The sequence below is a fragment of the Cyphomyrmex costatus genome, unplaced genomic scaffold (genome assembly GCF_001594065.2).
Source record: "Cyphomyrmex costatus isolate MS0001 unplaced genomic scaffold, Ccosl1.0 scaffold35, whole genome shotgun sequence".
Lineage (NCBI taxonomy): Eukaryota > Metazoa > Arthropoda > Insecta > Hymenoptera > Formicidae > Cyphomyrmex > Cyphomyrmex costatus.
The window spans coordinates 167,262-311,440 of NW_017277664.1; the positions used below are offsets into that span (position 1 = coordinate 167,262).

The 144,179-nt window shown below is 36.3% G+C and overlaps 5 protein-coding genes across 7 annotated transcripts in view; 2 read left to right on the plus strand and 3 right to left on the minus strand.

Annotated features, from left to right (window-relative positions):
* Positions 1–10,573, plus strand: part of Moe (moesin) — a 47,377-nt gene extending 36,804 nt beyond the window's left edge. For 2 of the 3 annotated variants that reach the window (XM_018542927.1, XM_018542926.1), the window contains 7 exons: positions 5,464–5,586; positions 6,213–6,485; positions 6,975–7,304; positions 7,622–7,864; positions 8,597–8,772; positions 8,861–9,077; positions 9,238–9,402. In XM_018542927.1, the coding sequence (XP_018398429.1) occupies positions 5,464–5,586; positions 6,213–6,485; positions 6,975–7,304; positions 7,622–7,864; positions 8,597–8,772; positions 8,861–9,077; positions 9,238–9,402 (1,527 nt within the window). Of the gene's footprint in view, positions 1–2,888; positions 2,917–5,463; positions 5,587–6,212; positions 6,486–6,974; positions 7,305–7,621; positions 7,865–8,596; positions 8,773–8,860; positions 9,078–9,237 lie in introns of those variants that run through there. The other variant, XM_018542928.1, reaches the window with a different exon arrangement.
* A 3,877-nt stretch (positions 10,574–14,450) lies between these two features.
* Positions 14,451–24,394, plus strand: Mekk1 (mitogen-activated protein kinase kinase kinase 4). Its single transcript, XM_018542819.1, has 19 exons — positions 14,451–14,561; positions 16,433–16,570; positions 17,002–17,278; positions 17,481–17,672; positions 17,792–17,982; positions 18,467–18,892; positions 19,070–19,315; positions 19,550–19,771; positions 20,156–20,572; positions 20,768–20,878; positions 20,958–21,117; positions 21,184–21,640; positions 21,866–22,231; positions 22,340–22,527; positions 22,606–22,774; positions 22,858–22,980; positions 23,212–23,363; positions 23,921–24,123; positions 24,354–24,394. The coding sequence occupies exons 1-18, from the start codon at positions 14,479–14,481 to the stop codon at positions 24,107–24,109; spliced, it is 4,107 nt and encodes a 1,368-aa protein (XP_018398321.1). The 5' UTR covers positions 14,451–14,478; the 3' UTR covers positions 24,110–24,123; positions 24,354–24,394.
* Positions 24,395–32,644: 8,250 nt separating this feature from the next.
* Positions 32,645–72,630, minus strand: ChAT (Choline acetyltransferase). Its single transcript, XM_018542935.1, has 10 exons — positions 72,444–72,630; positions 44,584–44,756; positions 42,960–43,140; positions 41,912–42,086; positions 39,650–39,879; positions 37,975–38,186; positions 37,692–37,814; positions 36,974–37,157; positions 34,731–34,931; positions 32,645–33,021 (listed from the first exon to the last, which is right to left on the minus strand). Exons 2-10 carry the CDS (start codon positions 44,730–44,732, stop codon positions 32,815–32,817), a joined length of 1,662 nt encoding a protein of 553 aa, XP_018398437.1. The 5' UTR covers positions 44,733–44,756; positions 72,444–72,630; the 3' UTR covers positions 32,645–32,814.
* Positions 72,631–89,122: 16,492 nt separating this feature from the next.
* Positions 89,123–117,424, minus strand: LOC108776250 (uncharacterized). The gene is made up of 4 exons (XM_018542805.1): positions 117,163–117,424; positions 114,960–115,154; positions 89,706–89,797; positions 89,123–89,158 (listed from the first exon to the last, which is right to left on the minus strand). Exons 1-4 carry the CDS (start codon positions 117,422–117,424, stop codon positions 89,123–89,125), a joined length of 585 nt encoding a protein of 194 aa, XP_018398307.1.
* Positions 111,367–113,220, minus strand: VAChT (Vesicular acetylcholine transporter). The gene has a single exon (XM_018542934.1). The coding sequence runs from the start codon at positions 113,218–113,220 to the stop codon at positions 111,472–111,474; it is 1,749 nt and encodes a 582-aa protein (XP_018398436.1). The 3' UTR covers positions 111,367–111,471.
* Positions 117,425–144,179: the final 26,755 nt, after the last annotated feature.

Sequence of the window (144,179 nt, forward strand, 5' to 3'; positions counted from 1 at the left end):
ATTCTCGTTTCCCTCGTGTCATTCCGACCTGTTCGCCACCGCGTCTCTCTCTCTCTCTCTCTCTCTCTCTCTTCCTCTTTCGTTCTCGCTTTTTCTCTCACTCACTCACTCATGCTATATTTCCGTTATCGCACGAATGCTGTAAAAGGCCACGTTAGGCCACGCATGCAAACCTGGATTGCATCGAATGAGAAGAATAGGCAAAGAACAAGACTCTAGGAAGTCAAAACTGATGATCAGTCCGTTATTTCAAATTCAAATTGCGCTGCTATTTCAATCGCAATCTTTAGAAAGTTAATATTTATGATATTAACATCTCATGAAAAATATTACGTTGGAGGGAAAGCTGTGCGATTTTTGTTGTTAGCTCAAAACTATATGTATATTTTTATCAAAAATGAACAAAATTTAATTAAAGAAAAAAAGATTTCAAAACTTAAATCTCTATTTTTAAAAGGTTTTTATAATTTTTTAGTTCGTCTAAATTTGCAAATTTTTATATATATATCGTAAACTATATATACAAACTGAAAAAGGAAAATTTTTCTTCTTACTTTAGAAGTCTGTCATTTATCAAAAAAAAATTTGCAAAAATTTTGAACTAACATAAAAACTTAGTTTTTTCTAAAAATCTGCTTTTAACAAATATTCCTACGATTTTTTATTCCTGAGTTATTCGCGAATTAAGTAAAGGAACATTTTTATTTTAATAACTCATAACTTATATATATATATATAAATTAAAAATTATCGTACCGCAATTAAAAAATCAGATTCTTAAAGTTGAAATTTTGCTCTATCGAATGGTATAAATCGCTAATTTTTTTTATTTAACGATGGACTTCTTCAATATTTAACACATAATATCTCCTTTAATCAAATTTTAAGAACATGAATGTAAGTAAAAATAACTTCTTTTTAGTTTTAATTGAACTTACCTCAACAGAGAAATACGATTGGAATTTTAGATAAAAGCGAATAATTTAATTTCAAAATTAAAACTTTATAATATTGATAATTAGTTAAGCAAACAAATGATATTATGATGCAAAAAAGTTGATGGGACATTATCATCGAATAATCGTTCGATATCATGAACTATCGATGATCACATGAGATTTAACTGGCAGCTCAGTTATTTTTGACTTGGTTATTCACCAGAAACAATTGTTATTTTCAAGACTGATGACCATAATAACTATCAATTTGCCCGAATATGCGATGATTTATATTTATTTTTATAGATATGTTCGCGGATAAAACAATTTTAACAGCAAATTTAAACGAAGAAATTGAATTATGATTTAGTTACAATGACATGACTAATAATCGAGCGTTACAAATTTCATTACTACAAAATTGACCAAAATTATTTTTTAGACTGTAAGTGGAACTTTTTCTCCAATTTGTTAGTTTTTTGTATTTTTACGTATAAAGAATAATAATAATATGAATTATTGTTTATGTCGTTATATTATATATAGAATTAGTACTTAGATATAAGGCGACACTTTCTTCGTCTGCCTCAAGTTAAATTCTTTCTCGTGTCCACGACAGTCCTTAAAATTAGTGTTATTATAAGATACGGCACAGATGGCATCTGGTTTACCATAATCTAACATACCTCGAATGCTGACACGATAATTTCAAGGATGTGCTCGTGGCCGAGATACGCAGAATGGTTTTTAATACCGCAATACTTTAACATCACCATATTTTTATTCTTTAAACGCATGCCAACCGCAATACTAACAACTGGAAGCGTGGACTTTCATTCTTGTCTAGGGTAAGTTGCAAACAATTTGATTAGCGTGTGCCCAAGTTATGCTGCATGCCCAGAAGTGATGTGCGTTTGACGACACAAGATGTCTTTCCTGAAATATTTAATATTGAGTTTGAGAATTGAGAGTTCATAATCTGTTCTTATTTCAAGATCATCTTAAGTTCAGTTATGTATTGAGATGTCACGAGCCAACCAGAGGGCTGTATTATAGCGTCTTAAGGTATTACTTAATATGGTCTTGAAATAAGACTATAAACACTGCATGGCTAAGACGCTAATACGGCCTTTCGATTGGTGATGAAGTCGTGTAAGAGAATAAGAATTTTTTACACGACTGTATATAATATAAATAAAGAAATGTTTACATTAAGAGCAACGGTTATGAAGAACGACAATGAATATTGTCCCGTGACTGTACAACTCTTTTACAAATTGTGTAGCCTTGTTACGCGATCGGCAGACGCATTGTACTTGTGATGTCGTCAAACGAGACGTCGCTTCAACTAGTTGTCGTACCTTTTGACTGAAAAAATAGCGATAACAAATCATATGTTATTTGATAAATAAGAAGGCGATCCATGTTGTTACATCATGATTATGATCGTGACTGGTGGGTTTTTTAAATGCCGTCCTTGAAACGTATCTAATGCACGGATGCAACTCGACGATCCGTTCGTTCGCGAAAAACTGTACCTTCCACTTCCGTGAAAAGTATATACCGAGTTTTCTATAAATCTAATTCTTCGTTATTTTTATTTGATGGATATGTTAGTAACGTTTTTTTTTTATTCTATGATAAGTCGCGCTTGTTACGTGTGTCAAAACCATTTATTTGTTATGACTTTCGGGTTACACTTACTGATAAAGAAAGTCATTTAAAATTTCAGTTTGTTATATTACGTTGAGTTAAATGATTGTTGCAATACAGTTTTATGATATTTCAGCTATTATATCAGGTTATCAGTATTATTATAATCTCATTTTATTTATTTGTGACATTAAACATAAAAACCGATATTTTTGATCGAATATATGTATTGCATTAATAATATACCGCAGCTATAATACGGGCTATATGTAATAATAGTAAATAATTGCAGGTGGTTCCATGTGGTCTTCAAAAAATCTGCAATGTAAGAGCACAAAGAATTTTCTGATCTTTATATATTATTTCAATGTGTTCTTAGCATCCGATTTAAATTTCCGAATTGACTAGAAATAACACATAATCTTTTACTTTCGTGCTGTATGTTTGATAGTCGAATTAATCACTGAGAAAAATGTCTGGTTGAAAATGGATGAATATAAATTTTCTGGTTAAATCTACTAAATTTTAGTTGAGGTATCTGGAATTCTGATTGATAATCAGTCTTTTTCTTCCATTTTAAATCAGCCATTTTTTTTTCAATGCATTAGACGATAAATTCCTAGTTCTCTTTAATATTCACTCTAAAAAGAGAGGACATATTTTATTTTATTCACATATCTACATTATTCAAAGAGATAAGTCTCATTTTGCTTTCATTATTCTCACGAAATAAGATGATATATCTAAGCCTTTTTTAGTTTTTTATTCATTTGCAATATGTTATATGACACGAGATATACGGCAGAAATTACTACGAATTGACGAAATTTATTTTAAAATTTAAGTGAATAGAAGAACTTTTTTCACTTGTGTGACATATAAGGTCAAATTTGACAAGATATCGCTTAATTTTGATCGAAAATTTTTATAATTATTCTGTAGGAAAATTTGCTTTCTCTTTTACCAAGTTTTACATTACAAGTAGAGAAATAGGTATTTTTATATTTTTCTCTCTTAGCTCACATCGTAGGATGACATGATTGACACGATTAAATTGTGTGAATTATTTTATAATATTATCTTTATTATGTATCTATTACACTTTTTTTATTCCTTATTATCTTATGTCGTGTAAATCCTGACACAAGATAATATAATAATCTCAACATGTGTTTTTTGAAGCAATATTACTAGTCGTAATATACTCGCGAGTTATGTTTTTGCTTCTCATGTTTTATGAAATGTGAATTATAACCGTTTATCATATGTTTGGCAGTTGCTATAAAAAAAAGGAAAGATGACAAAGTAAAATCAAAAGAATCTCGCGGCACTGAAGCCTTTCTGTTTAATTTGATTTTTAAAGTAGTACAGACCGCGTACGTTACATAATTCTGCATCGTAAATGCTGTTCGCGAATGTCAGAGATATCACGGAAAAACGCGTTAATTGTCGTCACGATAGCTGCTAGAAACGCTGTGGGTTTCTTATTTGCTGCTTCGCGCTATATTTTTTTTATTCCTCGTTAATAACATAGATAACTACTAGGTAAAATGTGACAGTAGAAACACACACTCCAAGAGTCGATTGTTGTGACGTAAGTCCTTTCGGCGATTTGGATAAGATTTCGCCGGAATGGATAATGTATGACTAAGTAAGGTTTATGCATTCCTTTCAGACAAAGTCAATCTGTTAGAAAATATACTTTCGCACTTAGCAATTCAATAACTTTCGCGATACTTATATCATTTCGAGAGAGCACATTTATAAAACGTAATAAAATGTAACTCTTTTTTAATGTAGTAAATTACAACTCTTTCTTTATTCCTTCGATTGTGTTTCGTGATAAATCTACGAAAACGTCATCTATTCTGAGAAAAAAAAATATATATAATAAAATTGTGTCAACTTTATAAAGGAAATTTCGTTGATAAAGTTTTATAATATATGGTATATAAATGGGAATTATTACTTCGTTTCTAATATAATAGAATATATTTTACTTTATCTTATCTTTTCTATTTTTATAATATGACTATATTATATTGTAGTATTATATTGATTTATTAAATTGATGTAAAAATTGTATGAAAATTGAGAGAAATCATTTTTTTACTTTTTTTGTGCACACAACTGCCAAACATATGTTAACATTCATCAAGGTAAATTCCACCATAATTACACATTTTTCATGAATGATGACGATGATTTTTAAATTGTCTGTACTTAAGAGATGCGGCGGCAGATATTCAACTTTGATCGTATCTACAACACTGATATCGCAAGCATTACGTAATTATGATAAACTCTTTGATAACAACGTTGACAATATAGTGCGAATATATCTGACGCTACAAGGTATCGTAATAAGGAAAAGAATTAATTAGTATGAAGAACGACATCTTTTTACGAAGAAAAAGAGACAAAACTTTTATAGAATTTGCTAGTAGATTTCCTGCTGTATTTATTTTTATCGTGATATAAAATGTATTAAATTACATTAGAATTTATTGAAGTAATGGACGTAATGTGTATGAAATAATTAAATTATATTTCTATTTTTATTAATTTTTTAAAATATATTGTAATATATTAAGTAATAATATTCTAAGATTTGTGTATAATTAACGGATTAATTTCCTTAATGCGAAACCATATCTCTTTTAGTGAAAAATATTTTTCCACTATTTCGTGGAACTCACGATCTCACATTCACCCATAATTCTCTTGATGTCACAAGAACTATTTGTTCACATGTTCAACTATTATCGTAAACGCGATTCACAAACACTTTGCACGCTTTTTATCTTTGAGCGTCAAGTGTGAGAAGCAAGACAATTTTGGCCGCATCATTAATTTTTTTCAACGTTTGCAGGTGATGAACCAAGAAGTCAAGAAAGAGACTCCACTGCAGTTCAAATTCCGTGCAAAATTCTATCCTGAAGACGTCGCCGAGGAATTGATACAAGATATTACGCTGCGACTTTTTTACCTTCAGGTAAAAAATTATTCACGCAGTCCTTTCGTCTCTCTCCCCTCCCCTCCCCTCCTCTGCCTCTCTCTCTCTCTCTCTCTCTCTCTCTCTCTCTCTCTCTCTCTCTCCTCTTACGATGTTACGATCAGTAACAATTTTTAATTGGTTACTTCCACTCTAAAAATAATTTCACGATTGATGTCCAGAACAAATGGATCTAACAAAAATGCATATCTCATTTATTTGTTGATTGAATTAAGTCATGCATCGAACTGTCGTTTGTTTATCTGATTCGCTTCTTCCCTTCGTCTACTATCTCATCCTCCGTGATGGGTACGCGAACACAAGGAATGCGTTTAATTTTTTGCTCAGTTGAACCAGACAAATGCATTAGTGTTTAAAAATAACAATAATTTGTGAAATTAGTGAAATTTTATAATTCTCGAATAAGTATAAAATAAAATCTATATTTTTTTATATTAGCTTATCAATATTTTATTAATTACTTATATTTATATAATAGATTACGATTTTTATTGAATTATTATTGTGTTTTGTTACAGTGTTAATTAATATTGCTTCACCACAAATGTTAAATTACGATTAATTAAAACATTTTAAGTAATGCTTAATGTTTGAATTGATTGCAGGTGAAAAACGCTATTCTTACGGATGAAATATATTGTCCACCAGAAACTTCCGTTCTGTTGGCTTCGTATGCCGTTCAAGCGAGACATGGAGATTATCAGAAGGGAAATCACCCTACTGGCTTTCTGGCAAATGATCGGCTGTTACCACAGCGTGTTGTGGATCAACATAAAATGAGTAAGGAGGAATGGGATAACTCTATTACAAACTGGTGGCAGGAACACCGTGGTATGTTGCGAGAGGACGCCATGATGGAGTATCTAAAAATTGCTCAGGTATCTGTTAAATAATATGAACAGGATGTAAAAATGTAAAATATATTATTATATAATATATATAGCGAAGATTTCAGAAGGGATTGGATATTCTGATATATATCATCGATATTTATACGGATTACAAAATTATTTTTTCTCATTATTTACATTCTACATTAGAAATTCCTATTTGTCTTTAAGAAATGTTATTCAAGTAAAGTATTCAACTTGTGCTACAATCCGTTTCTGAAGGCTTGCGCATTTGCGAAACAACGAGGTTTGATTATACTTTTTAATTATTCGCATAATATTTGTATTTTTAACTCGATGTTTATTTATGACATGGTATTTTTTAACCAGTCGTACGAAGAATATTATGCGAATTTCATTGCTGCATTCGGAAACATTTTACCATATGAAAAATTGTACACTATTCTTGGACTATATATTCATATATAATATCATTGGTATTGTTTTAGTATTTTCTTTCATTTTTGCGTTCCATAGGACTTAGAGATGTATGGTGTGAATTACTTTGAAATTCGCAACAAGAAAGGCACAGATCTTTGGTTGGGTGTGGATGCTTTAGGTTTGAACATCTACGAGAAGGACGATAAGCTCACGCCGAAAATCGGCTTCCCCTGGTCCGAGATACGGAATATCTCGTTCAACGATAAGAAATTCATAATCAAGCCAATCGACAAGAAGGCACCGGACTTTGTATTTTTCGCCAACAGAGTCAAGATTAACAAGAGAATTCTTGCGTTATGCATGGGTAATCACGAGCTTTACATGCGCAGACGTAAGCCAGACACGATCGATGTGCAACAGATGAAGGTAGGAACATTACATTGTATCACATTGAAGATTATATCACGTGAAATTAATAAAACAATTGTTAATGCATTTACTTATCTAAAGTCGATTATATAACGCTATTAGCAATACATATTTGATATCACCTTACGTAACCATTATAGCAAATTGAAAATTTATTCAGGAATTAAAATAACATAATTTAACAACTAAAGCAAAAACTATTACAATCGTAAAATTGTTAGGATCCACTTTGTTTAATTGTATAATATAAATAACCATATAAAATATATTTTACTTTTAAAATCGTTGACGAGATTGCAATAAAATTTTTTCAGGCTCAAGCAAGAGACGAAAAGATGGCGAAACAACAACAGAGAGAGAAATTGCAATTGGAGATAGCTGCTCGAGAGCGTGCGGAGAAGAAACAGCAGGAATACGAAGAGAGGCTAAGAAATATGGCAGAAGAAATGGATAGGCGGAATGCTGAGTTGAATGAAGCTCAGGAAATGATTCGGCGCTTGGAGGAGCAGCTGAAGCAATTGCAGGCTGCTAAGGAAGAACTAGAGAATCGTCAGAAGGTGAGTGAGTCTATTTAATTATGAGTTAAAAAAGCTACCGCTATATTATCAATGAACGGTTAAGTTTCTGTTTTTATTCTTTCTATCTTTCATTTTTCTTGTTTGACGCTTGAGCGAATAATAAATATCATGTTCAAACTTGATGTTTGCTGTAAGATGTGTAAGTTTATCAGAAATATTGATTTGATCCTTCTATCATAATATAATTATTCTGCGCTGTGGATTTGTAAGCATATAATAGTTGTGATGATTGTACAGAATTTGTGACTCTCCTATATATTAAGACAATTGCGGCTGCCTGTGTGATCAAATTGAAAATAAAAAATGACACTAAGTTAATTCGATGTTTTCTACGATTCTATAAATGAAAAATTTGAGGACTATTGAGGGATTTTATAATGTATTACAAATTTAACTTCAGATTTATCGGTAGCACACAAAAATTGTGACCGTTATAATATTAGTATTATAGAAAATTATTATGTAAATTTTTAATTTAAGCAGTACACGTACTGATGATGACCTAATATAAGGTCGAAACATTCATGTTAAATTTATTATGTTTATCATATTTTAAATTTATAATATTAAGCGACAATTTTTTATATAAAAATCGTCGCATTAAGAACCAATGTAGGTTTTAATACTACTTTCTTTAATTATTTTTATAAATATTTTATTTTATAAACCGTTATTTTAACTTTTTTTTGTAACTTGTATTGTGTAATATAGGAATTGACAGCGATGATGGAGAAGTTGGAACTCTCGCACGAAATGGAGGCTGCAGAACGCGCTAAACTCGAACAGGAAATAAGAGCCAAGCAAGAGGAAGTGCAACGCATACAATCTGAGGTGGAAGCTAAAGACGCAGAAGCTAGGAGATTACAGGCTGAGTTTGAAGCTGCCAAGTACGAGCAGTTTTCTTCTTTTTCTCATCCTTTGTTTCTTATTTAACCTAATTGGAGATAATTGCATATTTATCATTTATTGTGCAAGATTGAGACAAGAAGAAGCTGACCGACAATATCAGGCCAATCAGACTCCGCATCATCATCACGTCGAGGAGAACGAAGAGGGCGAAGAGGAGGGTGAGGACGAAGTTCCTCAAGGAGACGTTACTAAGGATCTTGCGACTGACGAGTCAATAATCGATCCTGTTGGAGAGCGACGTACTTTAGCAGAGAGAAGCGAACGTCTTTATGATCAGTTGAAGGTACGTTGATATTCAACGTTAACATATTTTATTTAGATTTTATTTGTTATTTTAAATGATTTCATTCTTTATGTGGAAATCGTTCTTGATGCAAATTTTGTAAAAAACAAAAATCTATTGTATATAATTCACTACTACAATAAATGCTTTTCATTGACAGGCATTAAAGAAAGATCTCGCTCAGTCGCGCGACGAGTCCAAGGAGACGGTGATGGACAAGATTCACAGGGAAAACGTGCGTCAGGGCCGCGACAAATATAAGACGCTTCGCGAAATCCGCAAAGGCAACACCAAACGCCGCGTTGATCAATTCGAGAACATGTAAATTAATGTGCGTGCATCTAATCACTTACTTTATACATGTCCTTTTCTACCTTCAATTTCTCACCTGACTTTGCGAAAGCGAGGAATGCAGTAAAACGATAATGAGGAAAGAAAAAAGAAAGTAATTAATAAGGTAGGGAGAGAAATAGAGAGAGGTATAGATTCTACAATAAATGTATAAATAGAATAATTTGAACAATAGCAGATACACATTTTCAATCAATTACACTTCAACTTTTCTCAAAATTGCGCGAATGACTGACAACCGTGACTATCGTATATCGAGAATTATAACCAATATTTACACCTTACGTTAGCTTGATGACAATTATTATATTATATACCCTCACGTAAAGTGATAATCAAAGATGTTACATTTTTGGTAAGGAACGCGACGACAGTGAGCGATTCGCGCGCCGTCTTCCATATATACTTCCACGTTAATTAACACTGCATGATTGGCTCTACCGCGGAATCGTCACAGAAGCGCGAGTAAATGTTCTCGTTACTTCGCGTAAAAGTGCCTTGCTTGTAAAGCTAGTAATTCTTGTAACTACCTTAATAGCAAAAATGAATATTATTATTACTCTAATAATTTAGCGTGATATTCTTGGTTCGATAAAGGCACTTTGCGCCCAAGTGACAAGAAAATTTCCGGTAGTGAATTTCGTTACCGTTACTTAAACCTTTCTCGGCGCATTGATGGATCAACATCTCGACTATCAAAGTGCCAGTATCATCTCGCCTCACAATAAGTATTACTGCCGGTCATTTATACCGATACTTAACTGCTGGTTATCTACCGGTGTCCCGCCCGTCGCGGTTTTTATCGCGCCGTCGTGCGATATCATCCGTCCTCGATAATAAGGATTTATTTTCGAGAAGCCATCAACGTTTATCATCACTACTTGCATCTCGGTTCATGCATCGTGATGGTAATTACAATTGTTACTCGATTACGAACAGTTATCTTGTGCGCTTAGTTCGGGCCATATTTAGACAAAAGAATGTACATTACTTGAAGACATTTATTAGTTAACCAGCGATTTGTAACTGAATATCAAGGGATCGAGATAAGGCATATGGCGCTTATATTGTAGCAAGATAGTAGAAATTTAGACATCCACCTTAAAATTCGTATTGGGCAGCGACCGTTCCGAGCAAGGAGACATTTCATGACATTCAATTCTATTTTTTGCTTTTAAAAATTAATTTAGGATTTTCTCTTGAACAATATTATTTATCGAATAAGTAATTAATTTTATGTATATACGTACGTATATATATTGCATTTCTAAAATTTTAATATTTCCTCTTTTGAGATGAGTATCTTATTCATCGTGCTTTAAATCGCATGTCACGATTGTCCCCCTTTTGCCTTACACACAAATCACTATTACGGCGCAATCCGTCATTTCGGATTAATAAACGTAAGCGATTCAACGATGGCATGGCCTATTCACTATCGATAAAACCGTACCGAACTATTTTCGTACGAACGAATTTTGATAACACGTTAGCGATTTTATATTGAACACACTCGTGGCCTTTACTTGATATACATAAAAAAAAAATATATATATATATATATATCTCGAAGTACTATAGGTAGTACTAATAATAACGACTAGCCGAAAGAAAGAATTATATAAATATCGCGCCATAGAAAATTTGTTCCGCATACCTTCAATACAAGATCGAACCGCGCGGTATCCGCCGAATGGCTTTAGCTACCGAGATTTTCGAAAGAATCAGGGAACGAGTGTGAGAGAGGGAGAGAATGTGATAAGGAAGATAGTTAACCGTGTGTGTGCGAGCGAGAGAGAGAGAGAGAGAGAGAGAGATGCCGAATGATAGGAAAAACATATATATGGCAGTCATATGCCATTGTAATTTTTAAAAAATCTCACCCCTCTTAAAAGAATGTTTGGTGCGCAACAGGATTAATAAAACTAACGAAAACTCCAATCTCGAGACGCTGCCAATTTTTCACACGACGGAATGCAAAATGAACAGCGATAGCAAGTGTAATATTGACAAAACGTGTAAGTTTCACGTAGGAGGAAAAATCGCGAAGTGATGTAAACAATCGCACTATATCACGGAACAGTTTGTACTTTGCTACATAATTATCATCAGCCCGCGCGTTACAACAGTATGCGAAGCAGAAAGAAGAAAGAAGTACAGAAGTAATAACGCGATAGATATTTTTTGATTATATTTAATATTAAAAATTTATATACAAATTAGTAGCGTTATATTATTAATATTAATGTTTACAATCTAGTAGCGTTATTATTATTATTATTATTATTATTATTTTATTATTATGCAGATAATATTGAACGAGAACTAAAGGAAAGCATTTTATAGTCGTCAATTTATATTAAGATAATCTAGCACATTTTGGTCGTAATTTACGGTGGAAGGACATTTAAACATTTAATCTTTTTATTCAAATTATTTTTAATTATCTTCTAAATTCAACAAAATAAACAAATTTGTTTACAAGCGAATATAATTTAGGAAAAGTTCCAATTTTTTTAAGTTTTTCATTTTTGAGTGTAATAGACTTGCGACCAGATATGTGTAAACAAGATGAAAAAAAAACAAGATTATTAATTAAAGAAATCGTACGATACATTTCGATAATCGATGAAATAGGTGAGGACAAGCATGAAAGTTTGTCTCGATACTCTTTGGCGAAACCGATGAATTTTTATTGAAACATTCCAGAAGAATTCTCCGTAAAGTGCTCTTCCCGCCCTCGACTTTGTTTTGTCGATTAATAGCATTAGATTGATTTGGAGATGGCGCCTTGACCTTCTTCCTTCGTAAAATTTCGCGTTTTTATGTTTCCTGGAGCGTGCTTAACTCTAGGCTACTACTTAATTTCTACTACATTTGCAGAATATACAATGTAAATTCAAATATAAATGAAAAACGAAACTTTCCTTGTTTCGTGACATTTATTACTTCAACTATCTTAAATATAAATTAAATATATACTAAACTATGAGTTTGTCTAATTGGAGTGAAATGATATTTAGATCTTTTAGGTCCAGTTTTACAACTCATGGTTAACTCTTAACCGAGATTTAACTTATTCTTTATCAAAAGATTCTTAATACCTCAAACTTATTCTTTATCTCTCTAATTTCAAAATGGGAGATGAGGAACAAATTGAACTTCGGTTAAGAGTTAACCGTGTGTTGTGAATGAAACTGGGCCTTAGAATCGAAAGATCTAAGATCTCTTGGCAATCGGTTAAAGAAATTGCAACGAAAACATCGTATATTGCGTTTACTTTTCCTCAAAGTGCCTCCTAGAGTTAAGTAACGTTACTTCTTCAGCCGCAGACACGAAAGTAGGTGTTAAAGTAGCAAAACGTGTACCAGGCATCCCTCATGAAGGTATCACATGCACATACATACACATGGTGCTATAGCATTTTCTCCTTCCTGAAACATCGAAATGTATATATTTGGCGTTAGGCATGCGTTTCATTCCTTCTTTTGTCTTCCTCCTTTCCAAGCTGAGACGCAAAGCTCGGCAGCATTGTAATGATAGAATTCGAACGCGCGTCCTTTTTTCCGTTTTTGCAACCGTAAGAGGATCCTCGTAGCAATATTATCAAACTGAAGACACATACACATGATCCAGAGACGCATAGTCGACATTGTATTTTAATAAAAACAAATATTTGTTGGTGCGAGGATATAATGAAAACTACTTGTACTTTTCTGAGAAAGCTAGAGATTGTTTAAATAAAAAAAATTCATATAAAAAAGAGCTGCTGATCCTGCTAGCAGTTGAAATCGTTCATTGATTATTCCATATCCTACAAAAGAAATATTAAGTAATCTAGATTTCTAAACATTTTTTTAATTGGAGAACAAGATGGTGGAAAGATACCAAGAAATCTAGTCAATATCAAAATATTGTAAATTATTTTCGGCGTTTATATGGTAAATAGTACATACCATACCGAGTAAAAAAGCCTTATAGTGGACATAGCTCGAAAGTTTAACCGTTTTTGAGAATAAATATTATAATTGTGTGTATATTTATATATCCAGTTCTATCAATGATTGACTTTAACATCTCGATTTAATTTATTCTTTATCCTTTTCTAATTCTTACAACCAGAAAGGACCATCGCATATATTACATAAGCAAATTTTTTAATCTCCTTTCTACGTCTATTTTTACATATATACATAAGTTAAACAATAATAAGACTCAAATTTCAATCAATTCTATTATAAATGGTAATTTTTACGAAAATAAAATTCAAATGAATGGCGCGAATAGAAAAAAAATGTCAGACCAATCACAAACGAGGCTACAAGATGTTCAGATTAGAGGGTTTCTAGCTGTTTCTAGCCAGTATCCAGTATTCCAGTGTAGAGTTTCGAAGATGGATATTACGTCAGAAAGGATGAGAAGATTACGGAAAATTACCGCTATTTTACCGAGCCATTATTTTTTTCAAGATTTTATGAGAATTTATAATTTGTATGAAATATATAAAAATAATTTTACGTTTTCAAATTGTTTTAATGCATATATTACATATATGTTGAATGTTAGAATTAATAAACGTGAATTTGACGGTTATAGTAGTTGGTAATACTTGGTAGGAATGCAAACGTCGAACTGTGAGCAATATTAAAAAAAATATCTTTTTATCCTGCTCAGTGAAACACGCGCAGAAAGAAGGACATACACTAAGCAGGACAGAAATGTATAGAAATACATATTAGGAATAGGAATAAATATTCAGATTTCAACCTATTACAGGTACCAGTTACGCCGGTTTCTATATAATAAGTTAAAATCTTAATATTTGTTCTATTGTGCGCAGTTCTGAAGCCTATGAATTGTCTCTTCTACGTGTTTCGCCTTATTTGAAAATTGCCGCTTCTGTTATTATCGATATATCGACATATCGAGCGCCTGCGCTCTGTCACGGAACGAAAGGTGAACGACGATCAGCCGATCAGCGACGACGACGACGTCGTGTGTGTTTCTGTTAGTAGCGAAAATGATTAGTGACGAACAGGCGAATGACGAGATGCGTCGAGACGTTAGGTCATGTGGGGTCGCAAAAGTTGTTGGCAACGAGATCACCGACGACAAGGATGTCGATCACGCTAGGTGGGTCTCCGGCGATCGGTGTTCAATCAGTGACACGTGGCCTTATGCGACTCGCCATGGTGAAATGCGGAGGGCTCCGGATTGACGGAACGACCGGCAGATCCGTCGCTGCCGGTGGTGGGCCCTTTGTTTACATACCGCGCGACGGCTAGTCGCTGATTAGATTTCGGCTGCTTGGCCAATGCGCGTGACAGCAACTCGCGTTGCTGATAGCTCGCGTCGTCGTTGCCGGCCGCGCGCGAATCAGTTGCGACAAACTCTGCAATTCCGTCGTGTGATTATCGACGGCAAGGCATCGACGACAACAACGGAGATTCCTGATTATACGAATTCCTGGCGATTTATCGCGCGAGACACGTCGCTTGTCGCTTGCCTTTTGCTCGTCGGTTGTACAGAGATTCGCGATTTCTCATCGTCTCTTAATTTCTGTTGAAAGAATGTCGTTCAAGAGAAAAAGTTTTTGTATTCACGGTTGTTTTCGTGGTACGTAATAAACACTCGTATCGGGAGAGAAATATTAATTATGTTCACAGTAATTTGAACATTTAATTGTAATTTAAACAATTATTAATTAAATAGTAATTTAAACAATTGATTGTTCACAGTAATATTGTTTTTGCTGTTTTTTTTTTATGGTTTTTTATATAATAGGAAAATTCTGATTATTCTTTTAGATATTAAATGTTATAATAATTATTATTTTTGCATGTCGTCTGGTATTTTATACTTTTCAATTTTAATTTTTGTTAATATCAATTTATTATTATTTTCTGCAATACTCTCAGTCAAATTATGTTTTAGAATAGGTTTTGTAAAATTTTTGTTGATATCTACTAAGTCAGAAGAATGTTCCAATCTTTTTATCTTACTAGAATTTGCTTAATAAGATAGATGATTGCCTAAATAGATAACTCTGTCGAAAATAAGTTTTTCAACATAGCCTACAAATTTTATTAACAGAAAATCTACAAAAATATAGTAAAATTTGTTAACAGAACAGTGACGGCAGATTGATAATAAAAATCGAGCAGAAAATGATTGCTTTTTAGTAATCATTTTCACAATATATTTTGTTTGATTTAATAATTGGGAGATGAAAATCTAAATTCATCATTTTCTGATGCAGCAGATTTTAAACTACAACTAATTAAAAATGTCATTATAAAACATGATTCAAAGATTAAAACTGTAATTGATAGATTTCAATTATCTAATCCTTTATGTCTGTGTAACAGTTACATACTTTCCTTCTTATTGAAAAAGATGCAAATCATCCGACGGGACAAAGAAAAATGTATTGCTTGTACTACAGAAGTGAAGAAATTAGTGAACAAAATATCTGCATAGATTTAAATATAAAGAATATAACGTCTGTCTTTGTGTAAGTAATTGTTTGAGATTTATTACTCAAAAACAAACTTTGAGTATATTGTTATTTACTAAGATCATTTTAAATTAACCTTTTTTTTTTTAATATTGTTTTGAAAGGGGTTAATGCGAATCTGTCATAATATTCTACTAGATTTATTGGCAAATTACTAAGACTTGTTCAGATTTCCACCCGAGTGTCTTCCAGATATCATCTTTGTTATTCACCGAATATTAAACAAGGATAACAATGTCTAAGGAGCACTCGGGTGAAAATTTAACATACAGCTAACATTTCGTTTAATGAGTTACCATTTATAATTTTAATATTTTCTCCAAAAGAATTTTACGTAGATTTGAATGCGTGAGAGAATTTACAAATGCAGTTTTCACGATATGCTTTTATTTCTGAAACAACATCCCGTCTCTGTAAAATTCCCTGACGATAATCGGCGATAAACCTTCGGCGGAAATTTACATTTGATTAAATATCTTATTTACAGTAAGGATGATTCAATCAGTCCGCCAAATGAGTTTGAAGAGTCGCTGCACGCGATGTCGGATATTTACGGACAAACGCCACCCAGGACTCGAATCAGTCGTAAGAAAAGATACATGAAGCAGAAGCTCGCGTCAGGCAGGTACGTGCAACAAAGTTGCAAATTAAATCTGCGAATCACTAGGAGTTCATAATTATTACTAGATGCATTTTATTTTGCACGTTCGCAATATGTCATTTTGTGATTAAACACAAATGAATTTAACGAATAATTGTGTAACATAAAGCCCATTTCTTTTTACTTTATACATATTTCATAATTTTAAGATATAGATTTGTGTAGCACAGATCAAGAGATGTCTAGAAGACTTCCTAAAAATAAAGAATGTTATATGATGAACTATTTTGAAAAAAAAATTGAAAAGTACATAAGAAACATTTTCAACATACAGAGAAATTGTTGCTTTTACGCTTCGCAGAATTTTCAGATATAAATTAACTCAGTCGCTAATTTGATTGTCACTCGTGTGACTATAAAATATGCAAATTATCTTTAGTCTTTGTCATTTCCAGCGACCTTAAGTCAATAGAAAAAGAAGCTAAACCAAGGACAGGTATCCATAGACGCAACACTCTGGATACTATCATCTTTAGCAACATGTGTGATAAAGCTGACAAAGATTATGAGGATGAGACGAAAGAAGACGTGAAAGAGGGCAGACAAAGCAAGAAAAGTTTAAAACTATTGCGCGGCAACGAAAGGGACCTGAAGCTCGACGTGGAGGCTGCTCACAATTATGCAGAAAGATACAGCGGTGACATAGCGGTGTCGACACCAAATCAAATCAAGGTTCGAGAAAGTAAAGAAATGATTTTGAGTATTGGCCACGTTTGGAAAACGGAACAATTATGCCTATAATTATTTCTAATAAATCACATTCAACATTCCCCTTTTTCCGATCTATCAAATGTTATGCTTTCCAAACATAGTTGTTCTCACCTTTTTGTAGACATATTTGGCACATGGTCAATAAATATGCTCTTTCTCGCAGGTCGAAACCAGAAATAGATTCCGCTGTCTACGATCTAAACCCGTTGACGTAGAGGAAAAGAAGGTGGAGCGTGAAGACAGCGAGCAGAGTGTATTGATAAATGAAGAATGTTTACGCGCACAATCACCGAGAACGCAGAGTTTTGAGGAGAGACAAATCTTTCACAACACATTCTCTTTTTTAATTAGATTGGTAAATATTTGATTGCAAAATAAATTTGAGCTAAATCAAATGCAATTTATTATCAATACAGTTATATTTTTATTTTTTATTACTAACAAAATTATCTGTTTTTTTTTTTAATTGTGCAGGGAAGCACAGAACGGAATTGTCGACGTCAAATGAGTCACGAGGAGACTCGATGGCAGAACGAATTGAAGGACCTGATATGGCTAGAATTACAAGCGCATCACGCAGACCGTAGTCTGATAGCTCAAGATGAATATCTATGCCGTCAACGAGACGCGGTGGAGGGTTTACTTTCAGAAATAATGCAATATAGGTAAGCGGGAATGTACTTGAAGGAAACTCTCAAAGAAATTTGCAATACATAATAATTTTAAATATAAAATGAATTATGGCAGTTACATATCGATAGCACTAAGAGAACGCAATTATTGTATTATAGATATAATACATTTCAAATGTTTCATATTTTGTATTAAGTCTATTATAATTGTGAGAAATTATTCCATATACAACACAGTCTTAAAGGATATCCAAAGAATATCTACATCATAATAACGTCTTCAAAATGCCGCTCAGAAAACTGTGGGACTTTTCTAGTTCTATGGGACTTTTTAAATAAAGATGCCTGAAATGTTATTTTAATTTCACTTTTTTTTGTGGCATTATCTTTGGTCTTTTTTTTTTTTTTTGGAAAATATACTTGATGCCTTTTTTTTACATTAATTTTATATACAAAAAGGAGAATTACGACAGTTACATATTGATAACGCTAAAAAAACGCAATTATTGCATTATAGATATGATCCCATCGCAGGAAGAGAAGATGCGCAAGAGGGAAGCTCGAGTTGCGTCAGCCCCGGTGATATTGCGAGCGATCGATCCATGAATTCCGGTTCAAGTCCAAATATTGAGCTGGGCGTATGCCCAGGTTGTCTCTCCATGTACTGCCGTGCGTGCGCTCGTGCGCAGGGAGAAGCATTGCAGCAAGTGGAAGCTCTGCTGGCTCGCTTGGAACTCGCAGAAGCTCTGTATCCATCCTCTCATGCGTTCGCCATTAATTATCCGTTATACAAAAGCCCAGAGTTTACTGATAGGGTGAAAGCTATGTGTCTCTGGTACAACATGACGAAACATCATCGATTCAAATTACAGATACTTGGCAGATTACTCATGATGCTACACAGCAAAAAAAAACAAGACGACTTTAACGATTCCGGTATCAGGTACGTTGATTTAAATTGCGTTAGTCTGTAAATAGTACAATTTTAATACTTTGAAATTGTACTATTTAAAATATACTCAGTTTGTATTGTATTCGAAAAATAAGATATCTTGTAATTTTTTTTATGTATGCAATTTAAAATATAGGAACCTTGGTAATCGATTATTCTTATGTTCAGTTCGCGATCTTCAGATACTATTGATTCTGCGGAGCGACAATCCATGGTACGATTTGAATTGCCTCAACAGGATGAAACTTCCAGCCCCTCTGACAGTAATAACAGCAATAATTCTTCGATCGGAGGTCTGTCATTTATATCGCAATCACTGCCACCTACTCCGGAAACCTCTTTCTCGTACTATGAGGATGAAAGAGTCGATCGTCTTGATTTCTACTTGGTTGAATTTGATCGACACGCCTACAGGTATGTTTTAAAAAATGTATATTCAATATATCAATTTTTGCTTTTAATTAAAAATTATTATTAAATTTGTATGCGTGTTTATGTTTACATTATAAATTTACAATAAATAAATTCCTTTTATATTCTTATTTTAGTTTCAAAAGCAATTAAATAAAATTAAATTAACTTATTAACTACGAATGTAAGTATATGATTTATAAAAACTATGTAATGATCACAATTTTTTTTACTTAGAAAATACATTGAAGATGTACTTAAAACGAGAGGTCTCCGGAAAAGTTTGAATTTTTTGGATCGGCTACATACATCTATATTAAGAAAAGCAAGATTAACTTTGGAGAAAAATGATTGCGAGGAATGTGATAGTGCAAATGAAGAATACGAAGGTGACAAAGAATTACGACGGTATGGTATCTGGAGCTCTGAAGCAAAAGAATTGAATCTACCATCATACAGGTGCTTGAAATTTTTTAAAAAGATTTTCTGATTTTGAAATATTTTTAGCTTAGATATTGAGGAAAAATGCGTCTTTTGTCACAACATTCTTTAATTTAAGGATACAAATATTTTTATCAAATAAAATTTAATTTATTATATTAGGATTAAACAAAACGAAAATAAACGTTTATATTTTAACGATTCGTTTGAAGAAAGAAAAGTATAGAAAATTTCTGAATATGTTTTCTCTTGTTTTCAAAACATTTTTAATTATTAGTTAAAACAAAAGCTGTATAATTTCTTTTTTATTTGAAATCAAAGTAGTGTAGATAATGTTAAACTGCATGTTACGCTATTTATTAAAATAAACAATTTACATAATAGTAATATTTCTTTTCTTAGGGCAGCTTTCGTATTTCTTTCGCGTGTGCCTTTGGATGTCGTCCACGAATTTTTAAGAATGAGATTGGAGCAGAAGCCAGAGCAGCCAAGTCCATTGTCAGTCCGACAGCTCATGAGGGAGCTTCGTGAAGGTCTTAGGATTGCTTGCATCCATCGCGATCGGTTTGCCGCGCATTCTGATGCTGCTATCGCTAGTGACCAAACCGGCTGTGAGAGTTTATTTGAGGAGGACGTCAAGGACTTTGACGAGAGTTTGAGGGCTGTGTTCGAAGTGTACCTGGATTATCTTCAGCAGTGGGTAGATATGGTGCAACACGACAGCTTCCACAAAAATCTAATTATGGACGAGTGGTTATTTGTCAACTCCATCGCTGGAAATATAAGCGATGGATACAAAATTGCTGGTGTGAAATTTTAGTAAGTAAAATATAAAAAGTAATCAAATAACTAGATACTTTTTAAATAATTTGCGTTGAGAAAATGATGTTAATAGAATGAACTAAAAGAATTATTGTTATAATGTAAGAAAACCATAAATTAAATTATCATTAAATATTCTTAATTTTAATTTGCATTATTTTATATATTTGATATGGAAGATGTTTCTTATAGTAAGATTGCGCGTACGATGATCAAACAAGTAAATGAATTTTTCGTCGAACGGACTCGCGAGATACGGGAAAACGCAAATTTCGAAGAAGAAGATGACGAGTTGTCAAGCAAGTAAGAGAAAATTTTTATTTATTCATCTCAGTTTTGACACTTTTGTGAACTGTTTTTTCTATATCAAATCAATGCTTAGGTTGCACCAGATGAATGTGGGTCGCGAATGGCAAGGAATGTTCGTAGAGAGTCGGGAAAAGATTGTGAAGAGCATCAATCTCGCCAAATGTTTGAAACGCGACATCGAGGAATGGCCTGTCTGCGATCAAGAATTGGAGGAATCATTAAAACTGTTGAAGGTAAGATTATATGAATGATTATGATAACTACTAAAAAGCTAAATTTGCTTTTTTATACTTGTACAGGATATAATCCTAGATTTGAGACATCGTATAACGATGGTGATCGAGGACTTCCAAAACGAAGCCAACGAAGTGGAACAATTAAATACCGAAAATGATAAATTGCCCTTACGGTCGAGAATCCGTGAAATCCTTCATCAAGCTTACAAGATGGGCTTTGATTTTCACAAGGAAATGTACAAATTATTCTCGCTAGAAGAGAAAGCTATTCTGGCGCGGGGTTTAGTTTCATTTGCATTACTTTGGATGGAGTTTGTGAGAACAAGATGCGAGCGTGGCCGTGGTTTGAGGCCTAGATGGGCAAATCAAGGTCTGGAATTTTTAATAACAGTGTGCGAGCCGCATAACACGAAGCATCTTACCGATCAGGAGTTCGAGGAATTAAAGATGTGTATGGATCGCTGCATATCTCATGTCGTGGGAACCGTGTCAGTTACGGGATCGACGCCAGAGACAGAAAGTAATATACGATATAATTTTTAGTCATTAATTTTGATATGTGTTTTGATATGATTAGTTTCCATTTTTTATTTAAACTTTAAGTTTAGTAGAAATTATAAATATCAATTTTATTACTTTAAAAGTACGTTTAGCAAAATTTTTAAAACTTTCTAAATGAATAATTTGATCTTGAAAATGATTTAATAAATATATTTTACATATCGTTGATAACATTTATTTTCAGGCATAAGAAGACTATCGCGATCAAGAGCTTCATCACCTTGTCATGGTCGCAATAGAACCGCAAGCATCAGTATCTCGCAGAAGCCACGGGACGCTTTGAAGTCACCTGAGTTATCAGTCAATGTGAAGAAAAATAATTTGTCGAACGTAGTTGACGGAAACCTCGCAGTGATAATAAATATGCCCGAGCGAGGTACACAGAGGCACGAGGTGATCATACGTGCTATCAGGAAAGTCGAGGATGAACTTGATGAAAGATTACGAAGCCGGGAACTCATCGGACAAGTCGTCGATAGGAAAACAGTAGACAAAGTTCACATCAAGGCCAGACGAGTTACATTTACATGGCAGCGAGGTATTAAAATAGGTATGTTTTATGGTATCATCTAGGACATATGTAAAAGAATTGTTTCAATAGATAATTATAGTAATTATCATTTTTTTAGTGTTACTTTAATTAAATTTTATTATACAGGCCAGGGGAGGTTTGGCAAAGTGTATACCGTGGTGAACAATCAAACTGGTGAATTGTTGGCCATGAAAGAGGTACAACTGCAACCTGATGATCACAGAGCGATCAGGCGTGTCGCTGAGGAATTACAGATATTCGAAGGAATTCAGCATCAGCATTTAGTGCGATATTATGGGCTAGAAATTCATCGTGTACGATAAACAATATAATCATCGTTATACCATATTAACTCATAATTATCGTATTATTTTGATAAATTTTGCTTTCAGGAAGAGATGTTGATATTCATGGAATTTTGTGCAGAGGGAACTCTCGAGAGCTTGGTGGCGGGTAGCGGTAATGGACTGCCAGAATCTTTGGTCAGAAAGTACACTCATCAGCTTCTTTCAGCTGTGACAGCGCTGCACTCTCACGGAATAGTTCATCGAGATATTAAAAGTAATTATATTTGAATAAAATAAGCTATTCTAAAATCCGTGTTATTTTTGTATTGATTTTGTAACATTTTTTTCTTTCCGCAGCTGCAAATATTTTTCTAACAGACGAAGGCAATAGTTTGAAACTCGGAGACTTCGGTAGTGCGGTGCAAATTAAAGCACATACAACTATGCCTGGTGAACTTCAAGGCTTTGTCGGTACTCAAGGTTAGTATCATTTTAATTAACAAACAATAACAATAACCGCTTGTTTTTGCATTAGCGAAGAGCAAAGGGGGAGGGGGAAGGGGGGGAGAGAGAGAGAGAGAGAGAGAGAGAGAGAGGAAGGGAACACACAAGTTGTGGTTAAAAATTTAATAAAGTCAAACATTTCAATTATTTTTATATATTTTTAATTATTTTTTTAATTTTTTAATTATCTTTTTAATTTTTTAAAAGCTTATATGGCACCAGAAGTATTCATGAAGTCTGAAAGTAGTGGACACGGTAGAGCTGTTGATATCTGGTCAGTGGGTTGCTGTATCATCGAAATGGCGAGTGGACGGCGGCCTTGGTCGGATTACGATTCAAATTATCAAATTATGTTTAAGGTAATTTCAATTAAATACATTACTACGGAAATGGAGAGTATTTTAGTAATTATTTTGATAATTTGAGAAAGCAAAATGAAGAGAGAGAGAAAGAGAGAGAGAAAATTGTATATTTAGTAGCGTTTTCTCTTGGTTGCACTATCGCCCACCAATGCAACACTCGGACAATGCAGCGTGTTTTCCCGTGGCTATAGTGTAGTGTAAATTTTATGCACGAAGTGGGATTTTGCTACACGATCTCAAAAGGACGGTGTAGAGCCACTACTTACATTTAAAATTTGAAAATGGAAATTAACTGCAGGATTAAACATGATAGCAAGAAGTAGTTTATACCATTGTGTATGTATACTAGTGTAGTACAGCACTGGTGCAGCACCTATATGCAATTGGTGTAGTGTAAGGTTATACTTAGTGTATCTCAAGAGAAAATGCTATAGAATTAGGAATTTTTAATTAAAAATCTTTTGTCTCATTTTATTCTTTAAATTAAATTTTAACTAATTCTTAAAATCTATATTGATCATTTAACTTAAACTTTTGTTTTTTTTTTGTTCAAGGTTGGAATGGGAGAAACACCAGCACTTCCAAAAAATCTTTCCGCAGAAGGCATAGACCTCGTTAAGAAATGTCTTCAACATGATCCCAAAAAAAGGTCAACAGCAAGTAATCTTCTTGCGCATCCTTTTGCGCACGGAGAATATGAAGATGTTAACGATGCTGACTTAACGATGTCTGTACGGTACTAAGAGCTCGGAAAGATGTAAGTATCATCCGTGAATTATAAGCCTTTAATTTTTTTCATACATTATAATCTTTTTCTCAATCTTGAAGCAAGATATTATAAGAAAAATTAGAATTAGACAAATTCAATCTTTTTTTTTTTGTAATCTGTGCAAAAATATGTATATTTTGAATTAAGAATTTTAAATGAACAATTATAAAGTTATGTTTAATTTTTAGAAATAATATTTGTATCTATTTTTCTTCCAGTGCACGATCTCTGTTAGGCAAAGCTGATATTTGTGTTCACACTTAATCGATAGAACTGTTCCACTCATTTGCTGTATCATATTATTTGAACATGTTCTCGTTCTTCTGAACAATTCAGTGTGTTTTATTCAGCTTTAACGACACTTTTTAAACATAATATTCTATAATATTATGTTAAATATGATAGTCTATGTTTGTAGTAAGCTATACAAAGAAACAAGGCAGTCTGAAAATGTTTTATTCGTTGACAAAACCAATATATTGTGATCATGTTATACTTAAACATAATTATGCGTTTTAAAGTACACTTTCTTTCTATTGTAACTATTATAATAAATAATGAGACTTACTACTTTAAGATTACTACTAGCAAAGCTTTTAACGTTTAAAGTTGTAAGTTAGATCTTGACATGTATAGAGTATATCAAATAAGTACACTATAAAGTACAAAAAAATTTAGTTTTTCAATTAATTTGAAACAATTATTATAAAACCGCCTTAATAGAATGTTCGGCTTTAATAGAATCTTCTAGCTTCAGTGATAAAAATATTTAATGTTAAAGATTAAAAATGACATTAATAATAGCGATGATTTAATCATTTCGTAAAGAAATGTCTCCAATATGATTTAAGAAAAGATTAGCAACGAATAATTTCCTTACGCATTCTTTTGTGCATGGGAAATATGAATAATGCTTGTTTATGAATAACCAATTCAACTGTAGTTTTATATTAGATCTATATAGAAAGAAAGTGCAACTTTGAAATTTTCTTTATATGTTTGTTATATGTGATTTATAAGATAGCTATACTAGAATAAGTTTGATAATTTAAGCTGAAAGGGTTAAGAAACACCTTCAGTTGTTTTAATGAAATGTAGTTGATTGTTATGATTCGATGATCGCGTGTATAATTTTTCACTCAGTCGAGTGATATTATATATTTATAAGGAATACATAGTTTTTAAATATACAAGAATAAGAAATATATATATATATATACACAGGGATGGAAAGTAACTCGTTATTTGTAACGAAATTACAGTTAGAGTTACTTTTTTTCAGTAACTGTAATTGTAACGAATTACTTTTTAGAGTCAATAACTTGTAATTAATTACAAACTTCCATTCCTGTATATACACATATCTTTTTATTTTTGTCAAAATATATATAAATATACTTTTATAATATATGCATTTATCGTTTTATATAAGCTTTAACATAGTATGTGATGTATATTCCTTATAAATATATGACTGATACAAATGATAAGAGGCAAGACATTCCAAGGATTATATTCACACCTCACCTCAATTAGTATTAAATGCGGCTGTCAGAAACTCGTGTTATGTCAAAATTCCATTTTTATTTTAGATGTTCAGGCTCTCGTATTTAGTGCTAGTTGCAACCTAAAGTGATCTAAAGAGAGGTGTAATTATAAGTGTTGCGCTAAGTCACCTTTGAAGATATATGGCAGCTTTAAGCATGCGTGTATGTTATGCCTATATTATATAATAATTTTGTAGGTAAAATGACTTGTTATTATTATAGAATGCATATTCTATTTTAAATAAAATGATAAAGAGAATAAAGAAGAACAACGAACAACCTGGTATTCCGATGTAATTTATTTCTGTATGAGGAAACGTACACATGTGATACAACATACTTTGACATAGGTCAATTACTTAGCAGAGGTATGCTGTGTATGCTTTCCGCGCGAACGGTAAGCCGAGTGTATTTATTCGTTTATCTATCGAACGCATTAAGGTATATATTTATGCCATGATTTTTAATTCTTATATCCGAACATTCTCTTTATCTCTTTAAAAATATCAATTTTGATCGAGCATTTATTTAACAAAAATATTTTTAAATTAAATATTTAAATTTTTGAAATATTAATATGTGTTAAGAATTAAAAAACAGATAACAAATAAACACAAATAAAAGAAAATCGAATAATTTTTTACTTACAGAAATGAAGATCCTTGCGTGGAGATGTTCGTACAAGAATTAAAACAAGTCATACATTACTCAAGAGTAAAAAAAAAACTCTGTGCAAACTCTGTAAAAAAAAAAAATTTGCTAAAAAATTGGGTTTAAAACTATAGGTATTATATATTAAGTTTTGAATATATATTTGCATTAGAGTCTTTTTTTATGTGAGCTTGGATTATGTATGAATTATTTTATGGCATTAAAAATATAATTAGAAATTATAGTTTATCTTAACTTTCCAGTTTATGGTCTATCGGACCTCGTTTTTTTAATTATATATATATATATTTCATTATTATTATTATTATTACCTATGTTCAGTTTACGAAAAAAATTTATTTTTTTCTCTATATTTATTATTAGAGAGAGGGATTAAAAACAAACAAATATAAATTATACATATTATATGTATATATGGAATTGTACAATAGAGTTAACAATATTCGTACAATATTGTGCAAAGAATTAAAAGTAAGGAGGACTGCGAATTTATTAAGTGAAAATAACCAGAATAAAAAGATATAGTTTATATTACATGGGGAACTGAAGTTAAAGATAAAGTCAAGTAGTCTCCACAAAACTGTTTCCAGGCAATCATTCGACTAGTCAGACACTAAAGTATAACATTATTAATCGTATGTGTGCCCTGATAATTTTTGTTTCACGTAACATCTATACTTCACGTAACATCTCTACTAGGCTTGTAACATTCAAGTACTGATCAAAAAACTGAAAGCTTAATAATATACAATAAATATATATCCACGAAGTCTTCAATAAACATTTTAACAACGATGAAAGCTATCTTCGCCTGTAATGATTACGAATCGTATGCGTGAATCGCGACTTTTTAAAATAGAAGAAAAAATTGTTTCACTCGATAAAAACACAATTTATTATGAATTTATTTTATTAAATTATTATAGTCGTCACGAGATGAATCCTATATCTATTATATTACTATACGACTATTTTTACACGAATATATACTACATTTTATAATCATACTTTCATATCTGTTATACTTGTTATCACTTTGTGACGCTAGCATTAAATCTTAACGCATAGTTTAAAATATGTATTCTAATAACCAACATGTTTGTGAAATGATAATTTGCAAACTAGACACCGATTGCTCATACGATTGATAGTTCCTTGAGGAGGTATGAGAAAATTAATCCTTAAATACTAATTCAAATATCGCCCATCTAAATATATGATTTCGAACGCCTACTTTTTTCTGTTCTTTTTGTATATTTTTATTGCTTTGGTCATCTGCTTACTCTAGAAATATATCCTTTATACTTGCGTCACTTGCATATATTCAGCATTAAATGCATATAATTTAATACATATGTATGGTATAATACATATTTAAATCAATGAATTCGTGACGAACCGATATTTAATATCGCTTTTGTGTTTTCTCAAGAAAATCAATGATTATAAATTTATATTTGGAATTTATCAAATAATTTAATATTTCAATTAATATTTATATCAAACAAATGAAAAGGCATTACTGTTTAAAAGGAATAGAACAAAAAATTGTTCTCTCGCAATTCACGCAATACGAAACACCCCGGAAACAACGAATAGTTCAACGCGCTGTTATATTTCTATCTGCTACTTAGAACTCTCGAATTACATTATAATTACATTCGTAAATGCTCCTAACGATTTATCAGGATATATGCTATCCTGGAATTAGATCGTCGCTACGTTGGCTTTCGCCTGATATGCGTATTCTTGGCCGCAAAAGTGCGATCACAATTGGCTTCGCGATATGTATAAGTATCTCTAGTCGTACTTCCTGGCTTTAATCTATGCAGTAATAGTAGCGATATTTGTGTGCTTCTTAGAATCTAATATAGATTGGAACCTAGCACGCGTATATATCGGACGTATACAGGGTGCAATTGAAATGGACGCGAGCGATTCGTCGGCCGTCGAAAATGTACAATATAAATTCTGCAATTATATGTAAATCCATTTATATATAAATTCTTTACTTTCCAACAATTAATATATAAATTCTTTCCTTTCGTGCAACTCGACGGTTCCGAAAAAACGCTTTTCAACGGCTACATTTCGACTGTACCCTGCATAGGCGAGAACACGTATATATCTTTACTTTCGACAGCGGAGGACCGAAGCTTCTCTTCGACGCCTCTCGAGCAATTCTGTAAAAATACGCTTATGAGTGACGCGTCATATTTTTACAATATGAAAATTTGTCAGAGAAGGAAGTGCCTCGATATTTTCCGCCATCGATTTTTCGCATTCTCGAATGCACGCGTTGTTATATAATGTACATGTATCTTCTTTTCCATTTCTTTCTCAACAATATAACGAGGAGGCATCGTGCTCTCTCGTACTTTTCGCTCTAAATTAACTTCCCTGATTAACTTTCGTAAAATTCGAACGCGTAACTCGTGGCTACGTACGACAACAACGAAACAATTTAATAATAAATAACGCAGATACAGTCTAGAGAAGAGAACGAGCTTTAACAACAAGGAAGAACGCGGAATTTCTTTAAGGTTCTAATTTTAGGAATACGTGAACAGGGAAACTATATAAGCGTTTAATGAGAGATTTACTAATCAACTTTCTTAAAAGATTTGATAAAATTAAATTTCTTTAACATTATAATAAATCTAAAACGCCAATTTGAAACAACTTCATAAAATATGAATAACGTAAATAAATTGATTTATGCATTTAACAATGTTTCTGTAATAAGAACAGTAGATAAGAAGATGAGAGAGATTCGATATACATATACAGCGAAATCGTAATTTTTCCTTCGATCATGCAAGAAATCAGAAACAATGTTGATCAGACAGGCCGCGATAGAATATGAAACAGATCGAAAATTGGTATATTTTCTGTGTACCACAACACATTATCTTTCATACAAATCTAACAGTAAAAAATCTTGTCCAAAGCTTCTCTCGTGATATTCATTTTCCCTCATTTTCTTTAGCAACTAATTACGATTATATCTTAACTAGAGGAACTATCGAGAAGCTAACTAAACGCTGACACACCTAAAAACTTTATCTTATAGAGCCGCGACTTTATCTTATAGAGGCGATTCCTCCTAATTAATAACCGTTACAACCACAACAAGCACACGATGCTATCGATAACAGCACAGAATTGTACTCTAGTATAAGAAACCAAGGAGTGCGATAGATCGCGTAAATTATCTACATCGTCAAATCGAAGAAATCACCTCTGCTCCAACGAATTAAATATTGTAAATATATTGTATACTTATTGTTCGTAGAAATGGGATCATGAAAAAATCAGTAGGAAAAGATATGTATATATTATATACCTATATCTCATATGATATGTATTTGATAATTGATATATATGTATATATAAATAGATATGCGATAGAGATTTTTAGATATAATTTTTAATTCATTGATTTATTAAATTAATGATCTCTAAGAAGAAAACGTAGTATTTCTCATATTTCTGTTGTATAACTTAGATATAGATTCTTTAGTTAATTTAAAATTAATTTTTCCAGCGAAAACCTCGAGAAAGTTCATCAATTTATACTATAAACTGTTAACACTTCGTATTTTCATGTTAAACGTAAACTTACTCAATTTTAAACTTCTGTTAAAATTAAGTTCATTTAAAATTAACTGATATAATCTTATTATTTACTTTTCTTCGCTGAAGCTAAATTTATCAGAAGTGTTCTTTTTTCTTTAATCGTTGATTATTTAAGAACTATAAGTGATAGAAAAGTAGATCTTTTAAACCAGTTCAATTTATCATTGTAGTGGTTGATGTGGTAAAAATGGAACACCTATTCTTATAAGATATGAAATTCTTTAGTTCTCTCTGCCATAATCCCATTTAAATGAACAATAATACATAAATAACACCAGATTTGACAGCGTAACAATGCTTGAGGGTCGGGTCGAGCGATAAATTTATCTAAATTAGATAATTGAAAAGATCTGTTTTCTCCCCCGTTCGTGAAGTCAGGGCGTACCAAGATTTGAAACCGATATTATTGTATTTCGATGATATCACCTTCATGCATTTGAGGCATGAAAAATCCGACCTCAATAAAGTTGTGCGTGAATGCTACACAATGATTATGTCAATTACGTACAAAATCCCAAAATGACTGCCAATTCGGAAAATTTTCACAAAAATACAGGTATTCATGATTTTAATTGATTCCAATGATTTTCAGGAATCTCCGGTTCCTAGCAAGTCAAACTTCAGGAAATAATAAATAACGAAATATCAATTATGTTAGTTACACGTGCAATTTTGTCGAATCAACTTTATGTATAGTCATATAGCCATATCAGTCGCAAACCCTGGCACTATATGGAGTAATCAGCTACGGTAAATCGTAGGGAGTAGAAGAATAGCGCGATAGACAGATAGAGCTATACCGTCGACGATCAATCGGCTCTTGACGAGTCGAGCGATGCGATCCGCCGACCTACCTAAAAATTGGACAAGAGTTTACTGTGCGGGCGCCAACATACATACGATTGGCCATATTTAGTGTGTTTCTGCAGTGGATGAATCCCGCGCGCTGGAAAATTTGTAAAATTGTAACATTGAATAACAGAGTTATCCATGAAAATTCGAACTGGACTTCCAGAAAGAAAATTAAGGCAAATCGGTCGAAAGTACAAGTCATGAACAGCTATACACTTTTATGGTTGTTTCTATCAATGTAATTTAATTTTCATCTAACAATGAGTCCAATTGACTCTTCATTTTTTTTTTTAATTCTTAGAATTAATTAGGTTGAACAGAGATTAAAGTTAATCCACGCAATTTTTGGTAAATTCACATATTCTACATGGTCCAAACGGTCCACTCAAATTTTTGTTTAAAGTAACACAAGATGAATATGTTGAAAGTAAGAAAGTAATACAAACATTATGTAAAAAAAATTTTGTTTAAAAAATAGTATTTTTACGTTATGCATTACTTATAAATAGTGTTGTTTTAATTAAGAAATGTTGAATATCAACTTAACACAAAAAATTTAAATATTCAGGTATTCTAAAAATTCGACACAAGTTTTGACAAGAACTTAAGTAAGCCCTTATCTCTTTATATATATTAGTTAAGTAAGCCGTTTCTAATGTAAATATAAGATATTTTTTACTGTGTATTTTTAGTAAACTAAAAAGTTTTTCGTTGGAAATAGCTGATATGGACGATGGGGAAGATCGGAGATATGTCGTCCCTTTTCCTTCATGCGGAAATTCAAGGTGTCCGAACGGAATTCTTGGCGCTTGTGTAACAAGCGACTCTACGACCGACAAGTAACTTTTATCGCCTTAGCGATTTTTCCAGCGCCCAGGTGTAACCCTCGAAGAAACTTTATTCTTCTCTCTCCTGTAGCGAACTAGAGTTTTAAAACGACCGATCGATCTATAACATACGACGCCTACTATACGACGGCTACCGCTGAAGGACTTTTAATGCACGAACGAGATTATGTAAACACGCATATTTTGTGTGTGTGTGTGTGTGTGTGTGTGTGTGTGTGTGTGTGTGTGTTTTGTACATATTTCTCTAGAAAACAGACAACGAGAGATATATTCATTTCTAGTACAGCCCACACAACGAAGAATATCTTAAGAATTATGACAGTTTCTGGCAAACTCGCGCCTTTCAGCGACGCTTCTCTTTACAAAAAGGACAATTTCGCAGTATCTAAAAATTTAGTTGGCTGCAGATATTGAAAATAATATATATTTGAATCTACAAAATAATTATATCAAACACCCAAACTAATTGCCAGAATGTCAAAACTTTTTGCAGCATCGCTTGAGCGTTCTATATAATAATTTTGTTAGTCCAACAAAATTACTTCTATATCCGTACCCAGCCGAATCTTTGGATAACAAAATCGTTCTTTTCTACATAGAATTCTATAGAGATTTATTATATCAAACCAACGATATATTTAACAAGATATGCAGAAACGAGTTGATAAATCTCTCTTGTACTACACCTATTCGCGTTTCTTAAATCTACATACTTTCATACAGCATTTCATGCAAGGGTGCTTCGAAAGTCGTGCACTCCACTTACGTTCGAATGGAGTAATTAAATTAAAGTCTCTCAACCGTAATATAAAGTAAACCTAAAATTTACCGCGGAAAGTCAAACAAAATGACGACACATAAAAACGAAGAATGCTGCTTCTGATACAGACGCTTTGCATTTACGAACTTTTCGAATACGAATTTTAAAGGACATCATAAACGAGGGAAAGCGGCCTCAATGTCGTTCGATTGTGCATCTTACGGGTCTGATCTACCCGCATTTCGAATCACCCTCATGCGACGCGCGAGACTCTTCTACCTCAGCCCTACGTCCCCGACGAGGGAAGCTGCGCTGCGTTTTGCAGCTCTTGTGTTTTGCGAAGCTGTCACGCGCGCGTTTATCACTTCTTGCAATTCTTTATCATAGCCGCCATGTCCCGCAGACTCTGCTCCAAGGTTTGCGCGAATTGCATCGCGCTGGTCCTGCCGTCGCTGTGGAAGGCCGAGACCGAGAAGATGAAACCGTTCTTCCTCACATTGTAGGCGCACCCGTAGCCGTCTGGCACCACCGGCCCGTATCCGACGATCACGTCGTTCTTCGTGGTAACCTGCGAGATAAGTCTTACCTATACTTTGTGCTGTTAATGAATGACGCCATAAAAATCCATGTCCTTTTAATGACAAGGCTCGATTGCCGTCACCTAAGCTAAGGAAGATATGAGTAACATAGACATTTTCTTATGGAGTATATAAAATTTTCTTCACTCAGAATTCTTGTAAGTGTTAAATTCCACCCAGAATTCGAGATATTAAAAAAATATGTTAATTTTAGAAAATTTTGAATGATTTTCCACACTCGGAAAAGTCAAAAGTTTTCGTCTCTGGTATGGCAATAAAGTTTGGTAAACGTTATAAAAAATAATATACAAATGTGACACTTATTATTCTCCAAAGTAATCCTTCCTAGAAGAATACTTTTAACCGTGTGACAACAAGACTTGATACAATGTCCAAAAATAACTTTTCATGGAGTTTCCGTAAACTTTACAAATGTTGTCAAACGTATATCGTCTCTAAGAGAATTACTTTGAAGGATAATAAATGTTATTCATATATTAATTAAACGATGTTTTATCTTCTCATAAATATTTACCCAACTTTATTACGACACCACGTATCTTCAAGAGTAAATTTTCTTCAGCGTAAATTTCTTTTAACGTAAATTGGGATTTAACTCGAAAAAAAAATCTATGTATGTGTGTGTGTGAGCCTCGCAGAATATATATCTGTGAAGGAAATATCCTGCTGATAACTTAATATAAAATGTCAAGATGAAATAACATGCACGAGCGAATATACTTTTATTCTATGTTAATTAAGATCGTGTTCTCTTAAGATGTAAATCATCTCCTCGATTACGTAACTTTTCTTAAACAAACCGATCGTATCGCGTGTCGACCTCGAACTGTCCGAGTCGTTAAGTATCTTTATAAAATGTGCTTACGACATGTCCGGGATCTTGACTTATATTTCGCCATGATAGACCACTTTATAACAATCTTTACGGCATGCATCACATAGCAACTAATCGTCAATAATCAAGAGGCGAAACGTTCTCATCGAAGATTTTTAAACTTCCGTGACTTGTCATCATTTTTTGAAGAAGCTATAATAATAATTCTAAGTTTGTGCCATTTCATTTCACAATTATCATAAATACACACTTTTTATTAATAACAGAATTATATTATATTATAACACTTTTTTTATAACTGAAAATTTACGAAATATTTGTTCATGCATGAGCGTATCCAGAATTTTAGTCATTCATACAAAACTTATTAAAATATTTATTCTGTCGGTAGAGCTGGCTGAACCTCTCTTAAAATCTCGTTTTCTCTATCTATTTATTTGTTAAAGAATTTTATGAACTTTAATTTAAATAAACATAATTATCACCTCATATTATATCAATATAAGTATCGAAGAAAACTCAAATTAAAATCGAAACGAATGCGATATTGCATATATAATTTGTGTATAATTATTGACGAATCACACAATAATTTACGCATTGTTAACTGCATTGACCATAAAGGATTCTTACGTTCAAAATATTTATATATATTAAAGCCAGTCTTCGAGGATCTTCAGCGAATTTAAAAAATCGTAAAAATTATTTTCATAATTTAATTGTTTTTTCTTCCTAAAATTTAGGGGTACAACTTTGCATACGCCCATGCACTCATGGCTAATTGAAAGATAACGATGTCATCACGAATTTAACGCCGATGATGAACTGACCCTGATCACTGACCTGTGACGTCGAGAGAGCGAAATGATTAACGATTGAGTAAGCCTCGTCCGTGAAGATCTCTGGGATCGGCTCGCCGGCTTCCTTCGCCGCGTAACGCAGCCCCATCAGGTGATTATCGATACCCTGACCGTATATGTTGTCGTTCATCTCTTTCGTCTGCCTCTGTACCGCCAGGTCGAACAGCTCCTTGATCCTTTCCGCCTGGGGAAGCGAGCCGGAAGCAACGTTCAATTGAGTCCAACGCGATGGATCATTCGAATCTTTTTTCGACGAAAGATCTTGACACACGTATCGAAGATCAACAAAGAGCTCGGAGAAATCACGAAGGAATCGGTACGCTTTATTGACTTTAATCAGGTGGGCTTAGGACTCAATCTGTATATCTTAACGAAATTTTAAATTAATCTTTCTACATTTAATTATAGTAATTTGTACCATAAGTTCCTTTTCATGATATTCCGATTTGAATGAATAGTGAATTCCTTTTTTGCGATTATCATTTTGTGAAATAGACTTATTGCTCTTGAAACATGGAGGTGAGAAGCAACATCGAGCGTGAAGGTAATTGACATTTATTAAATCAGCTTTCAGAGACGACATATATTAAATGAATAAAATTCGAAAAGTTGCAAATTAAACAAATAAAGAATGCTATAGGGAGAAGAAAAGTCGATAATTTCCAGAATATAAGCTTTAGGGATTAACTCGCAAATTTTAGAATTATTACCATAATAATTGGGAAAAAAAAATATTATCGCGAATTTTGAAAGAATATACCTTTGTAGAAAATTCAACTTACTACGAACAGAAAATGACGAGGATAGGAAAAAGAAAAGCGGCTGAAACAACATTCCCCGCTAAAAGGGAAACAACCGAGCGCGGTAAATGAGAAACAACAGCTCGTTGCCACAGTATTTTCCGAACGAGGGCGAACCGTGTAAGGGAAACAAACGGAATATCCCCGCGGAACCTGCCCGGGTGCCTCTCGAGGATCGTGCAAATACTCGATCGTGAAGGACGAACGAACCGTGCCGGCGGACCGGGTCTAATTGATTGCCTTTTCCTCGGGGAGTTCCCTATTTTTTCTTTTGTCCACTGCTTAATTTACAGATCTTACAAGACAAACTGTTTTTATAATCACGGTTTTTATCTTTCACATTTTGGAACTATTATTTTGGAGCATTTGTACTTTAAATATAGTTGTAAAGAGAGACGGAAGTATTAAACTTGGTAAATAATTTGAGAATATTCAAATATAACGTAAATAAAAAAAAATCAAATATAAACAACGTTTACTGTACACTCGTACATAATGTTTCTACACATCGATGACTTCGTGCAGCTTATAGGTAAAGATCAGCTGAAGCGTAGTGTAATATATACATATACTATAAACGTACGCCAATATAAAAATCGTAATAGCAAAAGTCACATGAGTGTAACGTTAATATAAAATTGTAATTGCAAAAATATCACGTATAAACATACACAAATATCTAATTGAAAATATCTAATTGGTGAAAATATATTTTTAAAAAACTAATATGATTTAATCTAAATGAAAAAAAGTCTATAAACGGAAAAGAAACAGCGTAGATATTATACCGAAACCTTCTCGTAGGTAGGTGCATTTGGCAATGCAAATGGGCAATACGACCAACCACTCAGAAACTTGTCGTAACACTGCAAAAGATGCATCGTGATGTACATGAACGAAATTACTTCGAACACGCGATTGCACTTCACTACGAATTCGTTATTATTACGTAGTGAAAGTACTCGAGGCAAGTTTTTTGAAAATAGCGTTTTTAACCGGCGATCCATCAAGTCGTGAAAATATTGCGAGTGCTCAATTATCTAGCTATTCATTATTTTCAACATTAGATTTTCTTAAAACGTATTTATAAGCAGGATACCGCTAAGGTTTCGTTATCTTACGCAAACAAATTGTCTCCTAATTAAATTATCTATATAAATTATATCATAAAAAATTATATCAAAGAACTTACACAAAAAAATCCGTACAAAACAAAATTTATTTGTATTTACAAAACAACGGCAAGGAGCGCTTAAAGAATTAAGGCACTGAGGCGAGATTGGAGAAAAGTAAAGTAAGTAAAACGCATTCCGCTCGACCTTGTCGTAGTTCTGTCGAGTGTACTCGAGCTGTGTGTGTTACACGACACGAGAATCGCATAGGAAAAATGCCAAGTTTCAGTTACACTGTAAATGGTGAACTGAACTCTTTTGGGGCTCCCGTCCATGGCGTTGTTCGGTTGATTCATCTGGCCGTGAGGATCGCCTTGACACATAGCCTTCGCCCACGCCAGCGCTTCCGGACTAGCGGCCCGAATGCAGTCCACGCGACCCAATGCGAATCTCCGGATGCCAGCGCTTTCGTAAGTGGCCACCAGCCTCCCGTGGAGTCTATGAAATAGCAACGACTTGATGTAATTTATCAACAACTTTTGTCTGTCATGAATTTCACGTAATAATCGAAGGTACAAATGACAGCTTTTCATTCATAAGATTCTATTCCCGAATCTAATTTCACATAGCTATATTTCGAAATGATTGAGATGTATGGAAAGAACGGTTTTGCAGAAGTGTCTAAAAATTTGGCTAAATACAAATTCAAAACTAAGTTTGGACCATCAAAATAATTATGTAGAACTTAAATAATTGATAACAATACTGAAAAAAATTTAATATTCTATACAATCAGTATAGAATATTAAATTTTTTTCAGTATTGTTATCAATTATTTAAACATCCTATGAATATTTTAATAGTCTAAAAAAATTATTTTCAGATCTGTATCTAGCTAAATTTTTAAATATTTTTCAGAAAAACTGTGTACTTTGATAAGTACATACATTATTTAAAAGGAATCTGGGAAAAGGCAATTTGAGAGATGTGAACATTAAAGAAGAATTCCTTTTCACTTCTAATAAATTTCACCTGAAATATGTAAGTTGGAGTGCTAATTGTATATACGCGTCCGGGCTGACTCTGCAAGACTTTATAAACTCCTTGGAATAATCCTCGAACCATAGAATACAGAGGTCCAAATCTTCAACCAGACTGAAGGACAAAAAAGATATCATGAATGCAGATTTGCAAATAGAATACCTTGCTTTCAAAGCTATTTTTTCTTTAACAATTTTTATAAAAATTGGATTTCAGATAGAAATTGAACACAACAAACAAGTACGATTTCTTTTTTTTTTCTAGAAGTACTTACGCGTCAAAGTTCATCATCGCTTCTCGGATGTCGTTCAGACTTTGCTCGGTGAGACACCACTCTAGCTTTTCGGGTGCCGGCAAATGCGAGGACACCAAATTTTCATCTGGAGGCGACATGGAGTCCACCTTCTCCGTTATATCCTCGAATGCCTTAAAGACGGCTGGTGCTTCGCCGGCGGAGTGTTCGTACGTCAATCCCCACATTCCATCCTATGTTAAATGTTATACGATTGCAAAATAATCATTGATAAAAAATGTTGCACGATATGATCCTATGGGACCAAGTAAAGTGCAAATAAAAATTTTGTTTTGTTCACATCGAGAAGAGTATCAGGCTTTAAATATCCGAAACGATCATGGAAAAAAATAGCGTTTCATAGAAGATAATATTTGATCAAGAATCCGCGTAAAGAGTAAATGAAAAAAATTGAATGGAAGTCTGTTTCGTTCCATATCGAGAAAGTTTTTTTTTGAAACGATAAATAAATGATTATCATGCAATATATCATATAATAAAACTATTGGCATTAAACGCAAATAAATTAAAGATATAGCTGAATGCTCTATAATTGATAATTACATGTTCAATTTCAAGAAAAAAGAATATTAATGGAAATATCATCTGATAAACGTGAATAATACAGAAATATGCGCCAAAAATATTCTATATACTAAATAATTAACATTTGTAAAGTCATCCATTATTTGCCGTTATTGTTACAAAATCAATTATTGTGTGTGTATGATCGTTTACCTATTAACATGTTATTATTATCGCGCATTAATAATTAATGTGAATGACTAAAAAAAAAAAGGGAAAACGATCGATCAAACAATCTCGCTTGTTAAAGCAATATGATTAATAAATAGAAACTGCACGTAGAGATATCCTCATCGCGAAAGATTAATTAACCAATCAATCGTAAATGAAACACAACAGGGAGATAGAGATCGGGACCATTTTTATCATCCGTGGAAATATTCCGACAGGAAGAAGTCAGACAATAAAATTTCGTCGTGTGGCATATGAAAGCGCAACGTTACTACAACGTCGCGGGTTCACGAACGGTGATTTCGCCCGTGAACCCTGACACCAATCAAATCGAAGAGTCATCTTGAAGGCGGTGAAAGTGATAAGTTCAATTTGGTCGAGCGCATCCGCAGAAGACGTACCATCACGGATTGTTGTTTGATTAGAGGGGTTTCTCAGGAAATTACGCTACAAGTATCATTTGGTATCGCATTGTGCGTTTTCCCAATTTACAGAAAACTCTGTTAAATATTTCTCACTAAGCACGCTCGGGTTTTCGGTTACAATATACCACATATAATATCAGATTACGATAAAAATATTTTTTTAAATCGATTCCATTTACTTCACTTCAGATTTGAATATCGGGTGGTAAATTAAATTTTGAATCGATGTAAAATATTATCATATCCGATTCTCTCACATCTTAAAAACTTTTATTGGCTTTCCCTGCGATTCTGAAATAGATAAAATCATCTCGTTTTATTTCGCGAGACAGAAGAAAATGATGGCCAAAGTTTTATATAATATTATACGTATATTTATTGTGCAATAAAATACGAAGCGGAGCGCATTTACGGATCTCGCGGATCGATGTGATATTGTCGACGTGTAGTAATTAATGTATGTCTGTTGAACATACTTTGCCGAGAATAGCGTGGAAAGTCTTGTCGAACCAGCGATTCGCGCCCAAGTGCCGGGACCCTCCGCCGTGGAGAGCGTGATGGAGCACGTTCGCGTAATCTCGATCGCCAATCCATCGGTCCTCTTTCTTCATGGGATTGTTAAACGTGGTAGGCAGTACGTCGTCGTCGATGCAAACGACACAGAGACAGCGCTCCAACAGCTCCAGATTGTGACGATTGCGCTCATCTAGAAACCGTTTTGCAGTTTCGTTAATTTAAACGGCAACCCAGCTTCGATATAGCGACTTTCGCAAAAATGTGTCCCTGTTGGGGCCAGGGATTGGAAATAAGTAACTTTTATCGTTACACTTTTCATAATAACATTTTATGATTTAATAATGACATGTAATGTTATTTTTTATGACAATAACGGTAACCAACTGAAGACTAAGATTGGGAGAAATTCATTTTTTAAAAGTAACTTGTCACCATCATGTGTGTTTTATTGAAAAAAAAGTAACACATTACTTAGAATGAGTTAAAGTAAAAGTAACGAATCGGCACATTAAAAATAACGAGTTACTTTTTCCAATAAATGACGTATGCTGGTAACAAGTTACTTTTCAAAAGTTATTTTAGAAAGTAACGATAATAGTAATAAAGTTTCCATCCCAGAATAAGCATGTTGAATTTGCTACTGCTTGCATGATGGTCTTACAGTCTCTACTGTGATTGGCCAATTAGCTTATTATTACTTATGTTTTACTGTTTAAGGTTTTTTGTGTGAGCCCATAATATTATGAAAATAAATATTACGAAATAACACAAAAATAAAAAGTGAAGAACGATATAATAAAGAATCACTACAATAATAATAGAAGTTAAATGGAAAATGTTGGAAAAAATTGCATTGCCTAGAAGATTAAGAATATTCGCTGTTTTTTTCGCAGCGGTTCGAAAACAGGCGAGGTCCTCCCTTTTCATTTCGAAGTGTGGGAGAAGATAATCAAGTTTACGTACATAATATAAATTTAAGTAGCTTTATAGTACGAGACTTATGCCGTAAATACGAAACTGGATCGTAGTTACGAGACGAGGTCTATTAGAACAAGACGTCGGGAGCTTTAGAGTTACAACCTCTCCGTTGTCTTCGCGACGCTCTTGCCTTTAATTAATCAACACGAACGCGGGTCGCCGTTAGCTCGTTAGTGTCGACCGTTCATTCGATTTGTAGGCGTAGGTTCTCGTTGAGCAAGGTCGGGTTAGGGAGTTAATAGGAATATTGCGAATATTGGCGAAGCGGTGAACGCGAGTGAATAATTATGGCGAGGGCCACGTGGCGACGAGGGTCGTCCGAAGACACAAGCGGGCTACTTTTTGGGTAACCAGATTATTCTACATTTCTTTCTCTTTCTCTCTCTCTCTCTCGACAGTAAAATAAATCGCACGGAAAGAACGATTTTGCCTAAGTATATTTAAATAGATGGATACAAAAATGATTTTGTTGAAATTTTTTTTGTCATCAAAATAATTGTGTAAGAAACTCGAGAACGATGAGTAATGCTGTAAAAACGCCGTGACATTCTATCACTCAGCTTGAACGTTCTACATAATTATTTTAACAGACCAACAAATTTTCTGTATTTAGTTAAAATTTAATGTACTTCAGCGAAACAATTTTCCTATAATTGAAGAGCTTCATGAATAAATCACTTAACTGACAGCATATAACATTACGAAGCATGAAATTTATTTTACACGTAACACATGCCACATGCAAAATTTCGCAAATTTGGAAATAAAATCAATTATATGATAATAAGCGATATTTTAACAACTCGGAAGAAAGAATAGCTGTTGTAACGCGCTGCATCACACGTAGCTGAACCAATCGTGTTTTTATTCGTTGCAGGAAACTGAACATTACACGCGTTATAGATCTCAATAAAGTTTTTTATCTCCCTTCCAAATCGTATAAAAATGATATTAATAATGCAGCTCGAAGAAGCTCGACATGATGACGACAAAAAGGGAGACCTCTTAGATTCTGCTTTAAAAGAATGATGAGCTTTCTCTAATTAAATCGCTTCGATGCTTATTAATCGACCTTTAATCGTGAAAACTCAGAAGGACGATAATTTTTTTTACAATTGCGCTGCTCTTTCCGAGAAAAAAATCCGCAGCATGAGAACCCCTGAATTAAGTGCTTAAAGTACGATGTTCTCTTCGTGAATAGAATGCTTATACTCAGTGGACACCTTTAATCGTGCCATACGTACTTTTTATCAGCTCCTCCCGCGCTTTCGCCCAGGCTGGTCGCTTTGTGGTCGTGAGAATTCCGACTGGCGGAGTTCTAGGATCGGCTTTGGTTTCCATGATTCTCAATAATTGCTGGACCAATTCGATTTCCGTGATTCGACCTCGATCCGATGCCCTCACCGGCACGCTATAAAACTATAAAAGAATAAAAATCTCATGACAGCATTAGTAAAATATCTCTTCTGTCGATCTCGCGTCGTTCAATAAATTGATAGTTTAACAAACTAATGTATTGCACTCATTTTTAGAAGTGCATTAATATTTATGATATACTTTCTGTATAAGTGGTATTCAAAACATTACGTTTTTTTTTTAACAATACATTTTTATAGTTTATTTATTTTATTTGTTATTATTTTCATTGTTATAAGCTAAAATTTAAAAATAATAAACAAATTTACATTTTTTAAATAAGTACTTTAAATATTCAAAATAAATCATGCGAAGTTTCATTGCGATTCACTGATTTAGTTGTAAAGATATAGAATAAATAAACATTTTATTTATTTACTAAATTAGTTCATGTGTCGCAATGTAACGTTGCATAATCTTGAGTACATAATATGTAGTTATATTAAAAAGTTGAGACTATCATTCATTTTATAATACATTTCCATACATTTTTATTACAGCACAGAGATTAAAAAATACTACTATTTATTAAAAAAATAACTTATAATCCAGAATAAATCGTCACCAAATTTTGTCGTATTATTTTTAAATGTAATTTAGAATCTATAGTTTTTTTTCATAATTTTTTGATATTATATTTTGAAAATGTGTACAAAATATCCTTAATTAAAGTTTCAGAAATAAAACAAAAATTAATCTATTACTACATATATAATTATAATCAATTTAATTAATAAATAAATCCTGAAATATATATATATATATACACACGAATGAAATGCTTTGAAACACATCAAAGAGCGGAATGCAGAAATGTACAGACTTTCGTTAATAATTTCCAGTTACAGTGCGATGATATCCATCTCTGAATCTCACCTGATTATGATGCGCGACGATAATGTGATCGCCGGAGGACGCTCTATCCAGGATAATTTGCTCGTCACTGTTTACACCGGGTCGCCGATAAATCCGGAATATTTGGTAATGCTGCGCCATACAGAGCGATTGCATAGTCTTGTCATCCTTTGATTTCACACGTTCAACCTCCAATCCGGATCTATTCAAAATCCAGAGCTTATTCTCTCTCTTTCTCTCTCTCAGTAAGTCGTATCTGTGCGCATTTTATTTATTATGAACGAGTTGAAGACTTATAGACAGCCCGTATTAATTAATACGCTTGAATAACAGAAGCATACAAGCCTAATATTTGTTGATCTTGAAGTTTTTTAAGTCGACGCAATATCGAGAAAATCTGCAAATCTCCATCTAATCGTATTTATTCAATTAATTTACTTATCCAAGATTCTATAGAAATTTTATAAAGAAAAAGTAAACTTGTGAGAAATAAAAAAGCAGGAGCAGAATCGACTTCCTGTTGACTTCATCGTTCCCGCCTTTTGAATCTCTCTACGTTTTATTTTAAAGAAACGCAAGATAAGATAAGCTACGTTTGCAGTTAAGAAAACCTAGGATGGGCCTCCCTTCGCAAATTTGCATTAGTTTTTGGAAGAAAGGAACACTCTCCCGCGGCGCCGGCTTCTTCTCGTCCGGATGCAGGATTCCGAGGATCCTTTGAGCTCGCGGAAACGTCCGCTCATTCTCTCTTGCAGGTCCCTTTCCTCTTTATACTCGCTTTCTATGGATCTTACGGCCCGGATTTCCTCGCAGACGTACGCCCTTTCTAAATTGATTTCAGTGCGGCTTCTTTTTGTCCTCGATCAAGACTACGACGAGATCAGTACGTCGGCTCGTCGCGTCTCTTCCTTGATTATTAGCGAATTTGCGCCTTCATCTCAATCTCAATGATTGCCCCAAAATGCGCGTTTAAAATGAAGTGCCAAATTGTATACAATAAATCCACAGAAAGAACAATTTTATTGAAGTATTTAAAACTTCATATATATAATCATATAAAAAGATCTAACAATATTTATATTGGACTATTAAAATTATTATTTGATAAGCCATAATAAGATTAAAGATTAAGGGGTTGAGATTAGTTGAAATTTAATCAATCAAAGCAAAATTTATTCAACTTGAGATTAGTTATCTTTCTTCTGTTTAATTGAGTTCCAATCCAATCTTAATCTCTAGTCTGATCACAACTTAACGCTCAAATATCAAACATAATGTTGTAAAAAGTATTTTGGATATTCTAGCAACCAGCTAGTTTGAGCGTCCTACATAATTACTTAGATGATCTAACATTCTTAAATCTGTATCCGGCTAAATTACGTTCGTAAGATACTTTAACAAAACAGTTCTTTGCATACGTTACTCGTATAGAAATGCTCGTACAAGTCGAAGAATAAAACAAACCTTCTACATTACATCCGAATTTAATAGAATTAAAGTGAATATATCCGATATGTCCTCTGTTATTGCCTTCAGTGATGAAACGAAACGTTGCGACTTAAGATCGAATGTGATTCATATTCCGGATTATCATATAGAATTAAGACAAGGACAAGATTGCGAAAATTGCGAAACGCTGTCTCACCTGTCCAGCAATTCCTGATAATTAAGCAATTCGGTGAGAAATCGCGCAAGGAATACCGCGGCTTCCTGTTGGTTTGCAAATCTTTTCGGTTTCGCGGCCAAGCCAGGGTTACTGTTAATTGGCAGGGCCAGAGGGACGGACATGTACATGTCATTTAGCCACCATTCTGTCGCCTGCAAACAGAATTAATAATATATCATTAAATAAATAGATAATTTAATAACCGTATGTTTTTGTATGTAATTAGAGAGGTGCATAAATTATTATTATTATTATAAATTATTACAGCTTATTAATTATTACAGCCGAGGTTGTTGTTAATTATCAGTTACAGTCAAACGCAAAGTCATTCAGCAATGATTGCAATTAAAAATTTATGTAGGTTTATGCGATTCAATGACGGAGAACGACAGGCGAACGATCGTTACGTCACAATGCGTAAAGAACATTATCATCGTGAGATTGCATAATAATAATTATGCTAATTACTCGAGATGACGTCGCGCAGCCTTGCGTGAAAGTATACCCGGAAGAATACTGCCACGTGAAAAATAAAATATATTGGCGAAAAGAGATTCTCGAGGGAAGTTACAACCGAGAGCGCACCGGTAGTAGCGAGCGTGATTATTTCGCGGAGCAATGATTTGCGAGAAGACACTAATGTGTAGCCCGGGGTGCTTCAAACATCCCGGAAATAAATCATTTGCAACCAATTAGGCGTTATCATGAGACTTGATAAGCAGTTAATGATAATACATAGTTGCTTTCCATTTATACATCAAAACTCGCAGATAATTCTCATTTATGACGTCATAACGCAGCCGATCATTCTAACAAGTGAGATTCAACTGAGAGTTTTTACCTACAAAAACTGCACAAGCTCGAGAGACCGAGTGTGCATTACTGAGTATTTACTGAGTATTAACTCACATTAAAAGTGAGATTATAAACTTACGTTGTTACGCGAACTTTGTCACCAAAGTAAGCAAGTATAAAATACTCACGTAACTTTAGACTTTACACAATATCACTTGTGTGAAAATGGAAAGCAACTAATATTGTCTAGTGATATCTTGAAATAGTATAGAAAAGTCTCGCAGCTGTGTTTTGAGTATTGAAACGCACTCGGACATTTCTTCCGTCGTAAACTATATCGTCGTACTCGGCATGAGATTTAATTTTACTCTCTGTCAGTGACACTTTAATCGTCGCTTTCTTATTTTTTTTAATCGCGCATAATTTTGTTGCGTAATTTAACGTCGTTCCAGCGCGTCGTTTTTGACATTCGGTAATCGGGGATCAGCCCCAGCAACGTCATTAAATGCGGATTAAACAATCGAGTTTTGTCGCCGACTTTCGTTTCCGTCGCATGATAAAATCAATCGTGCTGAAAGAGGGAATGGCAAAATTGCCGTTAAAATCCGTAGTTTAGAAGTGTGTTTAAATTGTTGCATCAATATAGTATCTCAATATGTGGAGTAATTCTTTTTTGCGTTGATCTACACACATTTTTGTCAATATAATACATATTCTTACAAATATAATAAATATAAATATAATTAGTTTTAGTTTTGATTTAACTTTTTTTCTCTGTTGTGACAATTAAAAAGAAGTAAACAGAAACCGTTAAATCGAAATTAAAGTTCGCGTCTACAAGAAACAGTAAAAATGAATTTAAGTGCAGTAAAGATTTTTAGAATTAACTAATTAATGCAAATGATAAAAAATCTTCGGAAATGTTAACATTTTACAAAGTTACTTCAAACAACTTTTTTACCATTTTTATTTATTTATTTCAGAATCTAACTATAGAATATATTTTAATAATTTATTAGAATTTTCAGAGTGATATATTTTTTTAAATCTTTAATATAATCATTAATCACATTTAATATTACAATCTACTAATTTACTAGTTTAAAACATTATTTATGTAATTGATAATTAATCATTTAACACACATGTATATACAATTACACTGAATTTTACCATTCGTCTACGTTTCGTGATGTTTGAGATATGTATCTTCTATTTATTTTACAACCTGTTTGACAGAGGCATCAACGTTGCGGACTTTCTCGCTAACATAACGAGACAGTCAAGAGGATGCAATGAATATGTCATGTCGAAGAAAATATTTTCCCCGATACTTGCTTCTCGCAAGAAACTCTTAGTAAAACACATCTTCCGTTTATTCGCGAAGAAGTGGGTGCTTTCTAGCAAGAGGCGCACACAGTGATCATTAAATTTCATCTCTGTTTAACAAACAATAAGGATGTAATGATACACTATGTGTTATACCGTGTTATCTCTCACATATCTTTGTAACACAGAGTAGTCTGTAGGTCTGTCTTTATTCCTACGCTCTCTGAACTGGTGCACACAATGCAATAAGTTGAAGTGAAACAACATACGTTTGTCTGTTTCACTTCAATTTATTGCACCGTGTGCACCGGTTCAGGGAGTATAATAAGTAAGTATAAAAAGCAGACCTTGTGCCTTTATACTGAAAAGCACCTAAAATCTATTCGCAACATTTACCGTAGACACCCGTGTCAATGTTTTATCGTCACAATTGTATTTAACCCTTCGTCGTTGAACTTTTTAAATGATCCGTAATGGTCACACTGGAATTAACAGACTCAGAGCGCATTTAACTAATTGTTCTATTCACAGTTTTAGATCCATGAAGTAAAGGAATTATTAAATATACGTTCTGGGATCAATTCAAAATTCAACCCCAGTGACCACCGAAAGGTCAACGTTATGCAATACAGTTTTACGATACTTTAAATAATTATTTTTTAATCTCTCTCTATGCATTCTCGATTCAACTTGATCAACTTTTCCTTGTGGTAAACCCTGGAAAAATGTTTTTTTTTTTTGTCAAATCAATTACTGACATATATTCAGTATCAGGTGCTGGTAACGAGAGACAATTCTTCATACTTTCGTCGACAGAAAATCAACTTCAAATTGTCCAAATAGTCAAGAGCGGTGATTTGATAGCGACGGGATGTGCCGCTGTGTGATCGAACTAACCACCTTAATCTCATCTCGGAGCCGGGTAATCCCGCACGCGCGCGGCCGTAATTGTATCATCCCCCTGAGAAGCGGGACCTCTCTTTCTCCCCGCGCGATTCTAGGTCAGTGTGGCGAGCCGCGTGTCGCAGCTCGCGTGCATGCATGTTTCACGAGATCCGTCTCCACGTCAATACTAACGTATCGCGCGGCACCGCTTTCGAATCGCCTATAGATAGAACTTACGAGCGCGAGCTTGCCGCGTATTCGCGGAATAAAGGGCTATATTTGATCGGGGAATGACACCGTTTCGACATCGCAATGGGGATGTCGATGGAGCACTCGTGTTCTTTTTTTAGATCGCTGATACATAGTTTCGGCGACGCGACGAACAAAGGATCGTGTACGAGAGAGACTTCGTCGATTTTATTTCATTTTTTTTCCGGACCGGATGCAGATCCTCATCCCGACTAAATTCGGAGTCGGGATTTTTCTACCGTGTAAATTTAATGATAGTTTCGATCGAATTTTCTGCTCACAAGTGACAAATCGACGAGAATTACGTGAATTGAATCGCAGAGAGATTTTGTGAGGATACAAGGATACGTTATTTAAATTAAATTATAAAATTTAAAAAAAAAAACAAGATAATAAAATTTCATTAAAAAAAATTTCGTTCGTTCTATTGTCCACTTTGTTTCTTAATCAACACATAATAACGTTGTAATAATAAAATCTCCTTTGTTAGATTTTCATTTAGCAGAACTTGAAATTTAATATTAATTTAATTGAAATCTGAATTAAAGCCTCGCTAAGTAAATAAAAAAAACTGCAATCGATATTTTTTTATCATTCGCCAAGAGTTTCTTATTTATGTTCGACATTCTTTTAAAAAATTTACTTTATTTTACTTTTTTCTACAAATATACTTATATCTATTACATTAATTTAAGCCAATTTTAATACATTTTCATGATTTATCTAAATTGCTTAACTGCATTGCTTTAATCAAATTAATGACATATCGGGTAATGCAATGCTAACCTGTAAAAATAATTAAAAATAAAAAAAAAACAAAATGTAGCCGAAACGTCTAAATAAAGTTTACAAGCATTTTTCATATACTAAATAAAAATTTTTAATTCGCACGACTTACTGCAATTTTGACTCTCACTAGCCCGTTAATTTGTTTTAATTTATTTGACATTCTCGAGAGTTCTATTTTAGAGTTGGTTTTAATTCAAAATAACTTCAATTGGGTGTTGGTATAATTTGATATCATAAATGTAACAGTGTGATTCATTGTCCTTTGGTTCGGATCAGCACGTCTCAGCTGCGAATCCGGATTACGCAAAGACAAACCGAGTTGCTGGTTGAGCGCAACGCGTTCGCAGCGGACGCAAATCAGTTCATCGAAGGGTCGAACTCGGGAGCTCGTCGGACTCTGAACGCGGACAAGACTTATCCGACCAACGACAGCCGATCGCTTTGACTGCCGACAATGACGCCGTACGGTTCCTTCAGGCACGAACGAATATGTTTCGACTACGCGGTTTCGACGGCGTTACGCCATGGATGCACACGTGCAATGTGCTGCGCAATATGTATGCATGCGACGAGCGAAACTGTCAGACTGTATTTGTTATTGAGCATTAGATAGTGTGGGAATAGAATTCCGGTCTAAAGATTGAACGGCTTCTGCCAACTCCTGCTTAGAGGCCGGTCTAATGAGCGTTCGCCTCCCTTAAATCGCGCAATTGAAACACGTTACTTGACTCGCGTGTAACGACGGTACTATGCTTAACTAATTATCCCGACGCCGCCGCAGCCGCGCGTTTCAAAAAGACACTCGTGGCGTTATTAACGTCTTACATCACCCGGGTCCACGTTTGTGCACGCGCGCCATGTACGCACGCGTAATTGGTGCTCCCGCAAGGATACGCACGGGGTACTAAGTATCCCATTGACGTGATGAAGTCTGCAAGCCACGATAGCGATCGTTCACACGTCTCGAAGATCTGTGAAAGTAGAGTCAGGCAGCATCCGTCCGCAATCCCTCGCAATCACGCGAACAATTACCAGATGCTTAAGTAATTGCAGTTGTTACCTTGTGAGCACTAACGCTCGCGTTTTCTAATTAAAGATCCTGTATATCAGACTACGTCCTATGCATAATGGAGCACGTGAATTTAACGCACTACATTAAATAATAGAATGACGTTACCTCTTCAAAAAAGAAAAAGAATTGTACTTGTATTAATAATGCCGAAAGGTGCGACCGAAGAACTCCGCACGCTTCACTGCTGGTAAATTAATTGTGTTAAATTTAACACTTATTCATGTATTAATGAGATAAATGTGTGTTGGAACACAAATATTATTTTAAAAAATAAACACGAAAAGAAGAACCATTGGATTAATAATAATTGTCATTAATTGGACTATTAATCTATCTCTTTTTGACTAACTTTAAGTTTTGCTCTGTTAAAACGATCCGAAAGAAGGTTGAAAGGTTGCGGGAAGGATCTAAAAAAAGGCGCAAAAGAATTAATGATCTTATACAGAAAAAAACACAATGTCTAAGCAATTTAGGACTACGTAGCCATTAAAGTCGAGCTTTTCTGACATCGTGGCCATTAAGATTTTTTATCAGCATCATAAAAGTAACACTACGTATAAAAAAAATTTAGTCAATATGACAGAAGCCGATTTCTTCGTAAGAAGTGTGCGCGGTCCTTTTATATGTATTTTAAATGTGAATAAACGTGATCGATCAGATGAGAAAATAACGCATCGTGCTTCGGAAAGAGAGATAGCTGAAGGAGAATTTTATTCTTCGATTAATCTCACGGCTCCTGCATATGTCGGTGAAGAAAGAAACTTCCAAGATCAGTCAGCGACACGACGCGGTCTCGACTTGGACGCTGCGAGATGGATGTTTGCGAAACCAGCGTTCGGTGTTCCGCGATGTATACCGTTCTCCGCGGATTAATGACGTACTGGCGCACGTGATCGGTGCATTAGAGCATCGAAGCATCCTCGTGGAATATGGATTACCCCGTCGATCGTCGCATCTCCTGTGCATCTCCGAGCCGAAGTATTTCGTTATAACGTCGCCTCGCGACGAGAGCTTCGAATGAGAAACGAATGACCTTACATTTCAGTCGTAATTTTAATAAGAATTGCGACGAAAGGAAATCGATGTGACACGATTTAGAAAGATGAGATGATTTCTCGCAAATAGATGAGCAATACTGCAAAAAATTTTAATATTCTAGTAACTAGTTTGTGTCTTGCATAATTTTGATAGTCCAACAAAATTATTTTCAAATCTGTATCTAGTTAAATTTTTAGATACTTTAATAAAATTGTTCCTTTTATACATAAAATGCTAATCTTTACTTTTCTAAACTTAAGTAATCGATACGGTCGGTTAGTATTATTATAATAATACTTGCTAAATATTGTGTCAGTATTGTAAATCAAACATATTATTAGGACTTGCTTAATGTATGTCTTCTGTTTAGGAAAAGTGTTATTGAAGGGACACACGCTGAGGTTTCTTCTCCTTTGAATCAGCTTAGTTGATAGTTTGAGTAATTCCGACGTGAGTGACGAAATGCTGCGAGGTCTAAAAATTCCGCAGCTACAAACGGAAGGAAAATTAACCGCAAGTTGTACAGGTACGACGAAACGGGGCATTCATCATCGCGATGATCTCTCGTGCTATGCTGATCGCGCGGCGCATCTCGGAAAATAAAATCCGCAGGGATTGCGCAGGACTCCTACACGTCGCGGATACCGCGCGTCTACCGAGTAATGGCGCGATATGCGAGAGCTTAACGAGCGCGAGCAGAATTATGAGAGGAGATCTATGCTCATCGTTCCCGATGAGGAAACAGCTGGCGCAATAACGTCTCAATGCGTCATTCGATGGGTGATATATTTGTATCGCTCGCCCGTTTTGTTTATCGTACCTACGCGCGAAATTGCACAGGACGTATCGCTCACCGGAAGACTTCCTCACGGCGGGATTCCCGCCTAATTTTATACGGCAATGATTTCTTTGAGAAAGTTTCATCACGGAAGTGTGCCTTTTACGGCGAGAAAGCAAAAGGGTTCTTGCACACTAACGGCGAGTCGTATCTTAAACGCTTTAATTGTCCGTGGCGTCGGAAACGCGATTTATTTTTTAATTACCGTTAATCATCCTTCTCCTTCTTTCCTCATCGCGCTTCATTTTTTAATTACAGTTAATCATTCTCCTCTATTTTCCTGCAGTGTAAAAAAATATGTAAATAGCGAAAAATGGCACGAAATGCCATCAATTCTTGATTGAGAGCGAACACTAAGAAATTTCACAAAATAAATCTTAACGATCTTTTTTACTTCACTTACTTTCAGCAAGATATTAAACGTACCTATATATATTGTATATATGACAGAAGCACAGATTCCTATATAACGTATAAAATATAAAAAATAAACTATAGTTCGAACTATAATTAGAGTGTTTTGTTCCATGGAAAGGAAGGAAATGAAAGGCCCTGATTGATTCATTTCCTCGTGCATTATCCTTGCGTTATACAAGATTCTATGTTATCCATCCTTACCGCGCGAATAAACAGCATTAACATTATTAATCGCCGTCGATGACGCGGAGGGTGCACGCGGAGTATAATCGAATAATTCGTCGAGAATTCAGTTTCATCCCGGAGACAAAAGGCTGGTTGGAGAAGACGATTTGTCTAGCAAGAATGTGACGGATGATGGTGACGGGGTTAATTTAGCGGTCGTTCCGGTTACCGCAAACTTTCGTCCTTTGCTCGTAGTCGTTACTCGATTCTCAAGGGTTACCTTCCGTCCTTTGCTCGATCGTCCTTCTATCAACCTGATCCCATCGAGAGACGCGATCATGTCACGCGCCATGAACGAAACTTAAGCTCATTTATTGGTGTCTGTGTACATCCTCGTGCAATCATGTCGCGGCGCAATAACAGTGTAATGATGTGTAATAACGCTATCAGGTAATAGAGCCCCGTGTAATGATTATGGCTACGATCTCTTCTTTTGTTGCGCTGTCGCGTAATCGAATGGTATTCTCGGTATCTCGCGGAGGCACGCGAGATTATAGGAATTAAACTGTTCGCCATTACGAAATACAGATCGGAAATTACTGCGAGCTTATTAGCTTACGATTAACGCCGTGAGATTATCGGAGAATCGTTAAAGAGTGATCATATCCGCGCGATGCATATCCCGATTCACAGTGATGATTGGTATTATTTGAAGGAGGTAAAGTTTAATTTATAATATGCTCTTATATTTGCTTCTCCTGTTTCTTGCTTTTTACTTCTTTGTCTTTTTCCGTTGAGACTGTTTTATTTGACAGTGGTGTTCCTTCTGAAGTTAATTTTTTTCCAGTGCATCTGTCGTATGTTTCTCCCCATATACCTATACATCATTTTAACTCGTGATTTTAATTAAAATTATAGAATGAGAATATTAGTATATTTTTCTCTCTCCTAGAATTTTGACAAATTCATTAGTCTGTTATGCTTTTCATTTAGTGACACACAAGTCGACACAAACGTCATTCCATCTTTCTTTACACTCAATGAGTGACAAAGTCCGAACGACACTTGTGTCGATTGGCGTTACCAAATAAAAAGCCCCCTTAGGTGCGTTCCAAATCTTGACTCCGTCAACTCCGAGTATCTTTTATCCTTATTCATCATTCAATGGACAATAATAACAGATACTCGGAGTTGACAGAGTCAAGCTTTGGCACGCACCCCCTGTAATCTCTGGCACCACGTGATCACCGGAGCATCAACCTCGCTCGGCTTGCAGTTCGGAATTGGGAGAGGGTGTCGGGTTACGGAGATTTCAACAGGAGCGAAAACACAGGGCGATCGAGCGAACGAGTGAGTTGAGCGAGAGCTGCCTCTGCCGTCGCGAGCTCGAATTCTCTCGTCGGTTCCTCGCCTTTTCCCCACGTCGCTCTCTCACTTTTTCCTTTTCCCACCGGCGACTTCGTCCAGTTTTTCTCTCGCTTCCTCTCGTCCTCCTCCTACGTCTTGTCGGCGCAAACGCGACGTTATCGACCACCCGTCGAGGCACGGCCGTGCGTGTCCGGCCGCGTCTCTCTACCGTGCTCGCGTGCGGGCGCCGCGCCGCGCGGCCGACGTCGCACGCGTGCTCCACGTCGCCCGCGGATGTCGCGTAACGCAACACGCGTTGTTTAAAATTAAAACCAGCAATCGCGCACCGATCTATTTCGACCACCACGCGCTCTTGAAATACTTTTGACGTTGTGTAACGCCTGTGTATATAAATTACCTTATAGTAACGGTGGGTAACGCGACACGCACCATGTAATATTAATGAGTAAAACATACGCATTCGAATGTTTTAATCGCCTGTAATTACTTCCATTTATATTGATCGTTATTAAAATGATCGATACTTCAAGTCTAATTATCGACAACAGCTGATATGTTTTAATGTCTCGCATATCTATTTAGGTGGATTCTGTTTATTCCATCTTCTCTCTCAAAAGAGTAAAAGAATAAAAGTAATAAGAGAAAAGAATAAGATAGTGAACTGAATTAGTTTACCGAAAGGTGAAACAACCCAACTGTAATTTTTTAATAACTGGAAATATCGCACGGAAAGAACGGATTTGTTGGAAGATTTAAAATTTTGCTGATCACAGATCTGAAAATAATTTGTTCCAAAAAATGTCAATACTCTATCAGCGAATTTAAGTTTTAAACAAAATTTTATTTTGATGATCCAACAACATTATTTTCAGATTTGTATCCAGCAAAATTTTAGATTTTTCAGCAGAATAATTCTCTCTAATTAAATAAGAGAAATTTTATATTCGATCAGAGTAGATCTCAGTGCTTTAAATCTTTTGACGTGAAATTATAAACATATGTCTGATTCCGCAAACTGCGCGCGTCGAAATCTTTTTCGGTCTTGAAACACAATTACGAGCAGAACCAGAATAGTGATGCCACTTATTAAATTGATAAGCGATTTAATTAACCTTCGATGTTAAAAAGCACAAAGTAACGGAGAAAAATCGCTCTGATCTGATTTATCTGTATACGTCTTTTCGATCGTTATAGCGTTCTATATGTTGCAAGTCTCGCGGAAATTTGGCGGGCTCCTGTTCATCAGTAACTCCCCCGAGCGCGAATCCGCTCGTATTTCAGACAACTCGCACGACGAATGTACACGGTATATCGAGTTTCCCCCGTTTAACGCGATACTTCATTAGCCACGGTGAAAACGTGCGACCGTCGGGTCATCAGGGGAACTCTTATACGTTCTCAAATCGATGGATACCTCTCTCGCTTCATCCCTTCAGTAATACATGGTCGCGTACGCAGGTAGGGAAGCTCCCTGCAGTATGCGATGAAATTAAATTAAAAAAAAAAAAAAACAAAGATGAAACACATCCCTTCAGTGACGCGATCGATCCGGAGCGCAAAGCACGTTACAGCATCCTGCTAAAATACGACACGTTAGTGACACGCCTGTTATATGTGTATACAGTTACGAAACTAATTGCCTGGATGCACTATATAGTGCACTGTCCAGGTAATTAGTTTCCATATCAATGATTTCTTCAAATTGTTGTTCGGGTGATTCCATACGCAATTAGTTCACAGTAGATGTATTGGTAAACTTCAAATCGTATATAAGAAATCAACCATTCATAGTCGATTATACTCCTCACATTCGACCGTGATTGGCCAATACCTTACAATTTAAAATTTACTACATTTAAACTCGGATCTTTCATTATCTACTTGTGGTTTTGACTTAACTCTATTTAACTTTATTTGATGATATTGTAAACTTTCCTAGTTATGATTCTAATCAACAAACTAATGCTTTTATATATTAATAACTTTAAAAGTTATTCACTCAATCAGTTTAGTGATTAATCATAGATTGAAAACTACAATTTTTACATTATCACCAGGTTAAATCTAACAATAAGTTAATCAATAAATAAAAAATCAAGTTTTACTTTTCGGGACTTACTCACTGATGGTTTCACAATTAGTTACCCGAATATAAATATAAAGTATAAATTCTGTAATAAGTGCGTAAAACTACAATTTTTAAAAACAGATAACAATTTAAAGAAATTAATCATTGATAATAGTGCACTGCCTGGACAATACATGATTGCAGATATAACTCTTATTATTTCATTGAAGCTCGATGCGAACGACAAATCTATTTTCATTTATTCGACATATATATGACCATGCAAGTATAACGTATCAGAACGAAGTAGTGTTACAAATCGATTCCGTTCTATGCAAAATTGCATTTTTATAACACTTTTAACGCCAGTCCCGAGACTATCTGCGTATATTTGGAATGCGATCAATGAGAACGAAAGGGGAATCGGACGGCTACATTTGGCGTTAAATACGTCATGAGAACTCGTGGCTTGTAATATCTGTTCATAAAGCTTTCAGAATTCCCCGAAACTGATATATGCAACGACGTAGCATGTTTAGAAATGAACACCCGACTCGAAGAGAGGGAGAGAGAGAGAGAGAGAGAGAGAGAGAGGTCGTACGAGTTACACGTTTCGAGAAAAGCATTTCTCGTCAGGAAAAGGATTGTGCGTGCAACGAGGCCAGCGTAGAATTACAACTATTGCGGATGCAATTTCGTCTCGTTGTCTCGGAATTTGTTTTGCCATATACATGCAATTTCCACTTACAACCGTATACTTTGACGTGCTCGACGTGCTAACGTTGCATGGGTTACGTATCACTGTAATTACGAAATGCGATTGGAAACTGGACGATCCACAGTGCATTCGGTGCGCATCGCAAATTCGTTTTACGTGAAGCGTCACAATTCGCATAGAGTCGATTGTGTAAAACGGTAAGGTAAGATCGTTTCGAAACACCTCACTCTAGGTAATATTACGGAGTAACTTTGCTGAAATGTTTAAAAATTTAGCTGGATACAAATCTGAAGACAATTTTGTTGGATTGTTAAAAGAATTACATAAGACGCTAAAATTAAATGCTAAAATGTCTTGATATTCTATTCTACATAATTATTTGGACAATTCAACAAAACTGTGTTTAGATTTGTAACTAAATTTTTAGTCTTTTATTAAATAAATTTTGTTAAACCATTAAAATAATTATGTAGAAAATTCAAGCAATTATGCAAAATAATTATGTAAAATATTCAAGCTGTTATGGTTGAATTTTCTACATAATTATTTTGATGGTCCAATACAATTATTTTTAGATCTGTACACTGAGAAAAAATATATTAATTTCAAAGAAATATTTCTTTAAAATTAAGATATTTTTTCTTAGTGTATATTTAAATTTTTAGATATTTTAACAAAATTGATCTTTTAGTATAATATTACAAATCGGATAATAATTAATGGTCACATGAAAGCAAATGGCGCTTGCAACCGCACGGAGAAACCCGAGGGCGATTTTACAATGGTTAATTACGTGTTGCATCCACTCTATTCGAACGCGGTATTAATTCCAAATTGCTTGGTTAGACATCGGCTCTAATTCTACGACGTTGACCGCTATGCGCGTTTGTGCTATGCGATACGTGACCACAATTGTGATGAAATAGCAAATTCGTTTGATTTTCCGTTCAATAAATTCCGAGCTATAATTTTTATATTAGTTGCCTTCCATTTATACACAAGCAAAACTGAATCTGAAATGAGCTGAGTGTGAAATACTCAGATTAATGACGTCACTACTTGCTTACTTTGGTAAAATTAACAAATAACACAGGTTCATAATCTCACATTTAAAGTGAGTCTATGAAACTCAATAAAGCACACGGTCTCGATCTTGTGCAGTTTGTAGGTAAAAACTCAGTCGAATCTCACTGCTCAGAATGCAAAAGGAACGCGCATTCAACTGAGTTGTGACGTCAAAATTGAGAATCGGTGTAAATGTAAAGCAATTGTTGTTGCAACAAAACAGCTGATGAAAACAACGTCGGAATTTTATTCAATTTTCCACTATAGTATATTTTAACAACAAGCACAAAGGTGCACTTTAATCAACTTCTTTTCTGCCCTGTTAAAACGCAAAATTAATTGCAAAATTAATTGCAAAATTAATTACACCATTTTACTCAGCTTAATTAACTTGACATATTTTTCGTTAGCGTTATGTAATTAATTGTCGAGTACAATGCCGCGTACGGAACTGACTTGCAAAAGATCCGCGATGCGTTCATAGATCTCCGAAAACAATCTGTGAAAATTTTAAATTATATATCATATAATGAAAACATATGAAACCAAACGAATTAATATAGGTGATCGCAAAACATTTCAGTGATGCTAAAATACGGAACGTTTTGCAAAGCGTAAACTGAGAGAAAATAATGGTCGCAATTATCATAATTTAATTATAATTGTACTATTAATAATAATCATACACACAGCTTACAAATCTTTAGTTTATCCTAAACATATTTTTTTAGTTAATATTATTATCACGTAAATAATAATTGAATTTAAAAAAATAGTTATATATACTATAATTGTGATTGCATTTACTGAATATATATATAAAAATGTTTATTTTATTTATCATTCTTTTTCTGTCTTGACACTTAAATATATTAATACTTGAAATTATCACAATTTATGATAGAATCTTCTTATGTTTGAGATAATTATACATGTATTGTTTTAATTACTAATATTGTAGCAGTAATAAAAATGAAGCATCTAATCGTAATTATTTTACCATACAATTACAGTCACAAATACCAAACACTTTTCTCTCAATGTGTATTACTCTTCTCCGGAATAAATATCATCGTACGCCTTGTCTAATAGACTAACGTACCGAGTAATGAGCTCAGGACTCTTATTTTCTTATTAGCTTTGTGTTGCACTCATTGTCAGACGAGGATACATAGTGCATGCATAATTTGTTCCGACATGCGAACGCACATCGCGAATTATCGTGGGCGCGAAAGTGCTAATTATATGGGAATCGCGTTTTGTCGCGATGAAAACACCGGCGATTACGGTTACTTCCGACTCTTTGTCCGCCATGAGATAATCGAATAGGGAACTCTGCTAAGTAATTGCCTATCATTTATATTGGAAACGTAATCTCATTTTCTTCTCCATTTAAACAGATACTTCATGATTCTCATTATCGTAAAGATTCTATTTATCGAACCGCTTACATAACATTCGATGTTCACTTTAAAAGAATCAAAGGAAAAGTAATTTGTAATAAAAATTAAATACAATACCAGGGCTTCAAAATAATTTATAATTTTTAAGTAAAATCATTTTCTCAATAATTTTTAAATCAATTTTCTTATTTTCTTTACTTTGCGGGAAAATAATTACCAGTGATAATTGCAGATTTGAGAAAAGATTTTTCGCATATCAAGTAAATAACGTTTTTTTTTTTTACAAATTGAATAATCTTTCTGAATGCGAATAATTTTTTGACGATTCCATTTGTTTCGAATTGTCAGAATATTGGCAGAATTTCCTCTCCCCAGCTTGTAGCTTATAGAGATTCATCATGGAAGATTCATGGGCATCCTGCGCTCGCAAATGGAAGCCACGATCGATCCCGACCGAGTAGGAATAGGAAGCCGGATTGCGGAGACCTCGACGAGGAGACTTCGACGGGTACCCGCGTGCACGTGGGATCCGTTGATCCGCGAGGAAAACGGGATCAGGAAGTTCTTCGCGGCCGCGAGGATTAACTAAGCGTACGTTCTCAATCTCGAAGCGAGTCCCCGCGCTACCCTGGAAAATCTCGAATTAATTTCCCTTCCCTTCCCATCTCGTGTTCTCCCTTTCCCCGTGCTTTCTCTCCATGTGAGAGGAGAAAAAAAGGTACGCGTAGGAAGAAACCCCTGCGGTTAGCTGAGCTTTTAGTTAGGCGCGCTCTGCGGATTCAGGGCGACTTTCCCGTAAGCTCGGTAAGATCTGTAAGTTTCGCCGTAGCCTGAACTTTGCGGGTCTTCCTTTTAATAGCTTTCTCATTGAACATATGATTTTTACGATTAATATTTTTACGTAATGAAAATTATTGGTTTCGTTTTATTCACACTCTCTTTCAATATGTATTATATACACATTGAGTTTCAGAAATTTGTGTATTATAGCTTCTTAGTTTATAATTTGTGACCGATGAAAACCAAGCCTGGGTAAAAATTCTTTCGATTTAGTAATAAAGATAATTATACAATTTTATGATACTACATATTGTATTACTTCTTCTTTGATCGTTCTGTTTTAATTTTGCTTTGCAAATTTCAGTCTGTATATTATTTAACTTGATACATTTATATTGTTGAGTGGGAAATTATAATATTGGTATAAAGAGAGAGAGTTACTGTTAATTAATTAATTAATGTTCACCGCAGAATTCATATTATATTAAATACCGACAAACACTGAGAAAATAATGTTGATTTAGAGTGTATTTGGAAATTTAAGCTTTTCAAGCTGTCTTCTGTTACATTTTCTTCTCATTATCCAGTTTGCCTTATGAAAAGTCACATCGATTTTGCTATCGCACGGGCAACGCTACAGGAACGTCAGACGTAATTCGGAACTGTATGCTGCGAGCGTAGAGGTATTATTCTGAGAGAACATGATATAAGAATCATACGTCAGCGTCAGCATAAATGAAGAACGAAGCGGAATCTCTCTAACGTTGGATACGATTCGATTTCATTTTCCGTTAGCCCGAAAGTAATAAGATCAGAGAGATCCTCGCTCAACCAGAAAAACACGTCAGATATGTTCACAGTGCATATCATCCCCCTGTTATCTCACCTGATACCGCGCCGGAGATCGTGATGCTGCGGCTCGGTTTTGATCCGAAATCACGGCATTGCACGCAGGAGACAAAAGCAAGCTGGTTCACGCCGGCAGGTCGGTCGATGCAAATCGATCCGGCTCTTTAAGCGGGTCGTAACCTCTAGCGAGTCCGGTCTTTAGGACGAGGTCGCGGTGACCCAAATTAGGAGCCTTACCTCGCCTTACCTGCGTGTGCTATGGCCGCCTCCGATGCTCTCCTGCCTGCAATCGTTACCCCGGATTCTGCGCACTCTCATCGTCACCGTTGAGGACACCTCTTCGCGAGAACGTGCACCTCGCGCATCGCGCCACGCCGAATACTCTTCGCTCGGAGTCAGTTCCTTCAACTCTCCCCGTGCAGGATAATAGGGTGCGCACATTTTAGTCCTCGACGAAATAATTGCTCGGTAATATTGTGTCGATGTTTCGTCTGTACCGCCAAAGACAGAACTTCGGACTTGAACGATTTTCCTGAAGTACCTAAACATTGCAGCTCTAACTTGATGGACCGTCAAAATAATTATGTAGCGCGTTCAAACGACATTTCAAACGAATTATTTAAATGGTAATGAAATTATCTCTAGATTTAATTAAATTTTGTATTACTTCAACAAAACTATTTTTCCGTATAGTACGTTATTCATTATATTATTATTATTATTTTAGATAAGAATTATCATATTTCTCTTTTTAATGATTGACACAACGCGAGATTTTATCTTAATGCTGAACGTTACAAATGTCTTCTGCAATATAGGACTTTCACAATTAATATTCTCTCACAATAAAGATTATTCTTATTTGTACTACGTTAAATAACTAATGGGCACTGAAGAAAAATCACTGTTTTTATCTAGACAATATTTACTTTGGTTTAATTTAAGGTTTTTCATTAATATTTCCTTAAAGGAAATTACGCAATCTGTGAGTTGTCTTCATCAGGACTTCAAAGCAACCTATACTATTATAGAAGTATCTACATTTTTATAATCTAAGAAAATAAACTGTAATAAATCTGAACGAACGACGGTTTCAATCTAAAATTACTTTTTTCAGCAATTCAATCAATACTATAATCAATCATTGTATGAAATTATTCATTATACTTATATCTGCAGAAACGGTGAAAAATTTCCTCTTCTCTTCGGAAAGACTCTCCTACCCACGCGAAGTAGAATCTGTCACATTTCTTTCCTTTCTCCGCGATCGAAAATTAAATCTGACAAAACTGTCGCTATTCCAACGTCGTTAACTTATAGCGCAACCTGCGGCGTTTCTTCCGCGAGAGTCGTCGTTCCATCGAGTCCGCGACAACGTCGCGCTGCCCTACGTGAAAGTAACAACGGCGGACTCTTTTTCTGAATTCTAACGAGTTACGCGAGTCTGAATTTTCCCAAAGCCGTTCATCGGGTATTTAATTACCGTTCGCCGCAAGAGAGATTTCGAAAGTAGACCGTCGCGCCGCAACGCTGCGGAAGGATGTTGGCTACGTGCGAACGAATTAAACAACGTCGTCTGCAGACTCTCTGCGTGCGTTACGTATACACGCAAATGTACTTCCTTTCGCCGGCTAAGGGCAGGAACTCGCGCGCGCACAGTGGCTCGCGAAGGTTTGTGGACCGCAACCTGCGATCGATCCACCTGGCTTGCCCTATCGCCGTCGTCCCTTTGCACATACACGCCCAAACTCGGGGACGATTTCCTCGACTGCGTTCGTACAAGTCCTTGCATTTGCGTGATAATGGAAAAGTTCTAAATTGACTCTAGCCCGTGCTTTCTTAAAATTTCAGCTAAGTATATAATATCATAATTAAAATTGTAAGTATAAATATTACTAGGCATTAAAATTTATAGCTTTGACCGCATATTCGGTCCTTTTTTTTATTTATTTAATTTACTTTTTATCGCCTACTGATATATATAAGTAAATTAAATAAGGATCAAATGTGGTTCACGTCCTATAGGTTCTTGATAGCTAATAATATTTACATTTTTTATTTCTAAATACTTCAGCAAAACCGTTCTATTTGTCGAACTTAAAACACAATCATTAACTGAAGAGCTAACATAATACTACAAATTAAATAATTCAATTTAATAATAATGCTAATAAGCATTTTAAAATACTAACAACGATATAAATTAGCAACAATAAATCGTGCACTTTTTCTTATAAGCATCCCTTTCAGCTATTATATGTATGACTGTATTTTGTGCAGGTCTTATTAATAGTTCAATTATCTTTATATGAATAACCAATTTCTTACGTAACATGTTTTTGTTGAGCTGCTTTAAAATAGCTCTTATTACTATTGTAAATAATCTTCTAAAATTATATTCCTTATTTAAAACAGATACTGCCTTATTCCTTTTCTTAGCTCTTAATATCCTATCGAGCAACGCGATATGCGCAGGCAAAGGCAGCCAATCTCGTAAACCAAGCCGCTCGTCAAGCCATTTCGAAAATTTCATTTCGGTCTTGTTCCTGGTCCATGTCGAGAGCATTTGATACGCACACCGAGGACCCTTCTTCAAGGACGAAAAAGGGGCTGTCGAGACAGGATAGAATTAAAGATTAATCCCACAGGGTATATCTACTCGATGAGGAAGAGAAGGAAAGAGATAGGGCAAGAAAGAGCGAGAGAAGAAGAGACGGATTCCTCTCCTCCTCATGTTCGTCTTCTTCTTCGGGAGAGGAGAGTTTTGTTTTTCGCTCGAAACTGGAAGATACCATAAATATTTGCGCTCTTAAGTGCTCCTGGGATATAAGAGGAGGCGTCGCGCTGAGAGGATCCTGAATTTTTCGTACAGACTGACAAATGCTCTTTTGAGTAAAGAACGATTTTCTAGACTTAATTAGCTTTGCCGGAATTAGCAACGAAACTATTGTCGAAATATCCTTTTATGTATGCAACTAATTTATACCGATTTACCTATGTTAGTACAGACTGAAATCTGACCTACAATGCTCTTTACTTTCTGTTTATTTCTTTTTACTTCTTGCCTTTCCTCTTTGTAACCGTTTTATCAACATTCGTATATCTTGTCGCTTACTTGCCTCTTTCGAGGTTCAATCTTTATCTCTCTTCTTTTTTAGAGCCGAAAATAAAGAAATAGAAAAAAAATAAGAAATAAAAAGTAGTAAAAAAGAAAACAGGAAACTGGAAGTAAAGAGCACATTTATAGATTAGACTTGAGAGTGGAAGATAATATTTACATTTGTATTTTTATGTTGATAATGGTTCACAAAACAAAGTTGAGACGTTTGTGATCATAGTACGATATACTCTACTTTGAAGTTTTAAAGACACTTTATTTTAAATAATTTATTAACGCGTTATTAACTGCGTTTTGAGTTTTACAGTCTATCTAGTTGTTGATTATTATTGTAAAATTTTTGATTAGATAAATGTTGTTATTATTAACATATGTATCAGAAATGCTTCTTTTTTAATGTCACGTATAAATTCATGAAACAACAACTTCGAATCTCTGTGGAGTCATCGCAGTATTTTGCATTATTTCAAATTATTTGCGGATCGTTTTACGATCATTGACTCATTTGTCTTCGCCGCATTATTGTTCACAGCACGTCGTGAATCTCTCGGGTGAGATTGACTTCGTGCATCCTTTGTTCGCACGGGAACAATTTATCCACCGCATACATCGAATACGAGTATATCGGCAATATGCCAATTTCGCGAATGGCACTCGTTTTACTCCGCTCGTTTCTGTCTCCCGATCGTTTCCATTTCGTTCTATCATTCCTCGAGAATCGAAAAGGGAAAAAGTAGAATAAAACCATAAAGACTTTTTGCTGTACAATGCCTTTCGCACCAAACATGTTTCCGCAACTAGTTCTCAAACGAAAAAACATTTTCCGATTTTAAGTTGAAAGAGAATGAACAGACGTGACGTACATTCGCGAAGCGCGGTTAACGAGCAGCGGTAAAAGGCGAGGCGAACAGGACAAACCGCGAGAGCGAAAACATCGGATAGGGGTTGTCGCCCTTCGGATAGACCGTTCGCTGTCGTATCACCGTAGCGATCCCGCAGACAATCCGTAAGGGCTTAGCACTGTTTCAACAAGGGATTACCGACGCGTCCCTAAGCCGAACGATACGCGATCCCATAGCGGACCTGCGTGTCGGGGACAAACATTTAAATTGCCAAGATTAGGCCAAGTAGCTAGCAATGTGATGCTATTATATAACGCTATTCAGAGATGTGCGATTGTTCGCGAACACGAGTCATCCACGTTATAGACATCTCTTCCTATTTTGGATTTATTTTATACGGTGTTCAATTTATTTAAATGAGTTCGAGCCTATAATTTAACTTGTTCTATTTAACTTTTTTATCTTTGCGACATTGCAATACTAAAAAAAAAAACAATTTTGCTCAAAGATTTAAAATTTTATTAGATACAAATCTGAAAATAATTTTGTTGGATTATCAATATAATTATTAACTTAAGATAAACCGGTGAAATTAAATTATATCTATAGTTATTAAGATGCTTATTAGTATCAAATCATTAAGTCTATCTAAGACGTTTATTTGCAGCAATAATATTAAATTGCTTGTCAATTAATTATTATTCCAGCTTCAGTTTAGAATTATATTTCAAGACAAATATAATCAGTACACATTTAGCTTAAACTTAGAAATTGTATAAATTTACAAGTATTATTAAATAAATATTATCGCAGACATGAAGAATTGCTTTAATTGAATATGACGTTTTTCAAAATAATTGTATTAAAAATTTTAAAAATGATAAACAATGCTGTGAAAAATTTTGATATTTTAGCATAACCACTTTGAGTTTAATATACAAAATTATTTTCAGATTTATATCTAGCAAAATCATTTTTTCTGTGAAAAGATATAGATATAGGATATTTTATAATAAGTGTTTTTACTATTCTTGTTTTGACTGTTTTTTTCCGTTTTAACTGTCATTTTCTCATTAAGTTGAAGATGTTTTTCAAAGATACAATCATTTTAACAAAATTACTGCTTGTTAATTTGCATCAAGATTTTTGACAATAAAGTCACCAGCGATTATAATTTAAACAGAATAATATCATATCTAATAGTATGATGGCACAAGAACAGCAAGAGAGGTACAATCTTGCCGCGGGTCGTATCTTCGCGCCTTAAAGTATGACGCATGTAGGTGCTTATATTCTTCGAACGTGTCGAGCCAGCAGCTATTTATGAAGACGCAATGTTGTGTATATTATCGTCCAGCATATACGGGATGTATCGAAAGTTGCGTACTTTCACTTAATTACAAAACCGCTTGATGAATTATCAAGAAATTTGACAAGAGAAGTCTCATAAGACGTTATTGTGCGACTTATTGTGACATAAAAGTTTCAATAATAAATATTTTGGCAATTAAGATTACGCGATGATAATATTATTTAATAAATATATTAACTTAAAATTCGCTATAGACGTTCAAAATTTCATCATTCATTTCTTAGCGTTTTTAAATCTTAAAAAAATAATAATTTGATCAATAATTTAATTATGTCCTTACGGACTGAGAAAAGAAAAGTGCTGCAGTTTTCCAACACCATGTATATTTATCTGTCGCAGTTTACATCGCAAGATTGCGTGTCAGTAGTCACGCTCAACCTCGAGCATCACCGATACTTGAGTGGCTTGAAAGCGTGAAAATGTCCTTTCAAACCTTCCGATACCACGGGGCATAAGTAATAATTTTGTTTTCTTACTCACGTTTACCTTCACGCCTTTAAATTAACGTTTGTTGCAAATTCTATACTTTGGCTTCTCTGAAAGCAGCGGTGATGATAGCGTTAATAGGACGTGATATCACGATTTTCTACTGACACTAAATAATAACCATAATCTTTTTTTATACATTTGACTACTAAATAAATATTCATAATTATTACTGACTTTATATAACTCTCGCTATAGTATTTAATGAATAATTAACGAAATATAAAGCTCGCTACATGCGTTTTTCTAATTGAGATCGAAGGTCTCGGAAGACAAGGGGACAAGACACGTTGGTGGAAAAGAAAAGAGAAGAAAAAAACCGTGCAAATAACTGCCATAAAGGTACACGAGGTACGGAAAAAAGAACATACATCCCCAAAGCATATCGATTTAGTCGAGGTTTCAACTTTATCGCCTTCTACACCGAAAGGTCCCCAAGCAAGACCCAAAATAGAGAAAAAAAAAGGAACGAAATACGGAAGAAGGAAGGAAGGAAGGAAGAAAGCTCAACTAGGATCCTTTGTACTGCTTCTTGCGTGTCGACGAGAAATATTTTTTTTTACGCGAGACGAGTCCCATCTCCTGACGCTTGGTGGATTGTGGAATAAAACGACCAACCCTCGTTCACCCCCGCGTTTTCTCTCCTGTCCGCAGGGATTCATAAGAAAAGTTACGTCTTTAGGGCGGGGACATCCCTCTTTCGAAAAAGCGCCAGCTCGGTTTAGCTTTCGATCTACTCGTTACGGTAAACGCTCGGCTTCGCGGGATCAGCCGGTTTCCTCTTTTCGTGTATTTTCTCTCTGGGAAAAGTTCCTTTCTTCTTGGTTGTTCAGTTTGACAGCAGTTTTCCGCGTTCTCTTATCCGCGGAAAGTGGATGTAACAAATACTTGCACAAAGAGTTTGTCGGTTCGGTAGTTTTCTCTTCCGTAAACTGCTCAGAAATATTTCACTGTTGACTTTTAATGTGAATTAAATGATTAAATGACTCACTTATCTAAATAAAAGGCGAGCGCGCATCTCTATGAAATTATACGGATTAAAACGTTTCATAATTCTTTTCAAAAATGTAATATTTAAAAATGATGTTTACGAGGACAGAATAGGCAATTATTTTTAGTTCCTTCTTTATTCAACGTTTTAAGTTCTTTGTAAAGAAAGAAAACATCTCTTTAAGTCAATTTATACAAAATATACATTTTTAAGTAAATTAAAAAAACATTTTTATAACTTTTTGTAATTTCTTAGTTTTTTTATCATTCCTAGACTTTTATTTCGCGAATATCCCGAGCCATTAAATTATCTCTTCGTTCGCTGATATAAACGTCTTCCTCTGCAACAATTTTGCGAGTCGAGGAATGAAATTATATTCCTGCCAAGTTTCGGATACTCGGGCGTAGGAACGGCCGTCCGCGCAAGTGAGAGCTTACGACCATAAAAGTTTATTGCTTCTCCTTTCCGTACTTCACTCCTTTCCCAGCTTCTTGTAGGGATGAGACTTTGTCGGTTCCCCGCAGAAGAAGATCCCTCCTGAGTCTCGACACGCGGCCATTTGCACGTGCTCGCGATATTTCTAGATAGTATCCACCTGCTTCCATCCTATCCGCTTATTTCACCCTCTTGTATCCTTGGGGAGGATACATCTACTTTAATCGTTTTCGCGGAGAGCAACAGCGTTACTATCACGTATTTAAGTACATATGAACTCCTCAATACTTGATATAAATATTATCATAGTAAGCAATAAACTATATAACAATATATAATATTGTTAATCAACTATTTCTTTCGGAAAAATTGTTTTTTATCTTTTCAGTTTTTGCTGTTTGCCGGGTTGTTCCATTTTTTATTATATTATTTTTAAGGTTTTTAGGTTAATTTGATGTGAAGAATGTTTTTTTTGTAACAAAGCACTTTCGAGTTTTGAACAAATTGTTCATTGAAGACAAAGGGTTTTTTGTGGTAAACTTTAGAGACAGAAATTAAATAACGAGTATATATAATAGTATATTTTTACTGTAATAATACGCAAATCCGTTTGTACAAATTCATGATTTATATACGCTTTCTTTTTAGAATCTCTTTAAAAAGAATTTTTATTTCGAAAAATAAGAGAATTGTAGTTCGAAACGAGATGCAAAATTAGTTTCCTGAAGATCTCTGTAAATTCATAGACGACTCATTCCGGTAAAGTCACGAGGCGTTTAATCGCATCTCGTCGAGTCAGTTGTGAACTGTGGATGAAGAGAACGCGAGAAAGGTCGAGTGTGACGGTAGAGAGGGAGGGGATTAATTCCGGGCATTTGTAATTCGAATTGAATTTATCACGGCGGAAACTATGAAGCAACGAACGGACAGACGGACCGGCGAACGAATAAACGAACGAACGAATGAAGGGGATCGGCAAGCACGGGCTTGCGGATGAATAATGGAGGTCCCAATGAGATTTTCCAGTTCGCCGCGGGGCACCGTAATATTAGCTTACCGTCGCCATCGCGACTCGCCCGCGACGTGCCCGAAACGACCACGAGGCGTACAATCCGACCCGACGTTTTAGGTTCGGCCACCCCTGTGTTCTACTATACTTTCATATCTTTCTCACCCCGCGAAGTTGACGACTATCATCGGAGAACAAACGCGGAGAAAATATCGGGGTTTAAAAGAAATACCGCCGGGCAGAAGGGATGTAGATTTACGTCCAGGTGGTTAATTAAAATAACGAATGAGTCAAAGACACGTCTGATAATATGGAATCGCACAAACACAATTGAAGTTTTTCCCCATAATATAAATCTTAATACATCATTTCTTTAATTATTTCAATAGTGACACAATTAAAAAACGTGATTTTTGAGTTATTATCATGAAAAGATTGGATAAACGTTATTAATTATTAAAAGAGTGACAGTTAACATCATGAAGACGACAGTATTTTTAAGGATTTTAAAATACAAAAATGACATTTGATCATATTAAGAATACCGCTATTATTTGATTAGTTAATAAATTCGTGTCAAAAATTGAGAAACAGCTTTTCCCTTTTCTCGATCCTTTTCTAGGAAATTTAATTTTTTTAATTGTGTCTTTTCTTTAGAAGAACGACACTAGAATCAACCTGCTATTTCCAGAAAGAGCGGATAATTCAGTCGACGAAGTCCCTCAATTGACCGGCGCTCGCTTTTACAAGACCGGTGTGTCATCTCGAAACGCGTAACTGGATAACGTGAGCAGGCATTCCCATCGATCAGATGAATGGAGATAGCGAGAAAGGGAAAGCAAGATCGAAAAGGAGCGACGGCAATTCGTGCGACAGTCACCGCTGGCGAGAAAATTGCTTTCAGTCTGGCTTTTCGCGACACTTCGCTTGGGACTGGTGGCAAGGGCAGGAGTGCGAGAGGTCGACCCTTAAAGAAACGAGAAACGAAAATGTATTTCCGGATGTATGCCAGCAAATCGAAAACCCGGACCGGCGATTGTGCGAGTCAAGCCTCGTGCGCCTCCCGCTCAATGCTGAATGGACCGCTCGGCTAAATTAGAAAAATTACGTGAGAGAGAAAAAGCAAAAAAAAGGACAGATCGCTCTCCCGAAGTGTACGAAATAAGATATTCCTGTGGAGAACCGCCGAAGAGGGAGAAGAGAAGGAGACATTATCGCGCTGCGCGATAAATGTATTCCTCGGAGATAAAACTACGATGAATTAATCTGCCTTGTAACAGACGTATTACATAAAGCGAAAAAAAATTTAAACGAGATATGACAAATCGAAGTCTGTTAAAAACTATGTTAGAAAGAATTAAGTTTAAACAATTTGAATAATGTGAATAAATTTGATATTTAATTGCGCACATAATTCAGTACTTTATTTTTATTATTTGATTACTTTATTAGTCTGAATACATATAAGCGACAGATATTTTATATGAGATAAATTTTATAGGCAATGGAAGTCTGACAGAAATAGAAATCCAATTCTGCTCGAGCATATTAATCTTATATTTATAGTCGTCCCGATTTTGCGGTTGTCGCGTTAAATCTCGAAAATTTTACAGAATCAACGTACAATCCTTCGTATTTTCGTAAAAAGACATTTATAGTGTGAATACAAAATTTAGTTGAAAAATGCACAAATAAATAAATTTGTGTTCGCGTACATCCGAGTGTAGCGTTCACAAATGCAATATTCGATCGTCGCGATTCGTTTCTTTTTGACAGTTATATAAAACGTAAATTCGCGATGCGTTTCTCTTGTTGCCTTCCTGCAAAGTTATTTTACCTTGACAGTAGAATGCACGCGTCGCGCACACAGCTTCCACCACACGTATACATTTGATACGTCCGACGTGTGCCGTCACTGCGCGTTTTTGACGCTGATGACAAATTCTCCCGGAAATACGAAAATGAACACATTTTGGAAGCGTAAATTCAAATTTGAGTGAAGTGCAACATTATTCGTACATTCTGACTGACGTAGTTGTCAGTGTTGATAGCCGTACCTCTTTGCCTGGCAATCGTACGCTTTATGTACGTACAACGTGGCTCCGTGTGTCACCCTTCTCGGTCCTCATTCCTCTGACAATATTTGCATTGTTCCGGTATAGTCTGGACGACCCTTACGTCTATCCCCTTTCACCGGTGCGTTGCAAGAGAGGAGTGACGCACGGGGGAGGAGGGAGGCGCCGGGGGGCCCCTCGCGTAAATCCATTTATTTATTTATTTATGTGCCACGGGGGGGGCCTGGGCCGACGCGGGGGTGCGAGGTGCGGCTTATAGCCGGCGCATGCATCGAACCGGGAATCCCACGGGAGCGACCGTACGGGATGAGGGGGATGGCAAAAGTCATGGGGAACTTGCGCGCGGATACTCGACTCCGCGTCTCCGGGCATCTCCAAGAGCTCGGAATATACAGGGTGTTTACTTATTCGCATGTTTAATGCGTAGAATAATTGTTGCCAAAGAACGAGAGCCTGTCGAGTGCCAGAATTTAAACGAGGTGTATTGTCACAATTAGGCATATAAGCGAAACTGAAGTTATTTAGTTCTTCATATCAAATAAAATTTCTTTAAAAATTATTTTATGCAAATAGACTTCATATTAAATCTAAATTTTATATATTTTTTTTTATTAGAATGCATTTTTTATTCTGACTCTTACATGTAATACCATGCACTATTTTTAAGTCAAACTATGTAGGCAAATTAAAAGTTGTAATCCTAAAAGTTTGCTTCTTTTTGCCTATAATTTTAAAATAAAATAGGATTTAAACAGTAAAGAATTTATCCATCTGTATATGTGAAAGGTTACTTAGATTTTATTCCAAATTTTAGAATTTATTAAAAAAATTGATTCTGTTTGTTAAAAAAAAATTCTAAGATTTAATATAAATTCTATTTAAATAACATAATTAAAAGAAAAAAGTTTTAATAGATAAACAATTAAATGTCAATAACTCTTTTTAGTTTCAAAAAATTAAGAAATAAAAAATTCCAAAAGAATTTTCTTTTTTCTTTTTTCAATAATTATATTTTAACGCTACACATTATTTTGAAATTTACGTCTTTGAGACATTTTCTTTAAAATCTTCAAGCGCTACTTAAATATCACATCTTTCAAAGTCTTGTTTATATTTTCGAACTTTTCAACTTGCCTTATATATATGCACCGATCTCATTCTCGCGGATATTACGATCGATCGAACGATAGGCGAACACCCTGTGTAATAGCAAATTCTCTCGAGGCATCGCGGGCTTGAAACGAAAATGGTGTTGTGCCACTTAGACGCGGAGAGGATCTCTTTCCCGTTCGATCCCCATGACCGTGACATACACCGCAGTTTTTTTTCTTCGTCTTTTTCGCGACGGGATAGACCCTCGTTTTAAAGCGACGGCCGTATTACGGATTACGCCGTCTGACTCGGCTTTCCGACAGAGTCGATGTCTTCTCAGCAATGTTACGGAATAGAGAAGTAGATCTCTCGGTACGTTGACGGCTTACAAATAAAGTTCCGTAAATCCAAGAAAAATAACGTGACTCAAAATTGTATAATCTAAATGCAATTTTCTCCTCAAGTGAATCAATCTTCAACCCAACGGATGAAAACATATACTTTTTTTATATTATAAAAGTTATGTGTCATTTGTTTGAAAATGCGACCATTGTGTTTAAATTAACATTTGTGTAAAATTGGTTTACTCACCCAGTTGGTCACCTTCTGCCTACGTTCGAAGAGACGTTGTTGGAGTTTCGGTCCAGGACCCGACAAGAAGGCTCGTACCAAGCTCCGAGTCTTTTCCAGGTGGTTCGGCGTGATAGCTTCGACCTGCGCCAAGTATTTCTGCAAGGTCGTCTCGAGGTCCGGAACCGGAAGACTCGGTAGAGTCTCCTCCTTCTACAAATCGAACGGAAATAGGTGATTACAACGAGTGAGAAGAAAGCAGATTGAAATTAATTATGCAATGAGTAACAAAAAGCGGACACAGACATTAAATTTTTTATTTTTAAGTGGTGTATACATTTATAATATAAAAAAAAACATACATTTTTAGAAAACTTATATAATATATAATTACGTATATATAATATTTATACATAAGAATATATTATTCTTTTAAAATTCTCTGTTGTGATTCATTCACCTCTTTCAATACAAATGAAAGAAGCATCAGACAACGGAAAAGAAGAAACATCGATAAAGTTATTGAATTAATCGAAAGCAAAAAGTTTCTGATGGACTCTCTCCATTTTAGAATTTTTAGAAGATATTAGAAACGCTTTGACCATTTTATTGCATAAAACGTAACGTCCGATAGTCACGATCTCTGGAGACGAATAGGCGATGTGGAAAACGATGACATAAGGCGACCGGAAATTGGCAGACGAAAGGGTCACGGCAGACAAGCGTGTCCTGTACCCTACGCTGGACATTCGTTGCCCTTTGCGGAGGGCCACGGCGATTGTAAAATAAAGAATCAATCGAGAAACGAAGCGTGCCTCTGGTGGAGTAAGGACCCTTAAGGCTAGCATGGTTGGTCGAACGAAATCCCCTTTACAGGCCTAACAAGACCAACTTTGCGATCTGAACACCCTCGTCCTTCAGCTTGAGTGTTTCCGGCGAGCTTGTGTAAGAGCAAAAGAGAGAAAAAAAGAGAACGAAAGAAGGAGAGAGAGAGAGAAAGAGAGAGGAAGAGAAAAAGACTTACTTGTCCCCCTTAATAGACTTTATTTTCTTTTTAGTAGATTCGCGTGTTTTGTATAGACTCATTAGTCCTTAGATCCGGTCATTTTGTGTCGTTATAAATTATAGATATAGATCCTCTAATTGTAAGTAATTTGTAATATTTCAGTTTATATAGCTCATTATATGAAGATATTTTTAGACTTCATATTACGGTAATTAACGGAAAGAACAATTTTGCTGAAGTGTTCAATAATTTATAGTTAGAAAAAGAGATCTATAATTTTTTTTTTTTCTTATCGCACTAAAATATTTCTGTAGGATACTAATAATACTAAATAGAATGTTAAAACTTTTTGTAGTATATTATGATCATGCATGTATTAATGTTTGATCATGCTTGTAATAATTTCCATACCGCGAAAGAAAAGATTGGCTACTGTAGTAATTTAGATGGTAAAATATGGCATAGCATTTTTAATTGGCTGCAGCAGCCGATTTTGGTTGCGTTATCCTCAATATCAATATAAGATTTCGATAAACAAACATAATAAAAAATTGACTGTTGCAATCAATTAAAAATGCTATATGCCATATTCGTCAATCTTTTCTTTCAGTGCACGTAATTATTTTGAATGATACAGCAAAATTCTATATAACTGAATTTTAAGATAATTCAGCAAAACTGCGTTTTGATTTTCACAACAAATTTAATTCATTGTAACCAGTCGTTACCTTGTCTAATGCTGAAGAAAAACCACGAGTGGAATTCAATGGGAAACTTAAGAATTTCGTACATGGAAACGTGCAGAATTCACTCCAACTTTGCAGAGTGTCAACTTGTGCTACCTCCGACTTCTCCAATATTCTACCGATCCCCAAGCTTCCTTCAGAAGAGAAACTTTCCCATCATATTATTCCGATAAATGGGGAGTCCTTATACCTATGTTCACGTCAAGAAACTCATCCACGCAAGTTCCTGAACGATTCGCGAACTTTGTCGCGTCGCGATCAAAGGGCTCGGTACTCGCGAGGTACCGAGCGAGCGGAAGGCGATCTCAGATACTGAAAAGCGTGTGCGAGATGGCCTTCGGAGGGGCAGAGGGGTCGCGGGTCGGGGGTTGCGTAAGGTCGTTAGTGGAGTTTCGAGCGGTGCATAGCAATGAGGCTTGAAAAGGGGGCGGAAAACCTCCTGGGAATCCGGACACCCGTTATACAGAGAGCGGAATGAAACGGAGGGCGTGCGTCGCGTTGCGGAGGTAGGAACAGAACAGGAACGACTGACTCATGCCATACCAGGATAATCGAAACTCGTTACGACCCAGCTCCCCGGATTCGTTTCGTGCGTAGAATCGTGTATCAACTTCCGCGTAGTATATCGATGGATCGGGATTATAGCGCTCGATACAATCTTTTATATGAACTTTTAACTGTTCTTAGAGATATCGAAGAAAAGTCTTTCTTCACTTTTTATGAGTAAACGTAAGGTGTTGACAAATAAACCTCGTAAGATATCATATTCTGACTTTAATTTTGTACATATATATACATTGATAACATAAATAGATAAATTTAGAAAAATTAATTGCGGCTAATAAATTTAAAGAGGTAAAATCATTCCCTATAATTAAAACAATTTTTATTTTTTTTTTTTAAATGTCAAAAGCTGTACATAAGATAGCAAAAAAAGTACATATAAAAGTTATATAATAAGATTACTACTATTTATTTTTACGTCAAAATAAAAAAATATTATTTTCGAAATTTATATTTTCAGAATTATTTTTTTATTTTTTAAACATGTAGCGAAAAAGAGCTGCAAATTGCTTTACACATAAAGGGTGATTTCATTTCTGAAAATCGCGTTCATTGGTCGCAACTATTTTTTAAATTCATTTATTTACGCACTTTACATATATCTATAAAAATTTTTATTAAAATCAGAATTTAATATTTTGCGAAGTTTCTTTGTTAGAGAGAATTACATTAGTTAGTGGAATTTAATAGAACACGCAATCTCGTGATAAAAATAAACAATCGATAAAACTTTCTATGTCCTTTCCGTGGGAAATTTTATAAAAAAATTTGTGCAACTTTTCAAATTTTTTTATAAAAGAAGAAGGAAACTAGGAAAGTTAACTATCACGCGATTGCATTGTGAGAATAGAAAGAAATGGCAAGATTGAGGTGAATTTAGACCTCTAAATAATCCTGTCAAGGAGTCAGATCGATAAGCGAGATCGACACGGTCCGCAAAACAAACGTCCGTCGATGCGACTTGCGTTCCTTATCGATGCAAAACAGCGCGGAGGGTCGTAGCAATTAAGAGATAACAAGGTTTCCTCCCCTCGATGCCCCTCCAATTAGTAACACTCCCGCTGCACCACGCTAGAACGGCAGAACAACCACCTCAGGCTCCCCTCGTCGCAGTCCTTCACCATAGCCACCACCGCCCCCGGCGGCGGTTCTCCCGCTTTTTCGACCTATCTCACCCTTGTTTGCATACCGCGACGGTCCACCAGGGACTTCCGCGAGAGATTGCAAGGTGCCATTCTCGTGACCGTAGGTACACATTATCTGAGATGCGCTCGCGGAAAATTCGAGGGAGACGATTCCACCCCCACGCGAAGTTAATTTTTAATCATCGCACATAGTATTGAAAAGCAAGACATACCAATTTTATTAAAGTAATACTTTTTTGTAATATTAATGTCTGTCTGAAGTCGATTTGACAACCCACTTTTAGATTTTAAAGTTTCTGTACATCATAAACGTAATAGGTATGTATAGACTAAGCATTCTCTGATTAGCTTATACTCTGTTGAAAAAAATTAAACACAACAGCGTTTCTCTTCAATTTTATCAGCATTTTTCTTCAATTCGATATTTTAGAGAGAAAAAGTGATGTACGTTATTCTAGAATTTCTTAATATAGGAATTCTACTTCGAACTACTTCAATCTTTTAGACTGATGGTGATAATTGCATAGAAATCCGCAGTTAATTCTTATTATGTCTAGATACATATTATATACATATAATATATACATATATATATAAAGAAATATTTATTGATTTTAACGAATTCTACATTATAATATTCTATATAATCTCGTACATCTTATAATAATATTGGTAATAATGAAGTACACATTTAAACAATATATGTGTGTGATTACATGTGCAAATAAAAGTGCAAGGATTTAATAAAAAATAAGATAAAATATAGTAAATATATGATATATATGCTTTAATTTTCCAAACTAAATAACTCTAACGAAATACAATTAGAAATGAATATTGTGATCATCGATATTCAGCGAGTCGCGAATAAAAATAGTTGCTTAAACGCGATGATAGAGACAAAATAATTCGACCGAATCGAGCAGAGAGACAATGAGCAACGAATTGTAAGAAATTAGCCAATTAATGAATTGATAATTTGTTGGAAAATGTGTTGTGCCAAATGAATTATGCCACTCGCCATCCGTCCGAGAAAAAGAGAAAAAGAGAACGACGCGTCAAGGCGGGAGTTATGGAAAGGGAGGGGTGGACAGGCAATTATTTCGAATTCAGTACGTTCGAATGGCAGCCACGTTCGATTGATTATTATCGAGTCGAGCAAACGAGGGTGCTTGATCGAAGCCAGTCGAGCGTTGCGCGGACTCGGCGATGCTGATTAATATCGTCGACGAGATCGGCCATAAACACACGTTGCGCAGTTATCGCCGGACTGATTCTAGGTAAACTTGGAATTGTAACTGCTATTTTAACTGCTGTTTATATGGCGACGATATTTCTCGAGAATGGGCAGATCGCGAAATGAACTCGCATTAACGCTCTAACGAGGCTCTTCGATAAAGCTTGATAATTAGAAATCGACGTATTTGTAGCTGGCTAAATATAACTGAACATAATTTCCTGGGCAAATAGGGTTATACGTCGTTGAATTATTACTTTAAAAAATGTGTCCCAAAAAATTTTTTATGGCATCTATTTTCATTGCATATGTCATTGCATGTGTCAGATCTCTCATTATAATTTTTTATTGCGGCACACAGAATCCCTAATCATCTCTCCATCGTGGTACACAGACAAAATGATTTTGCTGAAGTATCCAAAAATTTAGCTAAATACAGAAACAATCTGAATGAATAATAACTAGATATGAAAATAATGTTATTAAACCATCAAAATAATTATATATATAAGAGATTCAAGCATGCTGCTGAAAAGTTTTGACATTCCAACAAAACAAGTCCAAATGTGCATAATTAATTTCATGATCCAACAAAATTAGATTTGTATCTAGTTCAATTTTTAGATACTTCAACAAAATTCAATTATAAGTTTGTCTTCTGAATATTACAAATTTAAAATTAATCCTTTTTTTTTTCTACAATAACTGTGAAGAACAAAGAAAAAGTGGGTTTAAAAATGTTATTAGACTCTCATCAAAACTCATTTCTTCGTCGGTCGAGTCGATGCAACTCGCTGGCGTAATCTCTCGGGGACGTTTACGCTCGCACTTTCATAACGAACTGTGCCCTCTTCCCTCGACAGGATTGCTCTTCAAGGAGAAAATAAGTTTTTCAGTCGACGACGCAAGGGAGGACGGACCGGTTTGCTTGGGGCATGAAAGTTCGCGCCTATTTCTCCGGAGGAATGATGATCAAAGTAAGATTACGCGCTGCGACCTGGGCGCAACGGAGAAATTCCGCTCTACAGACTCAAAAAGGATGCCACGAGCGTTTGTCCTGCCGAAGGACCCCTTAACGCTTCTTCTTTCCTCGTTAGCACGATTTTCTCGCAAGCTTAATGATATTTGCCGAGGGACGTCGACAGATGAAACAGACTAGCTGCCTCGGCATTTCGCTACTCCGAGTTCGTGAAATGCAACTTGTGTATGTACAAGAAATTTTGGCTCTTCTTCCGTAATTTTAACTGATTTTAAGACCATTTCAGTTTAATCAAAAAAAGAAATCTTGATTTGCGATTTCAAAATTCTAGGTGTTTAAGACTAAATTATAATATATAGTTGAATGTAATAAATTTTGAGGGCAAATTTCATGTCATTTTATATGTGAAAACGAAACTCGTTTTATTATTTTTACAGCAAGGGAAATATATAGTTGTAATATTACAACATGGAAAATTTATTAAACACAGTGAGATCAGTGTGGTACACACACATACACACACACACACACACGATAGAGAGTTAAAATAGAGTTGAGCGAACAAAACACCGCCCTGGCGTTTCTATCGTAACGCAAACAGCGGCAAACCGAGCAAATTGGCAAACAGTCGGGGATGTGCAACCGTGCGAAGCAATTACGGATTTTGCGTGAACGACGCGTACAAACTCTTTGTACGAAGGGCGAAGAGCGCAGAGAGGATTTTTCTCCGTCACAATGGCGTAACTACTGAATTGACTTCGGGACGATTTTAAAAGAATAATTCAATTGTGCTCTATAAAACGATTCGTGTATAGATAAATAAAATATTTTAATTTAATTTTAATTTAATTCTTCAGAAAGCAATTTTTCCATTTACTTTTTATCTGCCTATTGTAAAACTTTTTTAAGCTTGGATATCTGTTATTATATAAATTCTCAACAGATGTTTTTTTTTTTTTAAGAATGTACATTGAAATAATAATCTGCTTTAAAATTATTGTTAAAATCTTCTGTAGAATTATAATAAATCTCTTTAATATTATACGATAAATCAAAGTTATTTATTGCAAGATTTATCATGGATAAATTTTAAACAAGAGGAAATAAAACTTTGTAAATTTCTCTCTGCAACTGCAATGTTTCTACGCTATTGCCTCGAGCCTAAACTTTGTCTGAACCAGGAACGAGTGAACAGTAATTGGAGAGCGAGGGTGGGGATTACGCTCGTGTTTCTAATGAAGCGACCGAGAACTTGACCCCCATGGAAGAATGCCTCGCACCCCCCGACGAATTTGTCTTTCCGATTTGCGTCGGCGGATTCGACATTGATGTTGAAACCGCGAAAAACGTGCGGCCTTGAAGAAAGAAGAAAAAATAGCATGCGCGTTACTCGACATCGAGCAATCTCGTCGTGTTACGTCGAAGTCACGCGGACTCGCGTGTTTGGGCTTTTTTGTGTAATTTCTCGATTATTATTTATGGCACCCAAGAGTGTAATTATCGCGTAATATGAGTAAGCAAAAATCACGACCCTATTCTTCGTTACTTTCTCTCCTAGAGAAAGATTCTTTTCTTATAGAGAAAGAAATCAAGATGGAGAAACGTAGCAAGAAAAGACTAACATTGTCAGATTATGTAAAAAAAAATTAAAATATATATTTAAAATATATATTAACATAATATGTATATATTATAATATTTAAAAATATTGTAATATTAGATATTAGTTGTAATATAATAGTATGTACGTATATCATATTAGATATCATTGGTTTATATTTTTTACGATTTTAAAATAACTTAGATCGAAATAAAAATCGAAAATTTTTTCTATTTTCATTAGCGACCTCAATCTTCACAGTTTCATCCAAGTAAAAAAATTTTGTCAATACCTATATTTTTATTTTATTTCATTTTAAATGATTCAACGAGAGAAAAATTATCAGAATGAAGAGAAGTCAAATAAAGTTTGTTCACCACAAATCTTAAATTACAGAAAGTTATTTAATTTCAATCGTTGATCAAGCGAAAATAATTAAAATCTAAACCACTTTTGTTTCAATCCAGAAAAGATCAATCTCAAAATAATTAAAAAATATTGCAATTTCAGAAAAGTAGAAGGTTTGTGTTATTTATTTTAAACATAATAACAAGTCATAATTGATAATGAATTGATCCTCGATATCGTCTTGTAATGGAGAAATTTAATTTCTTTTCGTGTGTCGTGCGGGACTTGAAAACAAGGGTTACTTGATTAGCACGTTGATAATGAGAACAGTACGCGGAAGCAAAAATTTCCATACGGCTTATAATTCCATCAGAGAGTAATTTGGCAAGTATTTAAGAGAGACAGAGACGGTGGGAACACAAGGGATGGATCGCCAAGAGAAACTGAGAAAAAGAGAAAGTCTCCAGATAACGATAGGGCCCACCCTTCAATTATCCCAACGCGCGTTTTTATGGCAGCCGGTTTGGCTTACACCATTAGCAACCCGATATCGATGAGACCCATCGGGAAGACCCTTCCTTGCCCGTTGATGATTTGTTTTCGTTCGTGCAACTTTAAACGCCTTAAAATACTCGAGCGTAACCCGCGCCGCACGCATTCACGGGACCTTCTCGAATTCTATGGTCTATTCGGCTTTTAACCCTTAACAGTTCCAATATATAAAAAAAATACATCTTATTACATATATAATTTTTTATTATAACCAGCCTTCAAAATATTGTGACTTATCGATTATAATACTGGTTGAAGCGTGCGACAATTTCTTTGACCGTTCATCTTGATGGACTAGAAAAAAAGAAATGATGTATAAGAGAATAGTCTTTTTTTTTTATTATTGTCCTATATTCAAATTTTGTGTAAAAAGAAGGGGAATCTATTATTTCAAATCAGTAACTGTATTATAATATTAATGTGGCATAATAAACTATGGTTAAACTTTACGTATAAATATAAAATTAATAAGTATAATTTCTTTTCACGTAAAGAATTATTTTAATAAAATATTACGAACACACACACGCAAATGTATCAATTCATTCGTAAGTAAAATCAGCCTTACTTACGGCTCCTGATTACATATATAATACTTGCTATTCTTCATACTTTTCCTTGTCTTTCCAAGATGACATCAATTCTATCTTCCTTTCAATGTGTGCCTTCCAACAAGCGACACAGTACAACACAGTGATCATCTCATCCTTGTTTAGGATTGGCAAACAACAAGGACATATTACCCGATAAGGACGATACACTGTGTCATCTGTGTCGCTTGTTGCAAAAGGCACCCAATATTATATATATACATTAATATTTTTATTATTATTAACAATAAATAAAAGGTACAATATATAAAGGAGAACTTCCGATATGATAGAGAATGTTTTATACGGAAAAATATTGTTGCTGTATCGTTAATTCGCATCGTAACTTTTAATTCGTCTTTCTCGCACGAAGTTTTCTTCTCATATAAGTTACGAAAATAAAATTCTAATCAATTCAAACTTGACTATCTCTTTGCAGCGAACTTTACGATTCCGTATTTGTAAAGTCGCTCTTCCATGAATACGAAGCGCCGGGTAGGTGTACGCATATTGCGCGTATTTACGCACGTCCTCGGGGGCAGCTTCAAAAGTTTGCGCTTAATCATGAAATGGACTCGGATTGGAAATGGCCAACTCCACTCTCTCCGAGTTTAGTTAGCGACACTCGCCGCGCTTTGAAGTTCGACAAGCCCCATCCTCTCTAATTCTCCTCCCTCGATCGCGCTTATTAGCGAGAATGGATCGACTATACATACATCTCGAGACATCGTAATAGTTACTGGTGTTTACCGCAAGCTGTATGGCATTAAGGCGGTACAAACATCAGCGAGCTCTTTGATTTCCGAGAGCATTTCGCGTCTCACGCTGGAATTCACGCGGCACTTACTCGTGTCGAGTTGCTTTAATATGATTAGCCTATATTAGCTTCGCCTGTGCGAAAATATGAGACGTTTAAAAGCAACGGAAATCCTGAAACTTTTGAAAGTTTCAAATCTAAAACGGTACGTTTGTACACGATGGGTTCACTTCACTTTTTGAATTTGTCTCTCCTAATTACATTTTGATCTTTTAAAATGACACATTCGTAGCGAGTTTCACATAAATTTTTCCCTCCCCTTAGGATAATATTAAAAAATAAATATTCTAGAATTTTAAAAACAAACTTTTTGTACTAATTATATTTGCAGTTGTAAATTATACGTGTAATTTATGAAATTAACAAAAATTAAAGGAAATTATTCACATAAAACGAGTAACGTATGTTTCTTGAGTTTTACGTTTTAAATTTGGCTGACGTCAATGAAAGAACCGATAAAATAAAACAAAATCGAATTTCGGTAAGTCTCTCTTCATTTATAAAATTAGTACAGAAAAATATAGTTTCTATTCTTCGGTTTCGTCAGAATCATGGATTTTTATTTTCACGAAAGAGACGTAAGCAACGTCCCCAGGAAATTGTTTCGTGACAAGTTAGACGTACCGCAAATTAAGACATGATTGAATCACTTCCGCGTGACTGAAAATGTCAATTAGGGTATATCAAATAAAAGATAAAGAATTGTGCTTCAAATGTTGCATTTCTTTGCCTCATACTTCCTTACGTTGTAATGTTGTTTAATTCAAGACAAAAAGATACATACATTTAAAATTATTAAGTAGTATCAAATATTAAAAAAAAAAAAAAAAACAAGTTCATCAAAATTAGTTCTGATCTTTTCTATACTCGCCAGTAATCTCATCGATTATCTCTTCAATGTAATTCTATCGGAATCTATTCGTCGCGTTTGTCGAATCACGCTCGTGGGGCCGCGGAAAAACTCGGTCATCACGGATAATAGGACGCCGTGTGCACTTCACGTGTCATAATAGAACGGGTACCGGATGACAGATGGCACGTGACTCACGCGTGCACCACCCCGACGATTCGTAAATAAATTAGTCGCTATCGGATCTCGCGATAACACTTTATTTACGATCGTCTCGTGACGGTGCATTTTTAGCAACGCTGCGCCGTGCAGGTAGGGCTGCTTAAATTTAATGAGGTATCGATATTTGTATCACGCGAATCCCCCGTTTTGATATCTTCGAAACATTTATATTCATTACATTGTAAAATAAATTTATCATACATATGAATAACTAATGTCAGCTTGTATTAATGTTAACTTAAGTTGACATTTTCACTAGCTTTGTTTTTTTATACTCCCGTACGATGCAAATCACTCAGGCACACAAAAATATTTTTTATCCAGCCAGAGATTAGACCATGTATTCTTGTGTTTTGATATTCTCAAATCTAATGTTTAAATTGCTCCATGTCCTAATTTTTTTTTATTAAAAAAACAGCTCGATTTTTTATCAGTTTACATATTAACTTCATATTGCATATTGTCGTTAAACTTACTTTCTCAGCTTGCATACTAAAAACTGGGTCATCAATTGCTCTAAAAATATTGGAAAATCGAACTATTTTTTGTTAATAAACATGTTGTGACGTAATAGAACAATTTGGATATCGAAATCATTTTCACAGTCAAACTACCATGATTTAATCCTCGGATGAAACGTTAAATTTTATTTTGTATACTTGTGTAAAAAATATCATTATAGAAATACATTCTAAAAATGGTATCTTGAAGTTATTATTGTAAGTACTCATATAAAAGCTATAGACGTGTTAATATTTAATATTTTAAAAGATTTATTTAAAAAAATATGCTCTTTTATTCTCAAGACTGAAATGTCGTAGATATTATATATTTATTATTAGTATGTTTAAGTACCAGCATCGACGAAAAGCATCGTAAACATTTTCCATCCCTATTTGCAGGCGGGGCTGACCGCTCGACTGTGCGTAATGCAATACAGGGGATCGCGAGAGTACTCAGGTAGAATAAGTGGACTTGCGGCTCACCAACGTTGAGCTCAACAACACGTCGGCACTTTCGACGTGTATTGTGATCGCGAATCGCGATCCCGATCGTGTTTGATGAGATCTCGGATCAGCGATTTACAGATGAACGCCTTTCGCAAATTCAACACTTTAGATAACAGAGATTGTTAATTTAAGTGAAAAGTATTGCAAGAAAATTAATTTAAAAATAATTCATTCATTAACAGAAAAATCGAATGCTATTTATCTCTCAAAGCAATTAAGGTGTTCTGGACAAAAATAATCATTTGCTAAACAAAAAAGATATATTAAATCTTAATATGCATATTTCTTTGAATAGTAGTAATTAAGTAAATTAATTTACAGTAAACAAATATTTACTCAATAAAAAAGATATAGTTAAAATAAATTAATGACTTTTGTACGAAATACATATGTTTATCATGTAGCAAATATTTACTTATTATTAGAACACTATATTCGAACAAATATTTATTATAATTTGATATTTTTTCCAGTGTTTTTCTTGACTTGTTTTTTGTTAGAGCTTCTATTATCGCCCACTGATATCAGCTGTAAAAAACTACTATTTGATTCATTAATAAAGGTGACTCGACTTTTTTAATCCTTTTGGCTGTCAATGAGCAATCAATCGATCCATCAATCAAAATGATCAATCATCAACCGGTGTGATCCTCTCACGTTTCACGTGAGCGGATTAATTGATATCTGGGCGTGGTAACACCTGGTTTGCCGATCGATACCGAGGTAGCCGCACGTATATTTTCACCCTCCCTGCGCGCGCTCCTTTATACTTCCGGAAAGAGCAACCGACTAATTCAGGGTCGGGCTGACGCTTTTTTTCCGCTGAAATCAAAGACATCGTCGCTCTTGCGTCGCGCACGAGAAACGAAAATCCAATATAAAACCAATATCGGAAGTGACGAGCCGCGAATACCTCCACCTTCTCACGAGCTGGTCTCCCTCTTCCTTTTCGTACATCCTCCTCCTGCTCGCGAAAGTAATTTTCTTATGGGTGTCTGGAATTTCGCTTAGTGTAGCTCTCTAAACGAATGGGCAATGATTGATGCAAGGAGTAGGACTTAAAGGAGGAGAGTCAATAAAACCGTTTTTTTTCTTGTTCAGGAATTCTAAAAAAAACAATTTTTTATTATATGATTATTAGGAATGTCAAAAATAATCATTATATGAAAAAAATTCGGTCTTATAATATTCTTAATAATCATACAATACAAAAAAATTAATTTTTAAAAGTTCTGAGCGATCCAAAAATGACCCTCTTCTTTTATATTATGAATTCGCATCTTTGAATGTGCAGCTATAGTTTTTTTAGCTGTTTTTTTTTTTAGTTTATTGGAAGCTGAAATTTTCCACAGAAATAACAGTATATGTACGATTTAATTTTTTGTCATATTTAAAACTAATATTTTCCTTCAAAAATACAATACTTCTTCTCTTAAATATTTTCTCTTAATTCTCTCGATTCTAGTTATTAAACGAATATGTGTGATTTATAGTGCTACTAAACTATTTAGCTTTTTTTAAGTGATCGACGCGTTTGATTCAATTATCGACATCGCTGCGTTGAGAATAAACACCTGAAACATTGATTCACATGATGTATGCATTGTGCATGCAAAGCTAGTAAAGAATAAAAAAGACAACGTGTTCTTGTACATTTTGTCCCTTTTATTTGTTACTAGCTTTGCATGCGAAATGCGTACGTCATGTGAATCAGTGTTTCGGGTGTTTTTTCTCGACGCAGCGATGTCGATAATAGAATCGAGCGTGTCGATTGCGCGTGTTTTTCAGTGCAGTCGTGCATCGAGACAAACACACTATTTGCCTCGATAACGAAACAGCGTGATGAAAACAGCAGCTGTAGAAACATGTAGATACGCGGCAACGTGCGGGCACAATGAAATGCTCGCGTAATACGTGAGTGCAAGTTTAATACCGGAGATATCCCGTTGCCTTTAAAAGCGACGAGTTGCGAGAGATACTCCACCTTATTGAATGATCCATAGTTGACGGCAGGGTTCACCACAATTTCTCTCGACGACACCTGCGACGCGCGATTTATTTATTAGAACGTTATAGGATCGATACGGCATCGTGAGATGCTAAATTAAACTAAAATCCACGGAAAATTAATTCAATGTTTCAATTATTATTATATTTAAAAAATAGTATTGATGTAATATTTTCTGAATAAACTTTTAGAATAAATACGCTTTAAAAATAACACGCATTTAAAAAAAAATATCTCGAAAATGCTTTAGAATATTTCAGAAAAAAATCCTCCCCTCTAATTGTCTCGCTCTGTATAATATTTAAATTTTATATAAATATTTATTTTAAGATCTTATTTTTTTTATTATTTATAATTTTATCTGTACATATTATAAAAGTCATGAATGTCATCATTTATTTAATTTCTTTCAATTAAACTTTTATTTTAATGCATAATAATTTTACTTAATTAATTTACGTTGCACTGTGTAAAAATGGTTTTATATATAATCTATTAATAACATAATTCAATAAACAAGCATGTAAAATATATACATGTTTACCTTGTTATTATAAAACAAATAACATCAAACAAAAATTTGCTAAAAAAAAAAGGGAAAATAAATGAGTTTGTAAGATTTTTTTAAACACTAAAAATAACTAACATTTGCGATGCGCGACACTCTATGTCCACGCATAAGGTAATCAATATCGCGAGTGCATAATGCGAATGCGTGTATCCTTTTATAAATTCGTGTGTGGGATTTTCCGCAGGCGAAGTTTTCCTTAGGGGAAGCCATGCACGAGGGAAGTTTTCCGGGAAGAGCGCCTGCTGACGAAGTTCCGCGGGCGATTTTCCCGAGTCAGAGTTTCCTCCCGACATTTCCACCACCAGCGTTGCACGTGTCCGGCGCTTTTCTTCCGACACTAACGGCGATTGTACTTTCGGCCGAGTTTTTGCCCTAATGGAATTCATTATCCCGACTCGTGCGCCGACATATTTACTCTTCTCCCTCCGGCATAGCAGTAGTGGCTCAAAGTTCCCGTAGTATCCGGTAATAAATTATAACCGGGTTTTCCTCCACCCTTCTAATTATCTCGTAATGATCATAATACGTGGCTTTTCTAGCCCAAAGTCGGAAAAAATTGATAAACAATATTATAAAAGAAATTTAATAATGCGATTTTAATAAATGTACTCTATTTTGAAAATAATGCTACGTATTTTTAAAAATGTACAACTAACAAAATTCTCTTTCGCATGTATTGTTAATTTATTTTTCATGTATATGTATATTACAGAGAGAATCACATTATATGAGAGAAGAGAGAGAACCATTATAATATATTCTAGCATACGCTTTTGATAAACTTTACAGAATAAATATTACAAAGAAATATCATGATATCGTAATAAAAGTGGGGTAGCATTTTTCCACTGACAATAGTATCATTCCCGTATGATAAATAATTTCACAAGCGAGTAAATAATTTGCGAGTAAACGGAAGATCGGCGTATAAGTGGGGAATGTGCCAAAACGCGATATCTCGTTGAAATGCGCCGTCGAGCAAAATTGTGATATATTTCATAAGTAAATTTGCATCTATTCCCACCCTGCGGGCAGGTGAGACTTTCGCGGCCGCTTCTTTTCGTTATCCGCGCCAATCCCCGCATCCGGAGGCAAGGCTGATCCTCGACCGCGCGTTGGAAAATGTAAATCAAACCGAGGCCGAGCACGAGGCACAACCCTCGTCGCGCGTTGCCTCGGGGCGAAGAGTATGTAAATGACACGGCACGGCGCGTCAGATACGATCTCGTTACCAGCGCGACAGACGCGGGCTCGGAAGGGGACCGAAAGAGAAAATTTATTGCGCGAACGGATCAACGTGAAGTCCGCTCGAACGCACGCGGTCTCGAGATCTCAGGTGAAACGACCGCGAGCGTGATCGAGCTCCTTGAGACGGAACGCGAATCTCGAATCTCCCTCCGATCCACTCCCGCGAAGTCAAAATCGCGAATCATTTTTCGAGGGATTGCGACGTACAGTTCTCACGCCTCTCGCCTTCAGATCAAACATCTATTTGCTTATTTGTTATACCCTGTCTGTAAATTGCTGCACGGAAAGAACGATTTTGTCGAGGTATCTATAAATGTAGCTTATAAATGCAAGATCTGAAAATGGTTTTGATAAATCATCCAAATATTGCAGGACGCTCAAGCATAATGAATAATATTGCGAAAAGTTTCGACGTTCGAGCAACCATATATAATTATTTTGATGATCTGATAAAATTATTTATATCTAGTTAATCTTTAGATACATTATTACTTGAAAGTATTTGCCCGTTAATTAAATGAGGAAGAGTGAATTCCGATTTTTCTACTCTCGCTAGACTTAATAATAATAATGCTTAATAGTTACAAATTTATAATTCTACATATAGTAAAAAATAGAGTAGAATGACAGCAGATTCAGATGTATAAAACTGCAGCGTATAAAAATCAGGATGGACGAATACTTTCGAATGGTAGTGTACTTTAAGAAAACTGTTCTTTCCATGTATTGTAGGTTTCGATATAATTTAATTTATTGCGATTATAGTGTAATTTTTTATAAGAAGAAAGTTTAAGTGATGTTTCCATTATTTAAACACAATTAAAATTATCAGGCTCGGTTTGTACGCTACAAAATCGAAGTCGTCAAGGTATAACGTAAGATAAGAAAATGGTGACGGTAGATGCAATTGCATTACTGTAACTCTGTGATTTATTTGCCGACGTAGTAAGCATACATAATACGCAGGGCAATAAATTTTGAAGGCACAATCGGTACTGACAATTGCGTTGAAATGTTAACGAAAATTTATACATTCCACGTATTACACCATTTTCACTGTACATCGCAGAAACTCGAGACGGTACGATCTCATAATTTCGCGCACGGACGCGCCGCAAATTTTGCGAATAAACGCAATTTTTTCTGAACCATTCACGTCGAATATCAAAATATAAGTGACAGGCTAGAAAATATAAGGATATAAATGTCACGTTTTTTTTTGTAATTTAAGGATCACGATTTCCTAAAAACAAAAGCACGGGCATGTATATGGTATTATGATAAGAGAGGTGGATTTGCACTTCTAACAAAAAAAATATATTCTAAGAACTAGTTTGTTTAAATAAAAATACCAATTAATGAATAAATTAAAACAAATATGACATTAATTTATTCATTAATTTGTATTAATTCATGAGTCGTTAACCAAACTTTAATAGGTTTGTGTTAGTTTATACTTTCTTTTGAAAAATACCAATCTTTCTTACAGTGTTAAATTTTTGAGAATAAAGCATTTTTTTAACAAGGAAAAATAAAGTATATTCCTTCTGATTTGATTATTCAAATCTTTAAATATATTGCATCGCGGTCCCGTTTTTTTTATTCTCGTGATATTCAGTATGATGTCGCATCTGCCGTAAAACGACAAGAAAGCTAATTCCTCTTCCCGATCTTATCGACCGTGGCGAATCCCTACTCGTATCTCGCTTTGTCGCACGGCACAGCAAATAAAAGATCGTAGCTTGATCGCGGGGCTTTGTTGATAAGAGACGAACAAAGCGGTGACTTACCGCGGCAGGACATGGCGAACTGTCCCTGGAGAGACTGCCGAGAGTCACCAATAAACGACGCGGGGCCCCCAACACCGAGTCTCGCCATCCCTCTGTAAAGAAGCAAGAAACAATTGCATTATACATCGATGGACGTTTTTCATCTCAGCGAGCAATGTGCCATCTGTTTCCCTTAGGAACCGAGTAGAATTCGACTACCGTTAGCGACGTGAAATGAATTTTTAATTAAACGATGTAAGAATTATTGTTATACGACATTTTAATCTTATCGAGCTAGTCGTACATTTGAAACTCAACAAATAAGAAATATATAGAATATATTAGCCATAAGTCGATGCTGAGTCTTATTGCTTTTAAATAATTCAATGTGAATTATATATATATATATTTGTAGTCATTTTTAATTCTTCTAGACTTCATATAATAAAATAAGGAAGACTTCTACATTACATATTTCTATGTATCCATATATACTTCTATATTTGATCATATTAACTTGAGTATTTGTGACGACCGCAGTCATAATGAAATTTTATTCGGAAATGTCAAATGAGATCTCTTCCTACGCATTTTCTTCTAAAGATCGAAGAGATGCAGCGTACCTTTCCGCACCCTACGGGCTGGTCTTAATCATTTACTATCATCGAGCTGTAACGTACAAATGAAACGCGGTCACGTAACTGGGAAGTCTTGAATTAAGGACAATCGGCTCTCCGAATCGTAATTCCGCCGCCTAAATCCGGTTTCAGCACCACCCTTAATACAAACGAAGACAAGCGATCTGTCATCGAGCTGTTTAATGAAAGTCGCGCCTACGACTTAGGGCTGTCCGGCTTAAGAAGCAAACGGAGAAGATGGGAAAATGAAGAGAGACAGAGGAAGGGAGCGAGAAGGAGAGAAGAGAGGGGAGAGAGAAACTAAGGTGAAAGCCGAACGTTTAATCTAGCAATATGAAACTTCTCTGCGGGTTTAACTCATAGCCTCTACCCTCTATATAGTAATCACATTATTCCACAAACATGTAGAGTAAACCAGAGTATACCTATAATAAGAATATAGCCACCGTCGTAGTGGCGGTCATGTGGGATTGAAACCGAAAGTTCACAACCATAAAGCACACAATAAAGACAATTATAACCTATAAATAAAACGAAATATACTGATGTGGTGTACAAATATTGTGCATTTATACATCTACTTATTTTTGTTTTAATATTAATCACAATATGAAATGCATAAACTCATTTTTTCTTTTACCTCACTTTATAAACAGCTTTGCCTGCGTTCGATTTTGGCGTTTCAAAACGTGCAAAAGTATGTAAATTAACAAATGGAGGTCTGTTTTTTATGACTAAACTATAGTGTACACTTTTGGAATTTAAAGTGATGAGATGATATATGTTTAATATTTGAATGGTTACAAATAATTCAAATAGAGTATAATTTGACATTATGAATTTAATACTGCGACAATTGTAATCGCAGAAATAAAAATCGTTTTTCCTAGTTGTGTTATTTATCGCAGCGCGCGGCAGTTGCGAAAGAAAATACGAAGAGTACTCCGAACTTATCGTTCATTCATTCAGGATGATAAACGCCATTCTGCCCCCGGAAAAATCCTACGAGCGAGTGCACATACTTCGCTCCGTAATAATAATAAAGTTACAGCCCAACCTCGGTTCCGAGGAGATACGGCTGGTGCGCGGCCACTAACCGGCCGCTGGATTAATAAATCTCAATTACGCGAGTTAATGCAGAGGGTAATTCTCTCCCCTAGACCTCGCCGGATACGAGGGTGAAGGCATTTCTATCGCGCATTGTTGCTGGGACAATGACGTCGACGATTCCGCCGCGCTTGTAAACTCGTCATCGCATTCTCGAAACTTGTATCCACCGGCGGAGTCTTGTTATTAACCTTCCCGCAAAGATAATCAAAACGTCCATAATAGGAGGTCAGAAATTCAATAAGGAAACATGCGATAAGCGTTGTGTTGCACGCAAAGTGCTGGATAATGTTTCCTATCAATATTGCCTTGTGAAGAAATAAAGTAATTTTTCCTCAATAATGATAACGCGATTTTTATCGATTGTATAAAAGAGATTTTCGCGAAATGTGATTGGGAGATCAATTGGAAATAAATCTCAAAATCTCTTAATTCGTTAACGTAAAATCTGTTTTCAAATTTGGAAGATGTCTGTTATGATCTCTCATATTAAAACGTTTTTTTTAAAAATAATTTTGAGATTAGATATCAAAAGTTAATGTACTTTAACATCAAACGCTTGTTTTTACTTTGCTAATTCGTAAACCTCCTCTCTATTTTCTTTATTAATTTTAAAATAATTTAAAAGAAATTAAATTTTAAATTACATTTTATGTTAATAAATTTTTATCCTCCACTTTTTTGTCTCCGTTTTCCGTGGCATTTAAACAAAAAATGCACCTAGGAAGCCTAGCGAGAATTCGTAGCGCATTCAGATTAGAACTCTGAAGGAAAACATCTTCCTCTTGTCGAGTCGGAGTAAAGCTCCGTGCTTCGAGTCAGGATCCGGGATCTCGAGGGATTAAGACATCGCGTAGCAAGCGGGACAGCTAGCTAGCCAGCCAACCAGACAGTCGCTGAATACAAATACGCCTCTCGTTTGCACGTCGAATTAAACCGAAATAAATCATAAATATTAAACGAGGCTTTCAGTCGCGGGATTACGAGGGCTTGGGGCGCCGTTCCCTCCTGATCGTCGAACCCCGATGGGCGGAAATTGCGCGCAGTGCGCGCCCTTTCCCCAACCCCCTCGTGTCCCGGGGACAACCCGGAAATCTCAATGACAATGGAGCTTAGTGCTCGACCGAGATATGCCTCGCGTATCATCACGGTGGCCACCAGAGAAGATCTCGTTGGTCTTCCAAGCGGTGCAAGACGAGAGCACTTCACTCGATCTTCCTGAAGATTTTGGTTGACCAAGCAGGACGAGAGATAGTCGCGGTTCTCTTGTCGACATTTTGATATTTATCAAGCTAATTTTGCTTTCAGCATAGGGCTTAACAAATCTAATGTATTATTATATTTTGATATTTTTGAAAAATTTCTAAAGAAAGATATTTTAGCAAAATTGTACTTTTGTGCACAAATGAGTGACGTCTGGCGAATTTTACGCGTCAGATATGAGCTACATGACAATTAGTGTTAATATACGTGTTATAATAAGCATGCACGCATTTTTTTGCTAATATGATAGCATAATTTCATTTAAAAAAAAAGTAATAACGATATATTACAATAGAAGGTTCCCCATTAAGAAATAAATATCATAACAAGAATATTTCTATGAAGACTTCTTCTTAACAAGAATTCTCGATAACAAGTCTTAATATTAAACCTGGCAGTCTTCTTTCATTTTAAATTGCTTTTGCTTTAATAGAATTTTTTTTTATTTAAACGGAAAGACGTACGGAATCATTCCTCTGCAATTTGAGATTTTTCCATGCGATTTTATTAACAATGAATTTGAGCTCGTTTATACTGAAATTCAAATTCTAAGAGGATTCAACCATAAGGAAAGTTGCAGAAGTCGTTTTATTGAAATGCTGGAGTTTCTGATCTCGTTTCGCACTACACAACTTCTGTAAGTGGATTAGACCTCGCAGTAAAGGTACAACGAGATTACCATACCGTATGCCTTTATTGATATTCGCGAGGCGATATACTAAATATTACGCTTGTATTTATTTTGTATCCACTTCGTTAAATAAAAGTATGTTTAAATGCGGGAGGAATACTTGAAACTCGTAATTAAAAGCGTACGTTTGAATACCAGACTTTACCGGGAAAGCGTAGTCTAGGAAAAAAAACTAAAAAAATTATAAATTATATTTGAAGTTAGAAGTTGTGAATTTATAAGTCATACTACAAGTTATATATTTCTCAACCTAATTGCCATTTCCTTCCTTCCTTTCTCATCTGTCGACGGTAAAGTGCGTAAATTATCCTGAAGTGAATGAAGATGTGAACTCCAACTTTCTCCTTCGTATTTTCTCGGAAGTTGGGAAAGTTGTACGACTGCGGCCGAAGGAAAATCGATGGTCGTCGTTCTGACCGAATCCTCATTCCAATCCCGCAGGAACGAAATGGCTTGATTAACTGACGACGCGTCGTTACTGCGGCCACCCTGCCGGTCCGCTATTACCCTGTAGGGGTGGAGCAGGCTTAAAGGGTGCCCTAGGCAAGAAGAAAACGGAAGGGAACGGCGCCCTACACGTCCTTTATCCACTGCGATCACGTTCGTGGTTTTTTTTTTCTACTCGATAAAGGGTCTTTCTCCGCGAGATGCGTGTCTGATCGACGCCATTTAAAGATCGTACAAAGAAGATGCAATCGTTTCATCCCGTTTTTCTCGAACGTCGAAGTCAACTACATCCTTCGACGATTTAACTGCAGCAGGGACTGCAAGGAATTTTTACGGCGTTAGAACGAGACATTTTTACGATCGCTGAACCAATCCGAGACTTTTCGATCCGTTTTACCTGCCCATTCGTTTAATGCATTAAAATACCCAATATTCTCCAGTAACAATCAGTATCGAAATCGAATAAAATCTCACTTTAGATACTGACCAAAAGAGCCGAGCTACTCCATAGCAACGGATTCGTATTTTTCAAACGTTCGCAATTGTCTCAGTGTCCACATCCTTCAACCACTTACAAACGCTTTTATCAACACCTCTTGGGATCGAGTTGAACGATAAAATTGTCGAGTGTCTTTCTAGCAATCCGATCAAGAGCTCGAAATTCAAACCGGATCAACTTCAAAAATTCAACCCGACATAATTTCATTAAGTTTAGATTGTTACATAAAGAAGATGATTTTGCTGAAGTTATTTAAAAGGTTGATTAGATACACATCTAAAAATAATTCTATTAGACTATGACTATACATAATTATTTTGATAGTCCACAAATTATTTTCAAATCTGTATCTAAATTTTTGAATATACATAAACTCGGAAAGACTATTTTATACATCGACATTTAAAAAATAATATAAAAATATTATATTTTTAGAAAAAAGTCAGATATATATTATCAAGAAAATATTATGACTGTTCCTATTTCATTAATTCTGCTTGGCTATAAAAAAGATACATATATCTTTCAAACCAAGAACTAAAATGGACCATCGTCAAAGTGGTTTCTCTCACCGGCAAGGATCGCCCTTTTCCTCTCGTACGACTAAACTCAGCCGGTCGACCGGCATATGGGGCTAGCGCTAATGCCGTTTTATGGGCGGTCTGATACCCATAACGCAACATGGTACCCCGGCGATGGTACCAGCTCGCGTGCAAAGACCACACGAGAGCGGAAAGATCTCATCGACGTCGTCATCATCGTCGTCGTCGTCGTCGTGGAGAAACGTTGTGTGTAGAACGACGTGCTGCGTGCGACATTTTACTTTATTCATAAGGCGGGGTGGGTCCGCTTTTACGGGCGCTCTTGATGGCATGGCCGAGTGACAAAAGTCGTAGTGCGATATCAGATGTTCCTCGGAAACGTGTTCGGAGACACGTTGTTCCTTTCGAGCGAGTCATTAATCCCCGCAAGAACAGAGGGAGTTTAAGAGGGATGTGGCGCAATGCGCCACTCATATATCACTAGTGGATGTTACTTCTGATCTTAAATTCATACTTCCATCTTGCAAATTTGCAAATGATGTTTCCAAGACATAATACATGAACAAATGAATGAATGAATGATCTTAATTACTGATTGACAGAGCAGCAAGCAAAAATGTTTGCATCTTTCGTTTCAATAAATAGAGTATAATCAATTTATAATAAATTTTAGTCTTCTATAAGAAAATTGATATAATGTTGACTAAGTTCTTTTTGTGTTTGATAAAATCCAAGTAGCAAGATGACATTTTATTGACATGTCGTTACGACGTCTAAGACATCATTTGACTACTTGAGAAATTATTAATGTAAAAGATCTCTTTCTGTATATAATTATAAGGAAAAAGTGATTTCAGTCAAATTGACTGATATTTTAACTGAGCTTCTAATGAATCACACAAGTAGGTTTTTTTAAGCAATCAATACAAATTTAATTTTTTTCTGTCTTTCTCAAGCAATTTTACAGACAAATATTTGTGGATAACTTCTTGCTCGCACGTCGACTCGTAATATATAGCATATATTGCGTCTTTCAATTAATGCTATAATCTTCTAATGAATTGCATAAGTAAATTTTTTTTGAAAAGCAATTAATACGTATTTAAGCTTTTCTATGCTTTTCTTAAGCAATTTTACAGACAAATGCTTATGAATAACTTCTTGCTCGCTCGTAATATTGCGTCTTTCATCATTCGAATCGACTCTATAACCCGTTTCGTAATTCCTGATGCCGATTGCGCACAGCGAGAGATCTTCGTTGCATCGTCATTACTTTCAAGACCAGTGGCAGTACGAGACGGAAATTAGCGCGCGTTGCAAAACTTTGACGGGTTATTAGAAATTCGCGGCTTTTGCGATAATAGTCAGTAAATAAGCGATATTCGTCAGGAATACAAAATGTTTATTCAGGTTGCAGGTAAATTATAGAATCTCATGCTCGTGTAACGTCGACCTCCTTTAACTACCGTCAATATAGACTCAACTAACAGCTGTATATAATTACACAGTTTGTTACATATCAAAGGAAATTACTTATTAAATTTCTGCATACCGTTATTATTTAAATATGTAATATATTTAATTGATTTTAATCCTTCCTTCTCAATAAAGAACGCGAAATGTACGTAATTTACGCTTTATTGTTTTTTTGACATTTTACAATCAATTAACGAATTTGTAAAATAAAAATTTATATAAATGTAATAATAGTGCGATGTGAATATTATTCAAATATTCATATCGAAAGAGAAATATAGAGTTATAGTTTAGAGAAACAAAGTTCTTAACACCCTCACGCCTTCCATAAATCCTGCGACTTTACCACCTACCTTTAAATTCAACCGCTTAATAATCTAGAAGAAAAGCAGTAATACCTGCCCTATCTCGTTCTTCTTTTGATCACGACGCCAAAGCGGTGTGAGACAAAGACACACCCATGGGAGCCTTTTTCTCAAAATTCAAAGGAACAGCAATCACACGTGTCTCGCCGCGTTAAAGGAGGCAAACGGGGTGAAAAAGAAGCCGAGAGAAAGGGATGGAGACACGCAAGGGCGTAAAGGAACGGGTGGAAGGTTGGAGGGCAAAGCGGAAAGGAGAGCCCGAGTGAGATTTTCAGACAAAGGCCTGCAGACTCGAGTGGTTGCTCGCGGCATTGTTGCCCTTTACCCTCCCGCAACTATATACGAAGGGATTGCCGCCCCTCGCGCGAACGGCGCGCAGGAAACACTTTGCCGCACGAACCGGAAGTGCGGTCGTTTGGCGTTTCCCGAGCGATTCGCGCCGCGAGCGCACTTCCTGGTTATTTCTGCCGCTAGTTTAGCGAGCGATTCCCGTAATTCGACCGAATTACCGGCCATTCTGGGAAATGACGCGTCCGTTTTTCCAAGAAACACTTAATAATTCTTTTACATTATTTACGTAGAATATTGATAAATCAAGTACAATGAATATTAAATAATAAATTTATAATTAATGTATCAGTGCAGTAAAGCATCTCTTTGATTAATTTTAAATCAAGTAATTATACTTCTTTCAAGTATTTAATACTTCAGTATTGTGTTACAATTGATAGTTTTAAAAATTTAAGAATATTAATTAAAACAGGGATAATTTACGTTTTTGTGGAAACAAAGAAAAAAGAAGTTAGATCCATAGTTACAGCCTTTGATTTTATTCAAGATTAATATCACTTATAACTTTCAATGACGAATCATTGTTTGAAATTTTATTATGCTTTCATGTCAAGTCTCTAGTTGTTGAGAGAAATTTTTTATTCATGAAAATGCTCGGTCTAACCGCATTTTCCTTTGATATAAGTCTGGCACTTCTTCAAAGAGCTTCTAGGGTTTTTAATACGTTTTGAGAAAGATTCTAATAATTAACATTCGAAACAATAAAGACAAAAGCAGAAAAGTGATGTTTTAATTATACATAAAGTGTGTGTCGTTTATAATATTTTTAACCAAAACAAGAATTCTAAAATCAGAAAGAGTTCACAAGTTGACTTGCAATTTAAAACGTGTCAATTCACGATACCAGCTGACTTATACTATGTGATACGAATGGATAAGACAAGTGCCAAGATTGCACGTTGTTTGACTCAACCGTGTCGCGCGTGATCGAGAAACACGCATCGTCGGACGTGACGCTACTTCGAGAGACTTTAATACGCCATTACAACTTGTGCATGAAGTCGTGCGCTATCTTATTCGGTCGTAAACGCGGTTTCAGCTCACTCAAGTGGATCCGAAACAGCACGCGGTTGTACATACGTTCAGCTCTACTTCGAGGTAACGCAACACCGACGGACACCGAGATACGAAATGATTGGTACATCTGCCTAGGAGAAACTTCGAACGTAAATTTGCGATTACGTAGAACGTAAATTTTACGATAGAGATGTTAGATAAGAACAAAGTATGTGCAAGGATAATTAATCATAAATATCTGAAGTGTCTATAAAATTTCTCTACAAACATGAAATGCTAGTTTCTTTAAAAAATACTGAACAGCGAATCAGCATTTTTCTCATCGCTTCAATGACTATCTTGGTATCTTAAAAATTAAATTTTTACTACGTCTTCCATTAAATCAAATATCTCTTCCATTACATAATTTTTTTTGTAAGAATCTTTCGATTATAAGACTAAGACATTAATTACAATACACTAAAACTGATAAGTTATATAATTTTGTAAATATATTACATAATAATTATTCTCTTCACACATGAGTGAAAAATGCCATATTCGATCAAGATAATACAATTTCTTGTGAATTTATACAATTTCTAGTTCAAACAAACTGTGTGCTGATTATTCGTCGATCTTGAAACATTCCTAAACCAAAACTAGAGTAGCAATGTCATAAAATAAATTGACAAGCAATTTAATATTATTGATGGAAATATGGAGATCTTACAATTAGAAAGCTATATTAATAATTTGATGCTAATAAGCCTTTTAATATTTTCTTGAAGTTTAAGGATGAGAAATGGATCAGGTATTTTCATAATATGTAATATGAAAAAAAAAACGAAAAAATGATGTACATAAGGAAAGGAACACTCTACCTTTTCTTGACACAATTTTTCTAAAACATATCTTTCGATAAAAAGATTTTCGCGTTGTAGGATCGATCGAAGGACAATCTGGCGATTTGATCTCTCCTTGCAGCAAAGACAATGCCCTCTCCATCACCGGATCTACCAGCAAGATATTCGCATCGGAAACGACGGCAGATGGGGCGGTCGACCGGCTCATTCTTCTCGGGCGATGTACCAATTTCTTTTCTCCTCTGTCTTGCAGCCGCTCCCTTGCCGCCCCGAGACACGATCTCATTTTATCTCCTCGACCCCTTACACGATCCACGTTTGTTACGGAGCCTCTCACCCCGTCCTCCTCGGTCCGTCTATAGAGGGTTAGTCGGCCTCGGGGCGACCAACGGTAGATAGAGCACGCGAGCCATGGTAAAGGGGACTTGGACGGGCCGTGTCCGAGTACGAGTGGATCGAGGAGAGCAGCGTCTACCTCCCTCGCTCCCGCTGTTCACCCCCGCGTCGAATTTTTGTGAACTTTAGATTGGCATGTCAAGCGCACCATTTTCAGAGACTCGCTTTGAACATGGTGACAAACGGAACTGGTGAATGTATCGAGCAAGGGGTGTGAAGAATGGTATCATTCAAGACACAGTTCAAAATCGAATAGTTACAATAAAAGGTTTTACATAGATTTCGCCTATTCTAGTTAATTTTAAACTTTTAACTATTCGAAGATAAGAGAAAAACAAAGTTAATTGACTTATTATTTTCTTCGCGCTTATTTTGATTTATTTTTATTATCTGAAAATTGCAATAATTCCATAGATATAATTATAAGTACTTTAAGTAGTTCGTATAGTTTTTTAAGTTTTATTGTTGAGTTTTCAAACATTTCAATGTAGGTTGATAAATTGTGTTAGAAAACATAATTAAATTAAGCTATAATTCATAAATATAATAATATATATTACCTTATAGAATCAACGAGTTTATTTTATACTGCGTATGCGCTTTTGGTATTTATTTTTTCCATAATGATTCTTGATCAATATTAAACCATTTCCGGTACTGAAAAGAAAGAGGAGGAGCTCACATTAAACACTAAATGTAAGGTACGCACGCGAGACTTAAGACAGCAACTATTTTCTCTCGCGTGCAATATTCTACCTTGTTAAACACACATCTTTGTTCAGTTCAATGTTTCTGTGTAATTCACGTATATTTTACAATATTATTTTACACAAATAAATTGCGAAGAATTTTTTGTAAGATGAGCTAAAGTCAAATGTAAATATATACGTATATTTCAGAAGTTTAATATTACGGAAATTCAAGACGGAGTGTAAAGAAAATTTAAAGAAAATTCTTTTCAGAGAGAAGCACAGGTGCACATAGTCTAAATCTCCCTCAGGTTTTTAGCATACACATCTATCACCACGAATGGCGCAAACTTTCAACTGCAACTCCGTTAACTTTTGAATTCCTTCTTCTCCCTCTAAAAATTGTCTTGGTGAAACGTGTCTTATAATATCTAGAAATATTCGAGAGAGAAATATATATTTTATCACAATTAATACCGAATTCCAAGAAAAAAGTTATCAAGGTAAGGAAGAAATACATATTGCTATATTTATCAAATAAAGTTCAAAGGGCACGTTAAACTTTTGAAATGGCTTTCATCAACTCGGTAGTCATCGATTTCAATATACTTCTCCATTTAGAAAGAAATTCTCTCGATTTTATTCCTAGATTTTATTTCTAGAAAGAACTTTTCAGGCACACGCATACCTACTACTAATTTTAGTTCAAATACAATTTATCGGAGAGCATGGACAGGTTTTTTCGCATAAATGTATAAATGCCTGGATAAACGTATCTCTCTTCCTTACGCAACAAATGGAGAAATTTCCATGCGACACGCACCGATCGTCTCCGCGCGGATCCTACGATGATGGATGTCTGTTTAGGAAAAAAAAAATCGACACACTACGTCCGCGACACCAACAGAAGTGAGATGCATTATTTATGTTTCCGTCGGGCGCGAAAACCCGCGGAGAAGACAGGTCTCTCGCGATATATCTTCAGGACGCAGACAACATAAGAGCGGTCTATTCTCACCCTTTGTCGCTTTCTTTTGTGTTGCTCTCTCTCTCTTCACCGCTTCCGGACTGCGCTCCCCCGCTTGTGGGGGCAATCCCCCAAGTCGTCGGCCCCGTAAGAGTTATACAAGATATTAGCGCGGAAACAGATGTAGGCGTAGACCGACGTGTCTCTTTCTCTCACCCTACCCGTGGACCGACAATTTGTCACCGCGGTGAACCCCAACCCCCTTTCCACCCCCGATGGGTTCTCGAAGAGCGTCGCCGACCGATACGATCGCGCTTGATAAATCATGCGATAAACTAGCGTTATTATCGGCCACACCATGGCATCCCTATCTGGGATTTTTCCCGGCTGCGAGGAACCACAGATATACCGATTCGACGTATACATTCGATGGGGCTGTCCAGGATTCGAAGAGTAGCGGAGGGTGCACGCGTGGCGTACCGAAGGAAATTTATCGCCGTGATAAAAGGATCCGACGCAAAACGCGCGTGAAAGCACGTCCGGTAATTTACTACCAAAAATGTTGGTAGCAATGCAAGTCCTTGATTTCATGGCGGATGCACTGAACTTATACAGCATTTTTCCTCTGGAAAAATTAATATAAAACACTTGTTCGCGCCGAATGCAATCAAACGCAAATCAATTTACTTATTTCGAGTGTTAATAAATAGTTTAACCTTTTTAATTACATATTGTTTGTCACGATAACCTCATAGCGTTAAAAGGATTGAATTATTTATTAACAATAAAAATATGTGTCGCACTAGTTTGTCCCAATGTTCTTTCTATCTGTAGATATATCGAGAATTATCCTATTTTTGTATGCTTTTTGAACTCAACTCGAAAATAGCTTTTCATCGATTTGTACCTCGAAAGTGGATTTTCAGAAATTGATACAATTTCTACAGCGGATACGAACTAATTTTACAAAAAACATTTGTAGTATTATGAATAGAAATGTCACATCTCGTTTCTTTTTTTAAAACATTATTTTAAGCCATCTATATTGCAAAAATTTGTAACGAGATATCATAGATCACTTTAATCACACTTTTTCAACTCTTCAACTGATTTTGTGAGAGAAAATAAATCTAGATAAATTCGTGACATATATTGACAATGTTCGGTGTCGATGACTGTAACGTTCTGTTTGTCTTGCTAATGATTCCCGAAACCGATGACGATACAGGCAACGACTGCCGGTCCGAAGAGAGCTGATAATCCCTAAATCCGATTATTCGCCTCATCGGTTCTCGACAACACCGGCGTTGCACCCTCCGCGTTCAATCAATGTTTCTTTTGCCACCCGCGAATGCTACTCGTGACTGGACTCTTTTTCCTCTCTATCCTCTCTAGTTTTTCCATTCCTGACTGATTAATGATTGGCGACTCGGATCCGCGAGACTTCTCCAGGACTCACAGATGAAAATACTTTTCATAGTTCTAAATTGAATATCTGATTCCGACACGTGCTGTTTGTAGTATCACTCTATATTTCCCAGATTAATCTACTGCGGGTATAGGTCGCATTCCAGGAATATTAAATGTCACTGAATCCGAATGGAGCACGTGCCCTACTTATTAAGTTAATGTTGGACATTTCAAAAATAATTAATAATTATATTTTAGAACTCTCTCTGTTTTCAAATGGACGCAGTTAATCATAACGGCCACAATTTTATTTACAAAATAAATTAATTTGAGACAAATGTAATAATATTCTGATACTTTCTTCTCTCTTTTTCTCTTTCCTTTCGCTTTCTGCCTTCCTCTCTCCTTCTCTTAAAATCATTGCTGCTTTTACGGTTCGAACACGATACGATGGTATCATATACATTGCTTCGCTTTCATTTCTCATACGTATAGCTCCGGCCGAAGACAAATGGGCAGCCAAGTTCTCATTCTAGATCCCGTCCTGAATTTCGACTACGGCGGTTGCCATGGGATCATTAATTAACAAGCATTAACAGTCGGTCACTAACGATAGGCGCATGTATTGACGTGATAAATGGGTTTATACCCGGGGGAGGTACATAATGACGGCCGTATCGTAATCGATGAACGTGTGTAACACGATTATGTCACTGAATCTCCGGCTTTTGCGATCCAGCACAATTATACAAAATAGATGAATGAAACGCTAGGAAACTGATTGATATATTTGGCAATCTATTTGCATGCCATATAATACCATACAAATGATTTGAGAAACGTCAGAAACTTTTGAAAATTCTACTCTGTCGAAACTTTCTATCGATACTTATAGCGGGTTAAATAAACCCGTAAAATAACTGCAATCTTTTGCAATAAAAATTATAATTTTTATAATAATATTAATTATAATAAAAAGTTTTCTGAAATTTTTGAAATATTCTCCACTTAATTTAACATTTTATAATATCGTAGTAAGACTTCTCTTCGATCTCTCGACAAATTCCAAGACAGCGTAACGTAAACTTATGCTCAACAAGTTAAGCTAAATGACTTAATCTTAAAGCACTGACATCCAACACGAATCCACGTCGAGTGTCTATACCCTTATGCCTTTCTTCGCACCCTCCTGGAATTCGTAGCTGTCGTTTCGAATCTCGTCGAGAAGTCTCGAAGGGACTACCGTCAATTAATCGTGCCTGGCCAATCTCGAGGGGTCTGGATAAGGAGCGAGGAGCAGAGACGAAGAGCCGCCAGAAACCTAATCGAGTTCTGTGTGGATCACCTTATTCCATCCGCGCATCTCCCGGCGTAACGTCCAGCGTCCTGCGAATCCAATTTGTCGGCTCGTTTGCCGCTTTGGAACCATTCCTGAGATATTCTTAGCGGAATTCCTATACACGAACTCGAATATAATCGCCAATAAATCTACAATTCACTCCAAGAAGAGCTAATGTAAAATTTCAAGTGAGTGACGTATCCGAATAAAATATATTATTTCTATATGAATTTTTTTTGCATAAATTAATTTGTTTTTAAATATCTCATTTTCTCAATTGGATTTTTTGGAATCGCAAAATGTGCCACAGAAACTGTTATTATCTCTGTTATTTTTGCGTGCAAGTGAAATAAGATAAGATTACTATGAAAACATAATTATCCACGATTATAAAAATAAACAAAATAAATATTATATACACATAAAGTTATAATTATTCGTTTAAATTTCCTTTCTAAGATATTCAACGTTTCATTGAAGTCCTCGAAGACTTCGTTGAAGTCTCCGAAAAGACGTTCACTAGAACTACCGAGAGCGTATTCAAGACAAAGAAAGGAATCTAGGTCAAACTTTAAGCGCAAAAAAATTTGACGTTACAGAAATATTTGCTAAAAAAGAAACCTGAGCCCGAAAGTTCGATGAAAACGTCAGCCCCGTTTCCCGCGAGTATACCAAAAATACAAGACACAGCTATAGATAACGAGAATAGAAGTGAATCGATATTCGCGCCTTAAAACCGCCCGCCGACGCGTCAACCTTAATCTAGGACAACCTTGCGATCTGGGACACGTAAAGATCTGAAAAGATGATTATATGCGACCAAAGTATACTTATGTACATGACTTACGTAACCACAAAATAAGCCGCATAACAAATGCCTTTTATCACAGTGAGAAATTAAAACGGTTCTGAAACGAATTGTTGTGCTTATAATTAGACACAATAAGTTAGGAAATAATTCGTTGCATTATTACGCCTTTGTTTATTATACGAGGTAATAAGCATATCTGACTCACATTCGTGCCTTTTTATGAAAACTGAAATAGTTTTTTCACCGCACCTTTTCTAAATATAATAGAATTTTTTTTTCACGCTCTTTTTATATACACGGAAAAAACCGTCTTGTTGAAATATCTAAAAATTTAGCTAGAGAGGTACAGATCTGAAAAGAATTTTGATAGAATTTTTAAATAAATATGTAGGACGCTCAAACTGGTGGCTAGAATATTGAAACTTTTCGTAGCGTATTGCTCACCACGCTTCAGGTTTTCACGTAATTATTTTAATGGTTCTCAACAAAGTTATTTTCAGATCTGTATCTAGTTACACTTTTAGATACTTCAGCAAAACTTGAAAGTGGCAAACGCGCCATAGATATACATATATTACATACAAAACTACTTTCTTACCCAATGATGAAATATGAACCAATAAAATCATCACATTTCTCTACTGCAACCTGTGTCTCCCATTATGACGTCAGTAAATTCATGCGATCGCTTTGTTTACACGGTGCGAAAAACATATTACAACATGTCGCGTTATTCGCGTATATACCTCGTGTGTATATATCTCGTTTGATTAATCGATATGGCGCGGGGAGTAGTGGCGTTATCGATGCGGCGTGCTTGTTAACGGGGCCACGATCGATATCTGCGGAACAACCAAGCCGCGGGCCGGTCGTTACCAGGAGACACCCGGTACAACGGATGGGGGGGAAGCCCCCGAAGCATCTCGTCGCAGCCCCTACGCGCGGCGTGCCCTTTCCTTCTCTCTCGGCTGCACCCTAATATAAATATTATTACACTTTGATGGGGTTACGGTGACACTAGGGCCCCCACAGATACACCCCCATGAATGCCTCGCTCCTCTCGCTCGCTTTTCCGCGCTCGCTTTTTCATTAGGCCCGAATCCCACGTGACGCGTGCCACACGACAACGTTCTTAAGAGCTTAAGCCCTTTCCTCGCCCCCTCCTCCCCTTCCTCCACGCCGGTCAACCCTTTGCAGCGTCCCGTGGTATGCGATACCGATATGAGTACTGGCAGTCGCTGCTTCTCTCTCGAGCGTGTCGCGAGCGAACGAAGAGGATAAGCGATCCTATTATAGTCTCGATACCGAGTGCAGATGGGTTTACAAAGAGTTGACATTTGCACTCCCTTACCTCTCCTCCGATCACAGAGAAGCTATATAACTCTTGCCGTGAAGATATATATCATATCTTATTAAAATATTTTTACTTCATTTTTACTTATTGACGCTTTAAAATAAAAGATAAATGTCTATGAGGATCGAAATTTGCTTTTTTCAAGGAAGAAACGGCTACTTCAACTAAAATCTTGAAAATAAGTAAGGAATAAATCCAAAAACATTTTTATTCATGTAATTTTATGAATACAGGATAACAAAAAAGGTTTGAACAAAATTTTGTGTTTTTCAAATCATTAATAACGTATATTTACAAAAAATTAAACTCTGAAGTGTTTATTATATTTTATTAAATATCAAAAATAATAATTAACATTCAAAATGACTTATACTTTTAGCTGTGATACAAATTTTAAAATGCTTCGCATTCAACGATGGCCACGCATTTTTTCACGGATGAATTCTCTCAGACAGCCAATACAGATCTTCAGTTCATCAATCCATAAAAACCTTCTGATATAAAATCTTTCTGGTATTTAAGAAGAGTAACTAACTCCAGAGTTTGTTTTCTTTAAATATATGCTACTATCTAAAAAGGAATTGAGATTTTCTGTTCATTTTGACATCAAAACATCATTAATGTCATTTCAATCGTTCTTAATATCCATTTTAATGTCAAAATGGCGACAGATCGTCAGCTTACTGCTCGGATAATGATTTGATAAGCACACAAAACTTTATGGCCGAACTTTTTTGTCTCTGTGTATGGTTGAGAATTATTAAGCGAGTAAATTAAGCAGATCGACGTGGCATGAAGTGCAACACGTGGTATTCTTCGGTAACAATGACATCTTTAATAACCGGTTCAACAACATTACAGTGTCATAGGATTCCAATTACATACGCATTTCAAATTACTTGGTTTTTCATCAAATAAATATACATACATACATGTATCTTTACGTATAGAATCACGAGTGTATGTATACATGTACCTGTTTTATATGATTTGTGTGTCGTGTATGTATACATGTAGCATATCCTTTATATGCGTGCGTGTATGTGTGTGTGTGTGACGCGCAAAGTGCGGATGTATTGCAGTTAAGTTACGCTACGCTTACGGATAATCTCAGGATGCACGATCGCCTCTTCATCGCGCACGGATAATATGCGTTATGCACGAATAATTAGATACATATAATCCCGGTGACCACATTTCTCCACATTCTGTCTCTCGCTTCTCGTGTTTCGCACATTGCGACGTTCTGTCGTAACGGACTGCTCCCGTCTCGCCGTCCTCCTTCTCGCAACACTTGGGAATATTAGACTCGGTTTCGAAGTGAGAAAAATATCGCGTTGGGAAACTAAACGCCCGGTGGTTTCGCTCTAAACGTCGTTCCCGATAGTGCTGAGCAAGGTTTCGATATACAGAACGCACTATGCGCTCGTCTTGCACGACGTACGTCACCGAGGAAGCTATACTTACACATTTGCAATTTGAGAGGCTAATTATATTTCCAGGAGACTCAAGATCAATTTAGAATGTTTCCCAAGTATAGGAGAAGCAACGAATAATCCGTGAATTGTCTGATAATTATCTACAGATTACCATTACTTAGAATTTAGGATTCTTTCTGTACACAATAGGGAAAACTCTCGCCATTTTCGCCCCGATTTAATAAATATAACAAATAATACATCATATAATCATCAAAACTTAACGAAACTTGTGTATGTGTACAATAACAGCGAGTTTTTCGTATTATCTAATCAGCTGAGGATCTCAAAAGCAAGATGAAATTAGTCTTCTCTTTCGGAAGAGAAATAATTCCTAGGAATCAAAATCATTCTTCTCTAATAAAATATAATTTTATTCGCGGTTTAAAACGAACAACTTTTTGATGCATTTACTATGTTTTCACGTAACAGCTTTTATTTTTTTCGAGGATGTCCATTTTTCCTTATTTATCTCGTTAGAAAGTTTCTATTTCGCTTCTAAGGTCCCCAGGTCCTACTCCTACGAGTGTCAGGACAACAACACCTTTGCCCAGCACTGGCCTTCAGTCCCGACGCAGAAGAAAGAGGATTTTATACTCACGTACACACACCGTCGCGTTCATTACACTCACGAACGATATGATACAAGTAGGCAAGATATACCGAGTGCCCCGGAACCACAAAGAGATTTATAGATGCAAACGAACAATATTTACTTCAATAATGTGGCTTCGATCAGAATACAAACAAAAAAGTCAAGCGAATTATTTCACGGAGTAAGCTGCGCATATAAAAATAATTGACAAATCCAGTGTTAAACGAACAGCAGGGTTTAACCTCGCGCTTTTATTTACGAGAATAACGATTAGAAAATGTGGAAAAAAAAATGATAATAGTTTCGGGACACTCGATACGCGACGTATCCGCGCGAAGGAAAAAGCTCCTTTCCTCTCCCTTTCGCACGTAATATATATTTACAAGAGCAGAAGAAGCTACGAATATAACTTTGTATCCGATATATATATATATATATATAATATATGTATATATGTGTAATGTGTATGTATATAACCGTAGTGCAACTGACGCAACGTCTTGCCGATATAATTATCACATGATCTTCAATACTGTAGATCGACTTCGTTGGGAAAAGGATGAAAGAATAATGTATAATTATTATAATACTATAAATATGTAAATTTTAAATAATGAATAAAAGAAATTTGTCACAGTCACGAAAAGTATAATTGAGAATATGTTTTAAAATTTTATTAATACACCTTATTTGATTTTAATCTACAAATTTGAGCTAAAAGTGACATTTTAAGAGAAGAATATAGTTTAGAAGCACATAATACATAACATTTCATTATTTCGAGATCTTGTTGCATTGCTCTTCGCTGAATTCGTTCAGTCGAATCGTGACGATAACCATCAACAGGCCAGACGTTGCCGTTACAATAAAATACTTAATTTTAGAGGCCAGCTCATAGAAACAGAAAGCCATTGCAGAGATCAAACGCGCTCTCCTTTCTCTCTTTCTTGGCTATCAAACGAAAACGCGTATATGTTTAGGTACATATGTATAGCGGTCTAATAGAGAGTGTCATCTACGTTACGTTAGGTCGGGTTACTTGCTTGGATCCTTTACGGGGAGAGCTTTATAATTATTCGCTCGTACTACGAGTCTCGCAACCACGGGGATAAAAACTGCAAAGTTCAGGCACTGAATTAACTCAAAGCACTCGCGAATCGATCCTCGAGGATCCGCGCGACGGGCGAGTGGTCCTGAAGTCCGATCGACGCGAGCGAAAAGCGGATTCCTTGGCGATCGAGGAACCTCTCTTCTTTTCGCGTCCAACACGCCGGCGACTAATCACCGTGCCGGTACAGTGTGTACAGTGCTAGTTAATTAACAACTTATTTAATTGCTTCTCGCGACGCTTCTTAGTATTGACGAGTAGGTACGAATGTGTGCTGTGCTCTTGGCCGTAAGGTTTGGCAGGTATCGTGGCAAAAAGAATTAGAAGTAGCAAGTTTTTATCATTTTTATTCAATCTTCCTCTCTCTAAGTAAACTAAGAAAAGAGTTCTTTTTATATACTGATTTTTTCAAGACAAGAATTATGATGCAGCAAAAAGGAATATGGGGATTATAATAATAATACAAACGGATATCATCGTTTGAATGCGTAACAAGTGAATAATGTATCTCTAAAATAAAAAGAAGAGCAGATTAAAATATAATAAACGAAATACAGTGGACGATATGTCTGAAATGAAAAACAGGAGAGTATCTCTTGCGGTGAGAACAGTAATTATCTATAATAAGATAGTCGCGAAACCTTGCGTCCAAGTCACTCCGACACATAATAAAATTTTTGATATATTTATATACATATAGAAATTATTATGCATGCCTAGATACGTCTAGATATCACACGCGACTTTGCTGCGTGAACCAAACCCTCCTGACAAGGTTCGAACGAAATGTACTCCTACAATTAGAAAAGTAATCTCATAAAAATACAGATATGTTTACTTTGACGCACTCGCGCTTTGGTACTGGTGTATTGCTCCATTATTGCGGCAAAGTACTCAATTAGTGCGAAAGAAATCGTACGAAACTGATGCAGAAAAAAGAGGTAATTAGAGGAAAACACCTTCTTGAAGTATAAACATTAAGGTCATTAAAATTACGACTAATGTAACAATTATCTCTAATTATTTAAAATAGAAGTCGAATTCTCTTTTCAAAATACTAACAATGCGACGCCTGTTTTACTGATATGAGTAATATTGCAAAAGACATCGCGTCAGATTCTGTTAAAGTAACAGATTCCTACAAACGGCGGATAAATATAAAGACACAATATAAAACAAGTTCTCCGACAGTCTAAAAATTACCTACAGTAAGAAACTTTTAATAAAACGGCTTGAATTATTACTTGCCATTTCTATCAATATTTATAATGCTTATTCCCAGTATTAAAAAGGTTAATGTTAATAACAAAATATACAACAGTTGACAATTTTATAATATATATGCGTAAGCGCGTAAAAGTTTCCAGTTTGGATCACCGAAAGCAATTCTCGTGTAATCTAAGTTTTATTATTAACGTACCGTAACAAAATTTATTCCAAAATCGAGACAGGGATGAGAGTACTTTGCCAATACAGAGCGATTCGTGGGGCAAATCGACCGCCCTCATCACAACCCTCTATACAATCGCCTACTTAACTTAAAGCCTTAATGACTAGATTTCTGATGCCTTAATTAGTGATATGATATTTCCGTTCAGCAATGTAGAACGATTCTCAACGAAAGCGTTAAAAACTCAAAACTTGCCCAGCGGCAATCCACGAGCGAAGGTCCTTGCTGACGGGAAGCCTTCGTCGCGGTCGTGTATCCTCCCTCTTTCTTTCCTCCTAACACTGTGCAATGACTTCTCGCATTCCGAATAAAGAAAGACGCTGTCTTTTCTCTTTCCTCCATAGCACCGACACATCTTCTCACTCTAATTTTATTTCGATGTTGCGACTAGTTGTTCTCCTTGAAGTCCTTATTCTCGACATAGACGGCCATTGTTCTTTTCGCGTGCTTATCTGATCCTTTTCTTTCCACTTCTGCATCTTACGATTTCAACGTCGCGCATCCAGCACCGCGTTTTTCTACCTCCCTCTCCCTTCTTTCCTCGCGATTCGTATTGCCAGCTACGCGCGGAACCTCGAGCGTGTCAGGACAGTCAAGATTCACCTTTCTCAGATAAATCCATCGCGAGAGCTCCGAGGAAATCACTTTGGAAGTCGTTGCCTCTGCCATCCCCGATAAACACCAACGATACTCCGAGTACGATCGAGATCCGACGGGACACCGCGCGATCGGCGATCCTCCATCCTCTCTTATCTTGATCGAGCGTCCCGATCGCCATCGCTGTCAGGAGTTTCGCCGAGCCGCCGTGTCCCGAGACGACACTCTCTCTCTCTCTCTCTCTCTCTCTCTCTTGCCGATATACGCGTGGAAGCCTGTCACGAAGACTCTCGAACACACTCTCGCTCGATCGGTTAGATCGCTACGGCGACACTCGGCAGCGGCTATCGCTCTAGTACATTCCTTGCCTGAAGGGGTTACTGTCCCCGGCCGGCCGTTGATCCGCCGGCTCCGGCCTCCTGAAGGGGTTCACGTCAGCCTGGGCGCCTCGCTGATCCTGACGCTCGGCCGCGTAATTCCTCTGTTGACCATAATCACCAGGTTGAGCGTAGCCAGCCGGTTGATTGTAGACCGGTGGTTGCTCGTGAGCAGGTTGGTTGTAATTAATCGTATTCTGCATGCCGTAACTACGCTGATCATAACTGACTTGTCCTGCCGTCTGATAGTTTTGGTCGTATCCCTGATCGATATTCGTTTCCATACGCGTCTGGTTCAAATGGTTGCCAATCTCGCCAGTGATCGGTCGCTGCTCCTGCAACACGTACGTCTGGTATTCTTTGTCGGGCGGATCCTGCATCAGCACGTTCGCTTCATCCTGGAACGGCTTGAAGTCGTAGATATGACGCAAATAGTAGAGAGCTGGCGCATAGAGCAGATTCGAGAAGGCAATGCCGATGTTCAGGGCGGTGAAACCGATCGCTTCGACGACGCCGCCAGCTATAATCGGACCTACCGCGTATGCCACGCTATACGAGATGTCGGCGATCGCGTAAATGCTGCCGTACACCGACACGTACCTAACGTCCACCAGATAGCCAAGCGTGGGCAGCAGCGCAGTGTCGATGAGCGCGATACCAAAGCAGATGCCGCACAACGGTATCATCAGCACTTTGTACGAGCTGCAGAACGGTATGATGAAGCAGCAGAAACCTTCGAGCGCGAGGCCGCCCGCCGCCATCAGCCACTGATATTGTGGATACTGCTTAGCCATCCTCACGGTGATCACAACACCGATCACGTGCGGGAAGAAGGCCGGTAACCAGATCATGCCGATCTTCCAGTTGTCGTGCGTCATCGTGTCCTCCATCCATAACGAGATCGTCGGCTCGAGGAAGGCAAGTGCGACGTTAGACATCATCAGGGCGCCCGCGCATACAGCGATGTACGGGTCCATCAGCAGCCGCCAGATCGGTATCGTCGACTTGGGCTCGTGATGGCGATCGCGCAACTGTTCCTTGATCGGCTTCATCACCAGCAGTAACATGAAACCGTCCGCCAGGCTGACGAACGCCAATATCAGGAACGGTACTTCCTTGCCGGCGAATTGATAAAGAGCTCCTCCGAACGGCGGCGCGACCAGACAGCCAAAACTGATAAACGCGAGGGCAATGCCAAGCGCCTTCGAGCGTTCCGACTCCTCCGTAAAACGATCGGCGATCATAGCAAGACCGGCGGTATCGGCGAACGCGGATCCGACGCCCTGCAAGCTTCTCGCGAAGAACAGCACGCCGTAGCTTTTACCGCACGCGAATACACTGGTCGAGAGGAACATGATGCTGAGACCGATCATCATGGGGATGTCGTAGCCGATCCGATCGATTAGCGCGCCGGAAAACGGATTCACCATCAGTTGCACGATCGCTTTCGATGCGAATAACACCCCCGTGGCAGAGTCCTGGCCGGGATGGCTAACTGGGCCGCTACCGTTGACCGGCTCTTCTATCTCTCCGAACGCGCCGACATATTTAAGGTAATCGGGTATAATCGGTACTATCACCATATACAGCATGTTGTCCAGTAGTAACGCTATCGAGACGATGACCAGGATCAGCTTACGCTGAGCCTTCGGCTCCTGCAGCTTCGTCCAGACGATCTCCTTGAGCTCGCCGAATTCCATGTTGAGTATCGGTATCGTCGTCATGGTTCCTAGGTAGTCGCCCGCAAAGTGCGACCGGCGTCTTCCGGGATTTTTTTGTGTGTGTCTTAGTGGAAGGGACTAACCGCGGTCACAACCAGTCGTGCGACCTCGGGAAGCGAGCGTGACGAGGAGATCGTCGCGATTGGGGCGGCGCGCATCAGGCCGGGCCGGGGGTAACCTACAACAGATCACCGATTTGGCAACGATTAGCTCGCGGAAATAAATTGACTTGACGTGCGCGCACGTGCACGCGCTAAAAACACGCTACCGCGCTTCTACGCGACGACAAACCGCTTCGCGAGAACGCGAAATCGAAGAAGCGACTCGGGACTGAGGGAAAAAGTTGCCGAGGAGAAGATAGGGGAGCCCTGACCCGGCCTGTGGTCAGCGCGAACGACATCCGTCGACTACCCATCACTCAACCCTCCCAACCCCAACTTTTTAACCCCGCGAACATCATGAACAATGCCGACATGAACTACACCGTCTTGCGTGCGGGAAAGAAACACGTTGCGGAAACGCACGCCCGCACTTGGCTCGGCTTTTCTTCGTAGGCTGCGCTCCCCTCTCACGCGCGTGAAAGAGAACACGACACCGGATGAAGGCTCCCCCACGATAAGGCGCCGCGAGATCGACTCTGTGTACCTGAGTGAGCCTTGCTATATCGTGTATCGCATTACGGCGGAGATAAAAACAGCACGAAAAAAAGCGTTGAGAAAACAAGAGGGTGACGTGTTTGTCATCAGGGTCGTCGCTAATCATCTCACGAGTGTTAAGTGCAGAAAGAAATAGCTCGATAGTAATTGTGAGCGATATTGTTTTTCGTTAAGTTGTCGATCGTTGAAATAATTACGTAAAATGAAAAATGAACGATGTTACGAGATTAAAGTGAAACACGTACATCAAATAACTCAGTCAAGGTCAAAAGATCAGTTTTGCTTAAAAATTTAATTATTTAACTTGCACCCCTTATTCATCGTCATTTTTTGAAGTCATGGAAGGTTACTAATTAAAATAGCTAAAATAATTTAAAAAGAGAATTTTACAAAAGAGAATTGCGCTGAAGCAGCCATTTTCTTCTTTGAGATGCAATTCGCTAATTCTTTTTGAACCTCTCTCCTACAGGTTTTCGCTTTTCATGTTTCTTTTGAACTACCAGGGTAAAAGTGCAAAAGCACGTTAAAAGATAGCAGATTTTAATTACACTTAACGTTGTGACATACATAATGGTGGCCTCGCAAGATTTCAGGTAGAAAAAACTGAGGTGACATTTCGCAAATTGGCAAGTGTAATTGATAAAAAGTGAATTTATCAACACTTTTTTTCCAAGATTTTCAGCAATCTAGGTTAACAGTCTATCAGATTTAACTCTTTTTTGGAGAAATAAATATTTTGCTTAGCGGAGAATCGCACAGTTTTATTGTTCTATTTTTTATTATTCCATCCACTACCCTGATTTGTCTCTTTTACGAAAGTAACAGGATGCGCGGGTCGATTGTAAATCATTATAATATCACGTGGGCTAATATTTAAACTGGGACCTCGGACGATCATCCGAAACGATCGCGTGACAGTTCGATTCTTCTCGCGTTTGCGAAATGGCGCCTGTCAATCGTCGTTGTCGCCATGACTCTTGTTAATGGTGCAACGCGATCGATCGATAGGCTCCATTATCGCGCAACTCCCTGATGTACGAAAGAAGACCACGTGTGAAAAAAAAAAAAACCGCTTCACCGACTCACCGGAGTTGCTGGCGAATTTCTGCCTGAGGGAGTTGGCGAGGCGTTGGGGGCCCGCCAAGGTCGGAAGACCGGCGAGCAGGCCGCTCAAAGTCGAGGCGACGTCTGATCCGTCTTCGTCCTTCGAGTCGTTCACCGACTCCTTGACTCCTCGCGTCCCCGGGCCCTCCACCTTTTCAGCCGAATTTACAACCGAGTCTGCAACGGTGACAACATTTTCCAACCGTTTAAAATTCGCGTACCATCGAAAAGGATAACGATAAAAATTCGTGCATTCACCCCAATATATGTAGGTACAATTTTACGAATCTGTTCACGAAATTGGCATTATCTCCAATGAGCTCGTCATGTGGCATCTTCAATTAGGATCATGAATTATTATATATACATATTCGAACATTATCCTCAATTTAGGTCAAATATTATTAAGTCGAAAGAAAGAAGATTAGTGATCTGGAAACAACCAAGTGGTTCAGTAACTCGCGTTTAAGTAGTTCTTTTCTATCGCAAAAATTCTAATAGAAAATAATAGATTAAGCATTACGAGACTATATACGCATTAATAATGCAGTTACGTGTGAAGGTATAATTCGTGCCCGTTTCGCAGAGGGATACGTTGGAGGGGTGGGACAGAGTCCGTCGACCTTCGAGAGTTAAAATTCATCATCATCATATTTTTAACCCGCCGCAATCGCGCGCGAGGTATTACATCGTACAACGCGTCTCCGTACTCTACATATTCTATCGTATATATACTATCGACACAATTTTTACTAACCTTTCTATTATCTTATGTACGCGTTACCAATGGGCGGATTTAAATTTAGCGTTTGTGCATCTATCTATAACGTCCCGTGTCCCATACCGTGCACATTTGAGGAGAAAACCGGGCATTACACATGTGCGTAACTTCCCAAGGTAATTTTTGCTCCCCCTCGCCGCATCGCAATATAGTTATTTGGCAGCCACGTGTTATTTCGTGCTCCGTTGTTTGTAGGAGAGTTGCGACAGATATACCCCTATTACCGCGTTCGTGTGATTGCAAATTTCAACGAAAACAGAGATTTTCTTCGGCGATGATTGGACCGCGTTACACAACGGCGAGCTGTACTCGAGGAATTTGGATTGACTGGCTTAACGAAAACGATGTACACTGCGATTTATAAAATTTCAATTCCCAACCTCGTAAATTTTACTGACGGTAAACGTTATTTTATTAAACAATTATTAATCGTAATAGTAAAACAGAAATGTAAAAAATCGAATCTCTCATCAATCTTGATCTAAAATCCGATCGTAATATTAATTATTTAATGAAAAAAACGTTGCACTAAAATGTGTAGACATTTTTCCCTCAAAATTCTTGTAATCTGCTAGCGAAGTATTTTTTAAGTTACATTCTAGACTTTCGAGTGAAATTTACGCCGCAGACAAAAAATTTAACAAATAATAACAGCTTTGTCGCAATAAATAAAAATAGATTTCTGGTTAAAATATTGAAATAAAATTGGAGAATAGACAATTATACGGAGAATGTGATATTATTTGTAAAAATGTGTACACACACACATACACAGCTATACATGTAACTATATACATATATACGACTCTAATTATTGTTCCAAGTGACATTTAAGCAAAGTAAGCCAGAAGAAAGTGTAAAAATAAATCTCGTGAAAGAACATTGTGCACTGTAAAGAAGCTGCGGAAGAAATATAAAATAAATTTTATTAAAAATTCAAAAAAATTATTGCTTTATGAAAATAACTAATTATTTTAATACTCTCTAAATATGAACCAAATTTAGAAAATTAAATATTAATAAGAAATAGCTGAGAAAATCAGAAAATCCTTTAACACAATTTGATATTGGCATAGTTTCAATATGAAACTTCCAGAAATTAGTCGAGGAGATTTCAGGAGACGAGGAGAATTCATGAAAGGATCAAGCAATACCCAAGAGGCGAGGGAGAAGAAAGCATTGTAAATAAATACACAGGAATCACGTCTGTGTGTGAACCGAAAATTACCGATCCTGTGAAACGCGCGGGTCGTGCATCGAAACACCCAGGGAGAAATTCCGCCGCGAGAACACGCACGCATCCCTTTCATGAGAATAAGGCAATGGCGAGAATTGGGAGAATGGAGAGCACGAGGAACACAGAGAACAGGAGCAGCAGGGAATGAAATCGGTCTGGATACTTACTAAGACCGAAGGGCTCCCAATGGCAGGGGCGTCTCGGCGTGTCTCTCCGTCGGGGTGGCTTTGGAACGTCTGCCCTCAGAGTCCTCCCCGCCACCGGGTCGTCGCGGCGCCCTCTCTCACCGTCGCGACGGCGGCGACGGTCGCCGCGGAAGGCGCGGCAGGGCGCAGCCGCGGCCGCCAGGATCCAGGGATTGGCGGTGGTAAGGCCGTGCGTCAGCCCCCAAACCCTCCACCATTGACTATATGGTACCCTCCGCCGCATCCTCCGGGGGTGGACGGCGGAGAAGAGCGGCACGGAAGAGGGTACAGGCGGGGGAGGGCGAGACCAGGTATAACGACGGTCGATGTTGCGCGGTATTTCTGGCGTCAGGTCGATACCGGCCTCACCTGTGTGCGAGGCAACTGTGGGCTGCCTGCCTGCCTGCCTGCCAGCTTACCAACCACCCCGCATCGAAGGGGTTCTCGAACGTGTTCCCGCTCCCCCTAGCCAGTGGCTCTTCGAACGGTGGATCGTCAACCCTCTCGCGTGCGCCTTCCCGTTGCCATCACCTGCTCGCAGTTAGGGTAAGGGTAAAGGTGAAATTGCGAGACCCTGCCACGAGTGGCGACTCGACCGTGAGTGTAGCGCGCTCAGTTTTCCAGGAGACATCGCCACCCGTGCTCTTCTTCCTTTCGTCTTCGCAACTATCAGGCTCTCAGGGGAATTACGATCGTTCGCTGCGGCGTTTGATGCGTTCTAGCGCGTTTCGGCATCATGGTGAATGTCACGCCGGCATCGGCAACGATAATGGCCGCGAGCGGAGTTTCGATACTGTTACGCATCAGTCAACATTCGCTCGTCGCTGATTATTGAATCGCGAAATCGACCAGATCGTATTCGACTTTGTTCGCATTCGTTTATTCTTTGCGAAACTTTACTGTGTAAACTTATGAAATAAATTTCCTTGCAAATTCTTTCAATCGCGTAATAGATTAATAGCAATTACAGTAGTTACACGATTAATCTATTACGCAAGTTTGCGGTACCACCTAATACTTGATGTTAAATGCAGCATTAAAGTCTCACGAGACGCTGCTTTTTTCCTCTGGTTTGAATCGATAAACTACGATGATGGCACAGACACGGCAAAATAAAATACAAAAAATTTTTGATCTAGAAATTAGATATAATATTTTGACGCTCTGAATCCAAATTCGATGTTTAAATCACAGCATCACATGTCACAATTATCAACGGAAAATATCTCAAGTTTTAAATATTTTCAACCAACTTGCATATTAACTCTATAAGTTACATGTTGAACTTACTCTCTTTCTCATTTTTACCTCAATTTGTATACAAAAAAAAAAACACACTATAAATGTGTATGAGACCCTAAAAATACAGGAATATCGAGTTATTTTCCGTTAATAAAAAACTGTGACGTGATGGAGCAATTTGAAATTTTAAAGCGTCGAAAGGCATAAGAATATTATGACTTAATCTCTAAATTAAACATTAATTTCTTTATGTATCTGTAATTGTAATTCTTTTCTCATCCTTGTTGACGAACGATATTAGAAGGATCGTCGTAAAATTAAATTAAATCAACAAAATTTTTCTCTTATTTTTATATTATAGAAGAATATATGGAGAAAACCAGGCAAATTTTACTGCTAACTGTGTTGGAGATTACTGTCGTTTTTCGCGTTAATGGGATACATTGAAAGGACACAACGGAGTCAATGGCAGTCATGTAGCTGCGCACGAGCGGGTTCAGAGTCAGTAATGTTCGAAGGGAAATGCGAGAGGTCAAAAGTCGGGCGATTGAAACTGCGTAACAGATTCGCGTTACCGTGCTCGCTTCACTCCTGCGTAAACCGATCAATTTTAATCATCGCAGATAAGGTCAAAGGTATTTTTATATTGGTCTCGGGCAAAACGAACACGTGTGTGTTACTCGATACCCTATCAAAAAAGAAAACTCAATACTCTTCGCAATCACTTACATATGACACTCAACAGCTCTGATTACTTTTATATGACAATATAATATTTCCTGGCTCGATTTATAGTCTTTTTTATATTTATCTTTATATTTATTTTTATCAAAGTCTCCCAAAATGTGAAACACTCCAACGCAACGTTCGAATAAATCGTATTTAAAATTAATTTGAAATTTATTGTAGGTGGATTAATTGGAGATTTATGAAAAAGTTTAATTTGAAATTTATTGTGGGTGGATTAATTAAAAATTTATTAAAAAGCTTTGGTTAAATGTTACAGAGAATTGTTGCGTTAATGTACTTGATAAGTCCGTGTACAAAAAATGTTTGAACAAATGCAGAAAATCTCTTACTTTTTAACCCAAGTTTTATATGCTGTTGTTGTAAATATAATAATAAAAGTTCAGTAATTCATAAATTTTAGATTTTATAAATTGCAATTGTAAGTAATAAATTTATTGATTACAAAATCAGCAAAAAATATGTTTAATAATTCTCAACAAGATTGCATGGGTAAATTTCTTTGGATATTACTCTATGCACGTCCATTGAAGTTTCCAATGTTGAAGCTATAAAGCTGAGGAGTTTCTAGGAGTTTCTAGAAGTTTGACGATGAACAAGTAACACCATCTATTATTATACCTCTGCCGTCACTCAAGCTAAAGCTGACTTCTCCATATTCTATCAACCATAAAATCTCGGAAAACAACTTTAGACATAACTAATCAAGATAGCTAAACACAAAAGTTATTTTTTATCGTTTTGTAAATCATGAAATTAACATCGTGCAACATATGTTTCGCGTTACGAAATATTATAAATATGATAATATTCATATAAAAATTAATTATATAGATAATATTTTAATACCTAATGATTATAGAATTTGACGAGATCGTTTAATGTTGTAATAAAAATAAGTTCACAGGCAAATGTGCAACTGATGGATATGAAAATTCGCAGGGGAGGTTGTACTATTACTATAACGATATTCTTACCCTTAGCTTACGACGCCCTTCGTGTTACGTGGCAGGCGTCATTGCCTGCGAACGATCGAACGTTAAATTAAGACTGTTTCTGACATCGGGCTGGAACGTCGTGTCATTCGTCCAATTCATTTGATGACATCGCCAGATGATACGTCGCGCGATTATGAGTGACAGGATAATTGGCGAATGAATTAATAAACGGAGATATAGGGTTTCTCTTTTAAACGCGGGTTTTCTCTAAACACTATTGTTTTATGAAAACTAATTGCGCGCGGCGGTACAAAATACCTATTATGTTCTGAGAATTTTATCCATTCCTTCTTCAAATTAATGCTAATTGGATTACGCTGTAGCTTCAAGATGAAATGGTAATTAGTAACCAAATTAACAAATGATCAAGGAAACTGGTCAGGTTTCTAGAATCTAATAATTAACGAGAACAGCGACGGTTTCGAAGCTAAGTGAAATTGAAATTCTTCCCTTCGATTCGTCATGTAATACACTGTTAAATACAAGAGAAATAATGGTAACATAATCTTTTATATAAGTTAGATAAGATTTTGTTATTTTTAACTACTTCGTGTGTCAAAATGCAAATTAATCCAGTTTTGTGATTAAATATTGCAAAGTGAATAACGTCCATATTACATAGCATGCACTTAGTGATAATGAAATAAATTTTTGTAAGTCAAATTTAATATACTAGCCTTTTCCTGCGCGCGGTAAGCACGCGATTCAGAATTATTGGGGATACACAAACAAATCTGGAAAAGACCAAACTGGTTTGTTAATCCCCCTAAAATTACAACGTAGGTTCTTTCTTTACTTAATTTTTTAAAAAATTTAAGCATTTATACATTCTTAAAATTTTTTTCCGGATTTGTCTAATTTATGAGATTATTATTTGTTTTTTCCTTTTTTTCCGTTAGTTTTAATTAACTGTCTTCATTTTAAATTATTGATTTTTGTATTTTTTTTATTTTTTTATTTTTCCCCGCTTCTTGAAATAGTCATGAAGATGATGATTTTCGTCTTCTTTTAATCTTATTCAGTTGTTCTTCGTTTTTTTTTGATATTTTTCATTCGTATTTTTTCGAAAAAATCATTAATTTAGTAAAATGAATTCTCAAGCAATCGATACGAACTCGAAAAATAATCACTTGCGGATGCTACAATTTTTTTTTGTGCATAACTTTTTTTTGGAGGGTGGACAAATGAAAATAACGGGTGGACAAACGTGGACAAACAGTGGACAAACAAATGCAATAATGATTTTACCAATATTTGCATTTAGAGGTTCCAACTTCACAAAGCAGCTCTGTGAAGTGGGCACCCCTAAATGCGAATATTGGTAAAATCATTATTGCATTCGTTTGTCCACTGTTTGTCCACGCTTGTCCACCCATTATTTTCGTTTGTCCACCCTATGTTTATTATATTTTTCGTAATAGTGTAAAATAATCACTTGAGGGTGTTACAATTTTTTTTGTGTATAACTTTTTGTTGGAGGGTGGACCAATGAAAATAACGGGTGGACAAACGTGGACAAACAGTGGACAAACGAATGTAATAATAATATTACCAATATTCGCAATATTTACAGATTCCAACTTTACAGAGCTGCTTTGTGAAGTTGGCACCTTAAATGCGAATATTGATAAAATCATTATTGCATTCGTTTGTCCACTGTTTGTCCACGTTTGTCCACCCGTTATTTTCATTTGTCCACCCTCCAAAAAAAAGTTATGCATAAAAAAAAATTGTAACACCCCCAAGTGATTATTTTACATTATTACGAAAAATATAATAAAAATAGGGTGGACAAATGAAAATAATGGGTGGACAATCACGTGCCCGTTGTGGACAAACGATACCCGTACATAATTATGAAAAATTATCACTTGGGGATGTTACAATTTTTTTTTGTGTATAACCTTTTTTTGCGGGGTAGACCAAAGAAAATAACGGGTGGACAAACGTGGACAAACAGTGGACAAACGAATGCAATAATGATATTACCAATATTCGCATTTAGGGGTGCCAACTTCACAGAGCGCTACGCGCGCGATTCTTTTTTTTTTGAACGACCATATAATTTTCTTTTACAAAATTTACACCAAAGCATAGTCGATTAAGCTTTAAATTATAATTACATTTCTTTGCGTCTTATTAAATTCGTCATATTCGGAAAATCTTATTGATTTCCGCAACATTTCCGTCTGCCATATTGAATTTAAAAATTTGGAACACGGAATCAAAATCAGCGTTCGCGGTAACCCTCATTTACCTAATTTCGCTGAAATTTTTAAATTTTTATGTATTTCGCAACACTTTCCGTCCGCCATTTTGGATCAGCCATTTGGATTTTCTTAATTTTGATCACGGATTCGAAATCAGCGTCCGCGTAAGCCCCCTTAATCCAAATTTCGCCGAAATCGGAAAACCTTTAAGATTTTCGCATCTTTTCCGTCCGCCATATTGGATAAGTCTTTTTAAATTATCATAATTTTTACCATGTTTTTAAAAAAGCGTCCCCGAAAATTCCTTGTTACCAAAATTCACCATTTTCGGATTACTTTAACTGCCTCAACGAATAGAGGCTTCAAAAAAATGTCTATACACGCCTTTTTTAAGATATGATTTCTTGAGTTAAATTATTTAGTTCTATTGTTTTAGGTAAATTAATAAATTCTACACGTTGAGTAGAAGTAGTAGCGACCTACGTAGAAACGAATCGTTCTATTATACATAAGTTTAATCATTTCAAACACGATTAAAAAATTCAAATAAAATATAATTTAACATTATAAATTAGTAGTGAATCATTTGTCAAAAAATATTACCATTTTTCTGTATCTCGTTTTATATTGTATTTTTCACTTTTATATCTTTTTACTTTTCGGTCGGATTGCAACCGCGTGCCATTAAATACCTGGCTCACGTGTCTTTTCGTTCGGGATCAAAATAGATATCGATCAGCCCATCCAGCTGTTGACCCAGCGAGACATTTATGCGCGGACAAGTTCGTACACAGAGAGAGGACACACCGATCGCGTTGTATATCCGTTGTAACCGCGTGAAAGGAACCCGCGTTTTTCCCGTCGCCATCGACTTTCGCACGGCCGCGACTTACTATTCTGCGGCCGAGCCATCCATCGACAATAACGAACATGCTGAAATAAACGATCCTCAGCTGATCATCCCATTAGTACTCCTCAAGAAGCGCGCGCGTTTATTCTGACAGCTCCGCTTTTCCGAATTGGAACGGCTTGGGATCGGCGGTCACGACTCGCTCGCGACTCGAGGACTCGTTTCTGCGGCGCGGCGGCGTGAGAACGTACGGCGACAGGACGTATACGCGTGTCGTGCAGGACGGACAGGACTTTGTAAGATTCGCGGCCCGTGATATACCTCGGATGACTTAACCGATATTTAACATTCCGCCGCTTTTGCGTAACGTAAATTGAATTGAAAAACAAATTGAATCCTATTGTGCAAGCAGCCATCTCTTCGTCGTTTTATCATAATAAGCGTATTAAGAGATCTCTCCTTTAAAATTTAGCAATATATATTCGTGATACAGCTATGTATGCGTAATGGCAAATATAGAATCGTATTATGTAATAAAAAGAAAAGTGCTCTTGTGTATAGTTTTACATATGTATATACCGAATGTGAAATTTTTAAGAGATACGCAAATATTTTTCCAATATTCACCAGGAACACGAACGAAAAAGTGTGTTACGTAGATTTGAATTATTTTATAACGAAAATTCGTCATATCTGCGCAATCTTTCGTGATTTCGAAATCGGAGAAAGAACAAACGCGACTCGCGTATACGTCGCAATATCGAGATAGTCCCGATGGAGCATTGAGGCCACGTACAATTCGCGCACTATTGTTTTAAAGAGACGACCGGGAAATCGTACGGTAAAATAGCCGGCGACGAAACAGGGAGCCAATTAACGTAAAATATTCATTCTCCGTAGATAATACCGACATTCGGATAAGGCTTTCAATACGAAAGCGTTATTTTATTCGCGCTCCAATGGCTTCTATAATTCATCGCGTTAAGCTAGTAAATTATTACTTCTTGCCGTCTTAATAATGTTACCTTTATAATTCAATTGTACATGAAAGAAACGATTGTGCTAAAATATTAGAAAATTGAGCTAAATAAAGATCTAAACATAATTTTGTTAAAGTATAATATCAAAATAATTGTGTAGGACGATCAAGCTGGCTGCTAGACATCAGAACTTCTTGTAGCATTATGCTTGAGCATCCTACATAATATTATTTTGATGGTCCAGCAAAATTGATTTCAGATTTTTATCTAGTTAAATTTTTAAATACTTCAGCAAAATAGTTCTTTCCATGTAAACATGATTAAACATCTGTTTTCTATACGTAGGTCATTTGTCAATTATTATAATTTTACGGTGTCGAGATCCTTACACGTATTACTTAAGTCGTATATTGTATTTTTAACGAGCCGCTGTTTGGGTGGCTGGAAACGCCGTGTTGTAAGTTAGCGAACTTCCTTGCAACGTCTTATATATAGCGACGAGTAATTACGCAGCGCGTACGTGAATGCGTGACGAGTCACGTCCAAAGTTGCGTAAACGCCTCCGCGTGATACTGACGGAGAAAGAACAGGAGATAAAACGAAGAGTACATAAATGAGCGAGACGAATGATATTAGCAGATTACCGTTATTATGCGTAAATACATATTTCAACATTACACTGGTAGATATCAAAGGAACATTAATAACCCAATTTTTTTTAATTAAATAATATATTTTGTTATTTTTCATTTCCATACATGTCTCAAAATGTAATCCATTTCTGTGGCTGGTTTTAAAATAAACAACGTCGTATTTACGAATGTATTTAGTAATTAATATATGAATTAAATTTAGAATCCTGCATTTTTCAAACATTTTCTTAAGTAAATTATTTGGTTTCACACACACTATTTTTAGTTAAATTAACGACATATTGAATAGAAGCGGTGACGAGATATAGAAATAATTAAAAATAACTCAAACATTGGGTATAATTTAATTATTATGAATAATTTAACACGTTGTACCTGTGTTGCGCATTAAAGAGATCCAGAAACATAAATTGTAATATAATATCGTTGAAATCGATATATTATCATATATGATGTATGTGGAAATATGATGATTTGAAAGAGAGAAATATAGAAATATTAAAATGCACAGAGAGAGAGAGAGAAACGTCAAAATATTCAAATACAATACAAAATTGAGAAATGTAGGTTCTCGAGTATCGTCTACGAAGCAGAAATTCCACGCATATAAAGAGAGCCTCCCGGACGGACGGCGCTGGTTCGTAATTACGAAAATGCGTGTACGTGCGTAAGGACCGCGGCACGTTCCAGGTCGCGGAGCTCCCGGCGGCTAAGGAAGAGGAAGAAAAAGAAGGTGGGCAGGAGGTGGAAGAAAGTATCCGATGAGGAAGAGTCGACGTGCGGAATATCAAGCGAACGGCCCGTGTAATTCGGTTCCGTACGATCGAGTTCACAGACTCCTGGGCGGCCGGGTGCCAAATCTCTCGCAAAATCTCGTTAGAGAGACAAAAGAGTCGCAGGAAATAAAATCCTACCGGATTTCAGCAACCGCGTGCGCGGCATAACGGGCACGTATTGTGCAAGCGGCGCGGCGTCTCTCTAAGTGTTCCTCGGTTCATAATGCCCCCCCTGCTATTGTAGCACGAGGGGGCGAGACCAGGCGAGATGTCGCACGCGCGAAATGTTGGCACATCCGCAGAAAAGAGAGAAAGAAAACGCATACGTTCCGCTGCGGATCTTTCATCTTCCAAACTGCGGGAGTCAAGTTCAAAAACGAGACTTTCGAGAACGGAGCTTGCCGGAGAAATTTACATAAATTCATTTTACGCAGAAAAAGTTGAAGAAGAAGGCAACATGGTCGACGTTGTTGGACATCAAAGGCGCGACAATAACTCGATTCTTCGTGTTAACAATATTTTATTATTTTTATTATATAGAAATGATTCGAAGCAACTCGAATTAATTTGACGTTATGAGTTTGTATTTGGCTGAGAAATAACGTATAGAGTACGCTCTACGTGCGGAAAATAATTCGAGTAATATTTTCTAATTACGACAAAGTTCCGAATCTGCTGCGCCGACTCTCGCAGACTCGACATCGTTAGCGCGGGTCGAGCGAAATTTATATTACTCTCCCGTATGGTATACGAGCGTGCGAACAACGAAAGTTATATATCATCGTGGCGCATAAAGAACGTTTAATCTTCGTGATTCAGCTCGTTAAAAGCAGATTGCCCGTTAGACTCGGCTGTTTAACAGTTAAAAATGGGTTGCGGAACTCCGTTACGAGTCGCGGGGAGGACCTTCGGTTGCGACTTGCGCGACGAGCGCGTGCGGAGGTAGCATCTCGAGAAGCGGACAGCTTGCAAGCACACAACCCGTCTCGGCGCGCGGAGGATCGATGCACGTGCTCGTACCATGTATGTCGTAAAGTGTTTGCTCGCAGTGCGCCGCGTTTGCGACACGCGACAGCCGGCACCTGCCGCGCGGGAAGAAGAATGACGAGACCGCAAATCGGAAGATCGGGGAGATTTAAGAACCGCCCGGAGGAACGTGTGACGCACGCTGAATTTATTAAAGACGTGACTGCAAATCTAAAAAATGACACGATGTTATATTCACGCAATATTCTCAGTCACTCTTGTTATACAGAAGAATGTTATTACATCGAGAGATAGCGTCTCCCACCAAGTATCTGTATTTATTTTCATTAAAGAACTACGTCTCAATGGATTCAAAAGTTAATATTTACATATATAAACAAAAATTATTTACGTAAAAATAAAGATTTTCGATAAACTAAATTAATCCAGCGTATGGGGGATTTATTTTCGTGTTGGAGAATTGCATTTTCATAAATTTGAAAGTTAAAATATGTAAATATATGTATGTGTATAATTTATTAGAAATATATACGTTGTATGTAAGAGTAGAAGTTATATGGAAAGGTTTTCGATATTTCGGGGAAAGCTTAATTAATGCGACATAAAAAGATGATACTCCTTCATCTCGCGAATACTCGATAATGAGCATTCCTGGTCACGCTCCGCGAGGATGTAACAGCAGCGATCGGGAGGTGAGCTACGTGTACATGCAAGAAGCGCGACGTGCACCTGACACACGAGGAGCACTTATGGGAACCCAAGGTGAGGTAAGACTCGCGTAAGCGGATGGACGGAACCAGGCGATGTGGACGCAACGGAGGAATATAAATCGCGCGATAGGTTCGTCCAGGTCGCGTTTCCGCAAAACGCGCGATTAAAAACTGGAACGCGAGTCCAGTATATGCCTCGCATACGAAAGGAGAAGAGGGCAACCTCGAGTATTCGAAGCGGGAAGAAAAACAGAGCACGATTATGCTTGAGAATGGCGAGTGCGATGTTGAACTTTGTTCTCTTTCGCGCATTTTTCGCTTTCCTTTTCTTCAACTTTTCTTTAGACCATTGTTAATTCTTTTCCTCCATCTGTTTCTTTACTTCCCTCTTAATTGTACGTAATACTTGCTTGGTTTTTTTGTATTATGTTTAGGTTAACATTCTTGTATTTCTGCTTTTATATTATTTTTCTTTTATTTTATATATAATATGTATTTTCTTTGTAATATTTCTTTTTACTGTTTTATATATTTTTATAAACATCTACAAAGTCTTCCCGTCCATTTTTTTAAAATAATAATCTTAAATAGCATCTCGTTCCAAATCTTATTCTTTTAAATTAATCTACCTATAATGTTCCATAACTTTCTACATTAAACCTGATTTCACATAGAGTTAGGCATTTAAAAATAGAAACATTAAAAGGTTATCATATTTTGCGAGTTCTTCTTATTAATTTATTAAATAATATCAACGGAACTGAAGAACATCATTTTCTCTGCAGTTTTGTTCCGGGGACCGCAAGAACTAAAGTTCTAATTGACGAAAGTTCATAAATTTAATCGCTCCAAGATGGAAAATCCGAAAGACCGTAAGTCAGAAGAATGACGGATGCAAAGACTTTAAAGTGGGAACGCAGAGATCCGTAGATTCCAAAGTATAAACTTTCTCGGTGGAAGAATAATCTCGCGGCGTACCAGTCAACGTTCTCGAGTCCATTAAAAAAAAGCACCAGACAGAAAATCGTTCTCCGTACATCCGGCAGCCGCCACCCGCGCGATTCTCACCAAGCCGCCACCGCCGTCGTGATGGCGTAGAGAGAGGGGAGAAAGGATACCAACCCCTGCAAGAGGGTGGGCATGGACGGGGATGAAACGAGTCCCTCTGTTTGATCCGCAAACACTGTAATTGCCTGGAATATTATATTAGGTACGCCGTCGTGGGTGAGGAGAAGAGGAGAGACGACTAGGCCCGAGGGGGGCTGGCTGAAATAAAAGGGAACGACAGCACCCCCGAGCGGGAACGCAAGCCGGAACAATAATTTATTTTTGGCCTCGTTGCGAAGGAAGGGAACGCTCTGGCCGTGGCAGGTACATATTAACCTTCGTCCTCAATCGCGGGTCACTCCCGCCCAAATGAGGAAAGAATTACACAAGAGAAACAAAACGGTACTACGCAATTTTAACTCCATCCGAATAACGGCTGAATTATTCGGACCTTTGTATCACACGGCACACTTGGAATATTTGTCCGCTTGACGTCACTCTCATTGTACGAAACCACTAATTACGTAATAAACTTTTTTAGAAACTTTTTCGTTAATGTTCCTCGATCGTGATTCATATTTTTCATTTTTTTGTTCGCTTTGAAAAATTTTGTCGAAACTTTTGCCTTAATTTATGTCCCTTCGAAGCTTTTATTCTTTTATCTCTTTGGATCACACTGATTTCTTTATTATATTTTTAACAAATCCGCGAATATTCAACTATTTTATTGGCTCCACTCCGAGAGTTCTCCCTTCGTAATTTCGTCACTGCCGCCGCTAGAAACGAGTATGATTTGCATAAATTGAAAGGCAGACTTAGAATGATGAGCGTTGAAAGCGAAAGAGGAAGCGGGAGACGGCAGAGAGGATAATCGGGGAGAAGAACGAGGCTCGCTCGCACGAATTGAAATCTCCGGAGATCGGCCTCGCTTTTACTCCGGTTGCGTTTCCGCGCTCTGGTTTCATTTATCGCGCAGGGCATCCACGAAAATTAGCAAAATTATCACTTATCTCGTTCTCCTCGATGCTTCGATAGTCACGCAAGGATAAAACTGGGCACGATTATTACGCGCGAATTCAGATGCGTTATGTAGTCTCTCATTAATGATAGTCATATTAAAGAGACACAAAGAAGAGTCGGTAAAATCAATTCTTGCGTAAAACTAAATTCAAAGGATTAAAACAATGACGGAGAATCGAGAGTCGTTGAAGACGTGATTCATTATATAAGCATATTATCAAATAAATGCCAAGATTTATAAAGAGGTATAAATCTTTATTATGAAATTTATAATGAAAAAGAGAATTTTATATACCCTGTAAAATTCAATTGAGTTTTATTTAATTATTTCTATAGATCGCCATTACTACTCAATATATAATTAATTTGACTAAACAATGGAGTTAAACAATTTAAATTAAGAGAACGTATTAAAAATTTAAGTTTAGCTTATTATTAAATATTAAAAAATTTAACTTTAGTTTAATATGGCGATGTTTAAACTTTAAAACTAACTACAGAAATTCATTTACATTTTGATACCACATGAAAGTTGAAAATAATAAAATGTTATTGCATTTAACTTAAGATATTAAGTTGATCTTTTGATATCTAATAGTGTAGTGGATTTTTCAAATTTATTTCCAAAGGTAATTGACATCCTTGCGAGGCTTATTTACCTCCTTTTGTATCTTTTGAATTTTTATTCTTTTGAGCCTAGGATATTATTTTGGATTATAACATGTTTTATTTATCTCCTTTATCCTTACATACTATAGATCGAAGAAAAGCGTTCGCATACTTTTACGAGCTGGTGTGTCTGGTAAATCCTTCTAGAATTTGCACAATGACCGTAGAAAAGAGCACATAGGCACTATTACAAATAGGCGAATTACCAATGGCGCGTTACGAAGTCCGACGAGGCTTGAAATCGCATTGTTGCACACGAAAAATCAATTGCAGGCGCAATTGTATGCCGTTCCTCGGTTCCGCCGGCGCCAATGAAGAAAACCTGCGGCGCGTTGCGTCGCGCGCGCGCGGCTCGTCCCGCACGGAATCGTAATCACCGATCGACCGGTTAATGGCGTTTACGTAAGTGCGTCTGTCGGCGATGTAAACACCGGTTTCTCATGCAAACAGTTGGATTCGCTTGACGAGGCACGGACGGACGAGGCGGTGGACGATCAGGGAAAGCGGCAAAGACAAGTGCAACGTCCGTCCTCGCTAATAAAAGATGTACAAAAATTCTGTAGGTCGACAGACGCAGGTTCTTGAATATTTGCTAAATTTCCAACTCATAGACAATTGACAAAAATATAAACACACTTTAAAGGTAAACGCTGATCGAAGAGTTTGAGTTTCTTCCTGAATAGCAATCGTATAACTTTTTTTTTTCTAAGGCGTGAAAAGTGAAAATTTTTATTGCTGAAGGCAATAAGGAGATTTTTTTATTTTTCATGTACCTGCCTTTAGGAAAATTACACGATCGCTACTCAAGTTCCGAAAATCCAAAATTAAAAATCGTAACATTCGTACTTGCATAAATTTCTTTTCTTTCCAAACGCAAGAAAAAAATTTACTAAAATGTCTAATAATTCAAATACAGATCGAAAAATAATTTTATTACAATCAAATAATCAAAATATTATAATATGTAGGAAATTTGAAAACTTATTTGCCGATCTGCGTCTAGTCAAATTTTTAGGTATTTCAGCAAAACCGTTCTCTTCGTGCATGCGTTATAATTAATATCGTTACAGCAATACGCTAACAAATCATAATTATTAACTTTCCATCCAATATTATCGTCGATTGTAATCTCCCGTTTATTCGGGCGTTTTGTAATACTTGGCGCTTTACAACCGTGATGTCGAAGCCGCGCGGAGCGTCGTAACCGCCGAAGACACACGACCGCATAGAAGATCGCCGAGATTATAAGTCGTAGAGTATGCGCGATGTAAATCGCGACGGTGACCGTGGCCTGCCCGCGGGATCGATTAGCTCTGGCCTTAAAACAACGCTAAACATTTCACTTAAGAATATAACGCGATCCCGTTCGCGCTGATCGATTTTCTTTCCCCGGCGAACAGGAAAGTTGTAAAGAGACATAAGAAACGCGAGCTGATGGAACGCTAGGAAATTACGAAGTCTGCTCGCGTGATCGTCGTAATTCCTCGGGGATGACCCGGTCTCCGGTAAAGACTCAAACAGGAGGAAGATATCGTCCGGACCAAATGTAGAAGTTGTGTTTGGATATGATCCTCCAAGGACTCAAAGTGTATTTGTAAATAAATAAAGTACGTAGCGTATGTCGGTACTGACATCAGAACGAACTATGTAATACACTGCAGAAAATTGCGAGACTTTAAATCGATAAAGTTGATCCCCCAGAAGTCTTCTATTTATGCCGGAATCGATTAAATTAGCATAAAATATCCGAGTTTTAATTTATTCATTTTTTAGTATTATTACTCTGATCAAAATGTTCGAAAATTAATTAATCTGGATAAATTATTATTGCTGATGTTTATTAAACTGAATTTTTTTATATTTATAGAAGAATAATATTATTTTCAATATCAGAATTAATTTAAGGTTGCATTGACTTTATATAAATTCAAGCAACGAGAATATAGTAAGGAACAATCAACTGCATTGACTGCATTCAGCAGAAAAAGTAAAGTTTTGCAACTGCTGTAAAAAGAAATCTTTAATATGATTGATTTATACATTTAGATCCAGCGGAGGGACTAAAGACAAGACAAATCATATTTTACAACCACAAAGCTTCTTTTACTGTTAAAGGTAATCACTGTTTGAAAACCTGTTAAGTTTCACACGTATGAACGTCATTATATTTATTAAAGATAAAGCTCGTCTATTAGCCTTGTCCTTTGGCTTCTACCGACCATTAGTGGGTCAACACTGGGTCCGACGTCACTATCGCGTGATTTACGAGAACGACACGCTTGTTCCGGTGAACATTCCCTTCAACATCCAACCTTTTCTTGAAGGTGATCACGAATAAGGATAGCTCTGACAGCCTCTTTCAAAGGCAGTCCGCTTGACGCAACGTGGAAGCTTAAGTGGACCAGAAAATTTGAAAAGGAAACAAATGATGTTAAGGAACAGCTTGTGATTTTGACAAATCATTCTTGGCACAGCTTGAAGGACTTAAGGACGTTTGTGCCTCATCAAAAGCAGTATATAGCGATCGTTGTTACCAAGTTCTCCAAAGAACAGGACAAATAACTTGTTATCGAAATTCTTTCATTTAATTTTATTAACGAACTACACATATTAATAGAAAGTTAATTCCCGGCTGTGTTGCATTTAATGTCGAGTATTAGAAAGTGACTAAGAAAAAATTGGCTTTAAATTCCCCAGACAGTAATAGTCAACTGAAAGTACGCACGATGTGATACGCGCTTTACACAAATATATTCTTTGTATTATATTTATGTGTTCCGAATTCTCTCGTCTTCTTGTGTAACATCACTTGAATCTATATAGAAGAGAAGTGTCGGTTAAATTCGCGAAATTAGCACATTTTGAATATAAAAATTGCAAAGCTTTTTTTTAAATTGAAAAAGTAGCAGCCAGAACTCTGTATAAAAATAATCGCAGAGCATATGGAATCCTGTTAGAACAAAAAATGTCGTGGATATTGCAATAAATTATTAGCACGACACTTTTTTCCTAGTGATGTCTTTTCTACATTTAAAGTTTATTAAAATTAATAATCGTTGGAACTTTGTTTTAAAATTACGTACATTGGAAAAACTCGAGCTAACGTGAACTGTATACAAAGAGATTCGAAACAACATCGTGTAAATACTCGAAACAAGTGTACATTACGTTATACATTATGCATATCACAATGCTTTGTTTAAACGGCATGATATTGAAAGTATCACTAAGTTACATTCAAAATTTACTATTATAGTACCCCTGAGACCATCAATCGTACTCAAGACTTCTTACAACGAGAGAGTTTGCGAAAACTCGGCAATTGTCGTGCATTCTCCGCGTGCATTTCGGATACGTATCGTCTCTCTCAGGTAGGTATTTCCACAATTCCGGCGTCGCTATGTATCGTCGAATTACCGAGCGTCACAGCAAGTTCGCGGTGTTGATTCGCCATTCTTCATTCGCGAACGTCGCGAGTGTTGTGCTGCGGGTCGATCCGTCGCAGCGCAATTTAGCACGATTCCCACGTAATTCGCACAACTCGTCGCGATAGCGATCCTCTTTGTTCACTCTCCTCTCTAACACGAGACGCTGAAAACACGCGCGGTTAATTAACCATACGTATGTACTCTATTTGACGGCGCGAGTAGGAGAAAGCGGCCTCATCGAAATGAATCATTAACTTTAATCTTACGAAGACTCGATTTCTGACCGTACATTGCACAAGCGTCGTAAACGGAAGGTGCCACGGTAGCCAGAGCATCGTGCAAAGAATGCCGAACAGTCAAATATTCGTGCACGAGCGACGTTAAATATTTATTTTTTAATTCCTTCGTCGTTCTTCCTCGTGCAACAGAAATTCCCGTTCACTCCCCTTCCTCCACTCGCTGCAGCTCATTAAAATATTCTATGAAGTATATATATATATATATATACAGAGATGTATCTCTAAAAAAATAAAAGTGTATACGCGAAAAATGTAAAAGTGTTTTGTCGCTTAGAATCCGTGTGCAGCTCTTTTGGCACTTTAGTAGACAGGAATAAAGATATTTACGTGGCGTTCGCGTCAGGAGCATTATTATAGAAAGTTGCATCGCGAAACTGCTAGCCGGAAGTATTTTAGACTCAGCCGAATGCACATCGAGGATCTGTTTTGAAGGCGGGCACTGTAAGACTAAGACTTTTACTGTTGTGACGTATCGTCGAGGATCACAAAGGTCACGCCTGGCGAAAGGTTTCCGACTTACAATTAGCCGTAAAAAAGAGAGACGTCCCCGAGAGGAAAAGAGCCGCAAAGACGTTAAGCGAATTCTTGCAAAATGTATGAAATCTGAGATATCCTATGCATATTTCAGTATCTTCTGCTCTACCACAGCCGGTCGCTTTCTGTATCGTATTTCTTATTCCGGTTTCCATTTTCTTCCACATTTCGTTACGTACATCTGCATACGGAAATTAACGCCTTTGCATAATTAATGTGCATCAGTCATTTACGTGACTAAATTACTGTTTAATAATATTTCTTCGAACAATACTAACAACAAGTAAATATTTACGATAAATAAGTATTTACTTACAATAGACATTTACTTAATAAAAAATGATAGTTAAATTAAATTTATTTAATGATATTAAATGTGTTTACATTTAGAATTTATTCAAACAAATATTTATTAAAATTTAGTATTTTTTACAATGTACGAAATATATGTATATATGCAGCATATATATTATACATAAATCTTTGCAACAAATTTTGCTTCTGCTTTCCTCGAGCGGAAGATTTACGGCAAAACCTTAAGACGTATCTTCTATCTGCAAATTAAATGTCTTACATTTACGATAGATACAACGAGTCCGTCATAAAGTAAGCTCTGCTCGAAAATTACTTCCGTGCTCGATAAAAAATAGAACGAACAACCCGCGAATTTTCATCGATATTAGATGGTTAAATCGAGTCTCGCGTGATATTATGTCCTGAATGAGACCGGTCGGTGGAAACACGACAATTCCGATACGCACACATTCAAGCACATAAACGGTCATGGAAAAAAAGGATCAATGTTGACTCTATTTTCAAACGTGTCGTACGAGACAAATCGTGCAAGGACTAACTCACGCGTTTCACGTGACAACGCTACTGAGCAGAGATTTCGTATACAATTTGCGACTCACTCCTGAAAATTAATTTATTCTTTTCTAAACTAATAATTGCTATCTCATTTTTGTTACAAAACGCGATCTTCCTCTGATGTGACTTCGCACATGTCTCAATTTTTTCTATTAATGTGTGAAGCTTGTATTACATAATATGTATATCAGTGTAATTAATAGAACGCCCCCCATGTTACATTATTTTATCTTTTATTATGCTCTCGTTATATACGAGTAGAATATTTTAAGCTCGAGAGATCATGCTTCATTTGTAAACTTGATACAATAATAAGTTAAACTAGATTACCCATATAAATAAGTTAATTAAGTAAGAAGCCTCAATATACCATCGATATTAAATTTTAGTGCCTAATAATATATTTCTACGAATAGTTAAATACATTTTCTCCAGCGCGTTAAACTAGACGCCAAATACAATCGGTACAGAAAATGTATTTCTAAATTTGACACAATGTAAGAAATCAATTTTCTCAGCGAAAAAGCCCGACTTTTTTCTCGTAATCAATATTTAACGACAGGATTTTCTATTCTATAAATTCTCTCTACCGGTTTTGATCTTTCAGTTTTAAACGAGAGAATTCGACGACGAGAATCGCCAAGAATAGATCCTATTCTTCTAATCACGATTCCAGACTATTAATTTTTCTATACCCGTTTACGTCTACACCCGTGAAAGGAACCGGTCGCGCGGACAACCGTCGCGTGACCGTTGAATGCCGTGAATGAAGTCTCTCGCGTAATTCCAGAGGCCATGGTACTTGCTGTGTGAGATCGAGGGCTGCTCGATGAGGGTTGCGCGGGCGCGTTTATAGGAGGATCGCTAGAAGGATCGATGCGGTTCGGCGAGATGCTATGCACCCTCAGACGACCCCTTGGGTCCGTTCTCTTTCCTTCCCTCCCCCCCCCCCCCCCCTCTCTCTCTCTCTCTCACACACTGTTTCTCTCTCTTTCGTCCCTTGTTCCTTCTCTACATGGCGAGCCTGCTTTTCGGAGGCACATTGTGTCCTGACGCACCCACGCCGGCTCTCGCTTCCCCTACAAGCTGCATCGCCGACGCCGCGCGTCTGCAGGGACGAGGGAGAGACGGAGGGTAGTTTTATTGATCGCACGTAACCACGCCTTTCACCCTCACACGCCACGCCCACGTCCCCGACGTTCGTTTCTCTCTTCCACCCGGAAGCTCGTGGCGGTGCACCCTGGATGGATGCACCGCACCGCGCTCACCCTGCGCCCTTCGCCAGACGCAGTTATGAAATTCACCCTGTGGCGTAATTCGGGCGCGTTACTACACCGACGTGATCATTACGGATTTGATACGCTCGAAGATCGACGCTTAACCCCTGTAACGTCTATACTCAACTTGTTTCATTATTACCTATTGTTCCTACAATTAGAAGTAATGCGTTTAAAACACTTAATAGAAAAGCGTGGAAATTATTTATTGGACAAGCAGCAAAATAATATTTATTATCAGACAATATTTCGCGCAATGAAAAAGAAATTAATTGAACTGTAATAATATTAGGCTGTTTGGTGCAGAGATATGAATGATCCACAATTCTGATTAAAGTAACCAGATAATTTAGTTGCATGAATTCTGATAAGAAGAACATTGTTTGAAATATTAGATTATATTCAATTGTAAAATGTTAACATAAATTTTTTTACTTTTACCAAAACATGCTTTGTAGATTCAATCGTAATTGTTTTCCACATTGATATATTAAATAACAAAAATAGAACATTATAAAATGTACACTTAATTTTATATAACAATTAAATTCAATGTTGCATGTGTAGATAAGGTAATTACTTATTAAAATTGAATGCATCAACAAAGTAATAATATGATGGAAGAACTGTGTACTAACTAATATACTATGAATAACCAATAACTCAATTGCTTTTTGTTCTATCTACAAGCAATAACGCACCAAAAATCGATTAAATTTTAATCGTCATTTTCTTTGTCTAATTTATGTCATAATACTCTCATTAACTTCTTCATTAGTGGTCTCATTTTCTCCTATCTTTTTCACATCTTAATCTATGGAAGCAACGGTAGCGGCTATTATTAACCTCCTTCGTTTACCGAAGTACAGACAAGAGACTTTTGTTAGTCCTGATAAAGCACGAGACCTACACGGAGAGAAGGATTTCTTAAAATTTACCCTGAAAATATAGTAATTATGGTACAATACAATAAATTTAAAGATTTTTACCATGCACTTCAGTAAAATTTATCATACTTATTTTATATTTTATTGTAGTTTTATTAATGAATGTGAAAGATTTACATTAAAATTCTTCAAAATATAATATTGTCCCACGATTACCATATTTTCAGGGTAAATTTTAAGATGTAATTCTTTCCGTATAGGCATCGCGAGGCATTTTTATACACCGTGAAACGGAGCTGGCGAACCACAGCACACTTCCTGCCGGCTTCCACGTCAGCGAATACACACGGATAACGTCGCGTATTACGCGCGGGGTTATATATGAAAAGTCGCGTGCTATTTATACAGCGTAGTGAAACTTCAAACAACGTCGTCGAAGTTACGCCATACGTAGTCGCCGCGTCCCGCGGACGGAGGAAATCGGTTACACGCGTCACCCTTTTGTAATTGATGTTACCCGCAGAGTCTATTTTTGCCGGAGTCTATTTGCGCCATTTTCCCATGCAAATTCCATCCGCCATCCGCGCTCTCAAATCTCACCCTTTCATCGAATTCCAAAATTCTTTCTTAATCGTCGATAAAAATTACACGTTTTATTTTCTTCTTTGCACCGATAATAATAATAATAAGCGTAATTTTGAGCAGAGAGTTTTCCCAACGTTGATTTCTAACGCAATTTCTTGCGAAATATCGAATTATTTCTCTTCCTTCAGTTTAATCGTCACACTTTCCTGGAATCGACTTTAAAAGAATCGACTGAGAAGAAACGAGAAATACTTCACACAATATGTAGAACATTATAATAACAAAGCATCGACACAGAACCCCGTATATTGTCTGTTCGATCTCGTGCCGCAAGATACACGACAGGAAAGCTATTAATGGCACTTGATGTCCGATGACGGTAAGATAATTTCAATGGCGTCCATTAGTCACAGGTGCAAATGATTCCTCGCATACAGCCTCCGACTCGCACGCTTTTTGCGTGTCACGGAATAATCTCCGTCGACGTCGAAGCCGCGTAAATCTATCCCGTGCTATCACTCTCGGGATACTCCAAGTCGAATTATTCTCGAGGCATGTATAAGCGCTCTCTACGAAAATACCGGTTTCTACCGAGGCACGAATCGATTGGCGATCATAACTTATGCAACGCCGTCCGTGATCTTCTATCGGTTACTTATCCCGGAGAGTAGGTCGTCGATATTAATATCCGAACAAATCGTTTTCCGCGAGCTCTCTAATTGCGCCCACTACGATTTTGCGAATGTAAATAATTTACGAGGGTCGAGTAATCATCCAATCGATACTCCAACTTGAATCAGCGATCGATACGCAGCGTACATGTGAATAAATCCCGTTCTCTCTCTCTCTCTCTCTCTCTCTCTCTCTCTCTCTCTCTCTCTCTCTCTCTCTCTCTATCTCTCTCTCTCGTAGAAAAGGACTCGCGATGATAGATTTATTTGAAATTCAAATAGCTTTAAATTGATTCTTATAAAATGCTTATTAGCATCAAAATTATTAAATTATTTGTTAATTTAATTTGTAATATTACTACTTTAGTTTTAAGTATTAATGGAATAAATTTTGATTGGAATTATTCAATTATAATTTCTATTGTGTTTTTTTTTAGAAAAAACGAAATAATTCCGATCGGAATCTATTTCGACTTGTTCCATGAAAGGTGCTCTGTTCATAATTGTGTTTGAAGACTGAAAAAGATTTCGGCGCAATCACAAATTCCTCATCTTAAAATTCCATAACTTTTCCCCGATTTCTCTGATTTTCGTGGGAATCCTGCGACTTGTATGTACAGTATCGAAATATTTAAGCGTTACGATCCGTATTGAGCGAATATAAGATTTCTCTTACTTAATTTGCTTTTAATTTCACGATTAAATTTTCTAATCGTAATTCAGTATCGATATGTTCGAGTACTCTCTTGTAAATTTCTCTTGAAATAAAGATAAGAAGAGACATTATTTCGTTTCCGGAAATATCGCGTGTAGGTCATCACGAAGAAGCCGCTGAATCGGCCTTTCCGGCCGTTATATTCTCTCTCGCGGGCCTCTTTGTGTTTGCGATCAATTATCGTGTGCTTTCACTGATCGATCTTCGCGAATCGACGTCTACGCTGGAGAAAGTCAAGCCAAAGTCAGAATTGGTAAATAGTCATCCTCTGGACGCGCGTGTCGCGTGGATAAACAGAACAGAAGCAAAATAATAAGATACAAATATATTCGTTATATTATATCTATTATTACCTAAACTCGATAAATTTGTCAAAAATAAATATATTATAAATATATACAAATTTTTATTGTAGTTTTATTCTTACATATATCTACGTAAGTCTGTAAAATATAATAAAATATAAATAAAAAGTAAAAATTCGATTGAAAAATGATCAACACAAATAAGTGTAAAATAAGAAAAAAATATAATGTAAAATAAGAATAAAAAATAATTTAAGATATAGAGTAAAATTATATTAATACGAAGAGCATTAAAATCAGAATATATTAAAAATTCTAAAATAAGTTTTCAAAAATGTACCCGCTCTTAGAGATGATTGTTTCTAAATTAGTTATCGCGATAATCTCGATATCGAGAGCTGAATTGCGAATATAGTGCTACCAGAAGAAGAGACGTTCTTCTTTGGTGACATCAGATTTCCGACGTAATATCACGGCGAATCCGCATGATCCTTCTAGCTTACGTGAGATTCCGGGGAACATAAATGAAATCTCGCGAAACTCGTATTCGCCGGCGGCACTTCATCGTGCGCAACAATACAAACTTTAACGTTCAATCTGCTCCGTGGATGTCGAACTATCATTATACCGTGTTGTCGTGTGGGAGAACATCTTTTAAGTTTAGCACGTAGGTGCAAATACGTTACTCAAACTCGAAAGCTGTTAGCGGGATTTTATAGCTGTATACCAACCAGGCCTTGAATAGCTCGTGTCTTGTAATTAACCGCATACGTACGTGCAGGTATAATTGTACGGTATGAAAAATGTTACTCTCATTTATCCGTATTACGAATTCAAATTGTTATTTCGAAATTAAAGTTCAATCAAATATTATATTAATTTGAATTCGAAAATTGTCAAAATATTGTTCATCAAAAGAGTGTATTGTTAATTTCAGTGGCTTCTCTTCCCCTTATTATAATTCAATTTACCATTATATAAGTAATAATAGTAAAAAATTGATATTATTTTTTTATTTTTCAAAAATATAATTGCATTATTGTCGTAAACACAATACAATATATTGTATAAAATAATGTATGAGTAAAAAATATAAATTATTAATGTCATTATTCACGTTCGCTAATAATGAATACGATAATAATCCAGCATCCTTTAGATAATCTCAATACAACAGTTCTATTCTTATCTTTTACACCAATCCCATTTCTATTTGCAGAATTGTTAGAGTTCATTGCTCGCGTCAAAAGCGATAGTGTGATCCCAAGAGGCAGATCGACCGGATCCCCCTTTTAGTTGATCCTCAATGCAATCCATCTCGTTAGCTGCGCTTCCTGATGCCGGTGCCTTTGGCAGCCCTACGCGAACGCGCTCTTGTATCTACAGCAAAGGAAAGTAACTAACGTTCGCCTCCTTCTCCCCTGTATGATGCCGTAAGTGAAAGCACAGGCCCGTTCGGTTGCTACGTTTTATAGTTGCTTACACGTTACAGCCTTGGACGTTTTCACGCGCGATGTGTGCTGGGTCGCGTTTTTCTCCTCGCAACATAGCTACCCGGTGGACACACGCACAGATTAAATATGCAGATGTCCCGTAAAATTTCAAATTTCAGATTATTCACTATCACACGGAAACGTACTTCGTGTAAATATTGTTAATACGAATAAATTGTCATAATGTCAAAACAACAATTTACTTGCTTTACAATGATATAGTTGCAATGCTCAAACTTTTGACAGCATTGCTCGTCGTGTTCAAATATTCTACACAATTAACTTAATTATTCTAATTATTTCGATAGTCTAACAAAATTCTCTTCAGATTTGTATCTATAACAAAATCGTTAAATACTTCAGTAAAATTGTTCTTTCCGTACAGATTCATCAAAGAATCCATAACAACATTAATAATAATAATAATAACTTTATTGACTGTGCAACTGTTGACATGAAATACAAAATAAAATAAAATAAAACAATTAAAATAATTACTATACAATGTCGGGTATCGGCTATCACAATTAAGATTGAAAAATCTTATGAATGTGTAAAAAAATTCAATGACGATACCAGAAATACATGTGTTCGAAGAAAGATTTATGATACGATGAACAAATTGCTTTCCTTAAAGAATTTGCCGGTCACCCTAAAGTCTGTGTCACACTACGGATTGTGGACGCGGATCGGATTGAGATTGCGGCTCGCGTATCGATACTCAGCCAATCGAAACAAAGCAGCTTTATCTTGATTGGTTGAATTCCGATCCGCAATCTCAATCCGATCCGCGTCCACAGTCCGTAGTGTGACACGGGCTTACAGCCGCTCGGCGATCGTACGCGAATCAGCTGTGCGACATGAAGCGCACGTGCGAGTTCGCGTGGAACGTGACGGTAAGGTGCACCAGTTCAAGGAGATGCGACGACGGTTTATTCGAGGGAAATTTCCTTTCTCCCGCATTCTCCGCGTGTATACGGAAACGGAGCTGTGCATATCAACGCCGATTCTCCACGACGCTCGTAAAAATAATAGCGACACGCGACGACGATGTGCCGAGCGTAACCGCGGCTCGACCTTTTGCTATTTTCATCGTGACACTTAATGAGTATTTCATCGCATGCACGCGCACATTTCAATGGCTATCACACCACAATCGCAAATTCCGAATATCTCGTATTTCGGTAAAAGAATATTTTTCAATTATGCTAAAAGCTCCATACACATTTTTCCCATTCAACGTAAAATGCTAAGCTCATTGACGTCACACAAAACATTCTGTGTATGTGTGTACAAAATGTGTAACATAGAGATGAATACTTTAATTTTTACTCATGAATTATTAAAATTAAGCGAATAGACTCGTTGCATTCGCCGCTGGGACGTTGCTTTGAAATTTTAATCCGATACTAAATCACTCTCTCCCTCTCTCTCTCTCTCTCTCTCTCTTTCTTTCTCTACACACAATTTAAATTACTGAATATTCATTAATTAATATAATTGGAAGTTATTGAAATTTTTTTATGGTATTTCCACTGCCTCGGAGAATAAAGCGGAGATTCCGAAGGCCGGAATTTTAAATTAATCGCAGAAGCAAAAAAAAAATCGATCGTTACCTTCTTAGAATAACAACTGAATAATTCTATTTATATATTATTGTGTTTCAATTCTATTTAATTTTAACGCATAGCCGTCACATTTCCTTCGACCTTTGCGCGGAATCATCAATCTATCTACGACTTTCGGCGTGCCGGCGGCGAGGAGCCGCGTGCCAACAATCTCACCGTGCGATTACGGAACGTGAATGCTCGACGGACGTGGTAACCGTGAAATCTCAAGCGGACGACCGTAATTATGACTTTCCTCTCGACGTAGGAATATCGCAATGTCACTGGCGACAATCTCCGCTTGCGTATCCACGTGCGTGGTCGCGCGTCGTACGCGCGACGCACGCAACACAAAGGCGTATATCTTTGACGCGGCCTTATAACGTTTATCTTACGTCAAACGAGAAATGTTGAAGCTCGTGTTTCTTGAATATATATCTCTCTATACTTTGTATCGAGATTAAGAATCAATAAACGTTATTAAACGCCAATCAATTTTATTCTTTTAAATTCGTCTCTAAAATGTATGATATAAAAATAAGATTTGCATTATTTATTATTTGAAATTGTAATATTTTGCCGGGAATCGAGGAATTTCAAGGATTTATATTATTTCTTTTAACGTAGAATCTTTTGCTTAGAATTTTTCTCGGTATAACGAAATATCAATATTTTCATGATAAAAATCAAGCATATTTTATGCTTGCCCTTTTGTAAATATAAAATTTACCGGAGACAAACAAATTATGAAGATAAACCAAATCCATAACTATTAGTATATAATATGCTTGGTACTATAAGCTTTATTTTAATTCAACGTTAAAGAGGAGTATAACAGTTAATTTTGTTCTTAACCTTTAAAGGACAGGAGTCTATTTTTAAAATCTTATACTTTTTCCTTGAATAAGATTCGTTACTATTATAATCCGTGTATAATTCTATTATACTTCTTTCATTCTATTGTCTCAAAATAGGACACCGTTTCAGCAGCATTCTGGTGGCGTTTCCATCCTGCGGAGATTAACGAAGCAAAATGTAGGAAGGTATATTGTATTGAGAATCCAATTAATCCAAAAATCAGCGAGATTAGAGAGAAGCGATTGTAACAGGAGAACTTGTAGTTATGCAAACGCAAACTAGACTGATGCACTTCTAATTGCTCTCCCGTACATTCAACGGGTGTTTACTTCACTTGCAATCGATGTCTGGATCGATATCGCCACGTGTTGCAAATGGACATTTAATTATGAACCTGGTGTCCGTCGATGATACCATCCTAGGTCGTTCCGCAGAGATAACCCTTCATGTAGATCAAGCATGTCGCACGAGAACGGAGCGAGACGAGAGAGGAAGGTCGACGTACATCGAGTTATTTCGAGCCGCTTCGCTCATCCACCTGAATAAATCATGATATTCGCGCTCTGAGGGTTTCAGCGACG

Bases quoted from the DNA above. Each gene is read 5' to 3' on its own strand.
- Mekk1 (XM_018542819.1), top strand. From the start codon at position 14,479: ATGCGTCGAGACGTTAGGTCATGTGGGGTCGCAAAAGTTGTTGGCAAC. The intron at 14,562-16,432 runs GTGGGTCTCCGG...TCTTATTTACAG, and splicing joins AAGGATGTCGATCACGCTAG to TAAGGATGATTCAATCAGTC. The intron at 22,775-22,857 runs GTAATTATATTT...TTCTTTCCGCAG, and splicing joins AGTTCATCGAGATATTAAAA to CTGCAAATATTTTTCTAACA.
- ChAT (XM_018542935.1), bottom strand. From the start codon at position 44,732: ATGTACATGTCCGTCCCTCTGGCCCTGCCAATTAACAGTAACCCTGGC. The intron at 43,141-44,583 runs GTGAGACAGCGT...GATTTTGAATAG, and splicing joins TATCAGGAATTGCTGGACAG to ATCCGGATTGGAGGTTGAAC. The intron at 39,880-41,911 runs GTACGTATGGCA...AACGGTTTCTAG, and splicing joins GCGGGAGGAGCTGATAAAAA to ATGAGCGCAATCGTCACAAT.
- VAChT (XM_018542934.1), bottom strand. From the start codon at position 113,220: ATGACGACGATACCGATACTCAACATGGAATTCGGCGAGCTCAAGGAG.
- LOC108776250 (XM_018542805.1), bottom strand. From the start codon at position 117,424: ATGCGGCGGAGGGTACCATATAGTCAATGGTGGAGGGTTTGGGGGCTG. The intron at 115,155-117,162 runs GTAAGTATCCAG...TCACCGTTGCAG, and splicing joins TTGGGAGCCCTTCGGTCTTA to ACTCGGTTGTAAATTCGGCT. The intron at 89,159-89,705 runs GTAAGTCACCGC...TTTTGTTTTTAG, and splicing joins GTTCGCCATGTCCTGCCGCG to GAAATCGTGATCCTTAAATT.